This window comes from Simochromis diagramma, unplaced genomic scaffold, assembly GCF_900408965.1.
Source record: "Simochromis diagramma unplaced genomic scaffold, fSimDia1.1 OVJJ01000205.1, whole genome shotgun sequence".
Lineage (NCBI taxonomy): Eukaryota > Metazoa > Chordata > Actinopteri > Cichliformes > Cichlidae > Simochromis > Simochromis diagramma.
This window is the reverse complement of record NW_024386782.1, coordinates 8,870,540-8,985,367: the sequence shown is the minus strand read 5'-3', so window position 1 is coordinate 8,985,367 and position 114,828 is coordinate 8,870,540. Positions and strand designations below refer to the sequence as shown.

Genomic DNA, 114,828 nt, shown 5'->3' with positions numbered 1-114,828 from the left:
TATAATTTAAGGATTGGGTATAATAAAGTAGTCTAAGCGTAAACCATAGATAAAAACCACATATTCTCAGATTTAAAACATCAACAACAGGTAAGATTATGTTCTGTAATGGGAAGGGGGAGGGACTGTAGTGTTGTCCCCGCCTATATTTCCAGCAAACAAAACAACTGTGCGTGCCAGCAATTTGAGCAAACAGTATTACGCGCAATAAGAAATCGTAGTGCTTCAGGTCTACACAAATATGACCAATTAGTGGGCTGATTTTTAACTGATGACTCGGGACAATTAAGTGAGTGGGAGCAGGTTTTTCATTTGCTTTCAAACTGAAAGTAAACGGAGTTCGTTTTCTCCTAGTTAACCGTAGCCTGACTCCAAGAGAGACGGGGAAATCAATAATTTACCTTGTCTAAGACTGAACTGTAGCACATAATAAAGTTTATTTAGAAGCTTGGGACGATGACCACAAACTGCTGTCTTATTGTAATTAAACACTCACACAGGTTTTCTTCTAAACACTGGCAGCCCCTGATTCCCTGTGTGGTATGTTTATAACTAAGATATAAATTAGTATGTTCAAGTGTACTTAAACAAATGCTCATATGGTACTGATAAAAGATTTTTATTTTTTTTCTTCTTAAAGTAGTGAAAATAATCAGATTTTTTTTTCACCACCAGATTTGAGGTTATTAAATTGTATAAATGATTTGGCCACCTCCAGCAGCTCAGGTTTGTGTTCCAGATTTTTTTTAGCGCCTTATATCAACCTAACATCACCCCAGAACCCCAGATGGATGATTACTTTGCTTTTAAAACGTTTAATCAAAACATGGACTACAGCTTAGAAACGTTTTTGCAGTAATCACTAGTAAGCATCACCACATTATATATTATATACATTACATAATAGCAACCATTTTACTCAGTGAAATTTTGAGTAAATCCCCTTTTTTTTAACCTTGAAGACATGTTCATAACTCACTATGATAATTATTATCAGGGCCCACAGTCACAAAATTAAAGACTACATTTACTTGGTCACTTAGTCTCCCCTCCCCCTCCCCCTCCTAAATATACAAATTCAACCTCACAGACATGTTGAATAAATAACTTTTTTTTTTCTCGGTTAATTGTCGGGGAGGTTCGATTCACATCTTCATAACCTATATTTATCTGACCATGTGATGGCAGACTCCTTATCTACACCACATGTGCATTTGGCAATGCCTCACCCTCCTGGCCGTTATGTGCTAGTGCATGTGTATTTTTATTTATTTATTTTTGTCTCTCTTTTTTTTAAAATCTTTTTTTAAACTTTTTAATAGTATTTTTTCTTCGTTTCTCAAATAAGGCATTTACTACTTAGTTAGTTTGTTTTTATTATTATTTCAGGTGTGTACAGTTCCTAACGATTATTAATAAAGCAATTATAATAAATACATTTAAGTAAACCTTGATGTCATGCAAACATCTTTTATATATGACCCATATTGTACATTATACATTATACCGTGGGTTGGAAGCGTGACCATTTTTTGGAGGGCAATGGAAGGACGATTAAGGGTGCAAATGGGCTGCGGTGTCTTGTAGTCTTTTGTTGCACACTGATGTCCCCTGGCGGCAGACTGGAACAACAGCACTGCTGTTTTCTCATTGTAGTGTATGCAGACCATTTTTAAACCACGCAACATCCAAAGCAACATTTTTTTTATTATTATTTATTTATTTTTTTTACAGAAAAGTCAGTGCTGGTGAAATATGAACATGTTCATAATGTTTGTGGTGTCACCTGACTGTTACATACAGTCTAAAATCCTCCCAAAATACAGGAAAACATATTTCTCATGATTAAAGGCCTGTTATTAATTATCATTGTATTGTGCAACATCTAATGAGTGAATTAGAAATCTCCTTTATCTGGACCTTTCCTCTTTTGTCTGTTTATGTACTCTACTATGTCTACCAGGTAACAAAAAAATAAATCATTAATCACAGGGTTTATTTTCTGTATCCTATCCAAATGTTCCATTCACACAATGCTTTTGATTGTAATCCAGCATGCTTGTGAGTCAACAGAAACCAGTCAACCCTTGTACCATCACATCACTGCGGCGGTGCTGTTTGTTATCATTCAAGCTTGCTTATTACTCCCTAGCAACTCATACAGGTGTGTCCAGGATCCGCCCCTTATGATGATATGAGTCAGCTCATGTCTGCATGAACAGGTGTGATGCTGTTCTGTCTGTCGGTGTCTGTATCACAAACCAGCTAGTGACACATGAGCTGCAAAACGTTATCCCTGCAGTTTCACAGCACTCAGTATTCCAGAACTAAGTAATCTCACGTAGGCCACATTTAATGTGCTCAAATACTGCAATCCAATAATGTCCTGATCAAAACCATAGGATAACCTTTCACAGAGACAAAAAGAGCCATCCTGATAGTGTTTTAGTGCAGTTTGGATTCAAAGTCTAACACAGAGTAAATGTTTGATTTATTCTTTAGGGGTCATCGTCAAAGTAAGTAAAGTAATAAAATCATAGACAATGAGAATGATTGTGGACACTATCACTGCAAAATGATAAACACACATCATGACATTAAAGCATCTTGTTTTTAAAATTCTTTCAAATATTATTGAAGAAATGAAATGACAAAAAAAGGAGGCTCATTATGAAATAGCCTATTTTGGGAACTGACGACCGAGGCATGGTCATTATGCTGTTTCTGGCTAAGGCCATGTCCTCTGTTATAGTGTCAGGAATTTGGGGGAGTTTAATGACCTGCTAAAGGATTGGCCTTTTCAAGGCTAATTATGTTTATTTATTTATTTTTATTCCAAACAAAACCATCAAAAAGTGAGCAGAGTTTCTGTTTTTCTATTGCTGGGTTAACAAGCGTGACAATCCCAGATCCTTGACTCATGCACTACAGCATTTTGTTTTTTGTTTTTCTTGTAAGTTATCTTGAGGAAATGTCTCTTTTACAGTATTGTTCTGCACACTGGAAAGTCTGAAGAACCATCTGTGTGGACAACAAGTTAATGGGTGACACAGTGTCGCTTGCCTGCAGTTAAATATACCAGCTGTCAGGGTTCATTTTTCCTGTTTACTCAGCGCATGATGTCAGTATCAGTGTCTGGAAATGATATCAAATGTGTGAGGTTACAGTATTAGCTGGTATCAGGGTAAGTGTGACTAATTAGACATAATGTTGGAACGTATTTGGATGGTTGAGTGAACTCCTTTAATGCTCGTTTAAAGTGTATATTTTTATTCAGCTTTTGCAGCCTTGCATTTGATTTAGTGACCTTCACATCTGTGTTCTAGCAAAGCCCATGATGGATTTGAGACCTGGAAACAAACATTAGGTTATATATTTACTATCAGGTGAACTAAAGAGAAAGTCAACAGCCTGCTTACTTTCACCAGCGTCTCTTCCATGTATATCTGAATGAATCATGCAGACAGAAAGAATAAAGGGTGGCTTCTCCATTGCACGATGACAGATGAGTATTACCAAATCTGACTTAATGAACCATGTCTGCAACAGTTGCAACACCTTGACTTATCTGATGCAACAAAAAGATTCCAGAGGAATTATCCTGCAGGGTAAAATGTCAGAATATCTAATGACAGAGTACAGAAAGTCCACCATCCCAGTTTTCACTTTATTGCTTTTAAAACAAAAGCTGTTACTAGACTGGTTTTAGACAAACTCTACAAGTTCAGTCTTGCAGTGTCTTTTGTTTGGGTATCATGTATTACACACACACACACACACACACACACACACACACAACCAACCCACCTGAGCTTCGATATAGGGTGTGTCTTTCCAGAGTGGGACTCTGGACTTTCGAGAAACATTTATTATCACATATTCATTTTGTGTTGCTTTGCGTTTATAAATGAAACCATATCTCGGTGAAACATTTGCACTACTGCTGAAAATATTTTGCATAGGCAAGCTATGCCAAGTTTGTCAAGCGCAATCAAAAAGTTTGACGTGGGAAACTAAGCGACTGAAAATGGTATGAAAATTCCAGTTTAGGGCGTTGGCTCCTTAAAGTCACCGGCGTCCATGCCTCCCTCCCCCAACTATCTCCTTCTCCCTGTTATCGCATGTCTGAGGGGAAGGTCGGGGAGTAAGTATGTGTCCGTTGGCTATAGGTTAAAACACCAGAGGGCACACTCGATCAGCAAGGTGAACTATTGTTACTTTCTGCTGAAAAGATAATTGCACACACTTTACGGGATATTTTGTCCTCGTCAGATCTATCTATATTTACTTTTATCACCTATCAGCAAAATAAGATACAATCACATTCCAAGAAGTAATTGCACCTACAAATCTGCACCAACATCTTTTTTTTTTTTATTAAAACACAGGCACTGTAGGTGTGTACCCCTCCCTACTATGCCTATTTGTCTTTCTCACACCCTTTCACTCTTCAGAGCTCAGACACAAGTGTCTTCTTCAACACTTCTGGAAAACTATGAACTCACATGAATTTCATTCTGACCTCAAGAATGTTGAACTCAAGATGATAAATGCTTCATGTAACCACAACCTCCATGCACTCCCCTGGGGATTCAGTGAGCTGATTGCATTGCGTCTTAATTACTGTCGGTACTTGCCAGGCTTTCATTTAAATTATTTTTTGGTCTGTATAAAGGGAGGCAAGGAGCAAACAGGAGGACACAAGGAGCTATTAATTGTGGGAAGAAAAATAGTTACAGTTAACCCTCAAGATCAATAAAGTAACAGGGAGGCTTCACAAGCACACACAAAAACATTTTAAGAATTAATTTCGTGGAAAATGTGAATTGTATGGAGCGACTCCACACAGGATAAACGGAATAGCAAAATATATAATGTAAGCCTATGTGATTATTGGAGTCAGGTTAGTCCCCCCGCCTCCCCAGCTCTACTGCGTAAAGTTGGACCTCTACTCTACTTTATAATCCTATCAAGTGGTATTACAACATAAAATACGCACTTTCTGCAGAGTGAAAGGACATGCCCAGCACTTATCTTCCCACACAGGACTGTGTTCGCTTGTGTTTCGTAAACACACCAAGGTGTGGTTTCTTTAGTCCAAAAGCAGCCAGCTTCCGTCTATTCTCAACACACCATTATCTGCGCAACAGGAGACGGGGCGGGGAGAGGCGCAAGGTCTGTCCGCTGTCCGAAAAGCAGAGGAAAAAAGACAACGAAAAAGTTATTATTTTAAAATTTTAAATATAGAGAGCTACCAAAAACAAACTCATAAACAATGAGTCTGTACGGATCCCAGTCAAAACTGCCCATGAGCGGCATGAGCAGAAGTACTTCACGACCGGAGTTGTCGAATTACAGAAACGACGTGTTCGGTGGAAACGGCTTCCAAGGGGAATACCAAGCAGGGGACGGCGGAGTCACCTACACCACCTTCTCCAGGCACTCCGTGCACGGCGGAGGTGTCGGAGGGCAGAGCATGCAAGTTAGCATGGGTGGGGGCGGCGGTGCTATCAGGTAAGTGCCCTGAAATCACCTGTTGCTTTTGAGAGTGGTGGGAAAATTGCCGGTGTATTTGTAATTGTAAAGTGTAAAATGCATAGGCATATACGACGGAGAAAAGTAGCCGGGGTCTTGGGTGACGCATTAAAAAAAAAGAAAAGAATGGAATTACCTGGGAGAAAGCGAAACTAGTTTACATAGTATGCAAGGTTTTGTCAGCTGATTACTGGCAAGTTGGGAGCATTTATTTATTTTGATGAAGTAGTTCTTAAATTATATAATTGAACATGTAATCAAGCAGATAACTGGGGGGGGGGGGGGGTCACTGGAAGCCCACCTTTGATTAGAACAAGCACACATAAAATGGAAACTGCACAGTTGACGTTGGCCTGCATTAGTGGTTAAAACTAGTCTTTCGTCAGTCACACAGCCTCGATCTCCTTACCAGAGTCGTCATTTTCTCATTTCCCCCAGGAATACGTACCCAAGTAATCCTGACGTGTTGCGCAATTTTCCGAGTCACATTGAAACATTCTCCCACTACTGTAATTCATGGTGATGTCAGCACCAAAGACTGTCGAGCTATTTCGCTTCCAATAATGTGGTGAAATAAAAAGAAAAATACTATGCGGTGGATGTGGTGGAGTTGAAAGATTACAGCGTCTGTTTTTCCCTTTTGCACTAATCGCTCTTTTTTCTCCATAACTACTGTGGACGGGAATAAAATGCAGACTAGTCATTTTTAAGTCCTTTTTATTTCAAGAAAGTTAGATCTGCGTCTGTTCACTTCAGTTTCCGTGAAAAGCAATTCACAGCATTTGTCTTTGAAATTTTGTGTACTCAAAGCATTAAAAATCCCCAGAACCTAGCATTCATTTTCTTCATTTTTACCTCTTCTGCTTATGTTGTTACGCGAGTCGTTTACAATCATGTTAAACAAATTTTCTCTGTGTACATAAAGAAATAAATACTGCTTCATTGTTTTCTGAATAATAATCCTTTCCCCCCATGTGCAGTGCAAATGCTATTCAGCAAAAAGCCGCTTTCTTGCAACAACAGTGTCATGAACAGCTGGAAAGAGCCAACGTGATTCTCCGGACTGTAAGTATTTTTGGCATATTACGCTGAACCCAACAGATTTGACTTGTGTTTTTTAACCTTTGTTTTTGGGAAAATATCATATAGAATACTAAAAAAAAAGTCTTCTTAATTTAGGTGTGACAGTAGCTTAACACAATTTTGCAGCATGTAAGATGTCAGTGTGTGTTTTATGTGATTTTTTATAGGGGGGTTCCATGAAGGATGCTGAGAGGTTTTTACTTCTTGCTGAAGAATCCATCGAGCAGCTGAGGAACTGTGGCCAAACCATGAATCAATTGCGTATACCAAATGGTATTTTCAGAAGGTAAAACAGGATGCAGTATGTTTGTCTTTGCAAAGTGCAGGTGTACACTCGTGTGAGTGAGTCTGTGTACTGTCTTGGTTTGCATTTGCATGCATTAATTCATTACTGTGTAGCAGTATGAGTAATCCTGAATACACTTTTGTATATGTATGTGGGTTTAGAGATTACATGCACTTATAATCAGCTTGTGTATTAGTGTTTATTTTAAAAGATTCAAAGTATTTCTTTCTTTCTTTTGTAAAACTCTGCAGCATCGAACAGTTCCAGCACATGCATGCCGCTATTGCTCAGCAGCTTGTGAGCAGCGTGACTATAAGACGAAATAGAGGCAGTGGAAGCTTTGAGGGGGGGAAGTTGTTTAATGATGCTATGGGCTGGATTTCCCAACAAAAGGTGAGCCCCGCATGTTCAGAGACAATAAACACAACAAATATATGCTGCATGGTTAAACTCAGCCATGGGATAGGCTCGTGATCTCTGCAGAGTAACCCTGCCTCCCTTTCAGGGATCTTTGTGCCACTTTAAAAAATGCAAAAACTTTAGAAATCAGTTGTCACAATTACAGTTTTTGCACACCAATTCCTTCTTACTAGCATCAGAATGGCTGAATAATTGTAACTCTTTGTGTATGCATGCCTAGTGTGCATCATTTTTTATGCAAAAGGAGGGAGGCAAGGTTGTGCTCTTTTTCTATCAGGCTTTCTGACCACTCGTAACTGAAACCATCTGGACAAAACCTGCCAAAACCTGATCCGTGAGTGAAAGAAGCCGAGAGGGGTGTAGGAGGATTGAAACAAAGCAGGGAAGAGAGTGAGAGAGAGCAAGAGAAAGAGAGAGGTAGAAATAAATAGAGCAGGAAAAGAGAGGGTGAAAAAGCTGTGGCTGCAAAAAGTAAGGGAGTGTGATATATGACACCCTTCACTGAGTCAGTTGCTATTGGACAGGGCAGTTTAGCCTATCTCTTAACATGCTCGTGGGAAAATGGCCTCCCCAGACCTCTCACCTCACTAGAAACACACCCTATTATTCATTCAGCTTGTCCAGCCTCACCCTTCTGTGTGTCATAATTCATTTACCTGCTGTCAAAACATATTTTCTCTATCAGTTTATGCATTGCTTTTCTTAAATGGCTACAAAGCTAGAGACAGATCACCTAATGTGGCCTTGTGCTGCTAGTTAGGCTTTCAGCTAATGTGCTGACATTCCAGTACATGCATTTGTTGACCTTTTCCTGTTAGACTTTAAACCATGCTGGTTAATGTCAGACCCTTTGTCTGTAGCGTCAGTTAAGTTTTCATAAAAGCAAAAGGGAGTGGCAAGAGAACAAAAGCCTTAAGAGAGAGGCGAGAGAGAGAGAGAGAGAAAAAAAAACATTCAAGTAAAGAACAGAGACTGACTTGAGTTGGTTTGCTGGCAGAGCTCCTATCAAAACTAAGTGCTTTCAACAGGGGGGGAATAGTTGGAATAGTTGCTTAACAATGCGCTTAATGATTTTATACTGACACCTAGAGGACCTACAGGGTAGGGTAGGTAAATAAGTCAAGACATGAATTTTACCGTATTATTTCCTGCATTTAATACTTAATAAACCTTCATAGGGCCAAGCATTTGGGTATTCCACATAACACTTTATTTTCCAGTTCAGTGTGTAGTTTAGCATGTTAGATAAACTGTTATTCTTCATCTTATAGCGCATGGTTGAGACCGCTCCATGGGGAGATGACTCCGCTGCCATAGAAAAGCAAATCCTAAGTCAAAACAACTTCCACAGCTCCATTCAAAGGAGCTCAGAAGTGGAACGTGCCAGAGATGAACTGGTAAGTTTTTGTCCTCTGCCTGACCCACGCTATGAAGTTTCTCATAAAGCTTATGTTTTAGCTCAAAGGTTATTCTTTAAAACATAAAAATGCCATGCCATTCTTTGCATTAGGGGTGCATTAATGGTGCAGAAGAAGAAACTCAGGGGAGGGAGCCAATCTGACAGTTAACTGAATAACAGAAAAATAATAAATAAATAATAAATGAATACCATAATGCATCCGTCTTGAGTTACTTAATGTTTTGTTATTAAGTGTTGCATTTGTAGCGTAATGTGATATTATTGTATTGTAAGTTACCCCTTGCTTTCTATGCCCACTGTGCATTAAGTATTTTTGTGGGCTTTTTCAAAACGGAGCTAAATTAAACATCTCTTTCTTTAGAGTGCAAATGGTGAAAAGTACCACCTCTCCCTACTGGACCAAGAATGGGAAAGCATGATGGTAAAAAAACAATAATAACAATACTAATAAAACCTAAATAAATAAATAACCTCTTAGAAACATGTTTTAGTTTGTTGGAGTCTTTAGTTTTCACATTATTATCATTATTACAATTTGAAATTTGCTTTGTTTCAGAAAATGTCCCACAGCCGTCTGAATCAGCTGCGTGAGCTTCAGAACATCATCGAGGAGATCTCCCAGGCCATCATTTGGGTGAACGAGAGAGAGGAGGAAGAACTAATCTTTGACTGGGGAGACAAGAACATTGACTATTACATCCCTAAGAAGCAAGAGAGCTACTCTGTGAGAATCGCCTTTTCTTTTTTCCTTATCTCTTGTGTGTTTTGGTTCTCTGGGCATTATGGAGTCCTTACTTTCTGTTTTGTTTCGGTTTGTGACAGAGGCTGATGAGAGACCTGGAGGTGAAGGAGAAAGATTTAAACAAGCTGAAGGTGAAATCAGACAGCCTTCTGGCCAACAGCCATCCTGCCTCTGATAAGATTGATGTAAGGTGTTCTGGTTTCTTTTTCATTTTAATTTCAAACAGCGCATTATTCTGCAGTTTTGCGCTGAGATGTCCATTTGTGCCCACAGGCCTACATGGACACCTTACAGACCCAGTGGAGCTGGCTTCTGCAGATCACTAAATGCATCCATGTTCATTTGAAAGAGAATTCTGCCTACAGCCAAGTAAATGCTCATATCTACCTCTGGTTTGATTAAAAAAAAAAAGAGTATATAGCCTTGTATGTTTTTATGTAACCAATAACAAACCTTTATTCCTCAGTTTTTCAAGGAGGCCAATGAGACCTATATGAAGCTACAGAAGCAGCACGAGACAATTCGAAGCAAATTCACTTGTGACAAGAACACACCCCTGGACAAACTCACCGAACTCCTGAAAAACCTGGAGGTATCTTTTTGTAGTGCTTGGTTACAATACCACGGGAAACACCTAAATGGATTTTCCTGTACATGCTAAACTCAAACTTTTCCTCTTAAGTGACATGGAAATCATTAAGGCCAGTTTTTTAAAGACTACATGAAAGTATCTAACTTTTATAGCTCAGTTAAGAACTTCGATTTGCTCTCGCACAGACAGAGAAAGCACGCATCATGGAGAATAAGAGGCAGGTCCAAAGTCTGGTCAGCAAGTCCAAGTCGATTGTCAGGCTGAAGCCTCGCAACCCCGAGGAAAAGAGCAGCGGCCCGATCATGGTCCAGGCCTTATGTGACTTTAAACAAGACCAGGTAAGATGCATTTTTACACCCACACACATATGAATAGAATAGAAGAGTTAAATCTTGCAGGTATAATTCAGTATGATCTGCGTGTTTCAGAAAGGTATTATGAAAGGAAATGAGGGCATCCTGAAGGACAACTCACAGCGCAGCAAGTGGCTTGTGACGGGGCCAGGAGGTCTCGACATGATGATTCCCTCGGTGTGCCTGCTCATCCCCCCGCCAAACCCCCTCAGCATCGGAATCGCCACCAAGTAAGAAACATTCAGTCACGTATTGATTTAGCCTGCTGAAGCTCATCTTATTCTTCTGTTCTATAGAATGTGATGCTTTGCTTCATATACAGTACTGGATGCATTGTGGGGCATTTTTTTCTGCAGTTTTGCTTTATCCAGTTCTTCCTTGTGGTGACTTTGTCATAATTTTTTCTACATTTGCAGTTTCTTTTAAAAAAGTGACTGTTTGCTTGTGCCGTTCCCCAGAAATGACCAGTATTATGAAGCCATCATGAGCATCTGGAATCAACTCTTCATCAACATCAAGAGTCTCATTTCCTGGCAGTATTGCCTGAAAGACATCGATTACATCAACTCTCTCACCATCACCATGGTAAGATCACAAAAAACATTAAAATGAAATATTGCATTCATACTAAGCAAAGTTTGTGCTTGCTCCTGTTTCCATTGTTTCATTGTGCCTGGTGCTGTGTCTAACCCTTCTCAATTGTCCTGCAGCTGTCAAAGATGCGTCCTGAGGAGTACCGCAACGTCATCAAAGGACTGGAGACTCATTACCAGGAGTTCATGCGTACCAGTCAAGGTTCTGAAATGTTTGGGGAAGAAGAAAAGAAATTAATCCAGGGCAACTTTGACAAGGCCCAGGCCCACTATGATACACTGGTCATCCAGCTGCCTGCGTACAGTGAGTTTAAATTCTCTTTGCCCTATTCCTACGAGTGTAACGGTTTGTTACTTTGGATTGTTATGACCTTTTTCTTCTCGTTACAATTGCCTGCTTTACCATGCTAGCAAAGCTGGCTTTAAGCAGCAGATTTAACTATGAATAAAAATTACTTATATTCATTTATATTAATCTTAATCAGTTTATATTCTGGAGTTTAGCAGTTGTATTAGTCATTATGAGCCATTGTTAAAAGTGTAGAACAAAAATCCAAAATCAAAGACCAGGGTGTATGCTTCACCCATGAATGTTGTATAAGGGCAAACCAGCACAATTCTTTGAAGTTTGATTTTTTAAGAAAATAGTGCTTTTATGTCAATAAATTCATCTTTGTCATTCAATAAAGGGGATAAAGAGACAGAATCCCAAAAAGTGGAAAAGGTCAAGGTGACCAAAATCTCTACCACAAAACCCAATAACCAGACTGCACCACCGAGCTCCTCCTTAAGCCTCACACTGCTCACTAGTCTGCATGAGCTTCGACGCAGGCTGGAGTTGGCTGAATCCGGTCTTACCAGTCATCTCCACATTCCTCTGGGGGATAACAGTGTGTATGAGTGCTCAGTGCATATTCAGAAGCTCCAGGTAATTTATTCTTATAAAGTATAAATAAAATATAAAAAATATAGATAATACTCACATTGTATTACATAAGATAATTTACAGTCTATTAGCGATGATAGCATCATGAAACCCTCATTTTGAAAGGAAAACAAATAAATTTTAAGATTTGATTTAACTAAATATCAGATAATATTAATTTCTAGGCTATGAACCAAGACCTGGACTCAATTTACGATGAGTACTTGCGCCTCCGAGAGATGATTACAAAGCAGCTGGAAGGGATTCCTGCGGACTCGGAGCAAGCAAAGTTCCTTCGCTCTGAATTAGATGTAATCAGTCAAAAACTTGCAGGCCTGCAGGACCTCCAGTCAACCTACCTTCAGAGGTACATTATATCCATTCTGTCATGGTTGAGTAAATGCTGTTTTTAAAAAAAGATAAAGTGTAGGAACAGAAGTTGTAGTTGTTCTCACAAGTTCAATATCCTTAACATTATTTTTTAATGTCTTGACTACATTTTTGCAACAGACTATCAGCACTTAAGGCCTTGCTTCAGAGCCTTATTCAGGTCGAGGATATCATTAAAGTTCACGAGGCCCGACTGACCGAGAAGGAGACCAGCTCTCTGGATCCTCGGGAGCTGGAAAACCAGCGGCTCACACTAAAGGTTTGATGCACATTTTATATTTTCACAAGTGTTGTCTCTTGCTTTGCTGGAATGTAATCCTTCTCTGAGCTACCATCTGTATCTTAGAATCGTATCATCTAGGCGGGCAAGAACAAAAAATACATGAATAAATAAATAATATCAGCCTATATTCCAGTATCAGTATGTCTGTGGTAGAGTAATATAGGCTACTAATATGGCTTGAATGACGTAAAAATAGTGTATTATTAATAAGCTTTTCAGCTTTCTTTGAAAGCAAGTTGCTCTGAAGGTTATAATTCAGAGCCAGTATTAAATGGCTCATCAGGCTATAAAATGTGTTATAACAATGTTATAATTCTGGTCATTTTTCTGCATCACGAGTTGCTGCCGTTTCTTTATGACACATTTTAAATGGCACACTTAAAATTTTTATAGGAGTGTTTTGACATTGCAGCTGCTTTTATGCAAGTAGGGATTGAAATCTACAATCATTTTGCTTGGCTCCTTTTTACTAGCAGTGATCAAATAATAACCAGTTCATTTTGGTGATAAAAACCTTGAGAATTTACTTTGACTCAACACTATTAAGAGTTTAGTCTTTTGATACCTTTTTTGCGTGTATGAAATAACCAGATGCCAATGTCTGCTTTTGTCTCAAGTTAAGTTGTTTTTTTGTTTTTTTTTAATATATCAAAATCATGACATACATTGTCCAAGTGTGCAGCACCAGTTTTAAAAATGTAATGTGGTTTAGATAAATGGTTCTAAGTATTCTTTTTTTGCGTCTGTTATTCTGTATTGTAGCAAATGAAGAGTGATTTGGAACAGAAAAGAGACCTGCTGACATCTATGGAGTCTGAGCTTTCTACAGCAGTGCACTTGAATGGTCAAATTTCTGACTCCTTCCACAAATGCGACATAGATTTATCCAAATACTCAGTCTTGGTGCGTCAGTTGACTGACCGCTGGCGCCGCATCCAATCACAGATAGATAGCAGGTATGGTAGAATTATTCGTCCATGTTCATATTGGTCCAATACTTATTTTTCTGTGTTGCCCATTCACCATTGCTGGTAACAACACTAAAAATATTCTTTCATTCCTTCCACTTCCTTTTCCTTCAGAGTGTGGGACCTGGAGAAGCAGGGGAATCAGTTAAAGCATTATCAGCAGGGCAGCACTTCCCTGGAACAGTGGATAGACAATGCCAGGAAGCGCCAGGACACCCTTCAGACCATTAAGATCAGTGACATCCAGACCCTAATGGACCACCTTAATCAGCAGAAGGTATGTCTTTCTCTGTTTACATCATGTTTATTGTTTTGTATTGTCTTGAACTGGCCTGGTCTGATTTTGACTTGGAAATATCTACTATTTACTGCTATGTGTTTCATGGATTTTGTATTATTCAGCAACAACTCTGTGTTTGTTTGTTTGTTTTTTAATGTATAGGCACTTCACAGTGAAATCAAAGGAAAGAAAGAGAAAGTAGAGGATGTACAGAAAAATGCAGACACATGTGCTGCCTCTATAAAGGTCGGTAGTTGAATTTAAAATGCAGTTATACATCTAAAAGTGTGCTAGACTAGACAGCAAAATGAAAGTTTATGTTGCGTTGTATGTTTTCAGGACTATGAGCTGCAGCTGGCTTCTTACAGTTCAGGCCTGGAAACTCTTCTTAATGTTCCCATCAAGAGAACTATGCTGCAGTCCCCTGCTTCTGCTGTCAGACAAGAGGTATGGACGTTGGCCTTCAAACACTTTGCTCTAATCACCTTTTCATATGCATATTTATTAATATTCTAACTTTATGTTTATTGTGAGCATTGCCATTGTTAGTATTGCACATTTGGAAAACAAATTAGCCGTTGTATATTTTTGGAGTTATTGGTTACTTGCCATTTGTTTGTTGAATTGAACAGTGGATACTTTCTTTATAGGTTTATATAATATAATTAAAGTTACTCCCTTATTTCTTTGTGTCCTTTAAACATGTAATCATTACCAAATTACTCATCATCTGTTCATTTTGTCTCATCAGGCAGGTGACCTACAGACTCATTATATAGAGCTACTTACCCGCTCTAGTGACTACTACAAGTTCTTAGGGGAGCTGCTGAAGAACATGGAAGAGCTGAAGGTGGTTACTGAATTTGCATATTGTTGTTTAAAAACTAGTATTTCTGTTAATTAATGATATTTTAATAATAAATTCTAATATTAGAAAAAGAATGAATGATAAATTTAAAAAGAGGTTTATGTGAGAGTATGACAGGATGTAACTGATGTGCTTTCTGTTTTCGCCCTTTCTTTCCTCAGATAAGGAACACCAAGATTGAGATGCTTGAGGAGGAACTGAGGCGTCTGAAGGAGGACCTCAATGATCGTAACCAGAAAAACAAGTCTCTGGAGGATTCTATGGCCCAGTATAAGATGGAGCTTAGTCAGTTACAAGATCAAGTCATTTGTACTGAGGAAGTGAAGAGAACCTCAGTAATACAGGTTAATGCTGCCAAGGAGAGCCTGGACAGCACACAGAGCAAGCTTCATGAGCTTAATGATGAGCTGACGCGTATTAAATACCAACTTGATGAAGAAAAACGGAAAAGGAGGCTGGCAGAGGAGCGCTACAACAGCCAACAAGAGGAGTATGAAGGAGCTGTTCGCCGCAGACAGAAAGAACTGGAAGAACTCAGCTGGACTAAGATTGACTTGGAAAAGGCAGTGAAAGACAAGGAACGTGAGGTTGAGAGGATGAAGATGCAGCTGGAGGAGGAGGCGGCACGTCGACGAAATGCTGAATCTGAAATGTCAAAGGTAAGAACACAGTGCACCCAGGAGATTAATCAACTTAAGCAGACATACGAGACAGAGATCCACGTTACCAAGACCACAATCCTGAAAGCCTCACAGCAGAAAGAAGAAGACGCAACAGAGCTGAGGCTGCAACTTGAAAGACTCGCTGCTGAGAAGAGAGATGTAGAGGAGGAGCTGAGGAGACTGAGGCAAGCGATTGCTATTACAGAGGAGCAGAAAAGCAGGGCAGAACAGGAGGTCAACCAGCAGAGGGCCTCAGTGGCACAAGAGACTAGGGTGCGCAGTGAGCTGGAGGTGCAGCTGATAACACTCAAGCAGCAGAGAGAAGAGAATGAGCTCAAGTTGAAGGAATCCACCAGAAACAATCAGGAAAAGTCCCGGGAAATCAGCGTCCTAACATTTAACCTGGAGGAAGAAGGGAAGAAGCGAAGAGCTCTGGAGTTGGAAATAAATCACCTGAAACAAGCTGAGGCAGAGCTGAAGACAAAGAACACTTCATATCAGGAGACAATTAACAAACTGAAAGTGTCTGAGCAGGAGATCCGTATCACTCGAGTGGAGCTGGAAAAGCAGGCCAGTGAGAAAACTAAGGCTGAGCAGAATTATGCCAGGCTGCAGAGCCGTGTCAGGGAACTTCAAAGCTCTCTGGATGGGAAAGAAGCTGAGCTGGCAAAGCAGAAGCAGGCAACTCAGGAGGAGTTCACTCGTAGAAAGCGAATGGAGGCTGAGTTGGAGAGGATGACACATACTTGCAGAGAGCATACCACCACAATTAGCTCGCTAAAATCAATTCAGATAGAGGCTTCCACCTCTGGGAGAAAGTATGAGCAGGATCTCAAGGCTCTTCAGGAGGCTCTGGATAAGAGTCTGAGGGATCACAAAGCTACAAAGGAGGAACTGGCAAGTGTAACAGCTGAGCTGAAGATACAGAAACAGAAGCTCCAGCAGGAATTGACCCGTATTCATGAACTAAACCTGCGTAATGAAAGCCTTTATAAGACTATTGAGGAGAAGAGCCGCCAACTTAATGAGTACACCACAGAGATTGAGAAGCTAAAGACTCTGACACAGAACCTCACAAAGGAGAGACTGAAATTGGAGGAGGAGCTGAGAACCGTTAGACAAGAGAAAGATGAGATGAAGCTCAGCAAAGATGCTATTGATGGAGAAAGTGCTACTCAGATTTCAGCCTTGCATGTCCAACTCCAGAGTAGCATCAAGAGGACGTCAGAGCTCCAGGGTCTCATCAATGACCTAACCAACGAGAGAGAAAAGCTTAAATCGGAAATAAACAAATTCCAAAAGCAGTCAATTGAGGTATTTTTGATTGTACTGACGGATCATTACCAATCATCACATCTAATGATAATAATCGCTCCTTGCATGACTTGGTATACATGCAATAAAAGTGAGCCTGATATCAGAGTAGCCGTCTATAATTTGTGATTTGCCTCTTTTAGCTTAGCATTTTTGCATGTTTTTACTTACTTACAAAATAGCTATGCATTTCATTTACCCATTCACTTATGGCACTTATGAACTTCATTCATACCATTAAACAGTTTAACACTAACATGCTGGTATGCACAAATATGTACGTTAGTTCAGACAGGTCTAACAAATGAAGGACATGTAATTTAATCTAAATTGTTTGTATTCTATATGTGGGAAAATGTCTTGCATACATGACAATATACTTTCTTATCTCTTCACAGACTTCGCTTGTGGTGCAAGAATCCCAAAGCAAATACAGTGAGCTGCTGCTGGAGAAGGATAGATTTCTGTCCAGGATTAAACTGTTGGAGCAGGACAAGAATCGTCAGCTGCGGTTAGAAGAGGAGCTCAATCGCATCAAAGTCACACTAGAGTCCGAGCGTCGAAACAAACAACAGCTGCAGGAGGAGAAAAATTCAATTTTCAAGGAGCTAAGCACTATAAAGAGCCAGTATGAGCTGAAAAGTTCTAAGATTAGGCAGTGCGAGTCAGACAGAGATAGAGCCGATCGAGAGAGGCTTTCCCTCAAGAGCGAGATCGAGAGGCTCATGAGGGAGCTAACGAGTATTGAAGAAAGGTACAAGAGCCGTCTGTTGAGCTCAGAGAAAGAGGCAAAAGAGCTGGCTCTCAAGAAGGAGTCCCTGGAAAGAGAAATACGCAGACTGCAGCAGAGGCCCAACACTCTGAATATGCAGACCCAGACAGATGAGAAGGTCCAAACCATTGATCCTTCAAAGCTTCTGTTTGACAGCGTGCGCCGCAAAGTTACAGCCCATCAGCTTTGCGACTGTGGTATCATTAGTAAAGCTACTCTAGATGAACTCCTAAAGGGAAGACGGACAGTGAGCGAGGTAGCTGCAGACATCCAGGTTAACCTTAAGGGCAGTGGCATCATTGCTGGTATGACATCTACTTCTCAAAGGAAAATCCCGTTCACTGAAGCCAAAAACAAGAATATGCTCAGCCCAGAGAGTGCCCTTAAGCTTCTGGAAGCTCAGGCAGCAACAGGCTACATAGTGGATCCTGCATTTAATGAGAAGATGCCTGTGGATACCGCCTGTTCAAGAGGGATTGTAGACACGGAAGACAGAGATACCTTGTTGAAAGCTGAAGCTGCTAGCACAGGTTTCAAAGATCCATACTCTGGCAAAGTGTTATCTGTGGGTCAGGCTTGCAAACAAGGCCACATAGACAAAGAGACAACCATCCGCTTGCTCCAGGCTCAAGAGTCTGTTGGGGGTATACTGGATCCTGTTTTGGGTGTCTTCCTACCAAAAGATCTGGCCTTGGACCGCAATCTTATTGACGAGGACCTCTACAGGGCTCTGACTAAAAAACCAACCTGCTATCTGGATCCAACAACTGGACAGAAGACAACTTACAATGACCTTCGGATGAAGTGTACAGTGGAACCTGTTTCTGGCTTGCTTCTGATCTCTGGTCCAGAAAAACCCTTGACAGTGAAAGGTCTCCGTGGTGAAGTCTCTGTCTCGGAACTCATTGAATCTGAACTTCTGGATGAAACTGACTTGCAGAAGCTCAGTCAGGGCAAACTCACTAGCAGAGATATTGAAGACAAGCTAAAGACCTATCTCCATGGCTCTACCTGTATTGCCGGGATCTATGATGAAGCCAATGACAGAATACTACCTTTTTATCAGGCAATGAAGGAGGGTCTGCTTATGAGAGGCACCACGTTGGAGCTTCTTGAGGCCCAGGCTGCTTCTGGCTTCATAGTTGATCCAGTCAACAATGTTTTCTTGACAGTGGAAGACGCCAGCAAGAGGGGTCTGATAGGGAAAGAGTTTAAGAACAAGCTGTTGTCTGCAGAGAAGGCAGTAATAGGATACAGAGACCCAAACACAGGAAAAACTATATCCCTCTTCCAAGCTATTGAGAAAGATCTTATTGAGAAGGGTCATGGAATCCGACTGCTCGAGGCTCAGATTGCCAGTGGTGGGATTATTGACCCCAAAGAGAGCCATCGTATTGATGTTGCTGTTGCCTATAAGAGAGGATACTTTGATGAGGAGATGAATGAAATCTTATCTTATGAAGGGGATGACACAAAAGGATTCTTTGATCCTAATACCAAGGAAAACCTGACATATCTTCAGCTGAAGGAAAGGTGCATCAAAGATGAAAAAACAGGTCTATTACTGCTGCCACTAAGAGACAAGAGAAAGCCCCAGAAGACGCAGGAAAGCCGCACAAATGTCCTACGCAAGAGGCGGGTTGTAATCGTTGATCCAGACACTGGGCTTGAAATGTCAGTGAGAGAGGCCTACCACCGTGAGCTGATTGACTACGATACTTTCCTGGACTTGTCAGAGCAGGAGTGTGAGTGGGAGGAAATAACTATAACAGGGTCAGATGGCTCTGCACGCTTGGTTATAGTAGATAGAAAAACTGGAATCCAACATGATATTCAAGACTGCCTAGAGCGTGGTGTCATTAACCAGAGCACTTTGGATAAGTATCGTGCTGGAACAATGACCTTGACCCAATTTGCTGACGAAATTGCCAGCAGAAGCAGCAGCCTTGAAATGACCATTGCAGCCAGCAATGTTGATGACATGATCACCTGCAGCAGCCCCACCCACACAACACCATCTTCTCCTACTGTCCGTAAACGCTTCAACAGTATATCTATTACAGTCTCTCCCCCTGAGATGTTTGATGACCACAGCCCTGTGGGGGCTATATTTGACGCAGAGACCTTGGAGAAAATAACTGTTAGTGAAGCGCTTAGAAGAGGCATAGTTGACACTCTTACAGCACAGAGGTTGCTCGAGGCCCAGGCATGCACAGGTGGTATCATCAACCCTGCTACTGGTGAGAGACTGTCACTGCAAGATGCTGTCCATCAGAGCATCATTGATGAAAGCATGGCCAGTAAACTGAAACCTGCCCAGAAAGCTTATGTTGGCTTTGAGGATGTGAAGACTAAAAGAAGGATGTCTGCGGCAGAAGCAGTCAAGGAGACATGGCTGCCTTATGAGGCTGGCCAGAGATTTTTGGAGTTTCAGTACCTGACAGGGGGCCTGATTGAACCTGGCACTGGACGTCGCGTCAGTATTGAAGAGTCTATCCGCAGAAAATGGCTAGATGGTCAGGGGGCCCAGAAGCTTCAAGACACTCGGAACCACCACAAGAACCTGACCTGTCCCAAGACTAAACTGAAAATATCCTACAAAGAAGCCATGGACAGCTGCATGGTGGAGGAAAGCAATGGCATGAAGATGCTGCAAGCCTCGTCTGTGTCTACCAAGGGAATCAGCAGCCCTTACAATGTCTCTAACCCAGGATCTCGCTCTGGCTCAAGGGCTGGGTCTCGTACCGGCTCGAGGAGTGGATCACGTAGAGGCAGTGTGGATTACACCTCTACTATGACCTTTACATCCACCAGCAGTACCATTTATAGTTCTAACACACACTTTTAATTCACTCCACAGAATGATAATAATTAATCACATAAGAGTAGATGTCTTTTGTAGTTTGCTTGTTTGCTTTTTTTTTTTTTATAACCATTTAAAAAAAAAAAAAAGAAGAAGTATTGTACTTAAAAGATTGGGGAGGTGTTTTGTTTTTGTTTGGTTTATTTTGTTTTTTTAGACCTTTTTTTGTTTGCAGGTTGTAATGATAAGTTTCAATATTAGATGCTGAGTGCTATTTACTCCTTTATCACAATAGATTTTTAGTAGATATAACCTTATTTCAGTTCATTTTACTACATGATGACTTTTTATAACAATATATAATAAATGCCTGTTGATTTCGTCTTTAACGTGACCTCTGAATAAATTTCGCTTTTGTTGTGTTGTGTGAACATGACAGGTTAATTCATGCATTATTGAAAGAACATTTGTTGTTGTTGTTAATTGGAAATCCTGAGGCTTAGCAATATATGTTTTACATTGCAATACAACATATTTTACATTGTAACTGTAGAAAATTGTTGCTACTAAAATGCTGTTGCCCGCTATCAAAATAAAGTTGTTACAGAATTTTACATGCCTTTTTGTCCTGGTCCATTTAAATTAGCTGTTGCGTGTATGAGGAGAAGCTAGCTAGACAGCATTGTTTATAAGGATGACTCTGATTGTAATGCTAAAGTTGTTCTGGGATCCCTGTTTAAATGCAACTCACTATATTACCCTTGATCTTACACAGATTTAGAGTGAAGTTTCACTCTTCAGTTGATTGATGGTGGCTTGAAATATCTGTTAATAAACTACATAAATAAATAAAAACATTGCATAAGATATCATGAAAGATCCATGATTTACCTTCTGAAGGAGGTTGATTTGGATCACTGGAGATCCTTATAATATGTGTAATTTGAACTCTGTCTATGTTAATGTAATAAAGTGACTATTCTAAAAAAAAAAAAAAAAAAACCCAAAAAACTAACGGTTTGAATATTCGTAATACACCTGTGAACTACTGAGGAAATAAAATGTACCTTTATGAAACATTAAAAAGTTGTTCCCTAATTTAAACTTACTTATATATTAAAGGTTTTAAACGGTAGGTTATAATTTCTTACAATTATATATTTCATTATGTCATGAATATGTATTTACTTGTACAGCAGCCATATGAAAGGTGATTATGTGGGTGTGGGGTGGCAGGAAGTTATAATCTGTGTATGAGTTGTGAGGGTGAGAACAAACAAATGGAAGGGGCAGAGGGAGGAGGCCAAAGCGAGGGGAGGTAGGTTGAAAGGGGAGGGAAGAAGGCAGACACCCACGGCGGAGCGGTAGGAGGACTATCCCATGCCAGGACTTGTGGCGGCTGCAGCGGTAGCCTGGACTAGAGGAAGTGTTTTGGAGGCACAGGAGAAATAGCAGCAGCAGCTTTTCCCTTTTTTTTTTTTTCCAGGATACGAACAAGATTTTATTTTATTACCAGCAGTGACAGAAAGGAGCGAAAGGAGCCCCTGGGTCCAAGCAAACTCCGCATTCCAGCAGAGGAAAATGAGCCTCCCAGCCCGCAGTAAGCCTGTTTGACGGCTGAGGGCTCTTTGAGACTCCGGACTTTATCATATTCCTTTTCTTTCTACAGCTTAAACTTGCTTAAAAAAAGGAGGAAAAGAAGACTCACCCCGAAAAAAAAAACAAGTCGTCGCTTTCACTTTAAAAAGGTAAGGCATGTTACCCGAAACAGTTCGCCAGAAGAAGACAAGAGTTTTAACTGGGGCTGGTCAGCGCTTTAAAAAGCGGGATGAGACTTCCACTCTGTGGAGAACTTTTCAACAGTCACACTGCAGTGAGGTCTTCCACAGAGTAAAACAGGGCAATGCTTTGTATTTACTTTGGCTAGAAACAGGGTGTGCGTGTGTGCGCGCTCTGGTGTAAAAATTCTGAAAACAGGCAAGCGAGTCATTCATTCTGATCAGATTTTTTTAATGTCTTTATTTTTACATCATGTTTTTAAATAGAACTATTTAAATGCCTTTTACTGAAACTTCCTAAAGTCAGGCTTAGTAGTCTTTTTAGCTTTTAAACGTTTACCCCAGTGGATTGTATTCTGCAATAGCTATAATTTGGGGTTCCTTGCTGTTGTGGGCTATGGTCTGCTGAAGACCTTTTATAATGTGAAACATATGGGACTATGGAGGACTTGCGTCCAGTAGTCCAGAAAGCTTCAACAGAGATAGGGCCTACCTTTCTGTTTGGGGTGTTGTACTCGTGAACAGGTATTCGAGAGACATGACTGATTAAGAAAGTTTGTCTTTTTTCTTTCTGTCTGTCTTTTGAGCTAGAGCTGCTGCATGGTATGTGCAGCCTTAAGGCTATGATTCTCAGGCAGCCATTGTTGATGACATGCACAAGTGTCCTTACATGATAGCAGGTACAGAGTCTACGTCTTCCTGCGTTTACACCCTCTTGCAACTAGTTTGTGAGTTGTTGTGAGCATTTTACAGGCTGAACTCTTCCAAGATTTGGTTTAATTTAGAGTTGCATGACTAATATCTAACCCTCCAGGCGAAAAGAAATGAGTCAGAAACACAAAGAGTTATTATTATTATTTTGCATGACTGGTAACAGGAGGCACTTAGAAAGGGCTGGCAGAGCAACACATGAATGGGGATCCCGATAGTGTAGTTTGGACAGGTGGGTTGGCAGAGGGTTGGGACTGTGTACTGTAAGCAGAACACTGTGATCCCAGCATGAGACAGAGCAGTGGGGCATTTCATTTTGTCACAGCACCACTCTCTGTACATGTGCAAGTCATTAAACAGAGAGGAGACCTGGAGTATGAAAGCAATAAAGTGGCAAAAATTGTTTTAAAGAAAAAGAGAGGGTGGCGGGGATAGAAAAAAGGGAGAGTGCTAACGTAATCCATTCTGGAGCACATTCCACGCTGACCCTGGGATTGAAAATGGTAATTAGGGACTGCTTTAGGAGCCTTCTGGGTGCACAGATTTGCTCAGAGCCAGGGCTGTCATTTTTATTTCCTTCAAAATGCCTCGTGAAAATGTGAGACAAATACATGCTAGAGTTCCAGAGTTACAAAATAAACGTACTAAAAATACTCCGCATCCACGTCTGTGGCTTTTTTCAATAGTTCTCAGGGCTTGTTTATTTCAGTCCTTCAGCAGTGAATGGGTGTCAAAGCCACAGCATAAACATACAGAGCCCCTGACAGGAAAAGGCCAGAACAAACTGTGGCCTTGTCCTTCTCTGGGCTCTTAAAGCCTGTCATGTCTCTGTGAGCATGTTATTCCACAGCATGGTGCCACACTCACGCCAAGTATGAATACATGGCGGTTTTTGAATGGTGAAGCTGATGGTATCAGAGTTATTAGAAGGCTGTTAGATGTAATCGCTAAATATTATCAGGAGACTCCAGCCACACGACAGAGGGAGGAAAAAAAACAAATGGGTTCTGCTTGCTGGAGAGGGCAAAGAAAGAATTAAAGCTAAATGCAGTGTAGGAAAACATTTTTGTCCGGCAGCAGCCTGCAGCCAGACTTCCTGAAGCATTTATGGCACTTTTAGGTGTTACTCAGGTTTGCAGACAACAGCTTCAAAGGCTGTTAATCTTTCCAAATTCTCCCAAAGAGACAGCAGTGTTATGCATGTGTACCTGCTTTTTCCATAGGTATTTAATAGAGGACTTCTGCGTGCTGGGAAGTTTTGAGGTTTATCACATCAACTTTGGCTGAGGCGGCGCTCACTCTGTACCAGATAAAGCAAGCTTGATGATTTTTTTTTTTTTTTCATTTCAGTCCCATCATTTTAGTTTAATTGACCTGTGAAAATATTCGAGCTGTCTCAGAAATGGAGGCTGTTGCCGCAGCATGTCAATCACAGGACTGAAGTTTGAGCCAACAGAACCAATTTGGGAGTGTGAATGGGGGAAGGGATGCCCTGATTGCTTTCATATGTGCACAGTTTTTTGTTTTTTTTTGTTTCGCTCCGTCTCATCTTGTTTCTTAGTGATTTGCAAGCTATCCGCTTGATTATGCATTGGGGAATTTAGTTAGGTAATACCGATTTGTTTTGGATTCTAATAATGGCTTGTAATGCAAATGTGTCATATTTTCAATAGGCTTTTACAAGCAAGAAAATAATGCATTCATTAGTTCAGAAAATCGCATATCCTGCACAAATTTTAAAGCTTAGGGTTTATTTGTCATTGTAGCAGTGATGTTTTCAGAAAAAAAAATGCAGCATTCACCCTAAACTTGAAAATTACATTTTTCTTTCTTTAATCTCAACAAGCCTATTTCTTCTGCTAGTTTGTGCACATATTACATTACATATTAAATTCACTAATGGAAAATCCAGTTAGGGATGCTGTAGACAGCTTAATCACAAAGTTGCACATAAATCAGTTTAGTTGCCGAGGCTCTGTAGAGTCTTATTATTTGTGAGTGACAAGTATGTAAAGTTTTTGCCAACTCTTGTTACCACAATAGACTTTAAAATAAACAGCCATGAGGTCATTGCTCACATGATCAGGCTGTGATTTAACCCACAGGGCTTGCCCATGTCTGGATACAAAGACGGTCCTCATTGGTTTTTGTGCCCTATTCCACGATGCCGCTTCTTTTATCTCATGGTTCACCTGCTCGTGCAGAGTGGAAGATTCCATGTGGTGGCCAGGTGATGGGTGTGGCCCATTAAAGAGGCCTTCATCCCAGCACGCTTCACCGTACTCTCCTCAACATTTCATTACTCATAAAGGAACGTTTGATTAATTCATTTTCAGCAAGGTTCCAGGTAAGAAAGGCATTTGGAATGAGTCCTAAGTGATGGTCATGCGTGTGTGAACGTGGCTGACAGCAGCAATGCAGCCTAGTCAAGCACCTACCTGCAAGGGTTGGAGCTTGGGGAGCCAGACACACCCTAATCCCCCAACATCCTGACCTTAGTAAACCTGTTGCAGCTTGTTCACCGTAAAACCTGGCAACCTCGAATCTCTCTCAGTCTCCCGCACTCCTCTACCAGCCTTGCTCTCACAGTGCCATGGGTGGGCTCTGGATTTGAGTTCCTTGGTACTGCTTATTCTGTCTTTGTGAGCTAATGCTGTGCCTCAAACCAGGAACAAAAGCAGTCAGTGCAAATTAAAGACCAATTATCTTTAGTGCGTGCTGGGGCAAGCTGCTCTCGGTGGACTGAGTGAAGGGTGGGAGAATTGAGAGGAAAATGCTGATTACTGCAGTGCCGCTGCACATGAATGTTTCATATGAAAAATCGAATACTACTTAGAAGTTCTGTCACGTGTCATGTCATTTTTAGATACTGGCTACATTTGCACATCTTTAGAGATCCGCCCATTTGAACTGGGTGGAAACCTTTCCTTTTTCACTCTGTTTAGTCTTATTCAATTTGGTGGTATAATTAAAAATTTATTAGTGTTTTTGTTGGAAAATGTGCAGATTTTTTTTTTTTTTTTTTTTTACTTTTGAACAAAGCCAGACTAAAGCTTCATTTTTTCTACTTTATGAACTTAAAAGCTATGTCTCTAAAGAAGAAGGGAACACGTTAGAGTTATGCTTTAAAATAAAATTATACTGCTTCTTGCAGAAAATTGAGCCAGTGTCATTCTTTGGTTAAGTTGATACCTTTTCCACACAGTTAGCACAGTACTTTGACACTTTCAAAATATTACGGGGCCTTCTTCCCATTGCCATGCCCTTGACGCAGAGCCTAAGTCCTGGCCTTTCTGTTCATTAATTTCCCATTAGTCAACAGTTTTTTCTTAAAGTCACTAGGGAAATAAACTAACCCGGTCATTAGCTTCAACGACCTGAGGACCTGAGCGCCTCCTCCATCAACACACACACTCACAAAAACACAGCACAGTCCCTACCAGTGATGACCTCTTCACATGGCCTCTTTCATTCCGCTCTGAGGGTTCATTTAAGCCATGGCTACACTGTCCCTGATTTATGGCTCCCTCACTGTGCCCGTTCAAAGTGATGGGCTGTAGCCTGCAGTCGTCTCGGAGTTAATTAATGGACGCATTCTCGACAGGATCGTTTAATCACAACAAACAACCGGGTTCAGTCAAGAAGAGCGATGATGATATCTTTGGCAGCTTTAGCAATGTGCTTCTGTTTTTGTGAGTGTGTTTGTGAAAAATTTAATATAAGATTCAGATTCTGTTGAACAGTAGTCTCTTACAAATGCAAGACAGGAGTATAAATCATTTCTTAACCTGGGATTTGGTTTCATTTACAGACAGTTTTCTGTTTATAAAATTTAACATAACACAGTTTTCCAAAAAGAAAAAAAAATCTAGATCTCAAATCTTAGTTAATTAACTCTTCACTGATAGGAAATTAAATTGAAAGACAGATCAGTACTGGCTTTAATTGAGAATGTAAGAGCGCATGAAGAACGAAAGAAACAAAGTTTAAGAATTGAAGACTTTAATTAATCAAAAACGTAATTTTTGGAACGATTTTACTCCCTTTTAATTTGAAAATTTCTTGTCACAAGCAGGAGACAGAATTCCGTAACCAAGCTGGATTTAAGTTTTCCACACTAACTTATGACTATGAGGTCAATTGGCAACAACTTGCTACTCTGCTGTACAAAGTGACAAAGAGGCCGTACTAAGATACCGAGATAAAAGAGCAAGAGAAGAGTCTGTGGGATGTGTTGAGTAGCAGTGGGAGACTGGCTCTTCCTACACCACCATAGCAGGAAGTTCATGGCCATGAGGTCACAGGGACACGCCGTCACTCAGGGATTTACAGAAACTGGTTTCAACCGGAGTTCTTTGAAAGTTTTCTTTGTCTTTGTCATTGTTGCTGTGGATCACTGACTGCGGTTCCTAGATTGCTCATGTCCAGTCTTCTCCTGTGTGTCTTTTTGCAGTCCAGAGAAGTTAATTATCTGTCGTGCTCAAAAGGTTAAAAAGATTGCGATATGTTGTATTGTCTAAGAGAGTATAGTATCTGTGGCACACACTGCTGACCGTTGCTGTGTAAACACAGTATGCTGTGTCGTACAATCTGGAATTGAAGTCACTCCCTAAAGTTATCTATGAGAACATGTACACAGTGACACAAGCTGAGGACTTTGAGCGTCAAATATTGACTTGAGTCATCTGCAGTGCTGTGAGACTGAAGGGCTTTTTCCTGTTGTGTCTCTGCTTGGATATTTTTTAACAGGAAAGCCAAAGATTCATAATGGAGGAGGGATATGAACTCGACCTTACGTATATCACAGAGCGTATCATAGCTGTGTCCTTCCCCCGGGGGTCCTCCGAGGAGATCTACTCACACAACCTGAAGGATGTCACGCGTATGCTCAAGTCCAAGCATGCAGACAATTACCTGGTCAGTGCCGGTCCATTTGCTGCTCTCCCCTGGAAAAGTGCTGTAACTGTGTTGAAAGTGTTGAAAGGTGGTGGGCTTTGATGTAATGTTGACTTGATCCCAGAGTGATTTCATGCATTTGTAAGAACTCTTGTTAAGGAAGAATGCAGAAATCTTAGAGACAACATTTTAAGACTTGTGCTTTGTTGTGTTATGTTTTCTTTAGATCATCAACCTGTCAGAGAAAAGACAAGATCTCTCTAGAATGAACCCAAAGGTAAGGCATCTGGCATTTACTTCAAATAGCGCAACTGTACACCTCTGTCAGTCTACTTGATTAACTCAGGCTAGTGAGCTAATGTGAGCAAGATATTATTGATTTGTAAAGCATAGGGACAGAGGATGAGTCTTGTGGTTGTGAGAGATAGTGAGTGTGTGTGTCTAATGGTGTTGTTTTTAGACCCTGGATACAGGTTGGCCTGACCTGCATGCTCCACCTTTGGATAAGATCTGCACCATTTGTAAGGCCATGGAGAGCTGGCTCAATGCTGATCCGCTACATGTGGTTGTTATACACTGCAGGGTGAGCACCTACAGAACCTTTATACAAATATAATATTGTAAAACATAGAACAGTTTAAGACTAAGTGTGATTCGATCAGATTTGGTTAACATCTACTGAACAGTCTGTCATGAGAATGTGGTTTTACATATTTGCTGAATCTGGGTAAGTGCAAACCAGTGAAACGAGAAAGGAAAAACACACAATAAGCAGAAAACAGTTATGTGAAATAAACAATGTGGTTCTGCAGTGTGGTGCAAAAGTCTCAAGGCACCTGTTCATTTTAATGTTTTGCTATGGGAAACAGCGATTTATTGGAATATGTGCAAAAATGCTTGGAAATACAATATATAGACAAACAAATAAACAAAAAACAGAGTTTGTGCAGTTCTTACAAACTTGAATGTCAGCAAGTTGCTACGGCCCCCTTTATTCTTTGACACAGCCAGAATTCGATTGGGGAAGATTTCTTCTAATTTCTATTACTGGTCCTCAGGAATAGTTCTACAGGCATCTTGAAGGACATTCAAAGTTCATTTTTGGATGTTCTCAATCAAGATGATCCCAAACTGTTTCAGTAATATTGAGGTCGGGGTTCTGGGGAAGTGACTCCATGACTGATAGTGTTCCATGTTGTATTTTTCTATCCAGGTATGCTTTTACTGCATTTACAGTGCGGTAAAGCATAATCAGATGCTTTCCAGGTGGTATTAGATAATTGATCAAAATCTAATGAATCAAAATCTGATGGTATTTTTCTGCAGTCATAATTTCATCAATTTTGGTAAGATCCCCAACACTACTGGCTGAAATAGAGCCTCATACCCTGAAAATACCTCCGCCGTGCCTCATAGATTGCTGTAAACACTCACTCCACAGCAGTTTGGCCACCTCCATACAACAGATGAAACTAAAAATCTCAAATTTGCCCCTCATTTTCTGTTAGGTTGTTGTGTAATTTGGCACACCTCAGCCTTTTTTCTCTGTTTGCCTTAATTAAGAAGGGCTTCTTGACTGCCACCTTTCATCCACAGAGACCATTTCTGATGAGGATTTGACAAACAATAGATGGATCAGCTTTCTTATATGTGTAAACACTATTAATGTATATATAACTGTGCTATCCCTGGCAGTTTGCTAATAATAAAGTATCTAAAGATAAAGATCTTTGCTAAGTTGTCTGATATGTGTAGACACTACACTGGTTCACCCCTTAAGTTGGTACATTTTTACACTTGAATGATTCTTAGGTCAGTGTTAAATGGGTTGGCAAACAAACAAAAAACATTCATCTGAAAATAGCTAAGTACACGGACTGGATGACTGGACTGAAAATGAATAAGCAGCAAATAGCCAAAGGAAAGCTTGAAAGACCTCCAGAAAGCCTGGAGAAATGTTGCTCAAGACTACCTTAAAACATTTTATCTTAAAAATAACATTTAATCTTTACAAAAAAAAAAGTCTGGCTCAGTGGAAGCAAAATATAAAAGAAATGAGAGGTGACTCATGACTTTTGGACAATACTGTTCGTTTGGCTGGAACTTGTGTTTATGAAGACTGTGGGGGGCCTTTTGGCTTTGGTTTCATTTTTAGTAAGACTGCTGGTGCTGCGTGTGTAGTGAATCATCTCCTGTTTTTTTGTTTTGTGTGGGTTTTTTTTAGGGTGGCAAGGGTCGAATTGGCGTTGTCATCTCATCGTTTGTGCATTTCACTGACGTGTCAGCCAGGTAACCAACACACTTCTCATGTTTTGTTACTATAAATGATGTTTTTTCTTTTTGCTCTGAAGTCATGGCTCATCATGCTATGTGCCACCGCTCACTTCTGGTGGTGAAGCAGTATGAACAACAAACCACAGCAGTTCACGAAGACTCGATATGTTGTGTTTTTGTTGACGATAAGCAATGTCAAACCAACCACCGGGGTTTATTCACCTCCTTTAATTTCGGGTTAAGGTGAATCAGAAAGTGAGTCAAAAGAAAAGTCACTTCTCTCCGATTCAAAGAAAAGCCACACAATTTAAGCAATGAATCACCCCGTATTGAATTGCATGAATCAACTTAGAAACATGTTAGTTACTTAAATGCCTTCTAGCCACAGTGTCAGTTTCAGTGTTTTTTTTTATCATGAAGAAAACTGATTATAATTTTCTGACCAAGCAAGCAAATTCGGAAGTGCCGAAGGTTTAAGTAAGGGCTGATATTGACACGACCTGCTGATATGGCATTGCGTAGATTCTTTCTGCACACAGCAGACAGTGTGGCATGGCCATATATTGGCTCTTAATTCAGACAGTTTGTGCATTTCTTAGCACTTTTCTTTCCCACTTCCCACTGAGGAATACCATTGCAGTAAGGTGAATGTGAAAGACAGGGGGCAAAAGAGAGGTAGAGAAAGAGACAGGAAAACACAATGGGACAGATTTACAAAGGAATAGATTCCGGGGTGGGGGGGAGGAGATGAGCGAGATGGCCGATGACAGTAACAGAGCTTTGGTGAAAGGGCTCCAGAGCCTGTTGGTTTTAGGTCTGTCTGAATAGCCAAGCTGCGCACACACTCTGGCCTCTCTGTGTCCTCCTCTCCCCCTCTGTGTTTACTTAAAGCTGGCATTCCCTTCCTCTCTGTTGGAATCCTCTGTTTCTCTGGTTACTTTCCCTCTTGTCTATGCATGTATGCATGCATGTGTGTGTGTGTGTGTCTCTGTGTATGTATGCATTGCCTTAATTGGATGTTACAGTCCACACTATTCAATTATAGAGGAGAGTATAATCTTTCTCTTGAGTCATAATTACCTAAAGCGTTTTACGCGTCTCTCTCTTTCTGTCAAAGTGCTGACCAGGCGTTGGACCGCTTCGCCATGAGGAAATACTACGATGATAAGGTCTCAGCTCTGATGACACCTTCACAGAAGCGGTAAGACCCAAAACATAAGCACGCCCTTCTGTTTGGTAATAGAGCTCTAGCAGTGTGTTTGGCTCCTCATTGACCCACCTCTCCATCCAAACAATCAGATCCCAGACCCAGCTGATACCATACAATTCATTCAGTCCCCATGCTGTTTGTTTACTTTTTGAGCTGACAGCTAGTCATTGTTTATCATTTTAATAGGATCCCATGGTAACCTGATGTAATCGTAAACCTACATATCTCGCTCGCACTCATGGCTCTTGGGCAAAACTGGTTTATCATTTCTGTCTAGTCTCTGTGCTTATCAGTGATAAACAGTAATGATGACAGTTACTGTTTTCTAGAGATGCTAGACAGCAGATTCTGATTTATTTCAACAGAGTCGTGTTGGCCGTTTTCTTTTTCCCCCCCACATATTTAGCATAAGCAAAGCTGATATGCCATTCTCACCTTGCAGAAAAAGCAAATAAGCCTGTTTTTTCCAAAATGCTGAAGTGCTGTCAGGTTTGGAAAAATATCTTAGCGATATCACTTTACCTGTGAAAAATACATCTTTTTTTTTTACAGAAAGGTCTGTAATAGAATCAGGGGTATTTACTAGGCAAGGTCAATGTAATGAAAAGATATTATCAAGTTGCATTATGGGTGTTGAATGAGCCAACATTTGGAGACTGACTATAGTGGCTAAACGACAGGATATCTTGGCTTCAATGAACAATGACATTGTTCTTTTTATATCTCACTTTTCAGTCCCCCTTCGCATTGAATATGTAATACTAAATCACTGAAGCAATACAAAGTCTTGTGTAATGTTGATATCCACCTCTCAGGTATGTTTGGATCCTCAACAGCCTGCTAAGCGGATCCATGAAGATCAATGCCTCCCCCTTGTTCATGCACTGCGTCATCCTTCACGGGATTCCAGATTTCAACTCCGCAAGAGGTTAAACACATATTGTTTATCACTGTATATAGTTTCAAAGAAAATACCATCACTTCTAGCATGGCACAAAGAAAGGAATTCGGAGACAGCCACATCAGAGTTCGAGGGGTAAACAAAAGTGGAGTCTGATTGGAACCGTGTCTCTCTTTTTCCAACTCTCACAAGCATGCTCAAACAGATAGAGGTTGTTTACATAAACAGAACTGAAGAAATGAACTTCCCAGTTCCAAGTGAAACCATGGGAACACACACATGCGCATTTTCGTGTGTACACGTAAATTGCTGTTTTCACTAATTTTACTGAAACAACAAAAAGGTTTTCATCACATCGTGGAGCTCAAATCCCTTTCTCACAGCAGCAGCTTATCACACTTCAGCTGTGAGCAAAACAAGCCAGGAAGCATCTCCTGAATATTTTAGCTAACTGGTTTCTCGAGGTCTTGATAAGAAGGAACCTGTGACTAACATTTTGAAAACACTTTGTCCTTTTTTTATATATAGTGTGCTGTCCTTACATCAAGGTCTACCAGGGAATGCAAGCAGTGTATTCATCTGGAGTCTAGTAAGTAGCTTACACATGTGGTACTGTAATTTGAACATTATAGTTTACTTCAAAGTGTGTTGGAAGGCTTTAAAGCAGTTTTCTGTTTTAGTTAGTTTAATGTTAATTTGAATTAGTTACTGCTTTCTGTAAATATCTGTAATTGCTTCCACACTCTGGCTCCATGCGACAGACTTCTCTGTTGTTTTTGTTTAAGTCACATTGGTCCAGGCCACAGAGACCGTGTATGCATCATGCTGGAGCCTGCGCAGCTCCTAAAAGGGGACATCATGGTAGGGAAAAAAAACAAACTGCGTTTTCAGAAGTTGCAAAATCTGTGCTTTTGTATTCATCGTGACATTTGTTTGTTTTGTCTCTCGTAGATTAAATGCTATCATAAAAGTGAGGTGACTTCAGAGCGTGAGGTTATTTTCCGGGTGCAGTTTCACACGGGAGCAGTACAGGGTTACAACCTGATGTTTGAAAAAGAGGACATGGAGACTGCCAACAAAGGTAGACCTAGAAAAAAAATCCCATGAACAGATCTCATCATCCCGCTGATAGTAAACAGCAACTCCTCAACTCTGCACAGCATCTGCGAGGTTCAGCTTGAACTTAATTTAGACATGCTGCTTTTAGACCAATAATTTGGTTTCCCCAAACATGTTACAATTACCGAGAGAGCTGCAAACTAACAGCAACTTTCATCTTACTGGTTCTGGCTCTCATTTATGCACTTCTCTCCTTTGTGCTGTCAATTCAGATCCCAGATTTCCAGATTATGGTAAAGTGGAGCTGGTTTTCTCCGAGGGACCAGAGAAGATCCCAGGTAGACTTCTAACTCTTTATCTTTATTTAAAATTACTATAGGGAGTAGTAGGAAAATTTGAAAACCAGATACAATGTTCTCTTCTACTTTTTTTACGTGCTGTCCTGTCCTCTGGTCATCTCCCTCTGCCCCCTGATGAGAAGGGAAATGTAGTGTGAAGTGTGTGCTGACAGAGAGGCAAAGAAGCACAGCATGAGCTGCAACAGAGGCCCCACAAACTATGTGGGGCCTCTGTGCAGGTCTGGTATACAATGAAATGTATATATTTCTATTGTCTGCTCTGTTTTTGATTAAGTCTTTTGGTCATCAGCCATATTGTGGTGGCACTTTCTATTACAGCTTGGTAATAATGTGGTTCCTGAGGGGTAATAAGAAGGTAATAATATGGAAATAACAAGTTATTAACACTTAAATACCAAGTATACCTAGTAATAACTAGGTAATATGTTCTGTCAACAGTGGTTATACTTGAGTAATATTAAACTGATATTTACATATTTAGGAAAGAAGTGTGGAAACAAACTGTGCATTGGTTGACAGCACTACTTAGTAATAAAATAGGGCTATAAGTTATATAATAACAATATAATCACCTTCTAGCAATAACATAGTAACATCTGAGCATGTGAATTTTTATATACTGAAATATACTGAATACTAATATTAGTTGATTGTGCTTTGTTTCTCCTCTAAGGTATTGTTTTTGCCGCTGTGGCTAATGACGTGGACAATGAGCAGTAGTTTATGTGTAATAACCAGCAATCATGAGTGTAAAATACAAAACTCCACATTTTTTAGTAATGTTTCCTGCATTTAAACCTAGGACTCCAAAAATATGTCAGTATTTGCTAGATGTCAGTAAATAATAATGACTCAAGCGTGGGTTTATGCTATACAGATTATTTGTTGCTACACTAATAGAATACAGGCCATGGTTCTGACAAGAGTTGAGTAAATGCAAGAAGAAAATGAGCACCCTTTAACATCCTGACCATATGACAGCTCAGCTTAGCTGCCTTTTAATAATAAAACAAATAAAACAGTTTCTCTGAATATGAATTTGCGTTTTCATTTGTAATAGCATTCAGCTTGTTTGAAGTTACATATGCTACCAAGGTTACCAAGCTGTAATAGAAAGAGCTACCAATAATATTTTTGCTGATGGTTTGGGGTCTTAAATAAAAACCTTAATTTTATTTTATCTTAGTTTGTAGTCAGCCCACAAATTAAATAAAATAGTTTCTTTAAAATTTAAAAATAAAAATGTTCAGAAATGACATGGCTTTCCTGCTATCAGATTAATGAGAAGGGTCAGTGCTACTTTCCAGTCACTTTACGATATATATGACACTACAGCCAGCTTAACATAGCATGCAAACTGGACAGTAATGTGTGTGTGTGTTTGTTTGTTTTTTGGGGTTTTTTTTATTCCAGGTGCTGACAAGTGGAAAAATGGAGGAGATGTTATTGTGGACTACAACACAGCAGATCCTCTAACTCGCTGGGACTCGTACCAGAACATCTGTGATGGCGAAGGTACTGTTGTGATGCCTCAGTGGTCTTTACGTGACTCACGAGACTAGTATTCATCAAACTTTATTTCCTTATCATTTTCTCAGCTTGCAGTGCGTTCTTTCTCTTTTACATTTACATGAACACATGCACCCTTTTTTTTTTTTTTTTTTTTTTTTTTTTTTTCTTTTTTCTCTCTTGGTTATTAACCCCCCTTGACAGGGCCTGTTGTGCATGTTAGTGAGTGGCTGCAGCGTGATCGCAATAACATCGACGCAGTCACCACTACATGTTATGGGTGTTTCTATAGGAGTGGGACTTCAATCCAAGTTATGACACTTTCGAAGCTAAACTTACCTTTTAGACTTCAGGGTGATGGAGATGGCATGGAGTGTGTCTGTGTGAGGGAGAGGGAGGATTGTTGTTGTACGCAGGAAATGCTGGGTTCAAAGGAAGAGCAGTCAGTTCTCAGGAGATTCCTGTTTTGTTGTTTCATGAAATGAAAGGCATGCTTTAACCCACTCACACATACACACTCTCACTACCGCCCACACACATACACATATATGTGCGTGTATATATACATTCTCACACACACACACAGAGCCACCCTGTCAGGGCGTCCCGTCCTAGCTGTGGTTGTTGCTCTCCACTCGACCACAGAATTCACAACAACCTCCCAGAATAGAGCAACGTGGTAGTGGCATTAAAACACAGATCCACCCTGTTCCAGAATTCATTGAGTGTTTTTATAAGCTAAGTTCAGCATGCCTTTTTTTTTTTTTTTTTTTTTTTTTGTTGCTTTTTTTTTTTTTGCTTTCATTTGAAATACTCCAATAGATTTCTTCATGCTCACTTGTGGGAATGCAATAAAAACACAACCACTCAAATTTAAGAATTCATCAAAGCAAAGCAATGACAACAACAAAGAAGCATTTTTTTCTGTTGCCTCGATTCCCGAGCATTCATGTGGGATATTTACAGCCTTATTTTTCTCATATAAACGCTACATTTGAGAAGCAAGACTAGGAGCTTTGTTGGAATTCTACATCCACTTACCACCCCGTCTTCTGGCAGGACTAGTTTCCCTCCGTGAGGCTGTCACTCGGAGCTTCTTCAGGAGGAGGAAGTCTAGGAAACGTTTGCCACTTTAGTGCTAATGTTTTGAAAAGAAAACCTCATTTACTTCAGTGGCTTTTCTTCAATCGTCAGTGTGTGTTTATCCCCTTGTGTGAATTGATGGCTAACAAAATTGTTAATTCAAGAAAGGTTGTTGACTTTTTTTTTTTTTTTTTTATGTATGTGGCGGCAGTGTTGATTTTTTTATTTTTTTTTTTATTTTTTTAAATTTAAATAGAAAGGCGGATATCCATGGAAATGTCTCCTCTTTGCTGTAAATAATCCAGCATTTTTCATTGGACTTTTTCCCTAATTAAATGCACTTCTGTATAATCTGGTCACAGCAACCAATATATAATGTCCTAATTATAACATAGAATACAAATAGTTCAAAAATGTTAGTCCACATTAAATGAAAGCAGATCCTGTAAAAGTTGATTAAATGGTTTTGAAAAGGTTTTGAATGATGAGATACTTGAAATCCTCTGACAAATTAACTAAAAAAATGGATAGATGTCTTTTTTTAAATTTCTTTTTAAATCATAGATGGTTACATTTTGTTTTTGTCTTCTTTTGAAGTGATGATTTGGACTTGAGGGTGAAGTGTCAAATTAACTATGGAGCAAGCTGTGTTATTTGCCAAATTACATTCACTTTATTTCAAAAATAAGCTACAAAATGCACAAATCCTATAAAAATGTTTAAAAGGTCAAGTTCAGTGACATATTAGTTGAGTGTCTAGTGTTTCTTTCCTCTGTAAAGTTGAGCATCTTAACATGAGATGGGAGATTGACTCATATTTGGAAGAATCGCATGAACTTTAATTTTCAACACTTGTGCATTGGTTTTATGAAGCGTGGAGAATCTCAATTTAACTAAGTATATTGAATTTTAGGAAAGACTAGCATCAGATATACACCTATAAAATGAAACCTTTGACTTAAGCCACTGAAAGACTGTATCTCTCTTCTGTTTCTGATTACTGTGTTGACCATGTCAACGCCAAAACTAAGAAAATAAAACTTTCCTCATGGTGAGATACTGCTAGGGTTGAGTATTGTTCAATAATAGTCATTATTTGTTCATCTCTTTGTAGAGTGGAATTTAAAGTGATTCCCTGTGTGCGGCAGTATACAGATCGTAGGCACATGCAGAAGGCTGGGTGGAAGCAAATGAGGATGCTCATCATCATTATGTGTTTGACTCACATTTTTGGCATTCGTGGGGTGCAGGATGGTAGTAACTGAGAAGGAATGGAAAGGGTTGGGTAATTGCATAGGCATACACAACCAGACCTCCTCCTGTGATACAAAAGCAGCTGGAGGAGCAGTCCTGGTTTCGCTGCTTTCGTGCACTGTAATTGGTAGATTATTCAGAGACTGACCATACCACAACAGCCAAAATGATGAATGCTTGATGTAAATGGTTTGACTGATTTTCTTAGGTTTGCTACCTAAAAACACGTTTGGTGAACCATCTATGGCTTTCTTAATGTCAAGATTGGTAAAACTGTTTTGAAAACAATGCGTGAACCCCGTAATTGGGTTTGAGGCACATCTGTTTCTTGCCTGCATTGTGCATGAGGGCATCAGGCGTGTAATTTCACGACACACAAGAGTAAAAGGAAAAACAAACTTGGCTGCCACTTTTCGTGAAATTTGCCCCGAGGTCCCTGCAGACGCTAATGACTGCTTTAATTGAAAAGTGTCTTTTTGAGGAGCGAAAATTTCTTGAAGTACAAGAATGTTGTTTTCATTCTTTGATCTTCTCTGGCCTGCCTTCTCTCTTTTCTTTCATTCCCTGATTTTTTATTTTTTTTTTCTTCTTCCCCCTCTTCTCTCCCCTATGGGGTAGTCCCCTAATGCAAAGCAAGAGGTTGAGGCGGGCTGGTTTCCTCCAGCCCGCCTCAGCTCCTTAGTCCCGCCTCACTTGTTTACATTCCTCTGCCCTTATTTGGAAAACTCAAGGTCTCCCCTCGCCACCACCCCAGCCCTCCCTCTTCCCTTGTATAGAGTACAAACACCTTCCTGGCAGTGAAAGAAAGCAGGGCCAACTTATTCGAAGTCTCTGAATTTGCCCCTTACGATTACCTGCGTGTTAAAAGCAATGTCTGCTCCTCTGTGCATTCATCGCCTGTTCAGCTCTTCAAGTTTTATTTCACCGGAGGCTGGGATTGTCTTGTTTGCTTACCTGGCAGAGACAGTGAAGGTAAGAGATTTTATTCTGCAGCCAAATGGGTGGCCATGAAGGAGGAGGCAAGGTGTGGGGGGGTGGTGATGATGAGAGGGATTGATGAAGAAAGATGGCTAGTATTCAGATTCAAACCCGCTTAAACCTTAGTAGAAGGAATTTCCACTAAGACTGGGGGGGAAAAATCCCAGCAGCACATGCCTGAAAGCAGTTTTAAAAAGTGCATTTTGTGTGACGGGGGGGACAAATCATGCAGAGAGAGGGAGGGGGGCTTTTATCATGCATGTCTGGCATTCAAATCCTCTGGTTGTGGATTGACTGAAAAGCAAGTATTTTAAAGCAGTAGGCTAAGGAAGAATTGTAGGAGTCATGTTCCCTGCTCTCTTTTGTTGTAGCGGAGGGAGAGTGACAGTGAGACGGCAGTTCTGCTTACTTGGCAACATTGTTCCCTCACCCTTGGAATTCAACTCCAGACCTCATTTTGCAAGATGTCTAGCATGGCTGAAACCAGATTTTTCTATTGTCGTGCATGCCGTGATTTAGCTCGGCCTTTCAAAATGACTGACCTCTTGAGATTTATCTGTTACTTCTGAGGATTAAGGAGCTTGTTTGGACATATGCTGAGGGTCAAGGGGCAAGAGCGAGGGAGTTGGGTGGCTTCATCACAGCTGGGTGAGGAATGCAGGGGTCAGAGAAGATCCACAGCTGTCCGACTGTTGCAGCAGCAGATCGAAGACTTCACATCTCATATATAATCTATATAATGAAGAACACCTTTTGCCTGTTATACACGCTACTCTACTACTGCTACTACTAAACAAGCACTCTAACAGTTGGCCTATTGGGAATGGATGAGTGGAATATCTTTAGTTGAAGTAAGTTTAGATTACAGAAAAAATATGTGGTTGAGCCTACATAACATTACACTTTTTTTCCCAACACATCTAATTTAATGGCTTGTCTCAGTTCAGTATTATAAGTCACATCTCTCTCTTCTCGTACTCTGTGTTGTAGTCTCTGTTGTCATGGTCATGTGAGGCGTGAGTGTTTGGCGTCTGTAGCGAGTCTTCTCGTTAACAGAGTCTTCTCTTGTCTGTGGTTTCTTGTCCCGTTTGTGAGTCTCTGCTGTTTGTGCGTCTCTGTGTGTGCCCATACCAGCTGACTGTATGAAGCGCCGCATCTCTTCTGTTTTGCAGCACCACGATCTCAAGGCCTAACACAGGACAGGACGGCAAACAAGAGGAGCCCCACCAGAGGAGACGTCGCGCTGGCCCAAGGGCCGCGCACAACCTCCGCAACCTCTAGCCCTGACCACAGTGACCACGCTCTCTCTGTCAGCAGTGACTCAGGCTTATCTAGCACTTCCCTGTGGGCGGACAAACCCACACCTGTCGCCAGCGCTACCACCACCACCACCTCCGTCAAAGGTAACCAGGGACCAAGTCAGCAGGAAAAGGTCCAGCTAAAGCGCCTCCTGAGTGGTTTTGGCCTTGAGGATCCGTCACTGGAGGAGATGACTGACGAAGGCGCTAGAGTGGGCGTCCAGCAGGTAGTCCCAGCGCAGGTGCACATCAATGGAGACCCACAAACCCGAGAGAGGGAAACAGACATTCTTGATGATGAAGTCATTACAGGTCACGATCTGCACAGTGTGGACAGCTTAGGAACCTTGTCGTCATCGTGCCACAAGAGCAGCCAGAACTCCCTGCTGTCAGATGGCTTTGGGAGTCCCGGAGGAGAGGAGCAGCAAAGCCAAAGCCAGCACCACATCCACCATGTCACACCTCATCCTATCGAGGACTATGAGAGATCCTATGCTGAGGCTAGAAGGGGCTGTCTGAGCTACAGGAGCAACTCTATAGCCTCCTCTAATCCCAGCAATGCCCCTGTACCCCAGCAGCATGTCTACAGACAGGGAAGCTATTCCACACAGTCCTGGGTTCGGCAGCAGCAAATGGTTGCCGCACAACACTTTACCTATATGCCAGAGGATGGAAACGATGCAGATCGATTCCACCGGAACAAGCAGGGTGGTAGTCTACCTAAAGCAGGCCTGCCCGCTGAACCACAGGGCCTTACCAGGGACTCCGCAGCAGATCTTATTAGAAACGTAGCACCCCACAAAGAACAAACGTCGATAAACAACAACAATAACAACAAACGGGATGAGGAGTTCAAATCTCTCACGAAGGACATCGACAACTCCATCGACCAGCTCAATCAGCTGATCATGGACCTGGATCCCACGTTTGTGCCGAGCCACGGCAGCTCCATTAAGAGAAAAGGTGGAACACCGGTTAACGGCTCGGTCGGCAAATGTTCAAACGGCATCAACCTCAGATTCAGCGATAATAACTCAGCAGACCTGAAAAGCACACAGCAGACAGGTAAGATAGTCAGTCTGGGTGTGGTGGTGGTGGTGATGGTGATGATGGTGTTGATGTGGTGTTGTCCTGGAAAAAAACGTGTGACTAATCTCAGACAGGAAGTTGTTTGCCTTGATACAGCAAATAAACACAGAAAAAAAAAATATAAGCAGCAAGACCTATTTCATCCCAAGTTGTTTTTCTCCAGCACCATCCGCTTTTCTTCCACTTCACTCAAGAGCGAACATAACAAAGCACACCTTCTCTCCCCTTCCCACCTGGCGTGTTTTAGCGGCAGAAATAGCAGGGTTGTTGCCAAGTTTTCAGATGTTTTCAGATATTTTCAGAGGAAAGAGCGCTGTCCTGACTTGTTTTTAGCTGTGTGTTTAGCTATCTGAGGGCGGGATCGGTGTGGTACATGAAGACAGACAGAGCAGCTATCGTCCTCTCTTCTGAACCTTACCGTCTCAGTGTTTGTTAATAGAGATTTCATCGTGTGCACACAGATATCTCCACAATCAGTGACTATCGCGCACTGAAAGCTCGTTGTTGTGTATAGATGTTCAAAGCACCACATTTCAAATGTGCACTTCATTCCTTCATTTAACATTAATCATCTTTATTGCGTGCCGGTTGTAGTCAGCATCACGCTTCCATCTTTTCTTTTGAGTTCTTATCCATGATTCTGTGACGCTGAAACATCTGCTTTGATTGTTGTTAGACTTGCTGAGCAAACACGGGTTATGCAACACGATGGCTATAGTATCTACAACGATAAAGTTATTTCCTCTTTCTTCAAGTTGAAACTGATTCCTGGAGTCATGCTGAGGTTCTTGAAAAGCTGCAAAAGAATTCACATTATCTCCTTCCGTACCTCTCTGCTTCTGTCTACATCTGTAAAATTTAATAGAGCCTAACATTTCTGATAAATATATTCAGAAACCAGAAAAAAAAAACATACAGCATTTTTTTAAAATTAAAATGCAACATTTTTATTTATTTAGTGCAATTTTACTAAAAACTAGTAATGCAGAGGTAATTCAGAAAGCTATCTACGTGGATAAATCACAGCATGTATGCGTGGTTGTAGGAGGGGGGTGCAAAATAGGGAGGCCTGAGGAATTTCCAGAAGAGAAACAAGTCAGCCCGCAGGCGATGTTTCTTTCCGTTTGATTCAACAGGCATACCTGTCTGCACATATCCACTACATGGGTGCACCATTCCAAGTAAAAAATAAAAAATAAAAAAAAAAAAAATGCCAAAGGCGCTAACTTTTCTAATTTGCAAATAACCTGTGGGAAGCATAAGAGTGTTTGTTTATAAAAGTTCTTCACGATATAGGATGTCTGTTTAAAGTTCATGCTTTGGGCCTTGTTTTTTGCACTTTCGAAGTTGCATCTAGGATCTATGCAGCTAAACGTCGTTTTTGCTTGTGTTCATCATGTTATTGCTTGTAGCTTCCATGCTGTTACTCTTTTAAGCATAACACTAGCTGTTTTTGCACCTTAACGGAGTTAAAAGGCGTAAAAAGAATATTAGGGCTAAGGAGAGAAGTTGTGTTTTTTTGCTTATAGTGTTAACTAAAAATGATCATCTGAAATTCATTATTAGCCTGGTCAAGTGACAAGCAACATGAGAAGGCATTCATCAACATAATTCCAACATGGCACAAACTGCCTTATCGGTTATTGTCTAGGTATCCCTCCACAATACTGTAGATAATGTATTATACTTCCCATCCCATCCTTACTCTTGAAGTCATGACAGGTTGCAGAAATAATGGTCGATATGGTACATTTTTCCACGAACACGATCGAGCTGTTTTTTGTTTGGTCATAAGCAGAGAGTGCTTGCTAGCGCTGTCCTTAGACGTTAAACGTGACGAAACTATTGAGGAAAAAACGCCGCGTATATATTGTTTATCATGGCTCTGGTTTTACGTGGCCTATCAACACAATTTAAAAACTGGTATATATCACATTGTTGCTTTGTCATCTTAAAGTGGTCGTGTGATTGGCTTACCACGACTAATATATTCTTCCTCAGTCAAACAGCAACACTCATGCGATTATTTTGCCCCCCTTAGCTCCAGGTGTTGTGCCAAAAAGTGATCATCTGCCAGAAAGTGATTGTCGTCCGCGGGAACGCGCGCAGCTGCTGAAAGCTGTAGCGCCCAGATTACTTACGTAGTCAGCTACTTCCATGCAACTGATATAAGGTGCGGTCACCTGAACACAGCTTCAACCGTCTGTTTGTTGAAAAATAGTAACGCGACCTCATTTTCTTGTTCGTAACGGTAACGGCGTTGTAACGATAGGAATTAGTTAGATTACTCGTTACTGAAAAAAGTAACGCCGTTATTCCCATCACTGTTAAAGTGGTTTAACAAGCAAAAAAAAAAAAATCATCTGAAAATGATCAGCTACAAGGACTAGAACATAAGGGGGGGGGAAAGCAGCCAATGTCCAAAGGAAAACTTTAAAAGACCTTCAGAAAGCCTGGAGAACTATTCAAGACCATATTACAAATTTGGCCGCCTAGAACGAAAAATATAAAGAAATAAGGGGTGGCTCAAGAGTTTTGCAAAGTACTCTACATAGACCTGCAGTAAGAAGAAATAATGTCATCTATGAATACAGCTCTGTCTGTGTCATCTGTAGATCAGGCAAAGTGATTAATGAGGCCAGGCATTAGCATTCTTCAGGCCTGAGAGGTCAGAACTCACTGGGAGGGCTCAAATTAACACCCTGGTGCTGAGTGGCCACACTCTTCAGAGCAGTCACAACAGTGAACACCCTTCACCCCGAATACACACTGAACACCATCTAGCTAGACCTCCGGCATTCCTCAGCTGTCCACTCAAAACATTACACAAGTGGCAAACCTTTTCACTTTTGTGCATGCCCAAATTCAGGTGTAACACATTCCCAAACTAATTGTGTTATCATAATATATAGTTATTCCTGTGCTATACTGTGTCTGATTTAAGGAGGCTAAGTAAGATGTAATTAAAAACTAACAACATGACAGAGGTGAAGACTGGAGGTTCCATTAAACTGCTTTGATATTGAAGAAATTTGCCATTTGATTCATTGTAATCAGAAAAAAAAAGTGTTAGAAATACTGTGATTACTCTGTGTAACCATACTGCTTCAAAAAGTTTTTTAGGAATTCAGTTTAGACAAACCCTGTCTGCACTGTGCGTACTTTCCTCAAAGGTACCAAAGGTCAAAGCACCACTGTTTCTCATTGGTGTCTTTAAGGCACTTCACTTCCTTGAAAGCAGTGATGCATGTAAATCTGTTAACATTTAATGACCTTCTTGCTGCTGTCTACCTGTGTGTATGCAGCTGTCCAATCCAGTGAAGGACGAGTGGGCATAACACGGACTCTGAGTTGCCAAGGAAGGGACGTCATAGATCATTCAGGCTTCTGTAACTCAAGATGGGCTGAAACAGAGGAGTACAGAGGCCAGCGGAGATGTCCCCCCTGTGTGCCACAGTCCCAGGTAGATACAGCACATGTGTGCAGTATATTTAAAAGACCTCTTTCCCTCTTAACTTTCAGTTCTGGTTATACATACGTGTGTAATGTTTGTTTCAGCATTCCATATTGTGTCGAAGTGACAGTGCGGATTACAGATCCAACGGCCCAGATGTAGATAATAGTGACATACCTCCACCCACTCCTGCATTCCCCATCTCTCCACCAACACCTTATGGTGAGTACACTGCAGTTCAGTTTTCATACATACACTAAAGGCCTTAGGGAGATGTTTGCAATAATCTAGATGCCTACCACCATAGACGAATTGGAATAAGGATCAACCAGCCCTCTGATACAAATGCAGTTTGGCACCCATGTGATTTCCACCTGTGTCTGCTTGTGCAGTGTGAGAATAACATAATATTCAAGTTATGGTCTGTTCCCTGCCTGCTGGATGCTTTACTCAGATGCACCCCTCACCCAATCCATTACTTCCAGGATTGAGAATGTGACTGATTTGTGTCGTGTGCTCCATGTGAATACAGGCAGCGGTGGGCGATGATCCTACCAGCGTGGGGAAACAGCTTATTTGTCTCTGTAACTGTCACCGGATTTCTCAGCGCAGTTGATAATGTGTGTTGTCCCATGCTCATGTGCTTTGGGTTTTCAGTGAAAATCTTCTCAGAAGTGACTCACAACAGGAATACTCCATCTCCCAGCATGCAATCTTTCGGAGGCTACAGAACCGACCACGGTGGGTTCTTCAAAGTTCTTCAAACTGAGCTTGTTTTTGGGTTTTTTTTGTCCATTTTCTGAGAAATTAAAATGAAATGACAGAAAAACAACACAACCATGCAAACAATAATAATATATATGTATGTTTTTTAGCATGTTTTCATTACAAAAGAGACAGGACAGGCATTTTGGATTTTTTTTCTGCGTTATATTATAATAATGCTTGCATTGTTTTCTGTGCAACATCAGCCGTTTTGAGACAGATGGTAAAAGTTGTCTCGAAAGCAGGGAGATTCCTAACCATTGTCTGCCCTTCATGGTTGGTTTTTAAAGAATGTCTGCATGTTCACGACCTGCACAGAAAACCCCTTTTTTGGGACATAACTGTGTTGTTTTTTTTATATTAAAATCTTTTTTTTTCTTCATGTTTTACTTTGGTCTTTATCCAGTGCAGAAAAAAAATCCAGACTGTGAGATTGTTTTTAGAGACGGATGGATGGAGTTTAAGAAAGAGTGCATTTATAGCACTTTGTTCCTGCAGGCCTGGTGGACTTTCCAGAATTCTTAAATGTTACCTTTTTTATATTTACGCTTTGTCATAGAGCTCTCTCAAAACTATGAAACTGATTTAAACGTCAATCTAAAGTCTGGTGTTTGATCCAATACAGAGATAAAATAGATCAAACCCGTTTGTTTCCATAGAGATCTACAGTATGTCTAAAGGTTGTAGGTCCTGGGAGCAGATCTGTGTCCCTGCTGTGCCTCTTACTACCTCAGATATTCAGGCAAGAATCGCTGCATTCAGCCCTGCCACATCTCCATGGTTACTGTGGGTCAGGAAGCATGGCACAAGAAAAACAACTTCTCCTCCCCATGAAAGTGTCTCTGTGTACACAAGTGGAAATGGGGACAAGAAGAAACCAGTTACTCTTTCAGCTTTGCACCTCTTGTTTCTATAAACCCAGAGAAAACCTGCCTGCAAAGACACAGTTTGAGTTTTTGGGGATGTCAGTGTGCCCAGACTGACTGAAATAAAGCTTTAGGTAATTGTTGGTGTAGGCGTTTAATTTGTAGCTACCGTTAAGTCTTATTTGCTGAACACCTGGGTGGGTATAAGGCCATACGAACAGTTCTGGTTACATTTCAACTACAATTGTAAGTATTTGTTACTTGAATGAACACCAACCCTTTTCCCTGTGATTTATTTCACGTGTTGCAGAAATTTTCTTTTAAACTTTTCAGAGCTGCTTTTTCTTTTCTTTTTTTTTCTTTTTTTTTTTTGCAGCTTTTCTCTCCATACTTATCCCTCCTTATGTTTATGTTCTTTTAAAATTAAAAAATGCATACCTTGACTCGGACTCTGTGCAGAAATGTGCTTTCTAACATTCTGTATTTCGTCTTACACAGAACCCAGGGAATATTCAGAGATCAACCATTTCGGAGTGGAGAGTTTGCCAGACCCCTCCATTAACTGCCACAGGACACAAAGTTCCTCATACTCTGCCTCTATTGTTGGGAGCCTTCAGCAGACAGACAGGTAGAGCTCTGACTTACACAAAAACTCCAAGCACCTTTTTTTTTTTTTTAGATCCTGTGTTAACACCAGCAGTAATAAAATGCTCCCTTAATCTGTTTTTCCCCAGTTCAAACAAGAACCAGCACTGGCCAGAGCATCCTGTCCTGAGCCACCACTCCTCTTTGAGTAGCTACCCCTCTGCAAGACAACCTCTGCCGCACTCCGTGTCACTGGACTATGGCCACCACTCTCCTCCCCTTAACCACCCCCACATCCACCCTGCCCCGAATGCTCACAGCTCTCCTCGAAGCAACCAGCGAAGCCGTATGGCTAACTATCCTCTCAACCGTAGTCCTGCTCGAAGCTTTGAGGAACAGGATGACTCATGTCTCGGCTATGGCGCAGACTGTCCAAACCTGGACAGGGATCTTTTACCCTCAATGGATGGGCAGAATCAGTTAGCACAAATGCAGCCTCCACTTCTGCCTGAAAAGAAGAGGACGTCAGATGGGGAGCATTCGCTGGGAACAGCCTCTCCAGCCCTCAGTGGATTCTCAAGTCCCCACAGTGGTAGCTCCCTGAGTATTCCTTTCCCTAACATCTTGCCTGACTTGTCAGCTCAGACGCCAGGCACAGCCTCACCTCTGCCAGGTAAGCTAGGGTCTGCTAAAGAAACTGAAAGCCTCGTGGGTGTCATACGGCTTGTTGAGTGATTTTTGTTGTTTTCTTTGTCTGTGTATTTTCCAGATGTGCTAGCCAACAAGCAGGTTACTGTAAAATTTGTGCAGGATACATCAAAATTCTGGTACAAGCCAGACATCTCAAGGGATCAAGGTAGGTGCCAAATGTAAACACTTTTTTTGTTAAGAAAATTCTCGAACTACTTCAATCATTGTTTCTCTCTCTTCAGCTATTTCAGTCTTGAAAGACAAGGAGCCAGGCTGCTTTATTGTGCGGGACAGCCACTCCTTCAGGGGGGCCTACGGTCTGGCTATGAAGGTGGCTACACCCCCTCCCTCAGTTCTTCAGCAGAACAAAAAAGGTATGGTACATGTGGGTGATTAAAAGACAGCATGAGCACTTCAACATTTGGGACAGACATATTTGCTGGCTTTTTATGTCTGTGTGTTAAATATTGAGTTAAAATCTGTGTGAATAACTTTGCGTAAGACACTGGAAGTGGGTGGAAGCGATTCTAATACAGAAATCCCAACAAGCAAAGCAATCCAACACTTAATTTTATTAAATTCAGTTCTGTTCAGTTCAGTTTTATTTATATAGCGCCAAATAGCAACAACAGTCACTTTAAGGTAAACACTTGGCAACAGTGGAAAGGAAAAACTCCCTTTAAACAAGGAGAAACCTCTGGCAGAAACAGGCTCAGGGGCGGCCATCTGCTGCGACCAGTTGATCGGTCCTTCTGCTTTGAATAATCGTGCAAAGGTAACCTAAAGCTCCCTTGGAATGCGCAATATACTTTAAGTGGATCATTCGGGTCAGTTTGTATTTGTATTGTACATAACACATACACAACATACATAAATATCTCTGGGAAATAAACATACATCACAGTATTACAGAATTTCATTGATAGTTAAGATATCAGAGATTGGTCCAGTGGTCTGGACAATCCTGGGAATGGTGCATAGCATAAGCACAGACAAAGCCATCTTCAGTTACAGCCCACTGTGTGCACCATCACAGTGGAACCTAAGAGTCCCTCTCTCCCTCTGCTTGTGAGTGAACTCCTGTCTTTCTGTTTCTCTCTCCTGGGCATCATCATCACGATGCCAAAGGGACCCCTATTGCCTGATACTCTTAGATGTACAGCTAACGTTTCACTCATTAACAAAAGATGTGCTGGGTCTGTAAGCCTGCTATAATCCCAGTGTCTTCTTGTGCAAGTGCACTTTCCCACATACTGTAACTCTCTTTCTGAGAAGTCTGCCAGTCCCACAACTGAAGTCAAAACAAGATTTTTGTTTGGTCATCAACTTCCTGGTTTGTTGGTTTAGCATATTTAGAAAATAGGCTAAAGTTTGTTTTGTTTTTTTCTTTGTTTGTTTCTTTGTGTTTTTTTGGTAACAAACACATAGTCTCTAGAGGACTCTGGTCAAACATTCTCTGGATTGTTTCCACATGTAAGGAAGTACTGACCGAGTTACAATACAGACCCAATTTTCTTATTTGGAAAAGGAAAGGAAAGAACACTAAACCGCACACAGTGTGTCAGGAAAAAGTCTGCTTATTCTGAGGGGCACAAAGGATGCCCTTATGCCCTGTCTGCAGTCCTTTCATGTGCCCCTCTCCCCGATTCACACCTGCCCTTTTGTTTGATTTCACCCTTCTTCAATCCAACAGCACCTGTGGTGACATCATGACACAAACCATCTCCAGACTTTGAGCTTTGGGTATTGTGACTGCTTATAAGTGTGAAACCCAACCCACTTTGTGGAGCAGGCTTTTCTCCAAGCTTTTGTATCAAGACATTCCTCACATACGCTCATCCAGCCCCTTCAGAAGAGCTTCTGTTGAATCATAATCCACCTAATCTCTCTAGAGAATGAATGTAGCAATTTAATGTGTTTGACGCAACACTTAAAGGCTGGGAAATTATGTGTGGTACTGAGATAACTGCTATGAGATGTTATGCAAGTCAGAGTAAGTGTAGAGCAGAGGTTAATTTGTTGGTTTGCATGCCACATAGAGCCCAATTTTATGTGAAGTGGGTCGGAAAAACCTTTTACTATAACTCATATGTTTATGTTCTTTTTTTTCTTTTTGTGTAAAGACGTTTCTGGAAAATGTTTGCATTTCTTTTTTTATTCAGAAAGAAAGAAAAAGTGATAATTAATGACTTCCCTGCAGTTTTCAAACTTGCCATAGGCCAGACAGGATTCTTGGGCAGGCTCCAGGGGCGCCAAGTTTTACACCCCCAATTGTAGATTTTCAAATACAAGAAAGTTTGCTGAAAAGAAAGTATACTATTCTAGCTAGTTACGTATTTCTTCTTTCTTTTTCTAACAGGAGGAGATTTGTCCAATGAATTAGTGCGCCACTTTCTGATTGAGTGCACACAGAAAGGAGTGCGGCTGAAGGGTTGCCCCAATGAGCCATATTTTGGTAAGACTTTTACATGGTTATCAAACATCAGTGACACCATCTGGATTTTTGGCTACACTACAGAAATTGCATTGTACCACCACCAGTAGAGGGCAGGAGAATTTCATGAACGCCAAATAATGATAGATCATAGACTGTGATAGACTGGAATTTACCCATACAGTGTTTCATGGTTTATGTCTGATTTCTGTGGCATTTTTTGTGTCCCACTTTCTTCAAATATAGCAACTATTGAATATATATAATCAAATTAAGTGTTACACTGATGAGAATTTTATTTTATCGTGGTGATAGAAGTTTTTCTCTGTTGTTTTTTCTCCTTCTTTTTCTTTTTTTTCTGACAGTTTGCAATTTTTCATGAAATCTTGCATTTTTTTTAATAAACATGTCATTAACCAAAACAGATTTATAACTAGAATTCTAATTTAATATGGTATTGTTTTACAGGAAGCTTAACCGCATTGGTCTACCAACATTCAATCACTCCTCTGGCCCTGCCCTGTAAACTTATCATACCTGACAAAGGTAGTATTCAAGTTGTGGCTACCAACATCTGCCTCTCTATGTTTAACTGTCTGCCAGCTTAGTGTTTTCATCTGCTGATGTAACTGTTGAGGGGTTTTTTGCTGGATAATCTCATTGTTTTCTTGTTCGCAGATCCTCTTGAAGATGTCATTGAGAACACCTCGCAATCAGTAACAAACTCTGCCGCTGAGCTGCTAAAACAGGGAGCAGGTAATCAGGTTTCTTATATCAGTTGCTATGAAAAGACACTGTCACAAACAGGTGGCCTGACTTAATACGAACGCTGACGCAATCTCTGTGTGCTGTTCTGTTGTAGAAATGAGCCATTTACCTTGTCCTGTTATTATGCCGTGTGTCACCGAATGCACTCGCTTTGCCGTTATTTGCGCTTTGCAAATCCAAGTGTAATTTTGAATTTGTCTGCTGCTGCAGCCTGTAATGTTTGGTTCCTGGGCTCTGTGGAAATGGAGTCACTAACCGGTGTCCAGGCAGTGCAGAAGGCCACCACTATGGTCCTAAACTCTAACGCTCCACCAACCTCCACTGTGGTTCACTTCAAAGTTTCTTCTCAGGGAATCACCCTCACTGACAACCAGAGAAAGTGAGTAAACATAGTTTTTGCATTCTTCATATATGCATAGCTTAGCAATTTCTTACCATAATTTTGCTTCTTTTAGGCTCTTTTTCAGGAGGCATTACAATGTCAATACAGTAATATACTGTGCTCTGGACCCTCAAGATAGAAAGTAAGTATTGTTGATTTAATGTGAATCCAGCCCAATTTTTACTCTTTAAGTGTGCACGTGTGTGTGTGTGTGTGGGGGGGGGGGGGATGATGATATGTGTGTATTCACATCATTTATGTTAATGAGAGTGTGGGGAGTGAGTTGGAGGGTGGGGTGGGCTGCTTTTAACTATGTAAAGCACTTTGTGCTACATTTTCTGTATGAAAAGTGCTTTATAAATAAAGATTGATTGATTGATTTAATGTCAAAACACATGCCCACTTGCTATTTGTGTTTCACTAGTTATTATAGAGAAGTATGTCAGTTGCATGTTGTGAATGGGTGATGGGTATTTATTTAATATGGTTTTCATTTTTTGACCACTTGAATCCCTCACACTACAAGTCGCACTGACTGGCCTTTATTCTCTAAAGTATCTAGGAAAATCCAAAATATGGCAAAAGATTAATTTAAATAACTTCATGCAAATCTAATTGACAAGTACTTTTGAATGTAAGTATTTAGGTGGATTCAGTGTAGCAAAAATGACACTATTATCCCTTTTTTACTTCCAATAGGTGGAAAAAAGATGGCTGCCCATCAGCAAGGTAAGTAGATAATTATATTTTTGCACAGAGACAATGAAAGCAGTTCTTTTTAAAGGTGCACTGCCTGTTTGAGGCAGATGACAGTAATGCTACTAACTACACTGCTCCTCCTCTGCAGAATCTTCGGCTTTGTGGCGAGGAAAACTGGCACTTCGACGGGCAACGTATGCCACCTGTTTGCTGAGCATGACCCCGAGCAGCCAGCAAGCGCTATTGTCAACTTTGTGTCAAAGGTGATGATTGGTTCACATAAGAGTAAGTAGAGGACAAAGCAGATCACTTGGACAGACGTTAGCAACGTCTAGAACAACGAATGAAAGACTGAGAGGCTGAAGAAAGGACTAAATATAATGACTCGAGATGGTGATGATCTGAATTTGAACTGAAAAACGTGCAAATGTAAAGTGATCACTGTACGAGGACATTCAGTGACACCTTTAATCGAAAAGTATAAATAACTTTTTTTTTTTAAATTTTGTTCCTTTCAGTGTATGAACTGTAAATTAGCTACATAACAAATAACAAAATCATTATCATTTTCACATTGTTTACAACTGTAATGTCTTACACAGTAATACAATCATTATTAACATATTTTAAGTTCCTCATACTAAAGCTGCTTTTCTTACTCATTCATAGCATTTTATGGACCAACCAAGAAAACCCTACATTGTTGTATGTTTCTCTCATATTTAACCAAAAAAGAAAGGAAAAAAAAAACTTCATGCAAGCATTCATTAAGATTTATTTAGTTGAATCTGATGTAGAAACATCTCATCTAACCAAGCAGGCAGGATTTCTCTGTGGATTTAAAAACATGCAAAAGCAGTGTTGCAAATGTGTATGATCTGGACTTTGTGCCTAACTTCATCACATGCATGATTATTTTATCTATGCAATGTAAATGTTGTTTTTGCTTCTTTTTTTTTTAACGTGTCGTTTTGTAAAATGTGCTGCATGTAAGTGGCTTTTTTGAAGGTGTTAAATCAATTTTGTCATAAGATGTATTGGAGTATGACCACTTTTAAAGCTGTCAACATTTTAATGAAAGTGTGAGCGTGCGTTTGCGTGTAAGAGTGTTTGAATGAGAGAAATTGTAGAAAGATATTTTAATGAAACCATAATATTCTTTTATTATATATATTCTGCTTTGACAGTAACTGATTAAAAACACATCAGTACTTTTGTAAATGGTACAAAAGACTAAGAACGTATGGTTACCTTGTAACCTCGGTTCTCTGAGTAAAGAGTCGATTGTCCCAATTCTAGGGCTGCTTGGAGATCAAATTATCAGTGATTTCACGCCAGCACAGGTGCTCTATAAGTGAGCCAGAGTGTCTGTCCACACGCCCTGAATAGCATTGGGATTATCCTTGTACATATCAAATATGTAACAAATTGAAGATTGAGATCAACACTGCAATCTTTCAGTGTCAAAAATAAAGCAGTATACACATACCCCCCCCCCCCCCCCCTCCCCCTTTTTTTATATTTATACTAAATGTGTAAAAGCACACATCCACACACAGGCTGCTATGTTACAAGAACAAATGCTGTTATTAAAAAGAAAACAAAGAAGAAAGAAAGAGGTCAGTGTTGGAATTTGCACAAATAGGTTTAGTGTGTAGCACACTCAGCTAGTCATCTGTCAATGATACACATTTGCTCCTGGAAAAATCTGTTTGTACTCCAGCTGATTGTTCACATTGTATAAACGACGATGACCATAGAAATGGATTTGTGTTGGGTGACCATTTTATCCAGAGAGGGATCGACAACCACACTAACAGCTGGTGTTATTCTTGCATCAAGTGCACGCTTATTATCACTTTCCATGACCTATTATGTGTACCTCATCCTTATCTCATTCAATACTGTGCCTCGGTGTAAAACATGCTACATGTGAACGGTTTATTTGTATATGGGCATTTCCATGTTTTTGTTGAGTTTGTAAATACTAAACATAATGAAACATTTATTTAATCTTGATCCACTAGATTCAGCAACTAGTGGGAGTATTAGCCTTGTACCCAGAGCTGTAAATATCAGGCTGTTTGTTGGTTTTTGCATGAACTGTAGCGGTGGTAGATTGAGTAATTGAATCCCTTTTATTAGAAAACGGTTAGCTCTGTCTTGTGTCCTTGTATCTCTGTGCTAAGCTATGCTGTGCAGCCTTATGTAAGTATAGAGACACCAGGATGGTAATATCTACCAGCAAAGGAGCAAATAAATGAAATTTGAATACACCGCTGTTGGTTGGCTTCAATCCAGTAAACAAATACATAAATAAATAGTTTAGAATTATTAGGAGTAACTTTGTAAATGTAATGGTATTGGTATTGTGACATTTGAAATATATTGAATACATTTGAATATTATGAGTTCGTCATAACTGCAGGGAGGCTGCAGATGAATGCTGCTAAAACAAAGACTCTAAGCACAATTCCAGCTTTTCAGGTCTTAGCAACATCAGCTGAACTGATAGCTAAGGCATTTTAGCTTTAGGCTTCTATATAAACATTTCACTGTATTTGGTATCTGGCTATTTTCTCAGAAAATAAATAAGTAAAAAAAGGCTGTGGACCCAGTAAATTTATTTTATCAGTGGAAATAAATGGTATACAATCAGAGATCAGTGTATTAGGTACACTGTGTTGGATCCCCTTAAATTTCAGAGCTGTTTTAATTCTTATTAACATGTCCATGCTAACATGATAGTGTCACACATGTACTATGTGACGCTACATTATGCATTTGATAATGTACATTGTTAAATGCACATCCGTGATTTAAATCTCCTGTTTCAGCACATTCCAAACTTGCTCTATTTGATTGAGGTCTGGTGACTGTAGGCCAGTACACCAGTTTGACTGTGTGGCGATGGTTGATGAGTGAACCCAAAAGCAGACGTGTGAAAATCAAAGCTTAACTTAAACCAAGAGTGAGCCGTTTATTTAGGCTGAGTGATACAAAAGAAAAGGAAGGAGGACACTAAAGCAAAACTAACCGGAATACACTGGGAAAACTAAATACCTGAACATGACACATGAAAAAAAAACAGCAGAATAGTGAACAGATGACCTGACCAAAGATGAATGACAACTCACAAAATACACAAAAGTGTGACGAGGGAAGAGGAAACACACGGGGAACACAGCTGGGGCAAATAAACATAATGAAAGAGGAGGAAGCAAAACTAAACACACAGGACGTGATACTATCAAAATAAAATGGGAAACACGCAGACTAAGACACACAGACTTGACACTGGAACACCGAAGCAGAAACGAGAGACGAAAATACTGACATGACTGGATGCGGAGAACAAGGAGTGAGAGACATGGAGTGACGAGAGGGAGCAAGGGACACGGAAGGAAATGGAGAGGGACATGATGGGCTTGGGGAGAACATACATCAACGCACAACTCAGACAGGGGAGACATGGAATGAGACACAAGGAGGGGAACAAGTAAACAGAAAAGGGAGACAAGACGTAAGGACAAACGACATCTAAAAGAAATGCTCAGTGGATACTAAGAAGCCCAAAGTGTGCCAAGGAAACAACCCCTACACCATTACACCACCAGCGCCTGAACCATTGATATAGTTGATTCATGTTTTCATGTAGCTTACACTGAATTCTAGTCCCATCATCTGAATGTTAAAGCAGAAATCGAGACTCAGACCAGGCTCCATTTTTCCAATCTTCTGTTGTGAGCCTGTTCAAATTGTAGCCTTTTCTGTTTTTAGCTGAAAGAAGTGGAACCCTGGAATGGCCCTAAGCTGCTGCAGTTCATCTGCTTAGAGTTGGTGTGCTCTTTCTCTGTGTCCTTCACTTTGCTAAGGCCTAATTACAGCTTTGGACTGCCTCAGGGGCCAGATCAACAAGATATTTTGGCCTAGAGGGCGACCGTGGCGCTGTGGAAGCGCATCTGTAACCGGAAGGTCGCCGGTTCGATCCTCGGGCTCTCTGTCCTGGTCGTTGTGTCCTTGGGCAAGACACTTTACCCTACCGCCTACTGGTGATGGCCAGAGGGGGCGATGGCGCGATATGGCAGCCTCGCTTCTGTCAGTCTGCCCCAGGGTAGCTGTGGCTACAACTGTAGCTTGCCTCCACCAGTGTGTGAATGTGAGAGTGAATGAATGAATGAATGAATAATGGAATTGTAAAGTGCTTTGGGTGCCTTGAAAAGCGCTATATAAATCCAATCCATTATTATTAGAGAACTGCTGCTAACTAGATATGTTGTGTTATTTGGACCATTTTCTATGATGGTCCACCAGCGATGATTGTTCAAGAAATTTCTAGTATATTGGTTGTTTCTGAAGCAACCAGCCTGTCTGGCACCAACAATTGTGCCACGTTCAAAGTCACTTAAATCACCTTTTTGCCATTTTCAGATGCTCATTTTGAATTTCAGCAGGTTGTCTTCCCCGAGTCTACATGACTACATTGGACAGTTGAACCTATTAAAGTGGACACACTGTGTATGATTCATGTCAATCTGTGGCCAGCAGAGGACACTAGCGACACAAAACCTTTGTGACTGTGAAAGTCCCAAGTCAACATCACCTTTGTTGTTTTAGAGCAAAACAGGCTAGCAATTATTACACACTGAAGTGTAACACCACATCTTTTGATGCGTCTGACACACAAATGTCTGTATCATCATCATCATCAACTTTATTTATAAAGCACTTTAAAACAACCACAGCTGACACAAAGTGCTGTACATTGGAACTGTAAAATAAAATTACATGAGATATAAATAAAAACCAAATAAAAGAAGAGTGAAATCATTAATTAAATAACTACTTCAATTAAAAGAGAAACTAAGTCTCACTGAGGTTAAAAGCCAAGGAATAAAAGTGGGTTTTAAGACGTGATTTAAAAGTGGACAGTGAAGGGGCCTCTCTAACGTGCATGGGCAAATTATTCCATCACTGTAGAGTGTGAATGCACCTTTCTTACCTGTTGCGTGTGCACATATCCAATGCACATGTCCACCCTCATTTACAAAGTGCACTAAAAGAGTTTCTTCCCTCCAGGCAAGCCTAGGCAGGTTGCTCTTAAGGTGCAGAGAGGGAATAAATTTGCAGAGATAAGAAGGAGGAAAGGTGTGCAGTGAAGGACCCCTCCACCCACATTACTGTGTGTCTGCAGGTGGTGAAAGTGAAGAATTCCCGGGGAGGGCAGGAAGGAAGTGAAGGCCCAGTTGTGGCGACTGCATAGAGCCCATCTTCCTCTGTTATTTAGTGTGGAGTGGTCTTGAAATAAAAGGAGCAGGGGAAAGTCCAGAGAAGCAACCAACATTATCAGATTACAAAGGAAACTGTCAGGAGAAACACCATTTCACATGGGAAAAATAAGTGTGTGTTAGCATGTAAGATATGTAGGTCTAATGCAGCAATAATTTCCCATTAAGATTAATTAATACATCTTTACATTTACTATTCCCAGGCTATGTTTTATTATATAAGAATGGCTAAAACCAGACACTACATGTGGGTTTCTTTGTCAACTTTCTGAAGCTATAAGAACTAGTTGACCTTATGGGGAAAAAACAACTATAAGAAACAATGATGAAGATTAAGTCACATAGGTTATCCTTCTCCCAGCAAATACCAGCTTTGCAATAACCCCTTACAGATTTACACCAGCCTCTCCAAATTTCATTTTGCAGATAATTTGGAGGCCTTGTTTACCCGGCTGACAGAACTAGTTCTCATTCCTCGATCACCCCAGTTCTGCAGCTTTTTTACAGCCACTTAATTGGCGGGGCAGGGCCCATCTCTTTCCTCTGAACCAGAACAAAGGTTTGTGGACAGAAATAGAAACTGGATTCTGGGATGGCTGCACAATTTGAGGCCCATGCTTGGCTTTCAGCAGAGGCCAAAACCTGGAGAAAACTGTAGGCTTTCATAACGCTTGTTAAATTGAGGTAAGTCCAGGTCACATTGAGATGACAAACAAGTAGATCACTTCATCATAACTCGTAATGTTACTAACGTAATATTGGTAGTAGGTTGAGTCTGTGGCATCACAGCGCTCATACATGCGTGGTGAAACTGGGCATACTCCAAGGTCATTGATTGAGACTGTGGAGGGGTTTCAGTTAGGTCATGGTCTCCGAACAAGAAACAAAAAACTGTGGGATAAAGAGCTTCCTCCGTGGTGTAAATTTGCATTTACAACAGGGTTTTAGAATTTGTGCTAATTGGATGATTGTGGTTTCCAACATAGACTCATCTACCCAAACTACCTCAAAACCAAAAGCACATTTGTTTGTAGATTAATGCATGATTTCTACTACTTTGCAATTTTAATTTTAATGACACATGTCCAAGTCACATTTGAATATCTGTTTCTTGTCATATAACAGTAGTGAGAAACAAGAGAGAGGTATTTTACACATGTGGGAAAATGTGCCTAAGATGTATGAATACATGTTCAACTATCCTCATAAGTCTAAGTGAGACAGAGACATAGGAAGTGTAACTGTCTTTGGGGGGACTTGGGGTCAAATTGAGTGGCGCCACTCACAGCCCACTTCCGACTACTCTGTAATCCGTCAGGGTGAGTGCTGAGAGTTCCTCTCTCTTTCTCTGTGTCCTTCACTTTGCTTAGGCCTAATTACAGCTTTGGACTGCCTCAGGGGCCAAGCCTCCAGAAACAGGGACCACGATAGACCACTCCAACAAAAAAAGAAAGAAAGAAAATGATTAACTGGCCTTGGAATTAGATGAAAGCTGGCCTCTAGTTTGTTCGCCATTCGACCAACATCTAATAATCACATAATAGCTGAAGCTATGTATGGGTCCAGGTCAGAGCAGAATCAAAGAGAAACAATTATCATATTAATCACTATAGAGACTCCAATTTATCTGTGATCTTAGTCGGCTCAAAAAGCTCTCAGACAGAAGCAATTACATGACAGACAGTCATGAGACCATTCAGGGAAAAGAATAACTTTAAATGTACCAGACTTGTCATGTGATCTGCAACCGCCTCATTCCTCTCCTACTCCAGCACACCTCCACACTGTGTGTATTCCACACACTCTCTCCACAAGCACAGACGCACTGGACCCTGACAAGCAAAAATAGGGAAAGGGTTGTTTTGTGTTTGAGAGTGAGGGACACACACACACACACACACACACACACACACACACACACACACACACACACACACACACACTCTCTTACATTGTTCTTCTGGGCTAACTCAGGCATGTTTTGCAGATATCCATCTGATTACAGTACGTGATTTATTTATCTATGAATGTTGGTACTGCACATTCCTTTGCTTTTACTTCCTTACATCCTTTAAGCTACTAAAAGAGCTGCTGTGTTAAAATGCCAAATACAATACCAGAGATAATCACAAGAAGAATTATGAAAATAGCTGTGGAGAAAATTTTGGTATAACTTATGTAAAGGTTTTAAAGTGAAATAAAACCTACTTGTTTTATTATAGATTATATTTACTTGTGGGAAGTGGTGCATTATGGCTAATGTGAGCTACAGTCTGGTTGCTGGAGCTAGTGCAGCCCAGTCTGAGGTCTTCAAGCAAGTGTATCTGATTTGTCCAAATCGTCTTAAAACAGTGGAAAATTGCTCCATAGTACCATTTGACAAGCTGTTGCAGCTGGCCATAGTTGCCTCTGACAGCAGGTTATGTTAAACACATGTACAGTAATATCCTGTGTGTGCAAACGTACATTCTTCACACTCCCTCTTTATTGAGAGGCTGCTCTGCGAGACGACATTCCTCCAGTACATTACTCTTAGTCTCCTCTGCTATGCTGAATATGCACAGGTGGCTGAGAGACCCCCTTTCAAAGAGCTATGAGTAGAGGAAAGGGCGGAAAATCAGCAAGCTTTTTCTTTTTTCAGCATATGAACCAAATGTTTTGCATTCCAGAGAGCACTGCTCTGCTGTAGGCCTGTCTGTTAACAAATGGCAGGGCTGGTTGGCAATGGATTTGACACTGACTTCTCAGAAATGTAAAAAATACAAAAAAACCCAAAAACCCTGAACTGTACACCTCAACTCTGCTGCTGTTATTCTGTTGAGGTATTTTGGACAATTTCTGCTATGGTATTTGCTCTCTCATCTGTAACCAATAGTGGACCTAAAAACACCACAGATGTAATTACTCAGGAATTTTCTCACTTACATGTGTGGTATGCGTCCTTATTTTAAGGACTGCTTTGTAGCGGAGACAAATGACCGGGACGGAACCAGCTATGTCGCCCATACAAACAAGTCAAGAGACAAATACATGGCTGTACGTGTGAGGAGCAGGTACACAAGGTAGACTTTTTGCATGACACAATAACACCGAATAGCAGATGGGATCCTTAATTATATTTATGGAATGTTTTACTTCATGCACATAGAAGCAAAACAACAAGTTAAACAAAAATGATAAGTTTACTGTTATTCATAATATTTCTAAAGATGATGTATAGTGTGGGGAAAGCACTATGGTGCAGTGTTTGGCACTAGTGGCTCACAGAAGAAAGGTTCTGGTCAGGTCAGGTCTTTGCTGTACCCAAAATCAGCCTTGGACATGCAACTCTACTGATAAGTGAATGAAATCAGTGGATGTGAATTATTATGCATTATCTGCACAAGGAAGTTCATCATTGAGCAGTATTTGATAAATGAATATGGTCAATGTGCAGCTAATGCACACAGCATATGCATCTAGTCTGTGTAGTCTGTGAAGTATAAAACGAAATTTAAAAACAGAGAGACAAATATATATATATATATATATATATATATATATATATATATATATATATATATATGCCACCACTGATTTTGGTTATTCTTTAATATTTTAGACCTCAGGGTGTACTGTTTGCATAAATAATAATTTAATAATACATAATAATATATCAAATAATATACTAAAATTTGTAACTGTTTGATTGTTTATAATGTAGGCCTTTAAATTATTTACAAAGCATTTGGATCACCCTATTGGACACCTTTGCTCTACTGGAACAAAACGTTAAGTGCAGCTATGTGACCTTTTACCACGTAAAAGAACGGAAAGAAACAAATGATTCTGACTTTTCAATGTTAAATAGCGTTTAGTAGTAAGTGTTGATGAATTACTGTAAAAGTCGAAGAGGCACATTGTAATAATAATGCTTGACACACATGACAACTGGCTCCCCCTATGGATTAAGGCGAACATAGCAGATTGCTGAGTTTCCTCTCGTGTGGGGACTTAAGACTTTATATGCACCGTCAGTAAACTGCAAATATGTATGTGTTTGATTAGTATTTAATTTATTTTTGTGTAACATCATTAGTACCGTGCTTCTAATGCTCTTGATTACATTTTGAATATTCCTTTTTTTTTTTAAAGATCTCAACTACATTGTTCACTTAAAAGTCATGAGTGAGAGGGTGAAGGAAATAAATGCCTTGGCCTGTGATTTTCTTTTTTTCCTTTTTAATGTTATTTAATATCTGTCTTAAAGAGCCACACCTTAAATCTTGCCTTGCTTTTCAGCAAAACCCCAGCATATTTCTCTGATGTCTTGAAGGAATAACGGAGTAGACGCAATTCATCAGCACACCACAAGCTATTCGGGGGTGTGACTACAGTCATTGGGGTCTATATATTGAGATGTTTTGTCCGCTGTCTTTATGTGAATGGGAGAGAAGCTGCCCAGTGAAAAGTCCCCACGGCAGGACAGCGCACCTCCTCACTTCATTCGCTCTCAGACACAGCACCATGGATTCCTGTTTTCGCGCACTTTGCATGACTTTTGTCCTGGCAACGTTCACCTGGAGGTCAGGTGCGTTCGGACCTGTTATCAGATGCGAACCATGTGATCCTGCTGCACGGCTTCTGTGCAAACCTTTACCCAAGGACTGCTCGGAGAAGGTCCGCGAACCGGGCTGCGGCTGCTGCATGACTTGCGCGCTGAGTTTCGGCCAGCCGTGCGGCGTGTACACCGGGAGATGTGGCTCCGGCCTGATTTGTCAACATCAACCCGGTGAAACGAAACCTCTGCAGGCTCTGCTGGAGGGACGGGGTATTTGTGCAAACGCTACTAACAAGAGACAAACTACCAGACCAACAGTGCCAGTCAATGAGCTACCAGGTAATTCATCAGCGTGAGTGTTTATACCTCAAAGTGCGCTCTTTTATACACCTTACGTATCACTGGTTAATGACCACAATTTCGGTAGTTGCAGAAGAACTGGTAAATCTTTGCCAGTGGTCGTCGGGCAATGTAAGAATTACCAGATGTTGTATAAAAAGAGAAAACTTTTTTCTTTTAGCAATAAAAATCCAGCTAATATGTGAAAACACTTTGATGTGTTTAAAACGTCTTTACATCAGAGGAACGAAGGTGGTGGATAAGGCTTTAAGCAGTGAGCACTGGAGAGATTTCGATTGTGGAAAGAAGAAGTGCCTCTTTGTGCCGCAGAGGGAAGACTTGAACCCTCCCTGAATTCATTGTAAAGAATTCAGGTCAGATAAATGTTAAAGCCTAGCCTGCATCTTCAAGGTTGCATGGTTTCTAGTTTGTACTTTCGAATCAAATCAAATTAAAAAAACAAAAAAGTCAAGGTTTTCTAAAGTTTTTCAGAAGATGCTTTTAAAGCACACAATACCCACGTCCCTCCCCTGAACCCTAGCCTGTTGAAAAAATGTGAAATTAACACTCTGCTATGTTTGTTTATAAACACATTTTTATGTTCACAATTTTTTAGCAGAGAATGCTGATACTCAGGATGAAGAGCGCAATTCCACTGATCCGGGTGTTCAGACCACTACGTACAGCACCCACAGACCTATTGGACCATTTAAGCCTCCACTTCACCCTTTCATCCCCCCAGACATCCTGAGACGGGAACAACAGAGAAGAACCCAGTTCTTTAAAACGGGGGAGCTACCGGGACCACTCGTCACAGATCAACAAAACTCTCTAGAGACCAAGCGGGAGCCCGAGTATGTAAGTACCACAACCAATATTTTTTCTGTCTTCAGAGCACACTGGAGGAATGTTTTTCTCTTCTTCCTCTGTGCTTTGGTGTTTTTTTTCCCCCTGCGGGTGATGAAATGCTTTGGGTAGCAGTGCTGACGTTTGGCAGAGATTGTGAGCCAGTAGAATGGCATGGCAGCAAGCGGGTGCCATAGCCCTGCGGCTGACCTGGGTCAGGCGGTTGTTTGGCCACAAGGCGTCCGCGTGCCGGCTATACTGAGAGCCAGCGAATGATGGATTGGCTTATGTGAGTGCCTGTTGGGAAGCCCTGCTGCTATTTTGATCTTCTCTTTGGCCCGAGAAGTGAGCACACTGTAGTAATGGGCTTTGACTGGCTGTTCTGATTAGTGACTTGAGTACTTGGACTTGAGGACAAGCCTTTTGACTTCGTCTTTGAGCTGTTTGAATTCACTTTAGCCCCCCCAGTCTTTGTGTAAGACTTCTAAGCAGCTTTGGCAAACTGCTAAACCTTCACAAGCCAGATGAATTCATTCCTCATCTGCCACCTCTTTCATATTGCAGCCACCATTGTTTAGGTATTACAGCAAGGCAGCGTGAGTCAGCTTTATTAAAGTGTTAATTCACCAAAACATTAATGTCAAAAACCCACTGCCAAATGGCATTGCTAATGAGGAAGTATAAACGCTTTATTCGCTTTTTATCTGTCTTCAAAATAAAACTATAGAATTTCTGATGTTAAAGGAAGGTACTAAAAACTGGTGATGTCTTCATTCACAGGGTCCCTGCCGAAGAGAGATTGAGAGCATTCTCAGCAACCTCAAGATCTCCAACATTCTCAATCCCCCGAGGTTTCCGCATACCAAACTGTGACAAGAAGGGCTTCTATAAGAAAAAGCAGGTGAGAAAAAGTATACCTAATAATTTGATATTTGAGTGTTTTAGTAGTGCAGTGGTTCTCAAGCTTTTTCTGGCAGGCCTCAGTACAAAAGCCAAAAGAATGCTTGCACCCCACACCCTACAGTGTTTATCGACATTTAACAATCTAAAAGAATTCAAGATGAATTTTACTTTTAAAAAAATGTCAGTGCAGTTTCATCAGCAAACACATCACAGTCAGTCTTCTTAGTTTCTCCTAGTTGTTTGTGCCCATCACCAGTGGCTCATTGCCCCCCTAGTGGGACCTGCCCAGCAGTTTGAGAATCATTGGCTTAGTGCATCCTTATTCAGTGGACACGAAGGGCTGTGCATTATTTCACGATCTGCTTAATGCAAACTTGGTTACGGAATCAAAATGCTGTAAAAAGGAAATCAGCATTTGCAGAGTACATTCATAATGATTACAAGACGAATGACTCAAACTTAAGGTCTCCTGCAGCCCAATTACAGATTTGTTGCTGTCCTCGTGTATTCATTGGTAGTTATTAGAGCCTCATCATTGCACCACCACACCAGTGAGGTATACCCTAGCCACTGGCTCTGGAAACTGGAACCACAGGGACCAAACCCCAGCGGGGTTGACGGCAGGGACGATGGCCATTTAACGGAAACCCTCCCAGGGAGACAGACGTCAAGGTGGCCGCCGGCACCCCATGTGCTTGCCCCATAATTGCTGGACTTTTGAGAGGCAGACACAGAAATAGAGCCGAAGCCATCCCAACGCTCACATGGTTCACCCACGATCGGGTTGTAATAAATGAGTGGTTCTGACGCATTCATATGGAGGCACTTAGGGCTCCCGCGCCACTGCATCACAGAGGCAGCTTCCCCTATTACATAGCAGTCCCTCCCGCTTAATAGAAGTGTTCTTCTTGACCTGCAATCATCTCATAACCAGCCTTACAACGCCAGGCTCATTGTCTTTGTTTATGCAGAACGGACCTTCTGCACCGCGCTAAGCCTTTAGGCACTGAAGGAGTGGCAGAGATGTTGTGGTGTTCAGTTGAATTTGAACACTCGGATGACTCTAAGGGAAAACAGCTCTTGTTACAATGATTATTAACAGTAAATGCCTCTTAGAGGGAACATAACAAACTACCCAATAATGATTTTGGTGTTGAAGAAGATGCATTTATAAAAATAAATAAATCAATTGAGTGTACTTAAGATTTTGATTAATGTATTTGTTTCCCCAATAGACAGCCTGCGTTTTTTTTTTTGTTTTTTTTTTAACTTGCCGCCAAAATTTATGGTTCACTAAGAATTTTTCATTCATCATGATAAAGACTGTTTATGAAACTCTCCACCTAAGATCAGACCTAATTGAGTAAGGACGTCTCCCCGCGTGACCAGTCTCTTCTGTGCAGCAGCAGTACAGTTGCTTTAGCCCTTGAAATGAATGGCTGTATGTTTAACTAGAGTGGAGGTTGACCTTTAGTAAAATTGGCAGTAAAATAACAGCCCTTGGGTAGCTCCACAGACTCTGTAAGTCATTTGTAGTAGGCCTACCCATAATTTGGAGCTGTGGGGTATAATCAGCAACAGATGATTCGTACTGGCCACCAGCTTCTGAAAATAGATCTTGGTTCACAGTTGTTCACAAACGGGACTAAGCAAATATTTTACCAGGTTTCTGTTTACCTTAAAGGTCTCTATATGTGTGTGTAACAGGAGGTAGACCATAAAAGCAGCTCAAAATACCACAGCGTGTTGGATAGCAAAGGCTCAGCACAATCTGACCATTAATGCCTCTTAACTATGCTTTTCTGCTTCATTGACTAAAGTGGCCTGTTATCCATAATGCTTCATATTCAACCGGATTTGTACATTCAGCTTTCCCACCTCCCCCCCACCGGTCTTCCCTCGCTTCACCTTGTTCTCTCCTTCACTTTCAGTGCCGTCCTTCCAAAGGCAGAAAGCGAGGCTACTGTTGGTGTGTGGACAAATATGGGCAGCCTCTGCCAGGTCTTGATAGAAGGGAGCGAGGAGATACCCAGTACTACAACTCTGACAGCCAATAGGAGCAGAGCAGGATGGGAGGGAGGGAGGCTGGGACTGAACGGCAAGAACTGTAAACAAATGGAGAAACCGAGGATATTGGAAGAGAGGTCAAGAGATGGCTCAGCCGATATATGGATGTTTGCTATTTCTAACTGTTGCCTGTGGGACCTTTTTCTGAGGCACAGCGCAGAGCGCAGCAGAAGAGTACCGGGTAGAAAAAGCCTGTAGCCTCTGTACATGGATGGATTCTTCATAACCTGTTTGTCTCAGACTCAACCCGGACACCTTTTGGAATAATGTTACACTTAAAGAAACTATCTCAGAGGCCTTATTCTGATTTTAAAGCACAAAGACATGTCACAAGCAGTGATAAGAGAGCTCTTCATTTACGCACAATTAAATGGCATTGCATATGTGTAAATGCTTGTGATTTGTAATCATTATTTGTATGCTTGTGATTTGTTATAAAGCCATTGTGTTTTGTCTTGACAATGTATGTATATTTGAATAAGTAAGCATGCAGTGATTTAAGTATGAACTCCTATTTGTATGAATTCCATTATTCCGGTTGCTTCCTGCTCCAAGTAGGGAGTTGGTTGGGACCGTGCAGCTCAGACAACACAGCGCATAGAAAGTTATTTTTTACTCTGGGTCTCACGCCACAGAAAAAGAGATTTTGTTTCATGATCTGTACTGTGTGTGCGTGTGTGGGTTTTTTTTGTTTGTTTGTTTGTTTTGTTGTCGCTTTGCATAAGCTGAATATAAGAGATAAGGGGTCCTTACAGTTATCTCCAGTCTCTGTGTAGCCAGTGATATTTTTTTAGCACTTGTCTTGGATTAAGTGGTCAGTTTAAATATGCTGTTTGCATGTACAATGCAACCCTCAGAAGTCTATTTTTACTTAATAAAGGCAGTATAAAGTTATCCAAGTATTGTTGTTTTTAATGTTTTGTAGATAGACACAAAACAAAACTCCTTTGTGATAAAATAAGATTTTATTAAGATGGACATCCACAGAATTAGAGTATATACAACAAACCCAATAATGGAAAAAGCAGCATTCCAGGGCAATTAGCATTCAGTTGAAACTGGATCTACTGCACATAGCTACAACAACAAACAAATCTTTAAACACAAGTGAATGATAATAAATACTAGAGTAGGTAGTCAGATAAAGAAAAGGTCAAATAAAGTCCCTAATGTGAGAAGATGTAGCTGAGAAGAGGTCTCAGAAATCCTCTGCTCAAACTGTGGACCTGCAGAGACCAGCAGAGGTAGACGAATGATGAACAACCCATCCCAAACCTCAGCGTGGCTTGGAAGAGCACTGATATGTTTGTGCTAGGCCACCATGCACATACTTGTGGCACTTTAAGCATTTCACCCAATACCCATTGAGGAAACGCCAATGGAGATACATTCAGACAATGTCAACAGAATGAATGAATGAGCTGCTGTGTTGTTTGCTGCCGTGCACAGCTCTAGTTATGAATGAATTAAACAAAAATTTATCCTGAAGTCTCTCAAATGGGCTTGGCACCGTAATGGACCTGTGGTTTTGAGCAATGGAGTTATTTAGTCAGAAACACAAATGTATACAGTGTCGCCCTATATTTACAACTGAAAAAAATAAAACAGGCAAACATATAAAAGATCTAAAAATGACAAATGGTTAATGCTTGTAAGAATATACAGGCAGCGAATAAATAAGTTGATCATACATACACCACGTAAATAAGATGGGAGGAAATTTCCTCCACTCAAATAAGTTTTCACAGTTTCATTTTTGCAAAGGAGAGCCGGCTCATCAGGCGGCTGACCTCCTGTTGCTGTTAATGTGTGTGCCTTTGTGTGTGTGAAAGTTGGTTTTTGAGTGACAACAGAGTCCATCCTTCAGTGAGTAACTTCTTGATGGCACTCTGAGTCACCGACCAAGTCGCTCGATCCTAGGAGCCTCTTCCCATTCCAAGACGAGACGCACCAGCAGCGAGCGGGTGGTCCAACGAGAGATGACTCGCACTGAAAAGGAAATAAAAATGGCATCTCTCACAAATAAATCACTCAGTATTTTATCATAAGTCCCTTTTGGGAGTCAAAATTCATTTTGTTATGGTGAAATTTCTGAAAAAACAAACAAAAAGTTAAATTCTCACCTGCTTGGCCTTGTAGAAGCCATGCTTATCACAGTTGGGAAGGTAGAAAGTTGTGAACTTCTCTCCTAACCTCTGCTGAGAGGTGGCTATCGTGTCCAGTGCTTCGTGCAGTTCAGTGTGACATGGACCCTGTGTAGGAAGAGAAACAATGAGAGCTACAGTCTCCTAAACACAAATGCACCAGCAAATTATCTACACCCCCTCAGAGCCATCTACTCCCTCTTGTGGAAAGAGAGATGAATTACTTTGAATAACCAGTTAGTCGGATTGTTTATTTTTTCCCTCACCTGTTGCACCAGTTTGTTGCGTATGGCATTGACCTTAGCCTTGAGACTCTCCTGGCCTTCAGCAAAATCTTGGTGATCAAAGGGAAGGTTAAGTCCCAGGATGTGCTGCAACGAGCCATGGTCAGGGACTCCTCCATCTTCCTCTGTAGAATTTTTAGAAAACAGAGAGCATACATGACACATGAAATGGAATGGGGTTGCATTAAAGATGTAATTTCAATGCTGTGAACTTTTTTTAATTAATGAATATCAATATGAGCACATATGAAACAGCCAGGCTACCTTGGCGGAGGTCTACAGTGCAGATTCCCTGTCCTCTGGTCAGAGCGTGCAGTGGTCTTGCTTCACCAGGCCTGGGAGTGCAGCGGAGACCCTCAGCACAGTGGGCTGTGTGAACTCCACAGGAAGCCCCCTCCTCGAGCGCACAGGCCATGCAGCAGCCACAGCCTGGCTCCCTTAACACCTGCTTGCAGTCTGCTGGGATGGCGGGGCAGTCGTTCAGCTTCTGTTGAGTACAGGGGGCACAGCGGATGGGCTCTGGCCCCACCACCGGAGATGACCTCACTACGGACAAGACAACCAGAGCCGCCGCTGCCACAAACGTCAGCTTCTCGCTTAATCCAAACATTTCCTTCTGATGAAACTCTTTAGCTTTTTAGACGTTGTTGAAAACTGTCAGTTTCTTCTAACAAGTCTTCTCTGAACTGGCAGTATTTATATGAAAGCTTTGGCCTCCAGAAGGGTTAATAATTGACTCAGCACAGATATAAAATATTTTTCACAAAGCTGCTGTAAAAGGTGGACGACCCCGCTTGCCTTGCGTAGTTTGAGGTCATTTGTCAATATTGACACTGGAATGCACATCAAAACAACTTTTGACGTACATTAGTCATCTTTCTTTAACTTTAGAGTTATGAAAACAACTGAACAGTGCTGCTGAAATTCAGTACAATGATGAATAGTGAATAACGTCTTTAAGAGAGAGCATCACGTGATCCAAGGAGCTCTAGGCTTTGCGACAATGGCCTGTTAATGTTAAAAACTGTCTTATGGGTGTCGTCAAAACTTTATCTTGTGAAGTAATTCTGACAGGTTGGGTGGTGACACTGTTTTGACAGAAAAAAGTCCTATTTGTCCTTTTAGTCTTGTTGGTGAAGGTTCCTCTTATCACACATGCAAACAAACAAGGTCCTCCACCTTGTTTATCTACCTGTGTGATAACCCAGTCTGCCTTGCATAACCCAGAAATGGTGAAACGACACATTTATCTGGGAAAAGATGGCAGTAAATGGCCGTTTCCTTGCTGTAATATTTGTCATAAATACCTAAGTCAAATGCCACATACCTTTAGTCATACGATGTGTGACACAAATTTCAATAGGCAGTGATCCCGTGCTTTTCATTCACTGAAGAACTTGCTTTTACCCTGCAAACTTTTAATTGCATTTTTTATTTAATAATTATTCACCATGGAAACAGATACAGTCATCAGGACCAATTACTAAAAACACAGGTCTTAATAACAAAACTATGTGTACAGTCTGTGGATAAAAATATGAAGTTAAAGAGATAAAATGCTGATGAATGTGAGGATATGGGCACAATGAGAAATAACAAAAATGAGCACATTGTGTGTGTACATTTTGCATTTAATAGGAAGGTAAAATATGTTGTCTTTGAATATCTTAATTTTTTTTAAAATCTTAATTAGAGAAAAATATGTTTTTAAATGAAACGTTTATACATTTAAATTGCTAGAAATGTGAACACCCAGCAGTATATAAAAGAAGTCTGCATTAGCTCCTCTTTAAAGTACTGCAGACGATGCATGAATCGCACATATTTTACTAATTTAATAACATAATCATGATGTAAGAAAGGGACCACGGCGTTACTACGTTTGCATGAACTGATACTTTAATATGCATTTTAATGCAGATTTACTTTAGCTTACATAGGTTAGGTGAAAACACTTTCTTTTCATAAAAAATAGAAAAATAAATTTTATTGATTTATTTTGTGTCAACTCTGACTGACGGTACACTAAAGTGCACCAGCCATGTTGCTCCCACACAGTAGGGGAGGGGTCAGCTTTGCTATGCTTGCTGAAGAGAGCTTTGGTTCTTCGTGTTACATTCTTCACTGGCATCCAAATCTAGTAACTTAAGAAACGGTAAACGGGTTCAGGTTGAACCTAACAGCAGCAAGTGCTGGTTGAAAAAGGGATTGATACACAAAATAAAAATACAGTGAAGACAGCAGCGGGTTAGAAGCACAAATACCAAACTGAAAATAACACAATGACATAATTAACTCTTGCACAAAATATACACATCATGTAAACGTCATGTTCTCTCTAAGCATTGAACTCTTGTGTAATGAAACCAGTTATCGTGCCTTTTGTTTATTCACGTATAACAACAAACGAAACGGGCCCGCACATGGACTTCACTCTCTTGTCAGTGGCTCCCTTAAATAAGGCACATTAGGCAGAATTTGTTCAACATTCAGTTTGTCACGAATGAGGTCCCAGGTTGGTGTGTCCCAAATGTTTCACGTTCACCTCACGAGATAATGTCACTCAACCACTAGCTGATGAGTTGTTGCCTCTTCGATGCTGACCATCAGATCCGCTAGCCAGGGGGGAAACGGTTCCTCCTTTGAAATATGTTAGAGGGCATTAGTGGAAAAGAGATTTAATTAAGGTCCATATTTTTTTTTTTTTTAAGTCAAGACAGCTTTGCTTAAAATTATACTCACAGCTATTAAATTCTTCTTAGAGCGTTCCCTTGGCTTCCGGACTGGCTGTTTAGATCTTCTCGGTTTCTGCCACTTAATCTTGGAGGCCTTGAAGCAAAATAAACTAGTCTTTTTTCAGATTTTTTTTTAAAAATTATTATTATTTATTTAAATAGGAGCAAATAGTAAATACTCAGGAACACCTACCTTTATTTTCACCTTACTGCTATTGGATCTCCTTACATTTGTAAATTTTGGCTGTCGTGGTGTTGTAGCTTCACCACGTAGATTAAAAGAAAGCGTGCTCACATCAGACACGGAAACGCTCTCGGTTCCTTCGTGTGGATGGTTTGAAAACTGGCTCAGGGAACGAGACAGTCTCCCAGGTCTCAGAACCCTCAGTTGAGCAGCATCGTCATCTTTATCGCTCTCATCTTCTGCCAGCGCATCCTCTTCCTCCACACCTACTTGAAATGGAAAATCGACCTCATTTCCTTCTCTTGTTCTGTTCCCTTCAGTTTCATCCTCAAGCTCTGACTCTTCCTGGATGGGCTCCAGACCAGGTCTCTGTTCCATCAAAAAGCCTATTTACTCATGACATTTACCATTTTTATCACTTGATTTACTTTATTCAAAGAATAGTGATAACAGATTAGGCTTACATTTGGCTGTTGAATGTCCATTTAGCTGGATGGCTGAGCTTTTTGGAACGAGAGTAAAGATACTGCAGTCTCTGGTGTGAGTGTGGCCTCCTTGTCATCAGTTGATTATTGAAATCAGGTGCAGAGGCTTAACATTTTTCACAGTAGATGTTTTGACAGGTCATTGCAGGTGCATGAGAAAATTACTTGCATTGCCTAATTTTACAATATACATGCAAAATAAAGCAATGCAGCTTAAAGTCACTCAGCTTATTGTGACTATTATTGTGACAGCAACGTTAATTTTGCACCATTTTGCGCCATTTACCATTTACGGGGCCATAGTGGCTCAAGAGTTGGAAGTTTGCCTTGTAATCGGAAGATTGCCGGTTCGAGCCCTTGGGCAAGACACTTCACCCGTTGCCTACTGGTGGTGGTCAGAGGGCCCAGTGGTGCCAGTGTCCGGCAGCCTTGCCTCTGTCAGTGCGCCCCAGGGTGGCTGAGGCTACAGTGTAGCTTGCCATCACCAGTGTGTGAATGTGTGTGTAAATGGGTGGATGACTGGATATGTAAAGCGCTTTGGGGTCCTTAGGGACTAGTAAAGCGCTATACAAATACAGGCCATTTACCATTTAAAAATTAATTAATTCCAATTGGCTAAAAAAAGAAACTAATAAGCATTCTTGAGGTTAGTGCACAGTAAAAGGTACTAAGTAAAATATATAGCAAATGCCTTAGTCTAACATCGTATCAAATGTCTTCCAATTACTTAGTCTGATTAGTGAATACTTTCAGGTATATATCATATATCAGTTGTAAACTTATAGCATCAGTGAAATCATTAACTTCAGACTTTCCCATTATGTCACATATTAATAGGTATCAAAGCAAAAAAGGTCATATATCAATATGTTACAGCATTGTTCAGGAATGAAGATTTTGATCTATGTATTCAAATATCAATAAATAAAATAATAATTCTGTGTTGTGTATATAACCCAGAATGTGGAGTTATTGGTTAAGGTCCAATAGACTTAACCACAGTAATTTAATAAATATACAGGCAGAAGGCAGACAGTGTGCAAGATTTCCATTTGGTTGCCTACACATCAAAAATTAAATTTGTCTGACTATCATGGATTTCTGCATCTCTATAGACTACTGATGAGGAGAGAATGAATGCATATAAACTGTGGTCAAAATTCATTTTGAAGTAGAAATGTGTTACAAATGCTCTCTTTTTTTTCTTAAAACAGACTAGCAAATTGTATTTTTTTTGTTTCACAGAAAAATGTTTACATAAATCAATAATTTATGGGTATATATATATATATATATATATATATAATCAAGTTACATTTTCTTGTTTGTGACATATGCTATTTGTCTTTATGTAATTCTAACCATTCAGGAGTGCAACAACCAAATTACTCATTTCAATCCCCTTTGGCCCTGATGACACCATGACGAGAGTTGCTCCTTAACCATTATTTGCAGTAGTTTCCCTTTACTGTTTGAGCTCAGCTTAAATTAGAGAGAAGGTGACATGAACTTAAAAGCTCAATGATATCACTCCTGTTAGTAAATGAAGAACTTCATCAAGGTAAATCAACATAAAACTACAAAAAACGAAGCATTGTTTCCTCTCTCCAAGCCCATAAAAGAGCTAAATAGTTGAGCAAATGAAGTGTTTGTTGACTTAACTGTTACACTGAGTGAACCTTAAACAAACTTTACATCAGTACCAGGAAAACAGTTTTGGCCCCTGCCCTGTGTTTGACACATGGTGACATCCAACTAGCCGTGGGCTGTCAAAGTACATTGACCGGCATGATAAACATGTTATTGTCTTAAATATTTTCCTGTTGAGAAAGAAAACTTTTACAACGAAAGTGATTAAATAATGTCTGAGAAAAAAAAAAAAAAAAAAGGTGATCTTTCATATTTGTAGCCAAAACTCAAGAAACTACTTTCTTTATCATAGCGATACTGATGATATTTTATACACCAATATTGTCTTTATTACAAAATATTCAATAACCCAACTTTACACTGTACAAGATACAACATAGTTTACAACTTTTGACTATTTACAAAAAGTATGATCTGCATATCAAAGTGAATATATCTAAAAAGGCAAGTTGCAATCACTGTAAGCTTATTGAGTAAGGCAAGAACTTGAAACGTGATGTATTTACACTTTTGCAGATCGAGTGAAAGTTCTATGTGCTGATAAAGATACAGGCTATAAAGATAATCTGAAGCGCATCATGTTTCTGACAGTACATCTGAGAGATGTGCTAAAGCTAAAATTTCTTGAGGAAAACTCAAAAATGTAGCTGCTAGATAACAAAAAGCAATAGTACAGTAATGTGTATGCCTGAAAGACGACAGCAGCGAGACACTGCAGGAAATCTTCTGTGGCCTCAAGGAAATGTTTGAAAGTACTTACAGCATTTGAAATGTTTAGGCTAAAGGAGTTAGTCATGCATTTGTGGAAGTCATGTGCTTATAGTATATGCTCTTCTTCTGTGTGGATGAATGCCATTCTTAACTCCTTTAGATATCTGTATGTAAGGATGCGTGGGCCCTCTGTGTGATGTTCTACAATACTCCATCGCTGGTCCCATTTTGGCATAAACTAGCATCCACAGAAGCACAAATCCAACTCAGTATGACTTCTGTTTAGGTTTGTTAACCTTTTTCTTTTCCTCGTATTATCTTTTTGCCTCCTCATCAACAAAGCTGCCCCTTTCTGTGTATTATGTGTACATGCCATATTGCACTACAATACAAAAGAATGTCATGTATTAAGGAAAACTGATTTTGTCTTTCCAGGGTTTAAAACACACCTTTGTCTTCTACCAGTGATCGAGCATGTGGTAAACATCTACTGCAACTTTCTCTCTCATCTTTATTGAGGCAATATAATTATCGCTAGTGATCTATGGAAAGCTCGGTACTTTGGTTTTCTTTCAACAGGAGTATCATTACTATGGCTGTCAACTTTTAAAAAGTCATGCACTATTAATTGTAAATATGTATCATAAAAAGCATATTTCATCCAGTGAGCTCCAAGTAAAAAAAAGAAAAAGAAAAGAGACTGTTTTGTGCTGTTTTGTTACAATTCAGAATTGACCACACATGCATACGCACACTCACAAGTACACACTTGCATGCTTACATACACCAAAAAGAAACAACACCATTTTACGCTAAATAACGCAATGAATCCTTGGCATAATAAGAAAGACAGTGCAAAAGCAATAGCATGATCAGTCTCTTTCTGGATATCAACGCACATATCCCCCGAACACGGAATATGTACAACATAGTAAAAAATAAATATGCTCATTATACCTGGATCTGATGGAACCCAACAAAACCACACATCTAATCATCTGTTACAGAGATGTTAAAAGAGGATTTGAGATTCCGGGTACCCGTCTCTGCACTCTGCATTTTGTCTCTGAAAAGTGGCAAGCAGTTAAAAATCCCTAAAGCAAGTATGATTATCCATACAATGACTTCATATTTCTGGAAGTTCACATCCTGAATGGGTGTATCCTGGGTTGTGCCAGTACAGACTAGACGCTTCTAGTCCTCCAACCAGGTTTTCTTGCTTTATTTAAGATGAATATATTTTCTTTCTTCCTACACTGACACATCTGCAGCAGCTGCCACCGTCTCAATTTCAATCTCTGTCACCTCTACATCCCTCTCTTCATCAACCTTACCCACTGCGGGCACACAGGATGAGGGTAGGCATGCGGCTTGGCTGTTGCTGCTGCTGTTGGCAGTGTTCATCTGCATGTTGCTACCCATGCCGGGATGAGCAGTGAGGCTGGCAGCAGAGGAGACGCTGGCCAGATTGGTCGGGACGCTCGTCTTTCCACAGGAGTGGATCCGACGTGCCAGGCTGGCGGAACGCATCACCGAAGAAGTGGTTGCAGTGCCCACTCCCTGAACCTTCCCTTCCAGGAAGTAGGTCAGCATCTCACCTTTGCCTTTTACACTGACCTTGCCGCGGCAAACCAGGTCATAGTTGGTATTCAGTAGCCGATAAACCTCCTCAGTCACCTGGATAATAGAGGCATAGGAAATACAGATATTTGTTATTGTAAGTGTTGGTAGATGTGACAGCGGAGCTTGGCAAGCTGTTTACACTTGACTCCACCATATTTGTGGATCATTTGTAATTGAAAACAAGTACCTGTATTTTCCCAGGTACTCCAGTGCTGTCCATTCGACTGGCCACATTGACCGTGTTACCCCAGATATCGTACTGAGGTCGCCGTGCTCCAATCACCCCTGCAACCACTGGACCCACATTGATTCCTGTGCACAGACATAAAAACATTAAACTAAAACAGAGTCATTGAAAGTCAGTCACATTTAAATTGTCTTTGCCAGGGAACCAAAACAGTTCAATTTTATTTATATAGCATCAAATCGGACCCAACAATCCAACAAGGTGGTTTATATTGTATGTCTACTTACCGACTCTCAGGACAAACTCGTTGTATGACTGATAATTGATTTCATCCAAAACATCAAACATTTCAATGGCGTAGTCTGCTATCGTGCTCAGATGGTCGTACACAGATTTCTTGTTCTACAGAGGGAAAGATCACCAAGCAGTTAGTGTACATGTGAGAAAGGACCCTTCATATTCCCTTTAAAGACTACGACAGAAGATAAACACATAAATAAAAAGGAAAATCCAAACCTTGGTCCCAATGGTGGGGACGAGTCCCACAGCTGCCATGTATGTGCTGCCAATGGTTTTGATTTTCTCTATGTCTTTGTAGCACTCCTTATCCATGAGCTGTGAAGCACACATTCAATAAACACCTGACACTACAAGGCAAAAACAATTCCAAATTTACAAAGTAAAGAAATAAAAAAATACTAAGACCTCGTCAAAGTCAGCAATGATCTCGTTCAGTAGCCTCAAGCATTCCACTCCCATGTTGTTGCCATCCAGCTCGATGTAGAAATCGTTGAAGTTCGGGATTGAGGCAAATAGGACGCCAACTTGTGCATAGGACTGATAGTACAGATCCTAAAGGAAAAGAAAAACAATACAGTAAAAATATTCTTAGATGTGATCATTAGTCATTTCTGGTTTCAGCCTTTTTATCTACCTGTTTGTCTGTCTGCCTGCCTGCCTGTCTATTATCGTGGCTCACCATGTTTCTTGGGTTTGACATTAAGAAGTGTTGAGCCACGTGTGCAGGCAGCAGATTGAAGAGGATCCTCCTGTTGTCCAGCTTTACTTTCTCCATTCCATCTCTTTCCTCCTCCGCCTGGCAGGAAAAGTAGCACACAAAATATCCAGATATAGCTGTGAGAACCAAAGCTTGCTTCATATTTCCACCACATGGTGTCACTAAAATGACTTGTGAGCATCAGACTGCTGTAAGCCTCAGAGTATGATTAATAGACTTGGGTACATTACATGACTAATCCTGCTAGTTAAAGGGTTAAATGGCTTAAATTCAGCTTCAACACTTCTATCCCCCTATGCAAAACGCTCAGTGCCAAATGAAACCGAGCCAGAAGAAGCTTCTTACTCTTTTTTTGTTGCCAAGAACAGACATCTGGCAGCCTATAAATATACAACCTCATTTCCAAAAGAAGTTGGGTTGCTTTGTAAAAAGTAAAAAAACAAACCAAATAATTTTTTAAAAATCCAATTGCAATGCTTCAATAATCATTTTAACGCAACTTTTTTTTGTTGTGTTTGATCAAACATGCACACAAACATTTGTTTGCTCATTTTAAATGTGATCCCTGCAACACCTTTAAACAAAAACTAGAAAAGGTTTTTCAGAGTTTACTTTGGATTCATGGTTGCACATCCTCCAGAAATGTATATCCATAGCCTTTTTTCATATGCACAGACATATCATTGCACACTTCCTGACCTGTACAGCCCATAGGAAGTCCAGACGTAGTTTGAGGTCAAGTTGCCTGGAGTGGAGGGCAAGGGCACTGACAAAGAGCAACAGAGACAGGATGGGCTCATAGCCCCGGATGTGGAAGGACCCCCCACTGCGGAAGAGACCAATTGCACAAGTCAGCACTGGACCAGACCACACAGAAAACTACACAGGAGGGTTGAATGGACCCCCCACAGCGTCGGGAGTGATCACAAGTAGAGTTACTTCACAAAAGTATGAAAGCAAGGGCTTTTTTAGAAGGACATGGAAACAAAGCAAGCAAAAAAACCCAAAACAAAACAACTTTATTGTGCTTATAACGTATTCTGAAATCATGGAATATTACTATTAACTTGTGCATGATTAAATCTAAAAGTTTTTTTTTTTTTCAAAACGAATCCTCACCTTGACCTGAACAAATTCAGAATAATCCTTTTTTTCAGTTGCACATTTGGGATCTGAGCTCTAATAAAATTGGCATGGTCCCTCAGTACTGGGTTGAAATAGCTAACGTGGTCCCATCATGCAGCCCACATTGTCCTTTTAGGCTTCTGATTTGGAACTAATAAGCATGTGTGCTGCTTCAAAGGGTGGAAAATGAAAGAGTGTGTGGGCTGAAGACAAGCAACAACTCCTCCACACACATACATCTCAGCACATGTACTGTAAATGCTCTTCCAACTCTTGCCTATCTGTTTATTACACAGCCAGGCATTACCTCTGATACCCGACTGACGCACATAATGCATGATGCATAACAACTGTGCGAGATCTCTCACTTCATTGTTGTCATATAACTTCAGGGAAAGTCAGGAATGTGTCTGAGCTTTCTGAATACGTCGTGGCGTGAACCTCTCACCCTGCAGTCTTGCGAAAGCCGCTGAGCTCCAACACGGTGAGATACAGCACCCCCAGAAGAAGCATTAGCGCCATCTTTGGCATCCAGGAGACGCGCAAGAAAAGCGCCAGGGTAAGTGTGCCCACCACACATGAGAGAAAGGCGTAGCGGGCGCCGTCACAAGGAAGCTCTGCCATGGTGTGGTTGGCGCCGCTATCCACATCAATGATGATGATGGAACTGTTTGTATTGGCACTACCCCACAGCCAGGGCATGCAGCCCACCTGTCAAAAGCAAACACAGCGATGCAAAGTGAGAAATATTTCTGGAGAAAGGCTTAATGCTCATCTACATTCACGGTCTGCCTTGTCTGCACATTTCATTAAAGAAAAAAACAAAACACATGAGTTGAACAGCACTGTACAGCTGGATAGTGTAAGCTGTTTAAACACATAGTATGACCATAATTCAAACTTTGAATGCTTTCAGATTTATGTTATACGTGACATATGTAAACACAGCAAAAACGTGATAATTAAATTATGATAATGCCACAATTTTAGCTTTATTAATTTCACAGTCAACTGCACATCATCTAAAGCAACACCTCTAAAATAATAATTAAACATATTTTTAAAATAAGCCCACTGGCACCGTTAAATCAGAGGGAACAGCAGCAGCTCAAAACACGGTGAGATTTTTCTTACTAGCTGGCTGGCCAGTCAGGTGGGTAGTTTGTGGCAGATGACACTTTTTTACTGTTGCATTTACACTTACCACACAGGCCTGGGCCACAGCGTAGATTAAGAGCACTATGAGAATACAGAGAGCAGTGCGAATCTGAATGGTCAGGCACCCTGGAAAACACTGACAGAAAAAAAATATAGAGACTATTATATAAATACTGCCTAGAATACCTTGAATGCATTTAGACAACACCAATATAATGTGTCAGAGTGTTAATAACTATAAGTACAGCTTGAGGAAGAACAAATGTTATGATGGACAAGAATTATTGGGGTTTGAGGAAAGAACAGAGAGAAAAGACAAGCATGTGAGAATTTAAATACAACACAGGGGCATAGATGTAACCTCAAAGCTAGTGGTTATTAAATTGTTCTTACATGGTTTCACAAAATACATTTATAATTTGTCTTTGGTCAGCAAAAACCTATACAGAAGAACATTTCCCTTGCCAGGTTTTTTAAACTGCAGATAACAGAAGGTAGATGCATCTGTGGTGTAGGTTAATGCTCTAATAAATGAAAAAAAAAGAAAAAAGACCTTCACTTCAATAGGATAAGGAAAGCATCTGTAGTTACCTGTATTCTAGTGATATGGAGGTACATGATACAAGCTACAAGGAAACAGATGCAGAAGACGAGAAGAACTAGCACCACTGTGCCCCTGAGAGAAAAAAAAAGGAGAGAGGGGAATGATGGGGTTAGTAAGACAGACCTCGGTATGTTAAAGAAGCAGCTGGAGAGATAAAATAATGGGAAGGGAAAAAAAAAAAAGAAAGAGAAAGAAGGGACCCACAGAAGCATTTTCGGTACATACTGTGGTATGATGAGAAGATAGACAAGGCCAAACAAAGCAGCTAGGATCAGGGAGAGGACCACTGCGCTGGTGAAGTACTCATCAGGCACCTGGTGGTACTGCACATGGCAAAACCGAAATGAGAGCGAGTAACCAAACAATAAAATGTGGAATTGTAACATGATTGAGCAACATCTCAGTGCAGTTTCCCTCACCCTGTGCTCACGCTCAGAGCATTTATACATGAGCGTGAGGAAGTTGAGGTCTGCCGTGTCAGACTCGGTCTGACGGGCTTCAATCAGCCGACCGATGTAACGGTTGACCCGTGTTCTGGGGCTGCTCTGGATCACATTAGCCTGGTTAGCGTTGGAGCGGTTCCTCATTTTCTGTGGAGCCGTTCGCATGGCCCTCCGCTGGTGGAAAACAAAATGAAAAGAAATCTCCACTCACTTTACAATGCAGAGCTTAAACAACAATAGTTTGGTGAATACAGCACCCTGTATTCTCTGCAATGCCTGAGTATTATCATATTAGGAACAAGGGTGAATAAGAGTCAACAATAAACACAGGCAGCTGATTATACTTTCAAATTAGGACATTGCCTTCACACTTAACTTCATTACTGAAAGCACCCTGCTGTGTCCTCGGCAGCCAAAGTGAGCAGCTTAGCAAACACCTTGGGTATGTGTGTGTGTACGTGTAGGTGTGTTTGTTCATGTAAGTTAGCATGCTATCTGAACACAGCACAGTAGGTGATCAGAGCATGATCAAGGATCACCGGTGTTCACGAGCTCGTGACATGACATGGATGTGCTCAGCTCACGGATGTCACTGATTTCTTCTGCTTCGTTTCCTGTGCCACTGTCTCCTTTCTTTGTCTCTTCTCTAAGTGTATCCACTTGCTTACTTCTTATTTTCAACTTCAGTTTTTTTGTAATACCATCTTCTTACCTCACCTTGCTCTTACTCACTCATCTTATGTATATTCATTCTTTATTTTTTCATATTTATTTCCTTATTTTCTTACCTGCTTCCATATATTCACTTCACTTTTTTCCTTGCTTCTGTTTATATCCCCTTCACCAGTCCAGTCTTTATATCTGGCCCATTTTCACTCCCCCCCATTTCTTTTTGCATTCCCCACTCTCTTGTTTTGGTTTATTTATAAGGCAGAAACACAGTGGCCTGCAGATCCTGACGTCTCCTTATGTTCTATATTGTGCTCAGTGCAGCACGGGACACATCATGTAACCGTGTCTGCTGCACCAGCTATCCTATTCATTCATCCCTTGTCCCTCATATTGCTTGCATTCGTGCCTTGAATGCATACATCTTTTCACTGAGCACTAGTGTGTGTGGCCTGAATTTGAATTTACCATTCAGTGGAAGGTTTACTACAACTAAACCGCCCATGACAAAGGCAGTAAGCTTTTACTGTTTTGTGTATTATGCTAATCTGCTTGTTGTCTCTGATGGGAGGATGCTGTGATTACCGTTAACGGGGAGACATATAATCATGCAGTGTGAGGTAAAGATTATTTGAACATCTTAAAAAGGGCAACATCTTAAAAACTGAAACTTCCATAAATTTCTAGGAAAAAAGCCACTTGTAAAATATGTTACACACAAACCAACACTATTGTACCTTTAAGTTTATATATAAATTCTACACACCTTACTAACAGGAAAATATGTACAACAGACACACAAACACACACACACGGACCCAGGAAACTCCTTGTTTAAGCAGTAGGTGCAAATTTACAGACATATAAGGTTAAATAACACAACACTTCTTCTAACAGTTAGCCATATTAACCCTCTCAAGGCAGGCGTTGCAGATTTGAAACAGTTAAAAGCTAACAACCTGATTACCCCACATACATATTTTATGAGTTTTTTTTACTCAGAAGTACCACTGCAGGTATTCTTTTGTGCATTACCAACAAAAACTTAATTTGAGCCTGAGAGGGTTAACAGGCTAGTTGACATTTCTACCAAGACCAACATACTGACTGGATAGGGACCTTTAAAAAAGGACGCTCCATTACCCCTTTTCCTATGACACAGAACACACAAGCCTAATTTTTTCACCAGGTTTTCACTCAGTGTTGCGTCTATTCGGAAATCACAGTAAGAACAAACACAGAAACGTCAACACAGACACTGAGAGTTTATACCTTATCACCGTCCTCGCAGTTCATGACATTGGAGAAGGGAATCTCAGCCTTGAACATCTTCCTGCAGTGCATAAGCTGCACTAGTAAGTAGCACACAGTTTTGAACTTCATCTTTTTGGCGGGCTTTATATCCGAAAGAATCAATCCTGGGAATATCTGCCACCAGATAAGAAATGGGAACAAGTATTTAGTCATGATATCCCATACAGTAATATATATTATGTAAGGGTCTATAATTCATGCACAGGCACTATGGACTTGACACATGCATCCAGTCATTATTATCATGCTCATGCTCAACAATGCAGTTAAAATAAGGTACATCAGTCCTTTGGTGATTTTAATAGCGTTAGGACTCTGATGCCCTCGTTTCTCTTTCAGTAAACTGTTGAAGAACGTGTGTTTAAGCACCATTTGAAACAACAAAAATATGTCATCATCAACACATAAAGCTGAAAATAGAGACAAATGGCAAATTGAGGGGAAAATGCAACATAGCATTTCTTAGTAAGGCCATTTGTCCACCAGCTTCAGATCACTGGAAATCTACTGGAAACACAGAAATTCATTCTTCCAAAAGCTATTGGAAGGTGATGACAGTGACAAGCCTTTTCTGACAAATCAGTCCAAAATTGCTGATAAATATTCAACAAGGTTGAGAGCTGGTGGTGCCAATTATTTTCATACTCATCAAACCACTCAGTGACACCCAATGGATGGGGGCACTCTAATTGTGGGAGAGATCGCGCTTATTTAGATACAAAATGATTTAATATATAATATAAGTGATTGCTAAAAACTATTTGAACCTTCCTTGTAAGGGCACAAGAATAGCCAAACCATGCCAGCAAAATGCCCCCAGCAACATTATGAGCATTATGAAACTACTTCAACCCTTAATTGTTGGGGTCAAGGGTTCAGCTTTTCCTTTAATCTGAAACCCCACCGTATGTCTCTAAGTGAGAATATCAGCCTATCCAACAATACAGTCTGTGCCTATCTTACTTTGAGCCATGTCTTTGATGAAGTTAAATCATCAGCTAGAGGATTAGCCAAGTCTCTCACATTTCAAAGAAAAATACACGCAACGGGGATACAACAGGTTCATATAAGGCACCATGTAACCTATGTGCAAGCGTGGGCTTGCATAACATAAAACCTGCTGCAAGAAATATTGTTAGGCAGGTAGAAGGGAGGAGAGGAGAGGAGAGGAGAGGAGAGGAGAGGAGAGGAGAGAGGAGAAGGAAGGCTTTATAGAGTTATACAGTAACAAGACTGAAATTCCCTCTCCAGCTGCTTGGGGCACATCTGTTGGAAATGTGCATGCTTATGTGGATGCACTGACACACACATATCTCTTTAAGTTTGTCGGACTGTGCAAATTTAAGATGATAGATGCCACGGGCTGTTTTTTTCTTCTTCTTTCTCTCTGTAGCCCCAGTCCAATCCATTACAGGCTGAACGTGAGATCAGCTCAACAACAAATGGGTGAGAGCTCTGTAGTCAAACTGCACTACATTTCTACAGTCTTTGAAGCATGTTTTCTAGTAGATCCTTCTACTGAAGTATAGTGACTGGCCAGGATAAACCTGCTTTGTCAACCTGTCCTGTTCTGATTTACCAGTTAGGTCAATTAATATGGATTACCTATGGAAGCTAATATGTACAGTAAACTGTCTCAGTACGAAAAGGTTCATCCAAGGCAATGGTTTAAACAAATAGAAAACTATTGCTGTGATTTCATTCATTTTTACTGAAGATATAAATACAGAATATTACTAAACACAGAAGTGCAATTGGGTACCTTCCGTCGGTGAGATGGCACTATAAAGAAGGTTTCGATTTCATGTTTTTGAAGGAAGGCGCTCCTTTCATGGCCGTTTCCAGGCTCCACCTCATAGTCTCCGTTTAGGCACTCGAGTGTAGATCTGGTAATGTGAACTTTCCTGTGGTACAGATAAGGGAAGCAGGGCAAATATTAAAACAAGTCTTATAAGCACACAGACCTGAGAAGGTCTGTTGCAGAAGAGTCGAGAGCTAAAGGATGTGTTCACAATAACTTCTGAAATTCTGCTTTGGTGGGTCTTAATAAGATTCTTTGGGTAATTTGTTTGTAATGATACACACAATTGCATTGCCTGAAGTTTGTGGATGAATTGAATCTGCTTCTGTGCCTCTCTTTATTTCTTTGTCCAGTGGGGAAAATTCAACCATAAGGGTCTTCCCTGCAGTTGGCCTTGTTTCCTGATTTAGTTTAAATCACCGACTAATGCTTTAAAAACACAGGGAACAAGACTGATTCTAGAGCAAAAAATATTAACACCTTATTATTTAGAAATCACTTAATGTGTCAAGATGTTTTTTCCAGGGTACCATAACAGAGCAGAGACAAATAGTCTGAAGCTGTTCAGGCTTGTATGCTTTTAAAATGCTGAGTACTGACCCAGGTAGTCCTCCAGCTTCCATCACATTGGCCAGAGTCACATCATTTGACCACACATCATACTGCCATTTCCTAAGACCCAGCACTCCACACAACACTCGACCGGTATGCAAGCCCACGCGCATGTTTAGGTTGACTTCTGTGGCCTCTGCTACTGACCTGTACAGACAAAAAACATGGAGAGTCTCAGTGAGGTAATATGGCAGGGCAATATCTATATATTTTTATCTATATCCAGAGTTGGGTCAGATTACTTTAAAAAAATAATTAATAAACTAATCCACTGGATTAAAAAAAAAAAAAAAGTGTATTTTAATGTGAATACTTTTAAATGATATCTGGACCATTTCAATATTAAACACTTCCATAATTTTTAACTGTCATCTTTTAAAGTAATTGGCAAATAATGTGACTACATTTTTCCCAACTGTCCAACTCTGTCTAAATCGAATAGTTTGCCTATAATTTGGCAGAGCATTAAAAACAGCACAAAAAACACAGTGTTACAATAACAATGGATTACATGTATGCATGAACACATATAGTAATTAAATAAGAAGTTTACATCAACTAATTTGCCAACTCTTTCATGGTTTGAAATGTACACCCGGCGCTGATTTCATTCATTCAGCAAACGATCTCATTAACATTAAGATCACAAATAATTGAGGTCGAATGCAGGTGATACACACATCCAGAATTAAGAATCTGTTTCCACAAATGTCCTTTATAAATAGATATAACAATCTGTCACGATGTCTTCAAGGACCAGAAGCTGTTCAGAAATGCTCTGCTTTGCTCTAACGTACCAAAATAGACCGAGAACAAAAAGACTGAAAAGCTGGGCATTTTTATTTAATCAGTGTTGGTGGACAAATCTGATCTTAATCTTAATTAACAGACTTACAGTCAAATCATGAAAAGCATCTGATGTAATCTTCTGGAGCTTCTCAGTCTCTAACTTTCTTGTGCATCTTTTTTCACTTCCAAACTATACAAAGAAAACAGCGACTTTCTAATTAAAGAAAAAAGAAAAAAGAAAAACATAGCCTATTACTTCCCCCCTAAAGCTTCCCCCCCCCCATCCCCCGACTTTGAACACTGCTGTTTTTTTGAAGACTTTTGTGTCAGAGTTTGGAAGGGGTAAATGTGTTCTCGGGTCACACATGAAAACCACAGGCATAAGAGACTCACGTTATGGTGTCAATCATATCGAGACCCATTTCTACACAGCAGTGGGCGTGGTCGGTCTTGGGTTGTGTCAGTCCGGACACACAGTAGTAACAATCTCCCAGGATCTTAATCCTGCGACAGTGGTTCTCCTGTCAGTCACAGAGACAATTTAAGGAGAATTTTTAAGAAAAGAAATCACCCTTACTTACAAATTCAAACTGATGCTACAGCAGTTTTAAAAGTATACAAAAAAAATAGTAATTAGTCATGTTGACAAAAAAATACACATTAAAAAGCAACTTTCCTCCAGTTTAATCAAAGTCACACGAGAGGCATCTAAGAGCAGGGATGCTTTGATTGAAACATCCTGTCATTCAAATATAATTTTTCCCTTACACTGATTAATGTGATCCATACCCAGCAGTTTAATTAAGTGTAGCTTCAGGCTGCTCGGTTTCCAAGATTGATTAGGTTCATGATGCAGGTGGTTTCAGACTTGCAGACTTGCAATGGTAACATCGTTAATATAAGATTTGAGTACATTTAAATTATGTCAAAATACATTATCACTCAGTATGTGATCACATTACAGTTATAAAAGCTCTGCCTTTTTTTTAATATCACATTATTTAATAAACAATTCATTACAGAAACTCCTTGTTAACTCAGGCCTGCAATGCCTCTAACTTGTTCTTAAGTGTCTTCGACCATTTCAAAGGTGCGCTGCATGGTGAGAAGGTCAAAAAACAACTAAATAGTGAAGTTGAGGCTTTAAAACAGAACTTCACAAGACAAAAGTTGATGTTTTGGTGGCTCTATATCTTTTTTGAGATGCTTAGCTGGCTAAGCAGCTTTTAGTTTTCTCCCCTCTATTTTAACATCTGTGCTATTGAGAGAAACTGCCTGATGCTCATTCAGTATCGACACCACCTATGCCGTGGTCCTGCAACTTAAATTAGAGATCTTGACACGAAAGTGACATGGTTGTGCTAATCATACATTAAAATCTAAAAGCTGATTGTGAAGACAGGATGAGACTGACTGTGCGGTGTATACGAGACAGTTCTGTGGCCAAACAAATCAATAGACTGCGACAGAAAGTTATTTGCGCTTCTTTATCGGTATCTCATTAAAAGTGTTAAAAATATGGACTCGTACTAAAAATGGCTCCCACAATGCTGTGACATATTAAAGGATCAGTTTCATTTTAGGGAATAAGGTGAGTCACTCTCTACTCACTCTCACTCTTTAGACACAATGAGCAGTGGCATGAAAAAAACAGCTTACAAATATAACCCATTATTACAGGATATGAGCAACAGGCATTCATTTTACCAGGGAGACCAGGTTACCGTGGGTGCCTTCTCATAACCCTTCATTGTTTCCATGGAGGTAATGGGATTGCTGGCCATGCATGTGAAGAGCACAAAGACTCATAATTATGCACATCGGTGGGCACATGACAAGACGGATGCTCTATTTTTAACATGGGAGCCATGTGAAATTCGGCAAGATAGCCAGGGCTCGTTAGCGGCTGCTCTTTAGCGGCTGCTCTTTGTCTTGTGCAAGTTTACCTGCTGTGGTCATGCTTTTTAAGTACTCAGTGGCATGGCGGCTGTTTGTACAAAATATATTCTTAGACACAAACCTACAAAAGACCGAGTGTTATGCAGCAGCAGTGTGCTGAGCGGCTCTTGGCAGTTTTGCTCTGTGAAAGACATTTTCTCTTAAATTAAAGCCCCATATATAGAACTAAAGATCAAAAGAATACCAACTAATTTGTATGAGGATTAAAATTTTAAATAGCCTATTTTAAATAGATACGAAAATACAATGACATTATTGTGCTACATAACATGTATAGCTTTCTAAATTTGGTCTGTTTTTATCTGCCTTCCTGGTTTCTTTTTTTGCACTGCAATAAACCTTTGCTGCCTTGGTCGCTCTTGACACTTGATATAGTTGATTAAGAAAAGCATGGATTTACTACAGCAAGTATGAAAGAAGCATGATCTAGCCTTTACTGGACTCTTGAAACTTTCAACAAAAAAATTGTTTTTTTGAGTCCTAGCATATTCCCTTCTACAGCGACTAATTCTATATTTCTAACTATAGATTCTTTTTAAATGATAAATATAGCATTATACTAGACACTCACTGTTGTGCCGTCTCCTAACATCTGTACATATTTCCAAAACTTGAACCAAAAATATCAAAGTTGGATGAATCGCTCCAAGATTTGCTGCCATTGATTTTCAGTCCAGCTCTTGTATGAGCTGGGATGCCTTTTCTCCTTGTTTCCCTTCCTTAAGGATGACTTCAAACAGCCACGTTTCAATTGAGACCATTTCTGATTAGGACTCAGCAAACAGTAGCCCTCAACTTGTTCAGTTTCCCCAAATCTTTTTAGATTAGAAAGGCAATGACATTTATTTGACAATAAGTCAAATGCATGGAGCTCTCTTTTTAGGCAGTTCTAAATTTAAATCCGTAAACAAACAAAAGGAGAGGCTGCTAGTAACAGAGTGCCTAAAGATTTAAAGCTAGTTTGTGGCCATGCTGTCTTCTTTGTTTTGCCACAACACTGGTTCATTTATGTGTTAGCTTTTGTGTTTGTGTGTGAATGAAATGTGGCTTAAAAATAAAAATCATCTGAAAATGAGTAGCGAAAGCAGCCTTAGAAGCCTCCTTGGAAGGAAACTATTAGAAATAAGAAATTAGAGGTGACTCAAGACTTTTGCGCAGCACTGTAAACACTCCCACTAAGAACTTTTTTTAAAAAAAAAAATATTGTAACAGAGCCACTGAGGTCTCTTCAGCCTAACTCTGGGCAAAGTGGAGCAATAACAGATGGGGCTATAGTGAGACACAGCTGAAGCTACAGGAAGCAGGGGAAAGCCCCGGTGCTTACAGTGTCTCCTACTTTGTACTTTTCCTGTGCTAAGCTGCAGTGTGAGGGCTTAGGAGCTGATTCAGACCCAAGCAGGATTACCAGTGTCATATGACTGAAGCATTGTGGGCAATCTGGGTGGTCATCAGTGTAACTAGTTACAGAACATTAGGTAGATTTTGACACTTACTTCAATTTACAAAGAAAGAAAAGCAGTTTTAAGACAACCTTTTTTGCCATGTCTTAATGTGATTAGGATTTATACTGAGCACTGCAATCAGAACTATTGTGTGGTAGTATTAGCAGGAATGTAAATTAGCATACATTTCAGTCTACACAGACAAAGGGAAGGAGAGACACAAATACAGGGAACATTCAATAAATGATTATGGAGCAAAAAGATGAGCCAGCTCATCTCTTAATTTCCTACAAGTCCCTAAAGAGCAGTACACACAGTTCTTTGCCTCTGGTACGAAGACAAATATCACTGCTGTGTTGATGAGCTAAAGATTCCATTCCTGCAACTTTTGGGGGCTGAAAGGACGTAAGACAAATGCCCCTCCCCACACGTGTTCCTGAATGTGCTCTGTGGTTGATCATATTGGTAGTTGCAATGTTTTTGCAGCATCTAATTAGAAGTAGTCAAACTGTTTTATGAATTTTACATAAGGCCATTACATATGTTCTTTTTTTGGCTTATAAAGTTTTTCATGTCAACATTTCATCAATACAGGGAGTGATTTATTATAGGGTTAACTCAATATTTCCCCTGCCCCATTAATGCTTTTCCATCTCCTTCATATGCGTGGATGTTTCCCTTTTAGCCACCAGCTCTTTTAATGATTGAATTTAATTTCTGTGCAACAACAAATGAAAAATATATCAACACTTCCTCCTCCCAACTCAGCCTTGTGGGCTGGAGTGAGTGGGCATAAGAAAGAAATCTATTAATGTAGATGTGAAGCATTTAACAGATATGGCAAATACCAACTGTTTGGCGTTTTAGGACTGGTTTATTTTCAAAGATGGCATTGGTGTTATTGAATGTTTGATCAGAACTGGAAACACACACGTTTTTCTTTAATTAACATAAAGAAATTGGTGAAAATGTAGCTGAGTTGAAGCTAATGTCGTTTTGGACACTAAGTCTCGTGCAGCATTTTAAGACCAACATTAAGACCAGTCTCATAGGATATCAGTTATTTTGAGGAAAACAACATTGAAGTATCGTTACAAAAAATGTAAGAGCCATTATATATGGGACCAAATTAAAATCCAGCTCACAGGATACTACATTTATTTTGTAGCAAACAGCCTCCTTTTATTTGACCTACCTAATTCATTTGCTTCTTTTTGCTTTCTGTCTGGCCTTAGGTCAAAATGATAGCAAGAGAGCTACTTTCAGTTGCTCCCTTATTCAAGGGAAGAGGTCGCCACAGCAGGCAGCTTGGCATGTTTGATTTGGCCGGCTCTTTTTTCACACTAAATAACCTCCCCGATCCGATCCCGACAGATTCGTGTCTCCTCCTGGCACTGAACCAGGGATATTTTGCTTGTTAAACAAATGTGTAAACTAGTACAATACGAGCCGACTAGCTTAGAAATTATTGCATTGAGAAATTTAAAATAATGAAGTGGATTAACAGCAAAAAATACATTACTGAGATACTGAAAAGGAGGTTATATAACATTTTGTCACAGTATTCCCAGGCGATGAACTTGAACTAGAACTCAAGGAACTAAAACAAAACAATTATAGAGTAATCCTAATCATATAACTATTAAACTACACGATAATAACAATGCTAAGCTTTTTTGTATTTTGACCAACTGCTGAGTTTTTAAAAAAACATATAGATAATGTAACGCACGGATTTCATATACAAGAGGGTGCAACAGTTTCACAATGATTTTGTGGCTCTCGAGGGAGCTTTGTCAAATCAGATAAAGAACCCTGATGATAATGTGGGATTATCCGTGTATGATCCTGGAGAGTAGAAAAACATTTCTATAAGTGGTATTGCTTTGTTTAAAACCAGAGATAATGAGACAACAGAAAGATTTATTATAGACAGTGTGAGAAAAATCATAAAACCTCACAAAATCTCAGCTTCATCCTGCTACATTTTGACCCTCCTGTTAAATCTACACCATGCTGTGTTTCAGGTATTATGCAAGTTTAGCTTTTGTTAAAACTGCAATAGAAACCTTAAATGTGATTTTTTTTCTTGAAACAGAAACACTTTTTCCCACTTTCTTCTAGTCAAGAGCCCACGCTGGTTTGTTTGGTTTGGGTTTAGCGCACAGGAGTCTGAAGGAAGCAGCAGGACTCGACAGCAATCCTTGCATCTGCTCATGGGACAAACCCAAACAGTGTTATTTAATTGTGTCTACACCCAGATTTTCCGTTCTGGCAGGCAGCTGTCATCATGTGGGCAGTGACAAGTTCCTGTGCTCCATTTAAGAATAATCCAGTTTTTGGCTAATATTTTATTCAGCTGTATTTGGCTCATACTAACTGGCGTACAGACAGCCTTTCTAAAGTTATTTTTTTCAGAAAATAACAGGTTTTGAGGTATGTTATTGTTGGATCTTAGGTTACGCATACTTAGGTGAGTCATCACTTGCAGATATTCTATTACAACTCAACTAGGAAATAATCGTACAGCCATTTGTTTGTCAGCTAGGTGAACTGCTATCCTCTTAAAATCATAATCAATCATTCAAATCATATGCATTCATGACCTGCACATGCAGAGAATGGTTATTTTATAAGCTCTAACAGTCATGTATGAGTGAATGAAAAGGAACCTATAACTTGTCAAGGAAGTAAGAGACAGAAGATAGATACATCACTGAGCCATCCTAAAAATGGAAACATGAAAGAGGAAGAGAGTGCGGAGAACCACGGGGCATAAAAGACAGAGTTGAGAGAAGTAGGCTGCTGCATGTCAATCAAAAAGCTGAGAAACAAGGAGCGGAGGAGTCTGAAAGCTGTGATGCAGGGAGGTGTTGCAAGAGGAGAGAAAAGGGAGACAAGAATGAAAAGCTTTGTGAAACTTTGTCGCAGAAACAGCCACGACACACACACGCATACGGGCACAAAAGCTCAACCAGTACAGAGCTATTAATGTTATATGGCACCCATAACAACCATAAATTAATCTCAGTTCCTCTCACAGTTGAAACTGTTGTTTTGGGTGCTGGACAGATTGCTGGAAACTCAGCCAGGGAGAGGAAGTGTTTACAGAGTGAGAGGGGGGCTCAAGAAGACCATTTGGTGTGCCAAATGACATTCTTGTCTTTGAAATAAATGTCCCTCATCTCTTCATATCCTTAAAAAACAACCACTGCAAATGTCAATCTTTCTGTCTCTCTCTATATATTTTTTATATATTAATTGTAAAACATTTAGCTAAGTTTAGATGATTTCTACAGTACAGTAAATCTGATCACTTCAGCTATGTATGGAATAATAATCTGGGTGTCAATCATGTGTTGTATTTTCACAGCTTCAGCAAACATCAAGTCTGAGTAGCGATAAGGTTTCAAAGCCTTCCTGAGATGCACTCCTTGTGTTTGGTCTCAGTGGTAGTCAGCCTGGTGGTGAAGAGTTATAATTACTCCCAGCTTGTGCTCATGTGGGTGGTGGGAATCAAACAGCAAATACTGATCAGTGTGAGTGGGTTTCCTGTAAACTTCAATTTTCAAGCTACCCCCCTACCCCCTCCAACAGACACACCAACTTAATATGACACAGCGCAAGAAATACAGGCTTTGTCTCTTAAAAAAATAGGGGACAGGAGCATAAAATATGTTATGCTCCTGTCAGCCCAGCGAAGAATCACACCTTTAAAGATCTGATGACGTGTTATCGGCACGCGTACTGTAACAGATGAGCTCGCTAAGAGGCGAATATCTGGTAGCGTCATAAAATAGTCAGGTCACAGAATTCTGCACAAGACTACAGCTGAGACCTAAACCTGACCTTGACCTGTAGCTTCAAGAGCTGCTCCAGTCAAACCGTCAAATTTAAAATGAAAATCTGGACCTGATCCAAGACCTGAAGCTTTAAAAAAAAAAAAATTATTTATTACTACTATTAACTTGTGCGACAACACATGTACTGTATTTTCTTACCATCTGGGCAGTGCTTATTTACATGCAGCCCTTGGTACAGTATGAAGGGACCCAGACCACTGTCACAGTTATAGGTGTTGCTTGTAGACTCAGAGAAAACTGTCACTGGTGTCTTGGCATTATTAGGCCTCACATTTGGATTTTCTCCTTTATGTTTTTGTTCAGCCTCACTGTTCTCGTCACCCTTTATCCAGCAAGAAGCGAGCATCAAGAAAAATTAATGCCACTGTGGTCAACCTGTGCCTTAAACCTGCATTCTGGACCACCAGGTGGCGATAGCTGTGGTTTCAAAAAGACTTCTGGTTCTATAGAAGGCTATAGGTTTCTGTCTTAACCTCTGTAAACACTTTCCGGATGAGTTAATGGGCTCAGTCAGTCTTTTTAGGTAATACTGAATAAAAACAAAAGTTTATTTTGTAAATACTGACCATACTGTGTTTTAAAATGGAGGATTTCCTGTGGTGTGCTCGCTAGCTAGTGAATTGTGATTGACAGGTGATAATCCAATGAATGAAACCACTTTGACAGTCAGACTTTTTTTGTCACACCTGGTTTTTTGAAACCAAGATGGCTTCAAAGGGGTTCAAAACAAAACTTCAGAAACTAATGGGTGATTCATGGTAGGTACGTCCACCTTTGATATCGACAGACATACATATAGAAGTCCATCCCAATCAAATTACACTAAAGAGTATAGCCTCCAGTTGTTTAAAAAAATTAAATGATCAATTTTGACATTTAATTCATCATCGAGCAGCTGGCCGGGGGCTCTCGTTGTGCATGTTCTTCCCCATGTCTGTGTGGGTTCTCTCCAGGGACTATGACTTCTGCCCACAATCTAAAAACATGTTGGTAAATCCAAATTGGACCTAAGTGTAAAGTGGATCTTGAATGGTTGTGTTTTTCTATGCACTACCCTTGCAGAACGGTGACCAGTCCTGTGTGCACCCCACCCATCAACCTGCGACAGGTGGGATGGGCTCCAGCCAGACCACCGCCCTGAATTAGACAAGTGGAAGCAAATCGATGCTTAATGTAATTTTTTTAATGTAATTTTTTTTTCATGTGATGCACCAATGAAAGCACCAAACAGGCGTGCCACTCCCTATCACGTTTTCTGAGAAAATATGTAACAATTCTCCCCGCTATCGTCTTTAATTACACTCTCTTTCTAGCAGAGATATCCCATTACTTCTGTATATGTTAGTCCTAAATAATCTTAAAACATAGTTGAAAAGTAGTGAAAAAGCTGACATGCTGAAATTTTATTGTATTTCTTTCACTCTAATGCTTATGTGGTATAAAAATTCAGACTCCCAAGCTCCCTCTGGTTAAAAGGAGATGAAACTACAGTTAGTATAGGCATTCTCATAAAGCGTGCTTCAGATTTGATGCCTTATTTCCGTTTGTGTTGAGAATTTTTGAGAGAAGAGAGAAGACTTGGTCTGCTACATCAACAGCACTTTAGGAGAACGCTGTGTTCCTGGCCCACTTCCCGTGCAGCTTGACAAGTCCAAAGCGTGGACAGGTGGTGTGGGGATGGTGCTGGAATGGTATTATGAGATGATGCCTGGTGGCCATGTGGCATCGCCCGCTCTTCGTATGGAGCAAGAGGAGTCTGCGTGCCCACAGTGACCACAGCTATGAGTCACTGGCTTTGCCACTTCCTGCCAAAGTCGATCAGTACGAGCGAGGTTTTGGGTCAGGGCATTTGATGACAAGCTTCGTGGCTGGGGACAACCTTTCGGTGTAACATGAGGCTCCCAGGAAGTGGCCAAGAGATGATCAGCCCATTCACGTTATTTGTAAGTAAATGAGTAAGACAGCAAAACTCACAACAGCAATAAAACTGGCATCTTCTAGATATAGAATGTAGAAATAACGTCTTCTAACTAAAAATCTGCGGGTGATGAAAATGTATCTGCCACGTTGTTTCAAGTTGGTATGTTTTAGAACAAGGAATCACTTTGTTAATAAAATAGCAGAGTAACAGCAACTTTCCATGGGATGAAAACAGAAATTCAAACCAACAATAATAAGGGAAATAAACTGAACACAGATTAATTAGAAAGGCGATGATATTTATTTGACAATATGTCAAATGCATGGAGCTCTCGTTTTAGGCAGTTCTAAATTTAAATCTGTAAACAAACAAGTTAAAAATACAAGGTCTCAACACAGCCAAGTAAAACCTTCTATGAAAGCAAAAAAGGGGTTGGTTGTAATCCCGTGGATTAATGGATTTGACAAGGGTATGTGGCTAGTGTAAGTAACAGAGACCAGATTATATGTTACTAAGGTTGTGGCAGGGTGATCTGCAGGGGCTCAACCTCCTCACCAAACATCCAGTATTTTTAACCAAATTTACATGACAGGTGATGGGGTGATATCATACCTTTTTGGAAGCATGCGTTCAGAGTATGCATAGTGTTTTGATTAAAAGATTTTGTGCTGATGGTGTCAAATAGGAAAGCAAATAGATTAACTGTGGCAGTAAAACTTAATGACAAAAGCCGAGCGGATTTTCAGCACCAAAATCAAAAAGAGTGAAATATTGACAGATGGGTTGGCTGAAACCTTTTCCACATTCAAACCAAGAGCAACTGTGGCCAGTACAACTTTGCTCTTAAAATCATTCATTTTGTTCATTCAAACAACCAGAGAGGATGCAAGATTTAGCCCTGGGTAAATCTGGCTCAGATTAAAGAGGTCTGTCAACTCTTCCTCAAAATGAAGCACTGGATAATCATATTAAGCATCATATGGGCTTCCAATATTCATAGTGACATCATGCTAAGCTAGTGGAATGTGCCAACAGCTTGTGGCCAAAGCATTACACACACACACACACACATACGCACAAAAACCCCACATGCTCACAACAATACACTGTAGTTGTGTCGTGTTGCGGCGAAAGTGTGCACACAGAGAAAAAGCCACTTTGTAACAATGTCAACAGTGGCTGCAAGTGAGGGATATGTCTTCAAGGAAGGGAGACTGACTCACCGTGGCAAGCTCATCAAATTTTCCAAACAGTTCATTTAATAGTTTAACCAGTTCCTGGGCTGTACACTGAGAGGCCAGGCTGGTGAAGCCAACAATATCTGCAAACAGGATGCTGTAAAAGACAGAGGAAAGAAGAAGTCTGAGTCAATGTAGGAAATTAATCACAGCAAACTGCATCAATGAAACAAGAATATTAGCCTGATCAGATTAGCTCCAAGAAATGTGCTTAAAATGACTTTTTAAAATCAGTTTGAGTTTTGCTTTGGAATGATGCAAGCAACATTTCAATTAATTAAGTCTAGATAGATATACAGAGATAGATAGATACATAGATAGATAAATAGAGAGAGAGAGCCTGCCCCATTCTCTAACTGACTGGCAGCGCAGTCAAGCAGAGCCACTCAAAATAGAAGCAAGAGCATTCTCACGAGGATCACAGAGGAGACATTCTAGGATATAATGCAGCCATCAAGAGTACTGGTATTCCCTTTTGACAGGCTGCATATAGGACTGAAAGTGCCTGAACTGACATGTCTGGCATTTGTTTTACCCAAAATAAGCCATCTAAGTTTCACTTGCTCTTCTGGCATTGTCAGTGAATTGGAATAACCTTCCTGAGGTCAGCTGATTCAGTAGCTCATTTTAAATGTATGCTGAAAACACACATTTGGGTGTTTTTGTGTGGATTTTATTCAAAATGTGAATCAGATTTAAACAGGTTTCTAAAGAAATCAAATACATATTATTATATCAATATTCTTTCTGTGTGCAGTTTGTTTGTTCTCCCTGTGCCTGACTTTTTTTCTTTTTTGTGATTCTGTCGAGTGTGAATTGGATCTTTAATGGCTGTCTGTCTCCCTGTGTTGTCCACCTATCCAAGGCATTTCCTGCCTCTCACCCCATGACTGGCCAGACCACATAATAGAGTGTCATAGAGGTCACCTAGTGAGTTATAGTGCCAGTGGATTAGAGGCCCAGAGGTTTTTTTTGATGCTATTTTAATTTTATTTCACAAAAAAACTCTATTCTAAACTCATTTTTATTGTTTGCCAATTTATTAAAAAAACTTGCTTGGTGGGGGTGAAATTTCTTTTTTGCATTTGAATTAATGCATGCCAGATACAGTCTGAAAACCAGTGAACTAGGGCGAGACTAATAATGTCAGTCGTTGCTTTTTCTGCCCTTTGCGTGGTTTGCGACCTAACCACAACTATAATTCCACCTGTGTTGTGATTTTAATCATCGAGTAGTCTAATCCTGATTTTTGGCACCACAACTGGACCCAGAAAAGAGAGACAGCTTACTTTACTTAGCTGGCCCAGTCTTTATCTAATCCTGGACAATAATAACACTGAACAGGTAAAATGTGAGAGGAATCATGAAAGATAGCACTTATTTCCATAGTGTAAGGTAGTTAGCATAGCTTACTTGTTTTGACTTTGTAAGTGAGATACAAGCTTAGTAGCCTGATGGTTTAGATGGATGGTTCAGGTTAAAACCAGCCCTGCTGCCCCTTTGGTTAAAAAAGAAAAAACGCAAAATATTCTGTATTAACACTATAGTAGTTCAAATGGTAGGTCCATCCTGTGTGTATAGGCAAAACGTCCCCTGTCAGAGAACTGACATAGAATTATTTCAGATTATATTTTTGTTTTCCAAAAGTGTGAAGAATTTAACATCCTGTTGTGCACATTAATACTTTAATACAGCTTCAGCAGATACCCCAAAGAACTCTGTGATGAAAAGTGTTCGCAATGAGTTCTTTGTGGCAGTGAAGAGTGTGAACTCGATCAGTCACCAAATACTAACTGTCCTGAACAACCAGCATGTCTGCATCTCATACTGATGGCAGACTGTTGCTTTCATGTTGGCTTGAGTTTTCACAAAGTGACAGAGTGCTGGATCTCTGAGAGAGAGAGCTGCTAAATGTCATCTTGCTGTCTCACAGATGTCACCATAATGAGGGGCAGCGGACTCAGTTTGTGTTACTGTTTTAATTGGCAACCATCTGGGGCTGACAAATACTTGCAATGTTAAATACCATGTTAGTGTAAACACTTCAACTTGAATGGACTAAAACTCTAAAGAGAACTAAACTGAGCAAAGTGCAGGTTTGAGTATCAGTTACATTTATTCTAGATTTGTAATCACATTAGAATAAATATCTACTGGTTACAGTAGATGCTAATGCTAAAATATAATGATTGTTGTGATCCACGAATTTTCAGCTTTTCTGTTTTACAAAAAGGAAGAACAAAATAGTAGAAGACATTATGATTATTTTTTCTTGTCATTTACTAACATGGCTGAACATAAAAATGTTGAATACTATGCTTGATTCATTTCCCAGTCCAGTGTGTTGGCACAAATTTGGATATAAAACATGTTTTTATTATGATATTTGCCTAATAAAGGCAAATGACTAGCTGATTGTTGTGTTTGTGAATTTCCAAATACATACATAGCCAACAGGTAATTTGCAGAAAGCCCTCTAGTGGACAAACTATGCAATGAAGGGTGTTTCTCCCATCTCTTCACTACTTTTAAAATGTTCATGCATCAACCATGATAATATATATATATATATATATATATATACATACATAAAATATATATATGCAATGAATCACAGAATTCTTCTATGCTGAACTGTTCAGATGTGATAAAAAACTAACATGACATGATGTATAACATAACTATGCATTCACCTCTAGCAAGAGCACACCCACTGAAACCACTGAATATTTCCTGCTGTGCGCCACATATGAGAAAGGATGGAGTCAAAGGTAGCTCAAAGATAAAGGGATTGGTGAAGTTATAGGCCAAATTTTGATGAATGGAAAGGTGTTTCCAGCAGAGGAATTTTTGCAGTGAATTACAGAACAGCTGAAGAAAAAGGTGGATAAGAACCAAATTGATTTAGAGTGATCAGCCTACACAACACATGCCCAGTTATTTAATTCCTCAACCTAACACAGCTAATTTTGTTTGATACTTGAGCTCAGTTCCAAGCCAAAACTGTTGTAAAGTAGTTTTGAATAACACTTAAAAGTTAAGTTGTTTGCAAGAATTTTCACCTTTATTCCTTTCATTTTTGGCGCCTTCAGAGGAGTGAAATGTAGAAAAGCTGAGTGAAAATCAACACTTTACTCAAGGATTCGAATTCTCACTTGATTCAGTGACCTGCTTTTTAAACCTTTAAGTCACTATTGTTTCAATTTAAACGACACCACAAAAACAAGTGGAACAGAACAGTTGAGTGACAGAGAGGCTGCAAAACACGCTATTATTATCATGATCATCACTCACTTACGAGCATCTTTACACATGCACTAATGAGTATTAGAAGCGGAGGCTGAGTACACAAAAATGCTAATTATTTTAAAACTGTCTGCCTGGAGCACGCATCTCCTTGATTTCAATACCCCTTTTATTTAGATGGTCCTTGTTATGGTAATTAATATTCAAAACACACACATATGTTTCCTGAAAAAATATAAGGACATATGAAGAATCTATTACTGTGGCCCCTATGAGTGTCTGTGCATGAATCAGCCATGATGTGGTGCACAAAGCATCCCATTGATTGCATAGTCCTAATGACTCATAACCTCATGTGATCCTTGGCTACAGTCACTTATTTATTTATTTATTTTTACCTTCTTTCAACCAGAAACACACACACACACACACACACACACACACACACACACACACACACACACACACACACACACACACACACACACACACACACCATTATCTTAACACTCACATGCACTGATGCACAGAGCATGAATCCTGTGTTCTGTTCAAAGTCCAGGTCATTTAGGACACAGTGCACTTACTTGTAAAAACAAGACAGAAAAGTGCTTAAATCAGAATGCTAGACCTTTTTATAGGCAAGAAACAATACAGATATAAAACCATACAACATTACTGATATAAAGATATTTGCTAATATCTAATATATTGCTAACGTGTACTGCGGTTAAAGATATGATGGTGCAGTTAGAGATATGTTGTTGTGCATCTCAGTTCAGAAAAATGTGAGAGTTCACTCATCACAGTGGGCCTAACGAACACCTGTTCGAACATGAGTGTTCATAATGCACGGGACCTGCAGGCGTAGTCGTGATCTTTTGTAGTATCACAGACTGCGAAATGTTCTGACACGGGTAAAGAGAGGGCTGTGTCAACTGATCCACTGGTGGTGAGTGGATCGTGGCGGGGGAGGACGCTGGACAGACCTGGTGCACCTAAACGCGTAGTGAGGGTGTGCTGGGAACGTCTAGCAGAGGCCCCAGTCCGCGAGATCTTCAACGCACACCTCCGGCAGAGCTTCAACAGCATTCCGAGGGAGACTGGGGACATTGAGTCCGAATGGACCATGTTCAGCGTCTCCATTGCCGAAGCTGCTGCATTGAGCTGCGGCCGCAAGGTGGTTGGTGCCTGCCGTGGTGGTAATCCCCGAACCAAATGGTGGACACCAGAGGTGAAGGGAGCCACCAGGCTGAAGAAGGAGGCCTATCGGGCTTGGTTAGCCTGTGGGACTCCGGAGGCAGCCGACAGGTATCGACAGGCCAAGCGGAATGCGGCTCGGGCAGTGGCTGAAGCAAAAACTCGGGTGTGGGAGGAGTTCGGAGAGGCCATGGAAAAAGACTTTCGGACTGCCTCGAAGAGATTCTGGCAAACCGTCAGGCGTCTCAGGAGGGGAAAGCGGTGCTCTACCTGCGCTGTGTATAGTGCTGGCGGAGCGCTGTTGACGTCGACTGAGAAAATTGTCGGGCGGTGGAAGGAATACTTCGAGGACCTCCTTAATCCCACTGACACGTCTTCCGAGGAGGAAGCAGAGTCTGGGGATGAGGGGTATGACCCGCCAATTTCCGGGGGCGAGGTCACTGAGGCAGTTAAACAACTCCTTGGTGGCAGAGCCCCTGGTGTTGATGAGGTCCGCCCCGAGTTCCTGAAGGCGCTGGACGTTGTAGGGCTGTCTTGGTTGACACGTCTCTGCAATGTTGCGTGGAGATCAGGGGCAGTGCCTGTGGACTGGCAGACCGGGGTGGTGGTCCCCATCTTTAAGAAGGGGGACCGGAGGGTGTGTTCCAACTACAGGGGGATCACACTCCTCAGCCTCCCTGGGAAAGTCTATGCCAGGGTGCTGGAGAGGAGAGTTCGTCCGCTAGTCGAACCTCGGATACAGGAGGAACAATGCGGTTTTCGTCCTGGTCGCGGAACACTGGACCAGCTCTTTATCCTCTCCAGGATACTTGAGGGTGCATGGGAGTTTGCCCAACCAGTCTACATGTGTTTTGTGGACCTGGAGAAGGCATTCGACCGTGTCCCTCGGGGTGTCCTGTGGGAGGTGTTGCGGGAGTATGGGGTGTCTGGCCCATTGCTACGGGCCATTCAATCCCTATACAACCGTTGCAAGAGCTTGGTTCGCATTGCCGGCAATAAGTCGGACTCGTTCCCGGTGGGTGATGGGCTCCGCCAGGGCTGCCCTTTGTCTCCGGTTCTGTTCATAATTTTTATGGACAGGATTTCTAGGCGCAGCCAAGTGGCGGAGGGCTTTCGCTTTGGTGGCCTCAGAATCTCATCTCTGATTTTTGCGGATGATGTGGTTCTGTTGGCTTCATCGGGTGAGGGCCTCCAGCTCGCACTGGAGCGGTTCGCAGCCGAGTGTGACGCAGCGGGAATGAGGATCAGCACCTCCAAATCTGAGGCCATGGTTCTCAGCCGGAAAAGGGTGGAGTGCCCACTCCGGGTCGGGGATGAGTTCCTGCCCCAAGTGGAGGAGTTCAAGTATCTCGGGGTCTTGTTCGCGAGTGATGGGAGAAGGGAGCCGGAGATCGACAGACGGATTGGGGCTGCGGCTGCAGTAATGCGGACGCTGCACCGGTCAGTCGTGGTGAAGAGGGAGCTGAGTGTAAAAGCGAAGCTCTCAATTTACCGGTCGATCTACGTCCCTACCCTCACCTATGGCCACGAGCTGTGGGTAGTGACCGAAAGAACGAGATCGCGGATACAAGCGGCGGAAATGAGCTTCCTCCGAAGGGTGGCTGGCCTCTCCCTTAGAGATAGGGTGAGAAGTTCGGCCATCCGGGAGGGGCTCAGAGTAGAGCAGCTGCTGCTCCACATCGAAAGGAGCCAGCTGAGGTGGTTCGGGCATCTGGCAAGGATGCCCCCTGGGCGCCTCCTGGGCGAGGTGTTCCAGGCATGTCCCACCGGGAGGAGGCCCCGGGGCAGACCCAGGACACGCTGGAGAGATTATATCTCTCGGCTGGCCTGGGAACGCCTTGGTATTCCCCCGGACAAGCTGGAGGAGGTGGCTGGGGAGAGGGAGGTCTGGACCTCTTTGCTTAGGCTGCTACCCCCGCGACCCGATCTCGGATAAGCGGATGAAGATGGATGGATGGATGGATGTTCCACTTAGCACATCATAAAGGCACGTAAATCCAATTATGTATTAACTAGGATAATTACACTGACGTTTGTAACCCTTGTACATCTGCATGGGCAAGCAACCTAAATCAAAAGAAAAATATAAATATATGTGGTAAATGGGCTGGTATTATTGAGTAAGCAAAACAAACCACATTCATTCACACACACAAAGATGCATTAACACAGTCCTTTATTTTGTGCACTTTTTAAGTATCACTTTTTTTTTATCTATGTAGCTGCAGCATTTTTTTTTATTCACTATCTTGCCTAAGGGTACTTCTGCATGCAGATTGGAGGAGCTGGGGATCAGTTTATTGAATTCTAATCAGAAGACATCCTGATTTAGATCTCTTTTTTTGTAATATATCTACAATACATGACATACATTTAGTCTCAGTGTACAAAATGTATGAATTTGTACTGAAAGACGCTACAGTCACAACATACATATGTTCTGTAATTATTGGACCACTACATGTTGCCAAATATTTGTTAAGTTTTGGCATTTTGAACACATTCAGTTTTAAATTAGCTAGCTACTCCTGGGTTGCAAACTGTCTGATTTTAAATGTCCATCAACAGCTATAACTCTCTTTTGCCAAAACCTACAGAAACACATCACATTGACTGAGTGCAAAGTGCTAAAATTAACCTAAATAAGCAAGTTACAAAAAATTACTCCTGTGGTAACTGCAACTTTTATATGTAATATTGTCTAATCCAATCCTTCTCACATACTCTTTCATCATTTTCTCTCCAATGGCACATATTTGAAGAAAATTATTGCCCTAATGATGCTAATCTCTTATTTCTCCCTGTGGGAGTCATTACTGCTTTATGGCATGACGTGATATCAATTTAATCACAAAGCGGAAGCCACTAGCCAAGTGAAAACTCAAGGTTTAATTTTGGATGGGTCCATCTGGACATACAGCATGTGGGCAGTGGATGTGCTGATGCTGGACCAATAAAGGGGTGAACCCAGAGGAGTGGGAAATATGCTTACAACAAATTTTGCAATAATAAACTGTAGTTTCTTCAGTGTGAGTGAGCACCTTCAAACTTCACATCATCAAAAACTTCTAATTGGTGACCTTAAAAGTCCTCTTACAGCAAAGCCATTTATTGCAACACAATGTTCCCTGGATTCTTCTCATGTGCTGTTTTTCTAAGAATCATTAGTTATAATGTCAGATGAAACTGGATACAGTAAGTTTACTGGTGAACATTTGTCTTAATAAGGATTTTGTATAAACAGTATCTGTGTGTGTGTGTGTGTGTGTGTGTGTGGGGGGGGGGGGGGGGGGGGTGAGGGAATCTGGAAGCTTAAAAGTGCCAAAATAAAAGAAATAAGTAAACTGTTAAATCATGAATTAAATGAATTAAGAATTACAATTGAATAATATATAAATTATTATTATTATGTACATAATTAATTGATTCAATGTATCATTAATTAATTTGATTATCAATTAATTTCATTTTAAACATATTTAAACATTTCAGTATTTAATTAATTATTTCATACTTCCTGCAGTGCAGTGCATCATGTATTTATTGTAACTGTCAACCTCAAAGCCAGGGTGTGGGGCAAATCCTGCCAAAGCTAGAACCGTTACTTTGGTCCGTAGTCGATTCTTTCAGTGGCTGTTTCTTAGTTCCAAATACAGAGTTTGTAGTTGCATACTTGCTTGGTAAGTACACTTAGGGTTAGATGGGATGGTTGGATGGAAAAGCACAGCTTACAGTGAGACAGCAGTATACTTGATAACAACAGTTCGTTTTAACTCCGTCCTTTACTGTCTTTTTACCCTTACGATTAATATTTACAATAAAAATAGCACAACAGTCTTAATTACCTTTGTTGTTTTAAAATACATTTGATCTTAAATGCTCATAAAAGGCCCATTTATGTGATTTTTTTAAACAATGGGCTGATTTGGGAAAGGTTGGTAAAAGCTGTATACTAGTTCATTAAATATTGCTGATAATTCAACAGACTATTCGGCAAATATCTCAATGTATACATAACTCTTACTTCTCAGTGACAAATAATGAATGAAAAATGAATGCCGATATAATTATGTTCTTTTTTCTCTTGTAGCTGGACACAGAAACAGTATTTCATATTTTACTTACAGTTTGGGGTGTTTTCCTCCACCATTGTGATTTTTAGGTTTATAAGCATTCTGGGATACCTGTCTGTCTTAAATCCACACCACCACCAACTGACTGTGATACTGTATGTATCATTTATCTGCGAACGATCTGTCTTGACTTGCAGGATAGCTAATCAGATGTTAAGGTCTGTTGATCAGGAACCATTAAATAATAATTAATTCAATAGTGAAATAAATAAATATGTTCTAAATTATGATGAATTTATGTTTTCATTAATTAAATTATATATTTAATTAACTGTGTGTTAATAAATTACCTGTTTATAACTTTGATTCATGACACATTTGATAAACTATCCAAAGATGTATTTGTTGGTTTCATTTTGGCACTTTTGATCCTCCGTACAACGGATCATAAAGGAAAATGTCAACTCTATGGAAATGTTATATATGGAAAAACAAAGAGTGGTAGAAATATTTAATTAAGTGCTAAATCCTAATAAATCTGATGGCTCTTTGATCAAGAGGTAGGCAGTATTAATTTCTGATCATAATTTATCACTAAATAAAAATAAAAAGGGTAATTTATTAAAATGACTTGACAAATCACTGACCTTGAAAAAAAAGTGAATTACTGTAAGTTTATGTAACTTAATTTCTGTTTGTGTATACTGTACTTACTGCAAATGTATACCTGTATGGTTCTATAATACAACTTGTATTGTGTTAAATAACACTTAAATATATTCTTTTTTAGTAGCTGATAACTACAATATCCAAACATTTATCCGTCCGTCCATCCGTTTTTCTAACAGCTTATCAATTCAGGGTCACAGGTTGGCTGAAGACTATTACTACAATATCCCTCTGGCTTAGTTTTAATAAGACACTAGCCACAGTCTCAAAACATAATAAATAAAACTGCATAAACTGTGCTGCACACAGTTTAGTTTCTAATTACAGCCCTCCAAATCACATAAATCATGCCTGCATCCAGTCCAGATCACTCTCAAAGGGTGGAGCTATCTGAAGAAGTTCAAGGCACAAAAGCAATCAGCAGAGCTCCACTGAGATCTGTCCATATTTAACCAGCACACACACACAAAAGCACACACACACACACACACACACACACACTGGCAAAGTGTTATGTAACAAGAATTTGGTCTCCATTGCATTTAATCCCCTGTAGCAACTTAATCCTAAGGCTAAGCAAACTCTCCTCCTCAAGCCTCCCTGCTGCTCTGAGAACACAGAGGAAAGGAGGAAGTGAAAAAGATAAGAAACGGTAACAAGGAAATGCTAGAGCATGAAATGGGAAAGGTAGCAATACAGTTACCGAGGCATACCAAAATGGGTAATGAAAATGAGAATGCAGAACATCAAGTTTTTGTTTTTTTCCCCCCCACAGAATGAAGCAGTGAAAATCATACTCTCAAACACACATATTTAGTCATTTCTAATCAAAGGTTAAAGGTCAGACATAACTAACTACAGAGTGAGGAAGAAAAGTGAAGAAGTTATATATAATAAATAATATCCAGCACCACGCTTAACAAAATAATCAGATTATTTAAAAGAAAATTTACGTAAATAAAATGTTAATTAATTTCATATTTCAAAGGGAATTATTACATTTAGAAGGAGTTATAGTTACTTTATAGATTTCTGCATTAAAATATAATTAGTTACTTCAGATTAAGTTATCCAGCATATGAAGCTGTGAAAGCAGCAACAGGCTGGAACACTAAAACGCTCCTTAGTGATGTGAACACATCAGCCATATGTAAAAATGCAGTAATATAATAAATATCACAAACAGAACTGTTTGAATGAGTGCTTGGAACTTGCAACATAGTCTTTTTCCAGGCCATCAGTGTTACCTGGACAATTTAAAAAATACAAGTAAGGCTTCAGTGTAAACATAAACACCACCCCAACATTCTATAGTTGTTCCTCTGGACATTTTTGGTCAAGTTATTTAGTTTTTCTTAGCACTGAATCTCTTATGAGTATACTAATCTCTAAATGACTGTTTTAAAATGGAAAGGCTTTATTTAATTCACAAATGTCTCTAGGAAAGGTTCGCAGCTGTGTTGCCTTGATGATAGGGTCCTACCTGACATTGTCATGACGCTGGATATAGATTTTGTGAAAGATCCTTTCTGGGGGCTTCAGGAAATCCTCCTTCATCTCCATAGCTACATTCCTGGGCAACAGACTCATTAGCAGGCGCTCCTGAGAATATGAGTGTGTGTGTGTGTGCATTTGTGTGTGAGAAACAGAGCAAGAGAGGGGAAAAAAGATAAAGTAAGTCACTTATACAGTCGAAAGCGGCAAAGTTATCATAGGGCAAAGTGTTGGCGGTGATAAGAAATGCGCTAGACAAAAAGGCATGAAATCTAACAGAAATGAATAATGTGGCAAAATGACTTGAGGCATGGGGCGGTGGGGGTAGACATCCAATTTTACACATAGTTTGTGCAGCAAAAAAGGTGCCTATACCTGTTTTTCGTTCTCATCCTCCATGCGGAGTCTTTCTTCGATGCAGTTGCGAGCCTGCAGGAAGGCCTTCCTCTGGGCTCGTTCTGTTAGGATGCGTACAAACAGCCCTGACAGGTTGACACTGGTGAACAGTACTGTGTTGGCAACCAACTGCAAAAACACACACACATTACACACTATTACTTCTCTGGTACATTGTCGAAGACAAAATATTTAAGAAACCATTAGGAAATATTTACATCACTTTAGTTAGATCAAATATTTATACGTGTGTTGTTATGATCAATGAAAAATGTATTTTCATGTATATTTTCATATATTGGATGTATGGTAAATAATCTAATGTGAAATATGGTTTGTCATTTGGCATCTTTGTGCATTTGTTTGTGTGCATTGATGCACAATGCAGCACAGGAAGTAATTTATTTCAATTTCTTACTTTATTTAAAAGGGGCAAGCACAGAACTATAACACTAAGCTGCATGAACAGATGTGCATATAGCCAAAGCTAATGGTTAAAAAAACCCCATATCATAATACTTAAAATCAAAGCTGAATAACAATAAATAAAAACAAGTAGCCTATACACTACACTGATTAAAGTATCCATGGCATTCATATACCTACATATATACATGTGGATGTTTGCCAGACTTTGTTACCCCTGCTTTCAAGGACCTGAAACTGGAGTTTCACTACCCTAAACGGGCTGAATGGCAGTTTAAGGGTGTTATACCAGTTAATTCATTTACCTGGATATTTTTCAAATATATAATTTTTTATTCAATATTTTCTATGAGAAAATCTGTGACATCTCTTATAATAGACACACAGCAGCATGACTGTTTTTAATAATTCCTATTGCTTGGTTGAGGCTGGCTGAGTTACTTGACGCAGTTCTGCGATTGCCTATGATGTGTAGACTAGCAAGCAGTCACTGCAGGTAATAAATACACAATATATTGATGAAAATAAATATGTTAACTCATATCCTCGTTCACCATTAGTATTTTCTGTTGTAGAACTTAGTGATGGAGCTTGTTTGACTTTAAGAAATGTTACCCCAAAACACCTTATACTTTATTCAAATATAGCTTATATGTTTAACTAAGCATCATGAAAACACTGTCATATTTTGAAATGATGTATCCACTTCTTGTAAAATTTTAAGAAACTTTTACTGCCACAGACAGGCACGTTTCCCAGAGCAACGAATAACGGATTGCCTTGAGAACGCTGTTTTTGGCAGCAGAAGTCTGGCTTTGTGCTTGGCAGCACTGTTGGCAAGGATCAGCATGTTCAAACGATGCTCAAGTAACTTTATAGCCCGGAGTGAATAAATGTGGACATCAGAGTTAATTGGTGTAAAATACTCTTGAGCTTCTCTGTTGTGTTAAACGCAGTGTGCTCATTATTGACCTTACTGCACTAGCAACAAAATCTTTCATTCTCAGCTGTTGTACCCATTCACTGGCAGTAATGAAGATCTTGAAACTTTTACGATGCAGTAAAAAATAAAAGGAGTACATTAACTTTTATTCGGCGACATGATTAATTCCAAGGTGTCTCATTATGATGTATACAGGTATTCACTGAATACAATACAAGGTTTTTATTTGCAATGCTTTTCCCTCCCCTTTTCTTTAGGTTTTTTTTGTTTTTTTGCTGTTGTACTTCATATTAATAGTAGTAGCAATAAGTTAATAAGTAAAAATGCCAATGATTGCTGAGTTTATTTACAATTATATTTTTGTCATTTCTTTCAATGGGGTCTAATAAAGTACCTATTTTTAGTTTTATTGTTTTTGTAATCTAAGCTTTATCTAGACAGGTAAGGCTATAAACCCATACCCCATTTAACATTTTATGGTATTTAAACTACCAACAATGAATAAATTATGCTACTAAAAGGACCTGATGCATGATGAGACCAAAGAGGCCCTACAATAACGTGCATTTGAAATTATAGTCAACACTTGCTTTAGTAATAAGGTATTTCATGTAGAAGTAGACACAACCATAGGCTGAGTGCTTGGGACCTAGGTGGGTGGTTGTTGCAAGCCTGGACTGTGCAGGGTCATGCCACACAGCTCATCTCTAAGCTTAATGGATTAGCTATCTCCGGTAGTACAGCTAGCAGTGTCCTTCACATGGCTATGCAGGTACCGCATAGCCTACATACAGGAAAACAAAGCTCTGTAAATAGGCTGTCATCATTTGGGAGCACGATGAAAGGACAGAATCCCAGTTTCACTTCCAAGAAATGCCCAATATTCGTGTCATATGTTGCACGTAGGCAGACATGTTCCATTATACCCCTGGTAGTTTTTGACTGATGTGACATATCTTCTTTTCCCACAGCTGATGACAGCCAGGAATGTGAGCATATGTGTCTGACTGTGACAGGAAAAGGTACAAAAGCTATACATTTCCAGAGAGTGGTGTACCAATTTCTATTCCGGCTCTGCAATGACATGCATGACTTTGCCCTATTTCTTAACGGAAGCATATGTAGAGTAGTCAAAGTGGTCTTCCTCTGTGTGTGGGTGTGTGTGTGTTTATGTGTGTGTGTGCTTGTCCCTCCAATTTGCCCTACTTCTGGTGCTTGGAGGATGTCACTCTAGTTCCTCATTCCTGACCTGCTCCTTTGGGATTGAATCATATCCCATAGAAAACAGTCGTAGACTGTTTTGCTTTACTATATATTTTTAAATCAGGGTGCCTGCAGGGAAGTCTTGGTTTCACCACACTATAATATACAGTAGCTTAACACCACTAAATATCATAAATGTGTTACACGCATGGAATTTGTGTGGAAGAGGGAGAAAAACTATGTGAACTGATAGTCACCGTTACATTCACTTCCACTACATATCACCAAGATAAAGCTACAAATTCTCAACATTTTTTGTCTTATGAGAGCAAACATGCTCTAACTTGTCTTGATCGAGTTATTGTTTTGCCGGATTTGATTAAAACCTAAGCAAAGCCCATCAAGTCTTACCACATGGAGCTATCCTTGGTGCTGAACTGACATCTAAATTGCTTCTCTCTACCTGAGCTTCATATCCTAATACGGGCTACTCCAGGAGTGTGTAGCTCATACGAATAGGTTATTATATTCACACGCATAATAATATAAGCTCCAAGGTTACCAAGTATTAGAGGCACCATAATCATGTGCAACATGTACTTACTGTTCTCCATAGTTTTTGTGTTTTCACTGTGACGGAAGTGGCAGTCACAATCAAATGGGAGATGGACACCATTATTCCAAACACAACAGCCAAAAGCGTCCGTACAGGTAGCAGCGCATAGGCGACGAAGGTGACCAGGATGAGCTGCCACATGCCTTGCTCCGGGGACGTCGGGGGCTCTAGCCCCATGGCGCCCAGGGAGAAGGGACAGCAAAGGAAGGAGAAAGTAAACCCGAAGAGCAGCGTCAGGTTAACAATCTGTTGGAGCTGAGTCACTTGCAGGTACTTGACATTAGTTACAATGAACAGGGACACGAAGATGACACAGTGGACCGGATGGGACCCCTTGGAGATGGTGATGCTGGGGCCGGACAGCAACTCCACCACAGCCAGCGTCGAAGACAAGAATATGAGCACGGCCAGGGCTTTGAGAGTGGACGTCTGCTCCAGTTTCAGGTTGTAGTTCTGGAAGAGAGACTCGAGTTCTTTGCAGTCGAACTCGTCCTCGCATACGATGGTGGTCAAAGGGACACCCGGTGGACAGTGACTTCTCTTCCGCCTGGTTTTGACTTTCTGAAACGGTATTTCCTCCATGTCAGTGCCATTCATAAACTGAATACCTGCTCACAGCTTAGCTTAAACAGAACAGCGGATCCCGCGCCGACACAGACCCCGGGATGCAAACGTAAAAAGACGCGCACAACAGACTCAAGGCAGAGCGTCCCAGATAGCGGAGGAGACTGGCCGGTGGCCACAGACGCGCTCGGCACTATCCACAGGTTGGACTGTGCTGTCCGGAAAGATTAGCTGGCAAGCAAATCTTCATTTTTCAGCAGTGTTCCAGGCGATGTGCCATATGCATGTAGCCTACTAAAAAAAATAATTACTATAATAAGAATTCAGCGTTCGCTTGAGCACCACTGAAGAGCACGTCGTCTACTTGTGACGGTAACAGCTTTTTTTCTTTTCTTTTCTTTTTTTTTTTTTTGCGGGGCTCAGATAGGATCACGCCTGCGCATTATGAGGTGAAGATAAGACAGGTCTCAGCTACTCAACACACGCAGTCAAGACGATTTGACTAGCGCGGCTACAGAGCTCCCCTCCAGCCTGACAGAACAGCACATGCATCATCCTTAACAGCAACGTCTCCCTTTTCCACCTGCACACGACGTGTTTCCATCGTTAAAGCCCGTGCAGTGACTTTTACTATGCTCTGATTCATTTACGCGCTGCCTTCCTCTGCCTAATTCCCCCACACACAAGCACAGAAGATGAGAGAAAGAAGCGCAATTAATAGCGCTACCGCACGTCACCGTGTTCGAGACACGACTATACTCTCATAAACTGGGAGCTACTGCGTTTGGTTGGCACAGACACAGAGTAACATGATTGCATAGCATTCATAATAAGACTCCTGTATTGCCATGAGGCAGCCACCCTCACAATCAGCACTCTTTTGGCATTCAGGGGGGTGGTGTCTCATTCATTACCAGGAGAAGATTAGTCATCCGTCACAGGCTGCCATTGCCATGACCCGTTGGTACCAGAGAGGATGTAAGAAAGTGACAGATTGATGGCCAGTGCCAAAGTCCAGCACTCTACCATGCTACCAGGACACTCACATGCCTTCTGTTCCACCTCCCTAGCTCTCACTATGTGTGTGTGTGTCTCTCTCTCAGCTGTTAGTGTTCTAGCTTTCACTGATCCAGCACAGCTATATACAGTGTGACAGGTAGATGGAGAGAGTGAAAGGGATGGGGCGAAAATAGAAACAGAGCAGTAAAGTATTTGGCAGCCTACTAAATTCTGAGGCAAAAAGGGAAACAATGTTCTATAAAAGACTTGTGCTACCAGCAACATGGAAGTAGACAATTTGTGGCAAACAGATGAGGTGTTGGAGCTGATATGTTTGGTCATTAGTTTAAAAAAAAGATAATTAGAATCACTAACTCAAGCTTCTGAAATCCAAAAAGGTTTAGAAAATGTCACCTGGAAATTGATGATGTAGAATATTCAGGTTTAATCAGGTTTTGTTGATTACCGAGTCAAACTTGACACAGACTAAAACTGAACTAGGCTAAACTTTAGCTAAAGAGAAATCTTAAACAAGCCTGCTTGCTGTCACACTAAATGAACAAACAGCTGTCTGCATAACAATAGAGTTCACCTTTCCCTCTTGGGGACCTGCCAGGCTCACGTCTGTGTTATCTGTCCCTGCTGCTCTGAGAGGAAGATATGGGACACCAGATGTAGGACACATTGCTTTTACACTGATAATCTGTCTTATCTACAAGGCTTTTACTCCCTTTTTACTGAGCTTTTATTAGCTCCCACATATTAAAAAAAACAAAAACATTCACATTGCTGTGTGTCGGCTGTCAGCTTCCGTCTCTCGCACAGGTGATCTGCAAATGAGAGAAAACGGTGGCATCATTTACAGTCTCCTGACTAGAGTGTAATTAAAGTGGCACCGATTTTATGTCATTGCCTTAATCAATTTTTCAATATTCCTTGTGTGGCATCTCCTAAATTAATCACAATAGCGAGGGCTGCAGTTTTTCAGTGTTGCATGGCATAGCCACAGTCTTTTGAGGCGAATGCCAAACTGTGTGCTCAACAAAAGACTAAAATCAGCAACATCCGTGCTGTTTGCGTAGCTGCATGTGCAGGTTTCCAAATATTTATTTTGTCTGACACAGATTTGTACGGATCTCTTTGCATCTCATTGAAGGATTGCAGTATTCCAAGAGGACCTCCTGTCCTGTTTGCAGCCAAGTATATTGAAGGATGAGAGCAGAGCCATCATGCGGTTTAAATGTGTTATTCTCTCTGCTTTTGATGGCTTCAGGTTTAAGTGCACGGTCACACTCTGCCAGCTCTCATCTTCTGAGAACAAAAAAAGGTCTTTTGGGAGTTCACGCCACAAAGTTGCACTCCAAGGGTATTGGACAGACGCCAGCTTCCTGCTGCTTCTCTTCCAAATATCTTCTATTTTTCCTCTTTAACGCCATCATCACATAAGCCCCCCTCCCCCACCCCCTAAAAACAGCTTGTCATCTGAAACGATGTGAAACAGCATTATATTGTTATATATTTGACATATTTATGCTGCAAAATTGTTATTTAACAGGATGATGACTCATCAGCTTCATATCTCTGGAGCAGTTAAACGCTTGTCTGCCACACGTCAGTTTTATAGCTTCCTTCCAAAATGGGTTTTGTCAATGTCTCCGATTAGGCTTCTGCTTTTAGGCAGGTGTTTTCAGAATGTACAAATAAAATGCTCACACACCACTAGGGGGAAAGAAAGAATAATAACAATAGTAAGAATAACAAAAGTCCATCTCAGTGCTTGTTTGCACATGCTGATATCAAGAGATCATCTTCCATGATAGCTAAGCATCTGGCAAATCCCACCAGTGTTCACATGCGGTTGACGTATTGGTGGTCTTGTAATAACAGACACATTGGTTCAACACCAGCAAATGAAACAGCTAAAAGACACCCAAGAGGAACAAGCAGTGCATGTCATGAATTAGCTAATGTTAGCCATAATTAAAATGTGCCAAGAAAAAAGAAATGCAGGTGTTCTCACAGTTGCCACTCAGGTGTGTATTCCCCTCAGATAAACACCCACAATCTTGGAAGGACAAGAATAATATGACATATACAAAATAGATGAAGTGAGAATATAAGATTTCTGTGAATGGTATTTTGTTTCATTGCTTTCAACACACGGTGATCAATCTGTTTCTTTTCCTTTACTTATGAAATAAATTACACAGCATAAATCAAATATGGCCACGAGTCAGCTAGCTTTCACATAAACTTAAAAGAAATGAGTGCAATTCCAGCCCTGAGCAGGAACCTGCAGAACTCCATTTGTCAGGGCTGAAAACACAATACACACATAATTACCAAATCAAAACTGGACTTGAGGAAAAAGTCCACAAGCGTATCCTTCATCAGAAGGATCCACATTAGAATGATTTGTCCCCTCTCAAAAAAAGTGTTTACAGTCACAGATGATAAATGCTGAAGCTACAGTACTCTGTCTGTCTTGAGTCACCCCTCATTTCTTTATATTGTGCTTGGAAAATGGGAAATAGCTGCAGAGAATTATTGAAACATAGAAATATAAATGGAAATGTAGCATATAAGGCAACATTTGTAGTATTGACACTGAAAAACAATATTTCCTATGATTGCTTTTGTTCTTTAACACAGTCTGAACTCTGTTAGTGCAGATTTATTGTACTTTCTTTAACTAATCTTCAGGAATAGTTTTCCAGGCTTCCTCAAAGATGTTTAAAGCTCTTCTCTGGATGATGATCTGTTGTTCCGTTCTCTGTCGAGATGATCCCACATTGTTTCAATAAAATTGTCCAGGCTCTGTAAAGGCGTGATGACTGACTGACTGATAGTGTTCTACTGTGTGTTCTCTGTCAACGTATGCTTTTACTGCATTGGCAATGTGTTTGTCGTGTTGAAAAATGAAGCTGCTGCCAATCACATGATGTTGCATGGTGGATCATAATCGGAAGGTACTTTCATTTTTTTTTTTTACACAATCCACTACATAAACCGAGACTCTATGATTCACATCAGTTAACTGATTTTGACTCTATCTGAATTTTGTTAAGATGGGGATTATTTGTCATAGTCTCTCTTCACAATTGTAAGCTCGTTAATCTGGCACAGTTTCTCTGTAGTCACCTCGATCTGTATTTCAATTTCTGCTGAGCAGCACCTCCTAAATTAATCTAAAAGATGAGCACTGCTGGTGTTCAGAGCCAAATAAGGCACAGTGCATTTAAACAAAATAAAAAATCAGCAACATTTGATTTCTATTCATGGAGCTGCATGTGCTGGTTTGGATATATTTCTTTTCGTGCTTATACAATTATACTTTCTTTAGATCTGATTGAAGGCGTGCAGTATTCCAGGAGGACTTCTTGGCCTGTTTGTGCCAGGTATATTGTAGGATGAGAGCAGAGCCATCGTGCGGTATAAATGTGTTATTCTCTCTGCTTTTGATTGCTTCGGGTGTAAGTGCACAGTCACATTCTGCTAGCCCTCATCTTCTGAGAACAAAGAGGTCTTTTGGGAGTTCGTGCCACAAGGCTGTACTGCAAGGGCATCAGATATGGAGACAGTAGCCAGCTTCCTGCTGTATGTCTCTTTACTAAAAATCCTTTTATTTCCTCTGCCTGCCTTTCTGTTTCAGGCTCTTACTCATTCATCACACACACACAAACCTCAGACTGCAAGACATGAAACAGCTGAGTATCAGAAATGATA

The 114,828-nt window shown here is 40.4% G+C and overlaps 4 protein-coding genes and 1 pseudogene across 7 annotated transcripts; 3 read left to right on the top strand and 2 right to left on the bottom strand.

Moving 5' to 3' along the window:
- Positions 1-5,045: 5,045 nt before the first annotated feature.
- LOC120727216 (desmoplakin-like) lies at positions 5,046-30,943 on the top strand. Of its 3 annotated transcripts, XM_040021427.1 has the most exons (25): positions 5,046-5,514; positions 6,516-6,600; positions 6,786-6,904; positions 7,156-7,297; positions 8,596-8,721; positions 9,106-9,165; positions 9,301-9,468; positions 9,567-9,671; positions 9,760-9,855; positions 9,953-10,078; positions 10,264-10,416; positions 10,507-10,661; positions 10,890-11,016; positions 11,142-11,328; positions 11,714-11,952; positions 12,135-12,316; positions 12,460-12,598; positions 13,385-13,578; positions 13,705-13,867; positions 14,033-14,116; positions 14,210-14,317; positions 14,622-14,720; positions 14,900-16,714; positions 17,113-19,341; positions 30,624-30,943. In XM_040021427.1, exons 1-25 carry the CDS (start codon positions 5,276-5,278, stop codon positions 30,774-30,776), a joined length of 7,293 nt encoding a protein of 2,430 aa, XP_039877361.1. In that variant the 5' UTR covers positions 5,046-5,275; the 3' UTR covers positions 30,777-30,943. The 3 variants fall into 3 exon arrangements, with proteins under 3 accessions (XP_039877361.1, XP_039877352.1, XP_039877367.1); XM_040021418.1 differs by lacking the exon at positions 30,624-30,943 and having other exon boundaries at positions 5,057-5,514; positions 17,113-21,154; XM_040021433.1 differs by lacking the exon at positions 30,624-30,943 and having other exon boundaries at positions 5,062-5,514; positions 14,900-15,397; positions 17,113-21,154.
- LOC120727232 (tensin-3-like) lies at positions 21,620-53,607 on the top strand. The gene is made up of 27 exons (XM_040021442.1): positions 21,620-22,037; positions 27,528-27,695; positions 27,901-27,951; positions 28,135-28,257; positions 29,899-29,963; positions 31,066-31,149; positions 31,974-32,086; positions 32,588-32,648; positions 32,845-32,920; positions 33,011-33,140; positions 33,391-33,456; positions 34,891-34,992; positions 39,474-40,664; positions 43,994-44,151; positions 44,247-44,364; positions 44,800-44,883; positions 46,272-46,401; positions 46,508-47,031; positions 47,128-47,214; positions 47,291-47,422; positions 49,408-49,503; positions 49,951-50,028; positions 50,161-50,238; positions 50,461-50,629; positions 50,706-50,774; positions 51,332-51,361; positions 51,480-53,607. Exons 2-27 carry the CDS (start codon positions 27,546-27,548, stop codon positions 51,622-51,624), a joined length of 4,110 nt encoding a protein of 1,369 aa, XP_039877376.1. The 5' UTR covers positions 21,620-22,037; positions 27,528-27,545; the 3' UTR covers positions 51,625-53,607.
- A 7,223-nt stretch (positions 53,608-60,830) lies between these two features.
- Positions 60,831-66,208, top strand: LOC120727183 (annotated as a pseudogene).
- Positions 66,209-66,750: 542 nt separating this feature from the next.
- On the bottom strand, positions 66,751-68,421 carry LOC120727193 (insulin-like growth factor-binding protein 1). The gene is made up of 4 exons (XM_040021393.1): positions 68,007-68,421; positions 67,725-67,867; positions 67,438-67,566; positions 66,751-67,303 (listed from the first exon to the last, which is right to left on the bottom strand). The coding sequence occupies exons 1-4, from the start codon at positions 68,350-68,352 to the stop codon at positions 67,178-67,180; spliced, it is 744 nt and encodes a 247-aa protein (XP_039877327.1). The 5' UTR covers positions 68,353-68,421; the 3' UTR covers positions 66,751-67,177.
- A 5,224-nt stretch (positions 68,422-73,645) lies between these two features.
- On the bottom strand, positions 73,646-111,178 carry LOC120727174 (adenylate cyclase type 1-like). 2 transcript variants are annotated; one of them, XM_040021363.1, is made up of 20 exons: positions 109,528-111,178; positions 106,331-106,480; positions 105,945-106,063; positions 95,259-95,370; positions 85,244-85,371; positions 84,050-84,208; positions 83,411-83,552; positions 81,607-81,762; positions 79,642-79,839; positions 79,448-79,545; positions 79,210-79,294; positions 78,665-78,754; positions 77,909-78,171; positions 77,035-77,161; positions 76,252-76,413; positions 76,023-76,169; positions 75,834-75,932; positions 75,605-75,719; positions 75,318-75,442; positions 73,646-75,184 (listed from the first exon to the last, which is right to left on the bottom strand). In XM_040021363.1, exons 1-20 carry the CDS (start codon positions 110,134-110,136, stop codon positions 74,759-74,761), a joined length of 3,510 nt encoding a protein of 1,169 aa, XP_039877297.1. In that variant the 5' UTR covers positions 110,137-111,178; the 3' UTR covers positions 73,646-74,758. The 2 variants fall into 2 exon arrangements, with proteins under 2 accessions (XP_039877297.1, XP_039877306.1); XM_040021372.1 differs by having other exon boundaries at positions 76,297-76,413; positions 109,528-110,136.
- Between the last annotated feature and the right edge of the window lie 3,650 nt (positions 111,179-114,828).

Bases quoted from the DNA above. Each gene is read 5' to 3' on its own strand.
- LOC120727193 (XM_040021393.1), bottom strand. From the start codon at position 68,352: ATGTTTGGATTAAGCGAGAAGCTGACGTTTGTGGCAGCGGCGGCTCTG. The intron at 67,567-67,724 runs GTGAGGGAAAAA...CTTCCTACACAG, and splicing joins GCAACAAACTGGTGCAACAG to GGTCCATGTCACACTGAACT. The intron at 67,304-67,437 runs GTGAGAATTTAA...TTTCCTTTTCAG, and splicing joins GCTTCTACAAGGCCAAGCAG to TGCGAGTCATCTCTCGTTGG.
- LOC120727174 (XM_040021363.1), bottom strand. From the start codon at position 110,136: ATGAATGGCACTGACATGGAGGAAATACCGTTTCAGAAAGTCAAAACC. The intron at 95,371-105,944 runs GTAGGACCCTAT...TGTCTTTTACAG, and splicing joins CAGCGTCATGACAATGTCAG to CATCCTGTTTGCAGATATTG. The intron at 83,553-84,049 runs GTCAGTACTCAG...TCTGTACCACAG, and splicing joins GAAGCTGGAGGACTACCTGG to GAAAGTTCACATTACCAGAT.
- LOC120727232 (XM_040021442.1), top strand. From the start codon at position 27,546: ATGGAGGAGGGATATGAACTCGACCTTACGTATATCACAGAGCGTATC. The intron at 33,457-34,890 runs GTAGACTTCTAA...TTTTTATTCCAG, and splicing joins GGGACCAGAGAAGATCCCAG to GTGCTGACAAGTGGAAAAAT. The intron at 46,402-46,507 runs GTAGAGCTCTGA...GTTTTTCCCCAG, and splicing joins AGCCTTCAGCAGACAGACAG to TTCAAACAAGAACCAGCACT.
- LOC120727216 (XM_040021418.1), top strand. From the start codon at position 5,276: ATGAGTCTGTACGGATCCCAGTCAAAACTGCCCATGAGCGGCATGAGC. The intron at 8,722-9,105 runs GTAAGTTTTTGT...CTCTTTCTTTAG, and splicing joins AACGTGCCAGAGATGAACTG to AGTGCAAATGGTGAAAAGTA. The intron at 9,672-9,759 runs GTAAGGTGTTCT...TTGTGCCCACAG, and splicing joins CTGCCTCTGATAAGATTGAT to GCCTACATGGACACCTTACA.